The 132,491-nt window shown below is 44.5% G+C and overlaps 1 protein-coding gene across 2 annotated transcripts; it reads left to right on the top strand.

The window, feature by feature from the left end:
* Window positions 1-20,022: 20,022 nt before the first annotated feature.
* Window positions 20,023-124,594, top strand: INSR (insulin receptor). 2 transcript variants are annotated; one of them, XM_074939835.1, is made up of 22 exons: window positions 20,023-20,084; window positions 34,709-35,260; window positions 86,360-86,675; window positions 91,128-91,273; window positions 91,722-91,866; window positions 92,104-92,318; window positions 94,472-94,598; window positions 99,079-99,329; window positions 100,440-100,607; window positions 101,821-102,022; window positions 105,334-105,369; window positions 106,689-106,963; window positions 107,232-107,374; window positions 110,353-110,512; window positions 111,340-111,439; window positions 112,360-112,427; window positions 113,641-113,870; window positions 115,313-115,423; window positions 115,530-115,689; window positions 116,686-116,815; window positions 117,064-117,198; window positions 118,994-124,594. In XM_074939835.1, the coding sequence occupies exons 2-22, from the start codon at window positions 34,720-34,722 to the stop codon at window positions 119,346-119,348; spliced, it is 4,014 nt and encodes a 1,337-aa protein (XP_074795936.1). In that variant the 5' UTR covers window positions 20,023-20,084; window positions 34,709-34,719; the 3' UTR covers window positions 119,349-124,594. The 2 variants fall into 2 exon arrangements, with proteins under 2 accessions (XP_074795936.1, XP_074795937.1); XM_074939836.1 differs by lacking the exon at window positions 105,334-105,369 and having other exon boundaries at window positions 20,025-20,084.
* Window positions 124,595-132,491: the final 7,897 nt, after the last annotated feature.

Genomic DNA, 132,491 nt, shown 5'->3' with positions numbered 1-132,491 from the left:
TCTTGTAGATACTCACCTGCCTTCATTTCTCTCAAGGCTTATTTCAGGTAATAGGTTGCTCAAAAATTAAGTCAGCATTTATCATGAACAGTTGAAGCAGTTAATTTGTGAGAAACATTAACTGCACTTGGACAGATCCCCAAGTTGTCAAATCAAACCATAACTTATGCAGCTGAAATATTTGTTGTTCACAAATTTGGTTTTTTCCCACCTAGTTGTTTACCATTTTGCCTAAAGCCATCCCCCCATTGCAATCATCCCATAAGAGCAGAGTCTGTCATGCAGTACTCAAGTCACTTCTTGATGGCAGAATGATATGGTGCAGGTCTGGCTGCCTAACCATTATCTATAATTTCCTCCCCCTTAATACTTGAAATAAAACTATGTTCTTGAAAAAAACCAAGAACACAAAAACTTTTCCACTTGGGAGTAGAAGAGGGGAGTGTCTTACTGCATTATCACAGCCAGTTGTGCAGATATGTGTAAAACCAAACTTCTGCAAGTTCTGCTGTCAGCAGGCTGTTGCTGCTATCTTCTGGCCCCTTTTTAAATTGGTATCCAGAATGGCAAGACCTCAGAGTAGAATTATTAATTTCTAATATCTTAGATCTGAAGTTCAAAGTGTTTCTAGCATGAAAATCACTACCTGTACATAGACTTATTGTTCAGTGTGTTTGAAGGGTGTGAACTGCTACACATTAAATCGGTCTTGTAACAATTTACCCCTTCACATTTATATACATGTTAGTATATAATTGTTTGCTCCTGCTAGCTTCATGTAGCTCCACAAGCCAGCAGCAGCTACTGGTCCTCATTAAACTATTCACCCAATTCAGGAACACAAGCTTCCTCACCTTCTACCTTAATTTACTCTGTCCTTTAGAAATTGCTGGGGTCTACATTTAGAATGTAACTCCCATAGCTGGAATGGGGCCCAAAAACTAGCTCTGATACACTTACTCTTCATGGGTTCTAGAGTGAACACACATGATTAGGTTCTCTTATTTTATGTCTTTCCCCAAAATACTATGCCTCTAGAACTATGTTGGGATGCTGGTTATCTCTGCTCCAAGGGAAAGATCATTACCTGTTGAACTCCACTCGCAGGATCATTGTGTTGTGTTAATTGGCAGCTGTGACCTACATTTGTTTCAGATTAATTCAATAATCCCACTAGTTCAAGAACTCAATAGAGTTTCCTGCCAGCAGTCTTCAGAAGAGGGGGATCCTGGAGTCAGAGATCCTATTTCAACTGAGGATTTCTCCATACCACGGGCTCTCAGGGCCCATTTTCTTTGCTTGAGTGTGCTGCAAAGGGGCAGAGCATTGGCCAGGATTGGGCCCTCTTCTTGATATTCAGCCTAAACTCTCCATCTCCTCAATTCATCCCATGCTCCACCCTAAATAATTCCTTTCTCCTAAGTTTTTACACCTTTCAAATAGTGGTAAACTGTTACAGTATTCTCAGTTCAGTCATCTCTTAGCCAAGTCACAGTCTATAGCTCTTAAGACTGACCCATGAGGAAAGATTTCTAGTCCAGAAGTTCCAGACTCCCAGCTAAGTAAAGAATTCAGACTAGAGACAAGCCCTTGGTACAGTTTATAGGCAGAATGATGATTTTACTCATGACTTATGCAAGGACTGTTGTTCATAAGCTACTGCTTTGACTCTCGGCTCCATTCTGTAGCAGGAGACTCTAAGGAGGCCTGGTCACAGACAGGGTAGCAAAGGCAGTTAATGGAGAATTTCTTGATTTCTCCAAGGCAGTGGGAAGTCCTAATGAGATGCATTTGTCAGACACAGATCTGTCTCTCTCTTCAGGAGAGGCTGGGTGTTTTGGCAGGCTACCTGCTGTCAGGCAGTAAAGTGAAAACCTTTGTTAGAGACCTGGGTCATGTCAGGCCAATAAGCACAGCAGCCTCCAGGCCTGGCAGCAACAGTGGCTGTGAATCAGTCTGAGCTCTGTTGGCAGCACCCTTTGGTGGAGACTTTTTTTAATGTCTGTTTCAGAGCCGTGTCCTCAGGCCACAGCTGGAACAGATAGTTTAGTGGATTTCTTAGGGTGAATGGTCTGCGGGTGTCAGCAGGTCCACAGACAGCAAGAGGTGAGCATTGTACACAATGGTTCCCAGGGCTGGGTGGTAAAGCAGTTAGCTAGTCCTGGGTGTTTTCCATTGGGTATGCCATACAAAGATTCTATGTACTAGACCTCATGGGCTGTGTCCACCCTGCCAAAACTGGGGCCAGCAGGAGCAGTTTGTCAAATGGTGAAAGCAACAGACAGGAGCCTAAAGTTCTATTTTTGGCTCTGCCATTCGCTCACCATGTAGCTCTGGGCAAGTCCCTTCCCTGCTCTGCCGCCATTGTAAATACAGGATAATACCTCACACAGGTGAGGCTTCATTCTTCATTGCTTCTCAACTGCTAGAGAAATGCCCGTTCTTTTGGAATCCCATCTCAACTGTGGTAGTATGACAGAGGAGTGGGATGCAAAGGGGATATTTCCTAGCGTAAGTTGGGACAATGTGCTGCTGGAGCCCTCAGCATCGAGTTGGAGAGAAAACATGACTCCCAGCACCAGATGCTTTTATTGATTTTAGGATGCCACATCAAAGGGGTCATAACAAAAGGAGGGAAGTGAATGACACAGGAGGGAAGGCTATTTATGTGCATTGAACAGCAGCATCTCACAAAGTGTAGGCTCCCTTCCTTCCACGGGACTGGCCATACCCTGCATAATACTTATCAGTTCGTCCCTTTATCTCCTACAAAAAAAAGTTTAGATTCTATCAGTCTATTACAATGTTACCCTAAAAAGAAAAGGAGTATTTGTGGCACCTTAGAGACTAACCAATTTATTTGAGCATGAGCTTTCGTGAGCTACAGCTCACTTCATCGGATGCATACTGTGGAAACTGCAGAAGACAGTATGCATCCGATGAAGTGAGCTGTAGCTCACGAAAGCTCATGCTCAAATAAATTGGTTAGTCTCTAAGGTGCCACAAGTACTCTTTTCTTTTTGCGAATACAGACTTAACACGGCTGCTACTCTGAAACCTGTAAAGATAAATGTGACTGAATCAGGCTTCATACATTAGACAGTAAATCCCCAATGGAGGAGGGAAACTGAACCTCAGGTGGAGAAGAATCAGAACTCCAGATTCAACAGTGGGATCTTAATGCAAGGAGAGCAGCTAAAAAAAGCATTTTCAGAGGTTTAACAGGAATTGGTTCCCTTGTTAAGCTGCCACCATGTTTGCTGTTGAAGTTGGAGTGCAGGGGAAAGTGGTAGCTGCTACTTTGCCTCGGAGTTAGAGGGATTCCCTTTGCCAATCTAGAGCTGGTTTGTCCCAAGATCATTCTCTAGTGTTATAGAAAACCACAGTTCAGCCCTGCACAAACCCCCCATACTCTAGGGTTAAATACAACAATCTCTGTTTAGAGCCACACCTGGAAGAGCCAGAGAACTTGGCAAAACAAAGGAAAATCTTTATGGAAGGGGCCCTGTGGTGTAGCATTCTCTCTTTGTTTAGCTGCTTCATGGTTTCTGCTGCTGTTTTGTTTTTCCCCTGGACATATTGTCTGGTGTTTATCCCATTGTTTTGTGTCTAACGCCATTTGGCTCTAGGACATGAACAATAAATCTGGGACTGGAGAATGTTTAGGCTGAACAAATTTCACATTCCTGAGAGGAGACTCCGGTGCCGAGGCATCTTCCTTACCTCTCTGGAAGCACAAACAGCCTAGATTAGCTAATGACTGACAGGTAGGTGGGCAGCTGGGGAGCCTCTGTGTAGTAAACAATTCGAAAAAACTGGCACACTAGCAGTTTTCCATCAGAGGTTGTCCCTCTGCCCATTCTGTTTGCCCTGCATAGCCCTCCTCCCACCCTTTCTCTGACTGTGAGCTCTCTGGAGCACCGATGGGGTCCTCTTCTGGGTCTGGAAAACACCCAGCATTTTGTGACTCGTATTGCATTCCAGATAATAACACCAGTGCTTTTTTGGCACTGTAAGTGATGGCCAGGGGAGATGTGTTGCCTGGATTGATGGATTTGAGCCCCCTATGAAAAGGTATCTTGTGGTGATAATTCCGTAGGGGACAGGAACCCAGATGGGCAAAAGAAGGTGGAGGTGAGAACAGTAATGGAAACAGGAAGTAGAGGTGGATTAGTGTTTGCTAAGACTCTTGAGTGTCTGTGCATGCGTGTGTGCGTCCTTAGCTGTGGAACAAACCTCTGGATATTAAGGCATCCTAGCTAGAAACTCTCTGTGGCCTGGTATGTCCTGTACTTTGGTGTTTGTGTTACACTGCAGTTTGCTGTGCCACCTATCTGCTCTCAGTGAGCAAAAATTTAAATCAGTATAAATAGAAACAATTACATTAGAACAAAGGAGGAATTCAATGGAACTTAGGCTGAATATTGCACCATCATTTGTGACATTTTAAAACCAGGCTGGAGAAAGCACTAGTAAAGATACAAGAAGGCCAGTCCTACAGTAGGGAATGGACTAGATGTGACCTCCTTGATCTCTTCCCTCTCTAGCTTCTTTGATTCCCATTCAATGGGTGGTGCCCTCTGTCATTTTCACCTTGAGTGAAGGCTATATTTGCTAATGGAACAATGGGATTGTCCAGAAAGATTTTGGCAGCATTTCCTGTGTTAACAGTAAAACACAGGGGCTTCTTTCCTTAGTACGTAAGGCAACAGGATCTTCATCCTCTGAGCTTTCTCCCACCAATAGCTGTATGTCTGAGTAGTCAGTTATCGGAATGGGTGCGGGCGGAAGGAAGGGTAAGAAAGGAACTCTGTCAGCCCATGATGTGAAATCTTTTGCATTAAGAGACTTGGCACTAGCTCTGTGGGTCTTGGGACGGGATGAATTTCCCATGGTCAGCTCTCATGCATGCTCAGCTACTGGCCTACTGACTGAGAAGTCTATTCTGCACCCTATGCAGAGATATCCTGTCAGCAAGATCTGGACTCCAGTCAGCTACTACAGGCTCCAACTACGGTGTTCCTGATTCTCCAAAGGGAAAGCAGGGCATATGTTGCACAGGGAGAATTTGTGAGCTTGGCAGTGTGTGTCTCAGAGAAAATCCATCATAAAAAAATAGAGATCGAGCAATCCATGCTGGCTCCTAACAAGGCCACCCATCCCTGGGGCTGGTGCAGGAATGTTCTCAACGGTCTCTTCTCCACTGTTTTGCCTAGTGCAGAGGTTCTCAAACTGGGGGTCATGACCCCTCAGGGGGTTGCAAGGTTATTACATGGGGGGTCACGAGCTATCAGCCTCCACCCTCAAATCCTGCTTCGCCTCCAGCATTTATAATGGTGTTAAATATTTTTAAAATGTGTTTTTAATTTACAAGGGGAGGTTGCACGCATTGGTTTGCTGTGTGAAAGGGGTCACCAATACAAAAGTTTGAAAACCGCTGGCCTAGTGAGTTGGAGACCGTTCCCAGCAGCAGGGCCTTGTGGGAAGAGTAACAAGTGGTAGTCAGGCACTCCCTGCTCTGTCCATTGACTCGCTGCATGGACTTGAGGAATCACTAAACTACTCTGCTCCAGTTTCCTCATTCTTCACGTAGGGTGAGTGTATTGACTTTCCTCCCCAGTGAGTTGTGAGGGTGAGTTAATCTCTGTACGGCTCTTTGGGGCTGTAAAGGTTTAAGTCTGACCTTGGATTTGACTGGATTCATGGCTCAACCAGTCACTTCACTCATTGGGGGGGGAGGGGGGGAGTGTTTTTTTTTTTGCTATGGCAAAGCTTGTCCAGCCTAACCTAACTACTCTTCAGCTTTCCCTGCATCTTGGGAACCACATGGCACTTTAAAGTCCCCTCCATAAAGAACTGTCTGGGCTGTTATACTGCACTGATCGTGGCGGTGTCTGTCTACTCCCTGTTGGGGATCTGGAATGTCCCATCTTTTTTCCAGTTGCAGAATGTGTTGCAGCTGCAGGCCTCACGTTCTGAAGCCAGTGCACTGTATTGGGCCATGGTGGATTCTCCATCACTCACAAGTTTTAAATCAAGATTGGATGCTTTTGTAAAAGATCTGCTCTAGGGATTATTTTGGAGGAGCTCTATGCCCTGTGTCGTACAGGAGGTCAGACTAGACCATCAAAACTGGTCTCTTTCTAGCTCTGGAATCTAGTAATTGCATATAAAACATGACTATCAATTAGTGATAGAGCTTCCCTTATTCACGATCGAGTAGGATTTCTAAAGCATCTGTCAGCTGGTTATCTAGGCACTGAACTGCAGCCTATAGTGGAGCTCCCATCTTGTCCAATGGCTCAATCTCTTCCTTCGCCTCCAGCAGGGTTCATTCCTCTTGCTGGTGCTGGGACAATGCTGTTTAGACAGAGCAATGTTTTGATCTTGGCCCTAGCCTCTCTGTTTTTGACCTAAGCTGGCTGGTTCCGTGGCAATGCAGCAGTTTGTGAGCACACCAGCACTGCAACAACCCTCCTACCTCCAAGGATCTGAAAGTCAAGCTGAGTCTTCGGCTTACACCACCAATCAGAGACATTCATCAAAGGGCCAAATGAAACTTTGGAGTCCCTGTTCAAAGCTTGCTGCATTCAGTGAGTCTGCAGTAGCATGAATGGCCAGCATTGCGCATAGAACTTAGAGAACAATGTGCTGCGGATGCATAAGGAACAGAAGCCAGCTCAGTCTCTCTTAACTGCATTGGCTCTAACAGGTGTGATGTAAAAAATAAAATGTAGTGCCTCAAAGAAATCATCAGTTCTTCTGGTACCGAGTGCCCACAGGGAACAGGCCTGCTGAGTAAGAGAGAGCTAGTTGACAAAGTCTCACTGCAGAGTGAAACTATATGTTGAATCCTCCGTTTGCTGCTGTCTAGGTGAATCCGTTTGGTAAGGATCTTGCTGCCAGGGAGCAAGCGTTTTGAAAAGAATTCCCAGTTCTGATGGGATTGATTTGATTTTTTTTTTTTGAGTCAATTCAGTGGCTTCAGATGGAGGCTTTTTGGAAGGAGGACCAGTGTAATTCTTAGTTTCCAGTGTCACGGAGAAGAGGAAGTCTGGAACGCAGCAGAGCTCTCCAGAAAGAGTCCTCAGCATTTTCAGGCTGCAGTAGGACAGTGTTCACAGGATGGAAAAACTAGATTGTTTTGTGACCTAATATACGTTGAAAACCTTCTTCTGGATGTGAAGCCATGCCAGATAGGTCAAGTGTGAAGGTATATAATCTGAAATAGCTTGGGTTTATGATAACACCAACTCCTTGGCCAGCATATTCTTGCCTTTATGCTAATGTGTTTTCGGTGAAGCAAAGGGAAAGAGAACACGTGTCACTATTGTAATAGTTAAGGGCCCAGTCTGGAGGTGTGTGCCCTTAAAGACATTGGTGCAGTTCTGTGAAAGGGCACAGGGGAAGCCGAAGCTAAATGCTATTTGACAGTCCTCTTTCTACCCTGTTAGCCCATTCTGTGACCCCCTGACACATGCACAGAGCAACTCTAGGGCTAGGTATGGCCTTGGGGGCCATCAGAGCACTTTGCTCCCTTCCCAGATCTGCAGTGGGGACCGGAGAGTGGCAGATGGTAGCCTGCTGCATCTGCAGTGCCTCAAACAGAGAGCATCCAGTGCACAGCGAAAGCCTGTCTGTTACCTCTCCTGGGCCTGCCAGCACGCACAAGTGAGAGGGCTGGGCCCACAGTCTGCGTCTACCCTGAGAAATTGGAGGGCCTGAGTGAGCCAAGAGTGCAGTTGTCGAGATTTGTGTGTGGCATGGTCCAGCTCCTGCCAGACCCCGCAGCCCCTGCATGGGTTTCTCCATGTGGGAACCAGATGGGACGGTGCTGCTATTGCTGTGGAGTATGCATTCCAGAACTGCAGCTAACGAATGTATAGGAACTGGGTTTGTGCAAGTCCCTGAGTGCATGACGTGGCGCTCCTGGCTCAGGGCCCCACAACTCAGCTCAGCTCCTGCCATGGCCATGCTCTGAATTGTTTTCATGGGACTTTTACAGCTGAAGAGGAGCTGCCCCATATGAATCTGCAACAAGGGTCTGGAACTGCTCTGCCATGAGCTCAGTTTTATTCCACTTTCTTTTCTGACACTGTGCTCTCTTGTTGCCATGGGGTTTTTTGGAGGGGGGTGAGGATGGGGGGCACTCTGCTGCCTTGTTTTGTGTCGCTGCCATGTGTGTGTTGGTGTCTCTGCTGCCTCCTCTGAGGAGTGGGGCTTGTTGCTGGGTGTCCGGGATGGGAAGGAAACTAAAATCTTTGGCCAATCTCTTCAGGGAGGCCCCCCGTTGATATTCAGGCTTCTGCATCACTGAGGAGAGTCTCACTGGTGCCCCAGCACCTGCAATTCCCACCAGAGTCAGTGGGAGCCTTGTGGGCTCCCTAGGGAAATGCCTGTTTGCAGCCAGATGTTACTCAGGGGCAGACATGATGGGGTCTGGGGCTGGTTCTGAGTTTCCTGGGCTGGCAGCCCCTAGGGGCCAGCCACAAAGCACCCAGTCACCATGGCAGATGCCTGGCGTGGCACTGAGTCTTGGAGAGAGCCAGCCTCTCTCTGTGCCCCCAGGCTTGTGGGAAGGTCCCCATTGCGCATAGCCTGTCTTCAAAGAGTGCAGGGGAGGGTATGCATGAAAAAGATTGCTTTGCCTCTCCCCCCAGCTTGTTTCCCTTTAGCCTGGGGGAAATCAAAGCTGCCAGGGGAGACGAAAGGCACCGGCCTGCTGTGCTGTAGCACCTGCTAGTCGCACTATAGCATCATGCATCTCGTTAGCCTGGCAGCATGTCTCATTAATTCTTAGCAGTGATTCCAACGGGAATCTGTGAGCCTCCTCTCTGCTAAGTGCTCTGATTAAAATTCACTGATTAATACACAAAAAAACACAGTTTCTTACACTCCAGCTTTTTCTCTGCTCCTGTGATCAGACAGGAGAGACGCCCCTACCAAACACCCATCCTCACCTTTGGTCTCTGTCACCTTTGGTCACTGTCTCTGGTGCAGTGAGCGAACCATTTGCTGAGGGGATCTTCAGATCCCATCTTCTCCAACAACCTGCATGGGAAGCTTCCTTGAAAGAAGGGCTGAGAGAAGCGAGGCCTCGTATCTCTAGTAGGGTTCCAAGGACTCCTTGCATAAGACTCTGTCGCAACAAATTCCCGCACCAGCAGAGCGAGGAGGCCTGTGTCTAGGCTCTTAAATGAAGCAGCGTCCAGAAGAGCCAGGACTGTGGGGTCTCTAGACCATGAGCTCTCCAGACCCATTCTAAACCCCATTAGAAAGAACCACTAACACCTGTCCCCACACACATCCCATTGGCGGCACCTGAGACCTAAGTGCTCCTGAAGGGGTCTGGTGCTGCTGCGTGAGGCTAGGGCAGGGTGGCATAGGGGATGAGGCAGCCGCTGTGTGACCAAGCCTGAGGAAAAGATGAAACCGAGGCTCCTGTATTCAGATTGACCCTGTGACTGCTACCTAGTGTATCAAGCGTTCCGCAGGTACAGAACGAACTGGTGTGCGGTGGGTTTTGACAGCGTGTGAATAGGCTGCAGTGGTACAGGAGATGGTGCCAAGGACCCATGCCGAAGCTGTTCAGGCCCAGATTATTAGCAGTGCTAGTAAAGAGAGGGATTGTTCTCGTGTTTTTTCTTCTTAAATGTGTCTTTGCACCAGGGAAACCTGTTTACAGAAGGTGGAATTCAGCCCTGTGCTAGACCCCAGCAACAGGTCTATGCAATAGCTAAGTCCTACTTGAATTTTGTTTTGGCTGGTCCTTTGCACAAGGATGAATTTCACCTCCATCATTTTACAGAGAGGAATTGTTGGAACGGGTCCCCATTGCCAGTGGTTTGCATCACACTGATCATTGTACATACATCATTTAATTTTGATAAAGAGAAGGTCAGCGGTACAGTAGCAAGGAATTGGGAACTGACTCTACGGTAGCTTTACAGTGAACTAGACTGAATCAGCCCTAATGCCAATATAATCATCCAGGACTAGTCCTCAAAATGCGCCAGGGACACTTGTTCACCCTAATTTTGAGGCCCCTATTTTCGCCTCTCAGTAATATTCCTAGAAATATAACTTCCCAAGAATAGTGTTGAGTTGCAGATGGTTCCCCAGATGACTGAGCTGTCTCTATAGAGATGAGGTAGCCGGTAACTGAACTCAGCAGTCACCATTAAAAGCTTTGGTGTTTACCAAGAATTACTAACAAGTTTTATGTGATTCGGTGCTGTTTTCCCTTACCGGATCTACATGGGGAAATTTTTATCTCAGACTTTAATGATGACTGTTGTACTTGCCTATTTCTAAAGTTCTGGCGTTCAGAAATCCATTTTCTAGGTGATTCTTAGTGTGTAGAAATGTCATACAACAAACCTCTGTTCTAGACAATAATTGCCAAGGCAATCTATCATATTGTATTAAGTCACAGGCCAGCCACGAGGTCAGGCTGTAAACTTTCTCTCTCTGTTGAGATAGGATTAGCCTTTGCATTGCTGTCATGTTAGCCATGGCTTCTCCGCTGTAATAAACCATCTGAGAAGTAAGGTCACAAAACATTAAAATATATATGAGAAATTGCAACCTACTGAGATCTCCACAGGGGAGAGGATGAAGCACATTAGGACTCAAGACAAGCGAGTGCTGAAAGGTTCCCTGTTCATTTTTAGGGGTTTGGGGGGCTGGTTTATTGGAGCTGTCAGCAAAGATTGACCCTATTGTGTTACATGCCCAAGCTTCTGGCAGTGCCATTGCAAATCTTCCATAACTGTGTGAATCTACGGTTTGTGGAATAACTAGTTATATACTCTATGGCTATAAACTAGGTCCTTAATCCCCTGCCATCCCACCCTTTTAGAAAATGATTTCCCATTCTGGATTTCAGGGGTTAATTAATCTCTCTGAATTTCCCATTTGATATGTTATGGTGTGATGTGCTACCTCAAATGTAATGTGGAGCATGAAAGATGCTGCCCAAGAGGAAGTGCTACAGTCAAAAATCTGAAAACACTTTGCTTTCTGAAAAGCAGTTTCATGGAAAGCATTCAGTGGGGCTGTGTCACTTATCTTGGAGTTCTGAGAGAGGTACAGCACCAGTTCATTTGTGTCCCCCTGACTTTCTAAAGAGACTCCTTTAAGCGTAGGGAAGGAACCAGAGTCTCTGAGGTCTGGTCTATGCTACAGAGTTAAGTCGATGCAGGGCAGCTTCCTTGGCTTGACTATGGAGGTGTCTACACTTACATGATGCTCCCACTGACGTAAATGCCTCACTGTGCCGATTTAGGCCATGTCTGTACATACAGTGCTGCACCATATCTGGTGAAGACGCTCTATGCCAACGGGAGAGAGCTCTCCCACTGGCATAAAAAAACACTCCTGGGAGCAGCATAAGTTATGTCGGCAGGAATAGTGCTATGCACATGAGCACTTATGTCACTCAGGGAGATGGAATATTCACTCCCCTGAGTGCCATAGTTTTGTCAACATAGACTGTAGTTTAGACATAGCCTTAAAAACACCTTCATGAGCAGCACAGAGTCAAGGTCGATGTAGTTAGGTCAACACAGTGTCAGTGTAGACATGGCGTTGCTTATGTTGACTGTTACTGGCTTTCAGGAGCCCTCCCACAATGCCCCACGCTAACAGTACAATCGACACAAGCACTCCTGGTGACGATGTACACTGCTGACACAAGAAGCAAAGCGTAGGCATGCACAAGAGATATAACTACTGTGGCGGCTGTATGCCTACATAAGTTAGGTTGACTTAATTTTGGAATGTAGACATGGCTTGAACTAAATAGAAGTTGGGAAAGATTGTTAAGCAGACGTGGTGACACATGGTGGAGGTGGTTACTTGGAATGAACTGGGCAATTGCAGGTTAGATTGTTATGCATAAAGGGTTTGAAGTGGGCAATTAAGGGTATCAGGCAGCGTGGTATGTTATAAACTGTTGTAATAAGCTATAAAAGCAGAGTCCCTGTTAAGTTCATGGTGTCTAGCTGAGTTATGAATGTAAGTGCACAATGTTACCTCACCTATATTCTCGCTCATATCCTGGGACTAACATAGCTACAATAACACTGCAAATAACTTTTCAAAGACATTATGAATGTAAGCTGTTCATTGTGACTCTCGTGATGATTGAGAATTTCCAATTTTCCAGTGCTTGGACAGTTCTCTTATCAGTGTCTTACAAATGACATGCACATTTATGCATGTCACAGCGTTATACTTAGATAACATTATCTTACATCAAGAAGGAAAAATTTTAAATACATGAAAGGAGAATGTGATTATCTCAGAGTTCCCCATTAGAAGTTGTTAGAAGATAAATTAATCATCTAGGGAAGTAAGCAACGAACAAAGAAAAAGCTCATTGTTTTGGGGGTACAGTTGCTGGGTCAGATAAGAATATACCTTGTGTACTCAAGGCTGTCTACATTTACCATCTTTCAGGGAGAAAGGGAGTGTGTGTGTGTGAGAGCCAGGTGGGGGGGGGGGGGGTTGGGTGTGTATGTGGATTCAGTGGGGATATCGTGAAGGCAACAGGATAGTATTTAATGTATCCGCCCAATGATTTTGACAAAGTGTCTTGAAGTCCATAGAAATTAAAACAGGAAAATATCTACAGATCATCTAGTCCGACTGCTAACAGAGCTCTAGGGAAAAAATGCATAAACGGAAAGGTATTGGCTCTGCTCCTCAGAGCCCGCACAGCTGCTAGTTTATCTGATCGTGCAGACAGCAGACTGTAGCATTAACATGTAAAACTGGCTGTGTGGGAGAGATGCTGGGGAGATTGCACCCTGATGTTCTAATCTGAAATTAGAAATTGAAAGTAGTATCTTGGTGAAAGATAAACCTGTAACTTTAATCCTTCTGTGACAAGTTGCAAACCAATATCAGTCACTTGATTTGGGACAGAATGGCAGCTGGAATAGAAGGAAGTAAAGCAAATGGAGCCCTGCTGCTACAGGTTATAAATCCTACATGAGCCAGGGGTTCTAATTGACATTTGGCCTTACATCTTTCTCTAAGCAAATAGTCATCGGCAGACTAATTCACATTCGTAGTCTGAACAGTGCAGAGTTACTGTATGTGCAAATACACTTTAAGATAAAAATTCGGTATTTCAGCTGTTTACAAGACTTCAACAAGTTTGGAGTCTCAGCCGAGAGCTGGTCACTAGTAAGAGTCTTCCCATCCCTGCTTTGCAATGCTCTGATTGTGCATGTGCATTTAGGTTGGATTTAGCCGTTGTTTGCAGTGTAAAGTAATTGAAGGCAGTTTTGGTGATCTCCAATGCTGTGTTTTCATTGTCCCAAGTGGAGAGGATTGCAAAATACAAATAAGTAGCAGAAATGGTGAAGGCTAAGTGAGACCGTAAACATTCTTTCAGTTTTAATCATCTTGGGTATTGTTTTTAACTCAGACAAAGAAGCTTGTTAAAAAATATGAGCTAAGATTTTCAACAGCAACTTGTGATTTTTTTGGGAGTCCAGCTTGAGACCCCTTAAAGGATCTAGATTTTTTTTTCCAGATGGCAGGTGCTCAACACTCTCTAAAAATCAGGACCCTTTAGGGGAGCCTCAAGTGAGGTTCCCAAAAACAGAGAGGCCCCCACAAAATCATTGGTCACTTCTGAAAAATCTCAACTGTGATTTTTAGACCATCCAGTGTACTAAGTATTAGTAACATGGACTTGCTCCCAGTCTTGCGATTTTTCTCCTGTAAATGTCACTATATTTCTATATCCATTAAAGGGTTTGTTAACAAATAAATAGCAGTCAAGTTAGCAGACCCTGGGGTTGTTAACCTAGCGCTTGAGCATCTATACTCATTTGTAACCCCAGGTTAGCAATTTCTGAACCCTGGGCCTGAACTTGGAGCTCCAGCATCTACATTGCCCAAGCCCAACTACACATATCCCAGACTTCCTGGCACCATCCCAAAATATGGCTGCCTTAGTCCTATGTTTGTGGTGCAGTGGGGGAAAACTTGACTGTCCACCAAACTTGACTGTCTAGAGGACAAAGTTGGCCTATGGGATTATGGGATATTTTTGGCAGACTCCCAGAGCACAACTTCAGTGGGGATGCTTTTACATTGCAAAGCACTAGGGCTTGAACCCTGGGTGGCAGCTTGACACAGGCTTGGACCCTCCACCCCTGTGGGACTCTGGGTCTGAGCCCTGGGTTAGTGCTATTTGCATGTAGATGGAAGCGGGGTTAGGCTTGAGCCTGAGTTCAAATCGTAGGCTACAATGCAGTGTAGAGGTATGACCTCTAATGGAAACACACAATATGACATTTACAATAGGCACTCTCTCAGGCTTTCACAACTGAGGCCCAATCTGGCAGGGCTCCTGGGACTTTATCCAGAGCAGAGATTACTACTTTCTTCAACTCCAAGGAAAATATATTTATCCTTAATCAACTTCTTCTAGATAAGCCCAAAGCAAGATCAGGTGTGTGGAGGAGAGAACATTCCTACCAGGCCAGTTCTGCCACGTGAGTAGGCTGGAAGAACAGCCCTACGTCAGGCAGAAAGACATACATGCTGAAGGATTTGTCACACATGACACCAGAGAAAATGCAGCAGATTGTTGCTGTTTAAACAGCACTTTTTGGCTTTCTAACCATGTTGCAAAGATGAAGCCAGTTACTCCCGACTTACAGTGGAGTAAAAGAAGAGTGAAATTTGGGCTCAGCAGCAGTAGCCCAAACTCCCAGCCTTGTGCTCTAATCACCAAGCTAGGGAACCTCAAACCTTTTCACAGTGTGGACCACACCTGAATAGCCTCATGGACTAATTCCTCTGATTTGTGAGTGGGTGAGAAAGTGGTCCATGCATTCATGATTGTGTAATATCCCTGTGCCAACTGCAGCAACTGTTTACATAGAAAAGTAACAGTGGGAAACTATTTAATATAATTTTAGCTCTTTTTATACAAATTAGCAGATGGAAAAAAGGAGGCGAGCCAACACTAAGTGACCAGCCAGCTCTCTACAGATCACTGGCAAGTGCTCTTCAGTCCACCAGTGGTCCATGGACCATAGTTCGAGAGCCTCTGCACCAGGTTACCTGTCAATAAATATAAAACTGAACTAAACTGTCTGGTATATAGTGGGGTACTGGAGAAGGAGAGGCAAAGATTTTGGGAAAGAATAATTGTTTACTTATAAGGCATGTTAGAATTATAAACTACCTGTATTCAAAGAATTTGTGTAACTCACAATCTTGCGGAAGTGGGACTGTGCAAATATCAGACAAAATTATTGGAAGTAGTTCTCTTGGTTGCCAGGAAATGTGTTGTGATGCATTAGCTCAAGGGCAAACAACAAATATTTAAATAATGAAGGAAAAGCATCCAAGTCTGTATCCCACTGGAACAAGAAGATGACCCGACCTTTGGAACATAGATCTGGACTGTAATCTTAGGCACTGAAAAGGCCAATGGTTAACATAGCATACCTTCTCCTGCACATCGCATGGCTGACCTCTAGTAGAACTGAGCCCATAACGCATCCGATGAAGTGAGCTGCAGCTCATGAAAGCTTATGCTCAAATAAATTTGTTAGTCTCTAAGGTGCCACAAGTACTCCTTTTCTTTTTTGCCAGGAGTTCTGTTGGGAGTGAATGAAAGAAGTCAAAGCTAGTCTGAGTGTGAAACTATTTCTTCTTGTTATAACTTTTAAAAGTGACATATCAGCTTGAATATCATCCAAAATGTAAACACCGTCAAAACAATAAAATAAATCAACACTAGTGTGTGTGAAAGCGAAACATTACAGTACAAAGGCCCTGAACTTGCAAAGACTATGCACTCAGTAGAACTACAGACTGTGCACAAAGTTAACCATGTACTAGAATTGGGCCCTAGACATTAAATCTAACTGCAGATGAATGTGAACTGACTGATTTTTTCATTGTAAACAAGAATGTAAACATTGACCAATAAACTGGATTTTAAAATATACATTTTTAAAAATATTGTTATAGCATCTTGAGTAAAGATATTTGTATACAACATTTTTTACTAAGGCCTTGAAATTAAGTGCTTAATTCAGATATGTGGTAAAAATTGTGAGATTCAAATATTGTCACAGCTTAGCCATTATATGAAAAACATTTTCTTTTAAATCTGTAAAGGTTATAAAAACAAACTTGCAATTTCACCTTAACTAAATTAATTTCCACAGACTTACAGCAATGGCATGGCATACCTCTATTCAAAGGAAAATAAGTGTAGCTTTCCAAACTGCATGATTTTGGAAAGGTCCCAAATTCTGGCTCTCCAACAGACTTAGCCTATTCCTCAAAAAGGTCAGCCTGTTGCAGAAGCCCTTCATCCTACAAAAACACGCACCTTCACAACTGCAACCTAATGAGGAAGTGGGGGACTCATAGCAAAAACTGCATGCCCTCCCAGGCCAGATTCTGGTCCTAGTTAGGGCTAACCACAGCTAGCTGACACCATGGTCCTTGTCTACATTGACTACAAAGTTGGGGTCAGCATTGTCTCAGATAACTAGATCCTTAACAAAAAGAAAATGAGGACTTGTGGCACCTTAGAGACTAACCAATTTATTTGAGCATAAGCTTTCGTGAGCTACAGCTCACTTCAGCGGATCCACTGAATGCATCAGATGCAGTGAGCTGTAGCTCACAAAAGCTTATGCTCAAATAAATTGGTTAGTCTCTAAGGTACCACAAGTCCTCCTTTTCTTTTTGCGAATACAGACTAACACGGCTGCTACTCTGAAACCTGTCTAGATCCTTAACATTTGTGTTTCTATACAAGAATGTTTCCCAATGTGGAGAAGGCCTGTGTGTGCCATAGGGACAGTATTGCTGACTGGGGTGGCACTGGGCGAGGAATTTGGGCTGCTCTACACATGGTTTTTGGACTGCTCTCAACTATATTGGTTTAGAAACCAACAATTAAACTGGTGCAACTTTGCAGGGCAGTGACATGAGTATAAAGGTGCTTATCCCAGTACTCAAGGCCCTGTGCATCTCCAGCGCTCCAAAGTGTTACATAAATATGATCTTAGTTATTTAATAATCTGCCATCATTCAAATTCCCTTTTATTCTCCTATCTGCTGCTACTGCTCAGCGTCTGCCTGTGTGTGACGTTGGTCTGGGCCTGGGATGGATCTGTGCATTTGCAGGGCTGGGCACTCTGCATGTGGGTAGAGAGGGAAGAGGAATCCTGTGCACAGAGAGGGTGCCAGGGAGAAGGACTGGTTGGTGGAGGGAAGGGGTGGTGCAGTAGCACTGGTCCTGGGTTATAGGGGCTAGGTGCAGGGCACGCTAGGAACCAGGGGTGTGGGCAGAGGCACTAGTACTGGGTGATAGGGGCTGACCACTGGGTGCAGGGTGCTAGGTGAGGGGGGCTGGGGGCAGAGGGCTGGGCACTGGGTGAGGGGGGCTGGTCGCTGGGTGCAGGGCACTCGGTGAGGGGGGCTGGGTGAGGTGGGCTGGTTGCTGGGGGTAAGGCGTTGGGGGCTGGGTGAGGGGGTTTGGTCGCTGGGTGCGGGGCACTAGTCAAGGAGGGCGGGGCGCTGGGTGAGGGGGGCAGGGGTCGGGGCCTGGGGGGAGGGGGTCTGGTCGCTGGTCGAGGGGGGCACGGGGCGCTGGTCGAGGGGGGCTGGGTGAGGGGGTCTGGTCGCTGGGTGCGGGGCGCTAGTCAAGGAGGGCGGGGGGCTGGTCGAGGGGCGCTGGGTGAGGGGGGCAGGGGTCGGGGCCTGGGGGGGAGGGGGTCTGGTCGCTGGTTGAGGGGGGCGCGGGGTGCTGGTCGAGGGGGGCTGGGTGAGGGGGTCTGGTCGCTGGGTGCGGGGCGCTAGTCAAGGAGGGCAGGGCACTGGGGGAGGGGGGCTGGGTGAGGAGGGTGCGAGGTGCTGGGGGCAGTGGAGGCCGGGGCCGTGTGGGGAGGGACCCAGAGGGAGGGGGGGCTGGGTGAGGGGGTCGGGGCCTGGGACGCTGGGGGTGGCGGCCGGCGCCGTGTGGGGAGGGACCCGGGGGGGGGGGAGGGGGGCTGGTCGAGGGAGGTAGGGCCTGGGGGGAGGGGGGCTGGTCGAGGGGCCCGGGGGGAGGGGGGCACAGGGCGCTGGCCAGGGCCGTGTGGGGAGGGGCCCAGGGGGAAGGGGGCTGGTCGAGGGGGGCTGGTCGCTGGGGGCGGTGCGGCCGGGGCCGTGTGGGGAGGGACCCGGAGGGAGGGGAGCTGGGTGAGGGGGTCTGGTTGCTGGGTGTGGGGCCCGGGGGGTGGGGGGGCTGGTCGAGGGGGGCGGGGGGCGGGGCCCGGTCGCGGCAGGAGGGGGGCTGGTCGCTGGGGGCAGTGGCGGCCGGGGCCGTGTGGGGAGGGGCCCGGAGGGAGGGGGACTGGGTGAGGGGGTCTGGTCGCTGGGTGCGGGGCCTGGGGGGTGCAGGGGCTGGTCGCTGGGGGCGCTGGGTGAGGGGGACTGGTCAAGGGGGGCGGGGGGAGGTGGTCTGATCACTGGGTGAGGGGGGCGGGGGTCGGGGCCCGGGGGGCTGGTCGCTGGGGGCGCGGGACGCTGGGGGCGGCGGCCGGGGCCGTGTGGGGAGGGGCCCGGGGGGAGGGGGGCTGGTGGCTGGGGGCGGCGGCCGGGGCCGTGTGGGGAGGGGCCCGGGGGGAGGGGGGCTGGTCGCTGGGGGCGCGGGACGCTGGGGGCGACGGCTGGGGCCGTGTGGGGAAGGGCCCAGGAGGAAGGGGGCTGGTCGCTGGGGGACGGGGGCTGGGGGCGGCGGCCGGGGCCGTGTGGGGAGGGGCCCGGGAGGAAGGGGGCTGGTCGCTGGGGGACGGGGGCTGGGGGCGGCGGCCGGGGCCGTGTGGGGAGGGGCCCGGGGGGAGGGGGGCTGGTCGCTGGGGGCGCGGGACGCTGGGGGCGACGGCTGGGGCCGTGTGGGGAAGGGCCCGGGAGGAAGGGGGCTGGTCGCTGGGGGACGGGGGCTGGGGGCGGCGGCCGGGGCCGTGTGGGGAGGGGCCCGGGGGAAGGGGTCTGGTCGAGGGGGGGCTGGTCGCTGGGGGAAGGGGGCTGGTCGAGGGGCCCCGGGGGCTGGTCGCTGGGGGCGCGGGACGCTGGGGGCGGCGGCCGGGGCCGTGTGGGGAGGGGCCCGGGGGGAGGGGGGCTGGTGGCTGGGGGAGGGGGGCTGGGGGCGGCGGCCGGGGCCGTGTGGGGAGGGGCCCGGGGGGAGGGGGACTGGTCGAGGGGGGCTGGTCGCTGGGGGACGGGGGCTGGGGGCGGCGGCCGGGGCCGTGTGGGGAGGGGCCCGGGGGAAGGGGTCTGGTCGAGGGGGGGCTGGTCGCTGGGGGAAGGGGGCTGGTCGAGGGGCCCCGGGGGCTGGTCGCTGGGGGCGCGGGACGCTGGGGGCGGCGGCCGGGGCCGTGTGGGGAGGGGCCCGGGGGGAGGGGGGCTGGTGGCTGGGGGAGGGGGGCTGGGGGCGGCGGCCGGGGCCGTGTGGGGAGGGGCCCGGGGGGAGGGGGACTGGTCGAGGGGGGCTGGTCGCTGGGGGACGGGGGCTGGGGGCGGCGGCCGGGGCCGTGTGGGGAGGGGCCGGGGCTCGGGCAGCTCCCGGCCCGCGGGGCCCGGCAGGTGGATGTCGCCTCCCCGGGCCCCTCCCCCGGCCGCGTCCCGTCCCCAGCCAGACTCCGCGCCGCCTCTTGCCGCCGCCCGCCCGCCGCTGACGGGGGCAGCCCCTTGTTTACCGGCCAGGCAGGCAGCGGCGAGCCCGGCCTGACGCAGCGGAGCGAGCCCGGCCGGGAGCCGCGGGCTGCGAGCGGCCGCCGAGAGGGCCGGGACCGCGCCGGAGCCGGCGGGAAGGGGCCTGGCTCCCGCCTCCTGGGCCGGCGGCCGGGCGCTACCAGCGGGCGGCGGCGGCGCCGGGCTCTCGGCGAAGATGCGGATCCGGGCTCGGCCCCGGCGCCAGCCCCGCGGTCTCTGAGCCGCGGCCGGGAGGGGGCGGCGGCTCCGGGCCATGGCGCGGAGGGCGGCGGCGGCGGCGCTGGCGCTGGCGGCGCTGCTGGGGGCCTGCTGCGGCCCGAGCCGGGGGGAGAGTAAGTGCGGGGGGGGGTGAGTGGGGGGGGGCGCGGCCTAGTCGGCGCGCGGGGCCGGGCGGCTCAGTCCCGCTCCGCGCCCCTCGGGGGGAGCCGCGGGGCCGGGGCCGGCGCTCGGGGGGCTCCCGCTGCGCTGCCCGGCGCTGGGTGAGCAGCCGCGGGGCCGAGCTCCGCTCCCGCCCGGCCGCCGCCCCCGGAGCGCCCCGTGTCAGGGCCGGGGGGGCAGCGGCCGTGGCCGGCCCCGGTGTCACGGCGACTTCGCTCTGCCGAGCTGCGCTTCAGCGTGCGGCCTGCCGGGGGGGGGGGGGTCGACAAATGCCCCCCCGGGAAACGGACACCTTGAGACCTGCCCCCGAGAACCGCAGGTTCGCGGGTGAAACTGCAACCGCAATAAACTGCGGCAGAAAGCCACATCACTCGAATGCAAAACCCCCTTGTGTTCCGCGGAAACAGGGCAGCCTCGGAAATGGGAGCCGGGGCACCCCCCACCCTCAGCTTGGTACCCTGCTTCACAGCCGGGCTGCAGCTTCCCTCCCAGCTCCCTCTGTACCCGAGCCGGGTGCCTCGGTAGTGGCGCAAAGGCTCCGGGACCCTTCACCCTTAGCTGCGGACTTTCTGGCTTTTAATCTTTTCTGTCGCAACCAGTGTCTCTCTTAAACACCCGTAGGTTTTGGGGTATGAAGTGTAATTATGTGCAGGAGTGGTCTTAAATTAACAGAAAATACCCCCACGGCATGTCTGAATTTTAAAAGGGAAGTGTTCTTTGGAAGCTCCCAGAAATTCAACTCGTGTGAGGAGCACCTGCGTATAGCTGAGAGAGCCTCTTAAAAAGATACTGTGGGTGTTTATTTTGAACAAAAAAAATTCCTTTAAATAGACTGGGTCATGAATAAAATACCTTATTCCTACTTTTCTTGGTCTGCTCTGGTTCAGGGGTCTGCAAACGCGTGCCAAAGGCAGCATGCAAGCTGATGGTCAGTGGCACTCACACTGCCTGGGTCCTGGCCACCGGTTTGGGGGCTCTTCATTTTAATTTAATTTTAAATGAAGCTTCTTAAACATTTTAAAAACCTTATTTACTTTACATACAGCAATAGTTTACAGAGTAGCAGCTGTGTTCGTCTGTATCCGCAAAAAGAACAGGAGGACTTGTGGCACCTTAGAGACTAACACATTTATTAGAGCATAAGCATCCGTGAGCTACTGCTCACTTCATCGGATGCAAGTGTTGCTCACGAAACCTTATGCTCAAATAGATTTGTTAGTCTCTAAGGTGCCACAAGTCCTCCTTTTCTTTTAGCAATAGTTTAGTTATATATTAAAGACTTATAGAAAGAGACCTTCTAAAAACGTTAAAATGCATGACTGGCATGCGAAACCTTAAATTAAGAGTGAATAAATGAAGACTCGGCACCCCGCTTCTGAAAGGTTGCTGACTCCTGCTCTAGTTGGAGTTATTTGTTTTTTAATTTTTGTTTTATTTTGATTTGGGGATAAATGAAAAATCTTCAGTTTTCTGAGTTGCTGGTAACTTTACCTTAGTGGCCATTAATATTTACTTCTCAAAAATATTTTGAAATGGGACCTCTAAGTTGACTTCTGAACCAGGTTCTAAAACACATTTCTCTTAAATGTGGCATTTGGCATGTGAAGGGGGTATAATTGTATCATCTGTCTATGTATAAAATAGGGAGCTGAGAGACTTAGCCCATGCTTTTCTGTTGGAATTTACCCTACAAGTAACAGAGGGGCAGCCGTGTTAGTCTGTGTCCACAAAAACAACGAGGAGTCCGGTGGCACCTTAAAGACTAACAGATTTATTTGGGTATAAGCTTTTGTGGATAAAAGTATAACTACAAGTAATGCCTTTGTGGGTCTAATTTGTTTTAAATATGAATATGCATACCCCTCTAGCCTTTTCCATGCCACGTTAGAGGATTCTAACTGTAGTTCCCCCTCACTTCTCTCTTTTTTTTTTTCTTTTTTGGTTAATTTCAACACCGAATATTGTTTCAGAAGGCTCTTAGCTCAGTGTTGGCTTAGAGTTGCAAGGGTTTGAAATTAACCAGAAAAATATTCTTAGTCAGGGCTTGCAGTCTACAGGTATTAAAAGCAAGGGTGTGGGGAGAAATTAAATTAAAACAATAATAGAATCTGCAGTGGAGGGATTGGGGAGACTAATAAATGAAGCTCACAGCTATCTTAGTTAGCTAGTGTCAGACCATTGTGTTTTATGGCTGATTTTGTTGGATAAGCTTGCTTAAAGACATTATTTTAGCTAGAGTTTTCTGTTTTAAGGTAGAATGTTTGTTTGTTTTTTATAGAAAATGAAAGGACCTGCTAGTAAATGTTTGCATAAAGAGAATTAAGTTCTGAAATTGTTCATTTAATAACTTTAATTGTACTTGGAACATTTCCTACAAAAGGAAGTAATATCAGTCGGTTGGTTCAGAGTCCAGATCCTGCAACGATGGACTTGTCACATACGTACAGTGATAGAGGGTGGTTCCTGCTTTGTACCCTTTGACTGCTGGAAAATTAGGCTTTTGGCTGGTCATGTAGTCAAAAATACCTCCCCCTCTTCAGTCACAGGCTTTTAAAAAAATAAAAAATTATTAACTATAAATCTTGAAAAGGAGTATGACTGTATTTTTCATCTAGAAGTTGAGATATAGTCAGCAAGCAGCCCAAACTGTGGCCTGTGGATATATGTGAAGATTTCTCTTTCCAGTGCAAAACACTCATATTAACACTGACACAACTTTAGTCCAGTGACCTCCAAGTTCTTTACAAATTGTTACTGTTACAAACAAATAGCTGCTACTGTGGCTTTCTGTAGCACCTTTCGTTCTTGGATGGCACGTGAGTTTATGAACATAATGAATTAATCCTCACAGCCTTGTGAAACAGGGAAGTAGTATTTCTGTTTTACAGGTAGAGAAATGGGGGCAATGCCCCTGGGGTCAGATTATAGCAGAACCCAGAATGGAACTTAAGGATATTTCTACTTAATTTTATTATTTATACAGTGCCAATAGTGTCCTATGCAGTTACAGATGAGGTAGGCAGATGAGGTCCCTAGTCCAAATAATTTTCAGTTTAGTCTTGACTCCCATTTGTCTGCTGTAACCACTAGACCACATGTAAAACTCTGTGTTTGTAAAGTGCCTTAAAAGATGCCCCTCCTTCCCGCAGTTCTTTTAGTTCTGTCATATGCTGAGCATCACCCTAGAAGTCAATTTTGCTCCTGTGAGTTTATAATATGAAAAAGTCATTTGTCACCATAGTTATACAGGCCTTCTCTTGCAGTTGTAGGGTTCCATGAAATATTTTTTTATAAAGGGAAACTGTCCTCAGTGTGCTCTGCAGCCTGGAGAGGTCCTAAAATGAAAAGCACTTATCACCAAAAATAACCTGGTGAACCTTTCAGAGGGCAGTCCTGGGGATGGCCAACTTGCTGAAAAAAGTTATAGAGACAAGGTGGGTGAGGGAATATCTTTTATTGGACTAACTTCTGTTGGTGAGAGAGAGAAGTTTTCGAACAACTCAGAGCTCTTCTTCAGGTCTGGAAAAGGTACGGAGGGTGTCACAGCTAAATACAAGATTGAACAGATAGTTTATCATAAGTAGCAAATATTCTAGGGCAGGGGTTCTCAAGCTTCATTGCTCCGTGGCCCCCTTCTGACAACAAAAATTACTACATGACTCGACGAAGGGGAACTGAAGCCAGAGCTCACCCAAGCCCTGCCAAAGCCCAAGTCCCACCGCCTCGGATTGGCAGACAAAGCCAATGCCCAAGAGCTTTGAGGGGGGAGCCTGTAACTTGAGCCCCATCACCTAGGGCTGAAGCACTTGGGCTTCAGCTTTGGCTCTGGGCGGTGGGGCTCAGGCTTCAGCTTCTTCCCCAGCAAGTCTAATGCCACCCCTGGCGACTCCATTTAAAATGAGGTCGTGACCCACAGTTTGAGAACCGCTGTTTTAGGGGATCATTCCAGACGAAGTGGCCTGTTAACAGCCCTGTGGTCATAGGGCAAAAAGGGGGGTTAGTCGGTTACTAAGTGTTGTAATGAGCCATAAATCTACTGTCTTTATTAAGACCATGATTTTTAGCATCTAGCAAAGTTATGAATTTAAGCTCCCAGGCTTATCGTTTGAAAGTGTTGTAGAAGTAAAAAAAAAACTTGTCATTTGTGAGACTGGCAGCATATCTGCCCCATGGCAGAGACTTGAGGCCTGACTGCTTCCTCTGAAGTCAGTGAGAGCTTTCTACCTGAACTCAAACTCCTCTAATATCTACTTTTTCACCCTTTGGTTGACTAGTTCTGAACACCTTGGCCCAGTGGATTCATCTTTGGTTGCTCCAGTCTGTCCTTTGCCTTTGTAGAGGACAGGCCCAGCAGTAAAGAAATAGGCTCCTGTGATAACTTTAATATATAGAACATAAAAATGGTATCGAATCCCAGGTTTGGGGCAGAATGCAGAGTGCAACAGGCCAAGCCATGGCATTTGTGTGCGATTGGCACAGGAGAAGCTGTCTCCAGGACACAGGGGGATTGCCCTTGCTTTAGCAGAGGTCTTCTCCTTTCTTGCCTACAAGAATGAATGCAGCAGTTGCCTCACAAGGTCATCTGAGGGAACTTAAGGGTAAATGAACAGACTCTCACCTTCATCACAGCCTCATCTGAACCTGCTTCACCTCACAGACATCACTATCAGGGGTGGCAAACTGAAGATTAAAATTAAACAGTTTAACTATTAGATCTTTTTCTGTTTGTTAAGCCATTATTAAAATAGGTTGGAAACTGGCTTTTGCAGTCCCTTGCATTGAGGTCTCACCTAGTTGGTAGTACTCATGACCTCTCATCTCGGCAAGGTGGACACCCCAGTCACTAGATTCAGAAACTGTCATACAAGTAAGAAAAAGAAATACTCAGAAGCCCTCTTTCCTCTTCCCATATCTTATTCCTCAAAATAAGAGTTTATGATGTGTGAAGTGTCGTGCTTTTAGATTGAGCAAAGTGAATGTTGTTTTCTTTTAATGATGCAGTTACTGAGGCAGGCTGTATACATTTTAAAAACTGTAGCGTTAATAAAATATGTTAAATGGTCTTTGATCTTATTTTCATGAACAGTACTATGTTATCTCAGACTTAATGGATAAAGAAACAAAGCTCTGGAGTAGCGAGTCATTGAGGTTTGTTATCCACACTGTTTACGATAAATAAGGTTTAGGTTCCAGAATTTCTCCCAGTCACTGTATTTTGAAAACCAAAGCTGACATCAGATGTGGTTTCTCCATTCATTACCTTAGTGTTGCTGCCAGACTAGTTTGTGCAAGAGGCTCTGCCTGTCTTTATGGCATGTATTTTAGAAAAATGGTTGTGCCTTGCCATTTGATTCTTTCTTGGTGGCTTGATTAGAAATGTCTAGAAATGGTTTGTTGTTTTTTTTAAATAAAGTTACTTTGAATAGCTTGATAACCGAGGATGCAGGAGTATTTTTTTACTTCTCCCATGTGGCTGCTGTCCTATTTGGCTGCCCCTTCCCTTTTTCTTGTATGGTGGAGAGATAGAGCACGCAGCCTGGGCTTTGTGCCTGTTCCCATTGAGATCAGTGGTCCAAATTCATTATGTGATGTCATAGGTAGAATTTGGCTCACTGGGAATTTTGTCAGCAACTTTAGTGGGAGCTATGGTGGACCCTAGTATATACAATATGGTGGAGCAAATATTTGAGGCTTGATCCCTTTTCTTAAAGTTTCCAACATCAGAGAAGAACTCAGCTTATTTGTCTTTAAGAAAAACTCACTAATAACTGGCTTCTGAACTTTTGTCTTTCTTCTGGGAGCTAATTTGACCAGTTTTCATATTAATTTGTTGCTGAATTTTTCCCCAAGAAGAAATTGCTGAGAGAAGCTGGGAAAAAAAACCACTTCTTCCTTTGATAATATGAAGTTATAGGGCGTACATGAGAGTGGCTGTAGCACAAATAGAAGACTCAAATGGCTGGGTAGAATTCAACAAATATATTCAGAAAAAGCTTTTTTTTTTTTTTCTATTCTACAGTTCTGAAGATTTATAAAATATTCTTAACTGTATAACTTTATGATGTACCATGAAATGGTATTCACTTAGCATGGTGATGGCTATAGAATGAGAACCTGAATAGAATAAGAAGTCATGATAAAAATCCCTTGTAAGTCAATAGATAAATTCTTTTAAAAAATATAATTTCCACAGAAATGTGAAATTCTACAAAAGTTTCAATAGAATTTCATTTAAAATTGCTATAACCTTAGCTAGGTTGTGCCTTTAAAGAAGTTGTTGGTTATTTTAGAAAAGAAGCTCTTGAACTGTGATTGTTTTTTCTAGGGATTCACCTAATGCTAACTCTTAAGCGATAAAAGACTTGGATAGTTAACTTACCATTGCATCCATGTACTAAATAATTTGCAGTCTGTTACATGTGTGTCTAGTAGCCTTGAACCCTGAGCTTTTATTCTTGATAAAAAGAAAAAAGAAAAGGAGTACTTGTGGCACCTTAGAGACTAACCAGTTTATTTGAGCATGAGCTTTCGTGAGCTACAGCTCACTTCATCGGATGCATAGCATATCGTGGTCTTCTGCAGTTTCCACGATATGCTATGCATCCGATGAAGTGAGCTGTAGCTCACGAAAGCTCATGCTCAAATAAACTGGTTAGTCTCTAAGGTGCCACAAGTACTCCTTTTCTTTTTTCTTTTTACGAATACAGACTAACACGGCTGTTACTCTGAAACCTTTTATTCTTGATAGTAATTTCTTTCCTATGGAAAAGACTTGAGTAATATTTATTGTCTTTTCCATTTCCTAGAAGTTAACTGTATATATTTAAATTATATCAAACAGAGCTTTATACACGTCAAAGTAGCTGCTCCTGGGTAACAACTCTGTCTGCTGCAACTTGTTACCTGTGCGTTTGGTAAGCAGAAACCAAGGATTAAGCTGATTGTGTTACCAGTCCTATCTTAGTTGCGCTTGTGGTTTATGCATTGAACAACCACCTATTGTAGTGGTTTTTCTTTCTGTTGTTTCTCCTTTTGCTAGAGGAACCCTATGTTTTAAGTGTCGGATTACCTTAAGTTTTATTGGGTAGTCGATTTATGTTCTTCATGAAGAATAGCTTGACTTTTACCTTTAATAATACTCCTGAACCCTTTCTAAAATTAAATTTTAATAGAAAATATTCTATTTTCTGGCAAGACATTTTGAATCTACCAGTGGGAAAATAATGAAAGAAGAACATGCCTCCCTAGCCATCAGTTTTGCCATTTCTGTGTGACTGCCGAGAAGTGCATGTTCCTTGCTTCAAAGTGTCCTTAGAAGAGTTTGTTGAAGCTTTGATGCTTGGCACCGATTGACTAATAATCATGTTACTTCTCTTGTCGATTCCTCTTCGTTGCTCCAAATAGCATGCTGTCCTGGCACTTAATTAGAAGTAGCAACAAGACCTCCAGCAAAGTTGTTGGCCTCTTGGTATAGCCAAAAGTTTAAAAGTGTATTTGTTATTTTGAGATGTCTAGATTTTTAAATGGAAAAATGATGCTGAAAACATTTGGTTTGTTAGAATGAACTTTCCCCCAGTTCCCTCCAAGATTATTTCATATCTTGCTAGCTATTATCTAATTTAATATAAGGCTAGTTACTAGGTTGGCAGAAATAGTGGCTATAGATGAGACTACTGAGCTAAATGTAATAGTTTGTATGAAATTTTAAGGCTTTGGAGGAAAGCCCCACTTTGTGGGTGTCACTCCCAACATGCATTTGCTGTCCTGAAAGCGTTCTTCCCCTTCTAACTTGTTCTGAAGAAGTACTAAAACCATCCATGTAAGATGTGTTTAATTTTCTCCCAATATTTCTCATGGTTGGGGTGCCCAGTGAGAGAGTTTTTTGATTCCCTCCCACCTTACCCAGAAGTATCGGTGAGGTAGAAGAGGTTCTTGTTAGCTGCTCACAAGATTCCCTGTCCTACTTTTAAAGGCACACATTTTGATGTGCTGTGCACGTTGTAAAATTCTTCTGCTAATGATTTTTGAAGCAACTTGGATATAATGCCAAAAAAATCCCATTGAGCAATATTATTGCTCAGTCCAAATATTGCCAGGTTTAATTTTTATTTGCAATTAATCAGATTTATGAACAATTGCTATGAGGTTTTCCTAGAAACTAAGTACAATTGTTTTTAAAAGAACATGTTAGGGGTCTGTGGAAAACTAAGATCAGAATATTCATTGCCATTAAACTGCTAGGTGTGGTAGTTTTGCAAGAAACTCACACAAGTGAGTAACTTCTTAAAATAGCAACACGTGAGTGGGGCTTATGTATATTGTGGCATGTGGCTGAAGGCCTTGTGCCTCCAGCACCCAAGAAGTGTGTTGTGGGAAACAAGCCTTCCCTGTAGTGTGTTCCTGCATGCCCTTGCAAAGAGCTTTGCTTCTCTTATACTAAGTGTTTTTAAAGTCTAATCTAATGCACCATGATCCCCTTTAATATGTAACTTTGAGCATGTTTTACTGCAAGATCCCAAACTCTAGTGTCTTTGAATGCATTGGACTCAGTAAGCTACTGTGAGAGTAGATGGGTTCAAATGGACATAGGTGGATGAGCAAGAAATTAGGCCTTATCTGTGTGGCTAGACTCCTACGTTCATGCAGGGGATGACACTCTCAGTCTTGATTCCTTTGTAAGGTGAAGCACCTGTTTTCTGTTGGTAGGGTGCTTTGATGAAATTCTGATTTAACACCCCAATCAGTAAGCAAGCCAGATCTCAAATTTTAAATGGCTCAGTATTTAAAGAGGAGAACCTATTAACTGTGCCTCACTTATTTACAAGCTGATCTAAGTGGTCCTATTGTGAAAGTATATATTTTAGACAGCTTTAAAACAGTGACTTGCCTACCAGGCCATAATGGCCCAAGATACTTGGACTTCATTTTGAATGTCTGTGTTCAGTGGAAGAGTGTCTGTTAGGAAACCACAGAAATTACTTCAGAGTGCGTTGTTGTTGTTGTATATAGTCTTTGTGTAGAAGAGAAAGCAAAGGTTGCAGCAAAAAGTTACAACAATCTTTGGAAGAGTTCTTTTCAGAGTGAAGTCGCTAAGGTGGCTTTATTCCGTAAGAGGACCCAAGTGATATTGTTTTTTTAAGTTTAAAGTTATTACTGTAAATGTCAACTGTTAAACAAAACTGTTTAATTTATGGTTTGATTTGTATTTGGAGTGGATAGGAGGCCTCTATAGTAAGTTAAACTAGACTGCCTTTGCATTCAGTGTTGTGTCCTTTGGTCTCAAATATTGAAAAGTACTCTTAGATTGATGGCTAACTTGATGTTTTTGGGTTTTTGAAAGAGGTAAAATCTGAATTCAGTTGCGTAATGTTACTCCTATTGGCTTTATTAAAGTAAATGTAATAAAACCAAGTTAAGACAATCTGTTGGCCAGCTCGTGAAGTACTGTGCTTTTAGGCTGAAAGCAAATCTTAGTAGTATGTGTGCGAGGTACTTCGATGGCACTGAATACAGGAATAATGCAGTACTGTTTTAAAATTTATTCTATACTTACTTGCAAACCACATTTTGCAATTAATGTGCTAGAAAAATGGCTAAATTATTCCAATTATAATTAAAAATCACTCGCTGCGTCTAGTGTTGATAAGAAGCTTGGAATGTGGATTCTAAAGCTTTCAGCCACCTGGTCCTCATGTAGATTCTGATTCAGGAACGGATTTCTGCATGTGCAGAGATGAATGTTTACTGAGATAGCAAAGCAACTGGACAAGGAGAATTCTCACAAGTATGAAAGTTATAAATGTATGCTCTTTATGAGCTAATAAAACAATTTTCCATAGAAATTTAATTGAAACACCTCAGCAGAAAGCAGGGATGACATCCATGGTAGAAATCACAGGTAAGTGCATCACACGCCTTACAGCAGGTAAAATGAAGAGGCACAAAATGCTCTGTCTAGACTAATGTGCCTCGGTTGTTGGTGTTTTGAAAAGCAGCCGACTTTCAGTCTTGAATTCCCATATGGTAACACTCAGCTGCACCACTAATAGTTAATACACCAATTTGTGCAGTGCCAGCAGCGTGCTAAGTGTTTTACAGATAAGTATGGAAACTATACGCTTGCCACAAACAGTTCTGTGAGCATGAACAGGGTCTGGAGTTTAGAAACACCTCTCTTCTAAAGCTGTTTTTATCATGTGGTGCCATAAATGTGCATGTTTATAATACAGCTGCATAAGTCTACTCCAGCTAAAAGCTTTGTGTATAAAATCATCTTAAGCTTTTGGTTAAAAAAAAAAAAAAGTTTGACTTCAATTCAGATTAATAGGAACAGATTTAAAGAATTCCATTTTGGAAGATTTGATCCTGATCTGTGATACTTATCTAAAGATCACAGGTAGAAGGGGTGACCATGAAAGGTGGTTACTGACAGCGAGGTATTTGAGTAGTGGCTAAAGAGTTTGAAGAACAGAATTGGATGTAAAGAATTTTTGGAGGTTTATTCTCCTGTAACTGTGACCTTTTAGAGGGGACTCAGTCAAGGGTGACAGTCTGCAAATTGTACTTAAAACTTTCATCTCACAGCAACAAAACAGTGCATACATGCAGTGCTCCAGTGGCATCTGATGCAATCAGAGCAGCAGAGATGTTTGTATGGATGTTAATTGAATTAGGTTACTGGCTCTGGATGGTATAATCAAGATAGAAGTTCATAATTTGCAATAGAATTAAAAAATAGAGGTGAAAAGTCTGTATGATCTTACACTGTTTTGTTTTAAAAGGCATTTACTGGTAGTTGCACAGGAAGATTGCTCATTAAGTATACCAGTAGATATACTGGTACATTCAGGTATGGAGTTAGACATACAGGTAAATGTTGTTAATGATAACTGTTTTAGTTTAGCATTGTTGTTTACACACAGTTTGATAGGTAGGTGATTGGTCTGACATTTTAATATCCAAATAGAAAATCCTGGATCTTCAAATACAAGTTTTGAGAGGGGAGCTGTAGACTCTGAATCAGAATAGCTGTCACCAGGGATCATTTTGAAGAGTGCTTCCAAAGGAATTTTGGTAGGTTAAGGAGACTGCAGTGTCCAGTGCTGTTAGAGACACACACGTTTAAATACCTCAATACATACTCCAAATACTAAGGTTAGAACCAGTTACTAAAGGAGTTATAAGTTTAACTAACACTGGGATAGGCTTAGTATGTCTCATGTTACTCACATTTTGGTTAGTAGCTCCTGCTCTGCAGATTGCCTCTTGCAAATAAAAGGTAGGATTGATGTATAAAAGCAAACAAACCAAGAAAAAAAACCCACCCAGATTTAATACTGATTTTCTGTTCTAGTAAGTTTTTAGCTCACTTTCCACTTGACTTTTTTTTTGTGGTGGCAGAATGTTTACAAGCATCCAAGAATACACATATCTTTCTCCTATGACAGGAAAAGAAGGATGCATGCTAAGGGGATCTTAGTATCCTCAAAGTGATGTCAAGAACAGGTTAGATGCAACTGGTACAAATTGAGATTTGACTACTGCTACCATCTCACCTTTTCAATTTTACCTCTCTTCCTCTCCATCCTTGTCCACCTGAATGAAGCAGTTATCCTCCATTTGGGAAGGCAAGCTTTTACCAGCAAGGGTATGATTCTGCTTCATTATCTGTCTCTGGGGATGGTGCAATGAAATGTATGCTACATCTGACCATCCAGAGGCTGTGTACACTTGTAGAACCCTCCTTGTATCCAGTGCTGATTAGTAAGCAAGTTTGCCCTGCCGTTGGCGTTAACATCTTGCACAACAGGATTTTGTTTAATATTTCCTTATATTTTATTTTATATTTATTATTTATAAATAAATATTTTATTAATATTTGTTTAATATTTTGTTTAATATTTGTTTAATATGAACAGAATTTTTTTAAAAAGAGAACTTGTGGGATAAAAAGGCAAAATATTATCCTATCAAACCCTCTCTCCTACTACTGGAAATTCAAGAAGATGGACAAAGGGTTACCAGATTCCCCTTAGACAATGCATAGTGCTCCTTACAAAGCTTTGTCCTGTCTCTTTTAAAAAAATGCCAAGAAATGGTACTTTTGTTAAAAGTGCCAAAGAACCCTGTAATGTGGATATGTTACCAGTCCAAGTGCCATGTGAATTTTTATGGTGCATGCAAAATTTACTGCCTTGTAGATTAATTATTAGAACTGTATTTGTTTTTCTGGAATCAATTCATTTCCCTCATTTCCAAAAATCCTTTGATGGTAACTAGTAGCCTTCCCCTTCAGAGGAGAGGCTAGCTATGGTTCCCTTTGGAATTCAGTATAATACCTAGTTTGTGTAGTGTTAATACAAACTGTATTCCAGATGATAGTAGGTGGAGGCGGGGCGTGGGGGGGGGAATAACTTTTTTCAGTGAGACTGGGAAGGCAATGGAGAGTTAACGAGCGGGAGAGATTCAGGGAGGATGTTCTAGAGAGGTCATGGTGTTGGGTGTAGAGAGAAGAATTTTGCATTAACAGTTGAAAGTTTGTTTGAAAGGGAAGAGCAGGTTGGTGCTAAAAGAATAGAGGGGATGAAGAGAGGTCTAAAGAGAGAGAGAGAGACGAGATCTGTGACAACAGCTGGAGCAACTCCACGGAGGGTAGGAAAACCAAGGAAGATAACTTTGACTTGATACTGAAATATATGATCAATCAGTGAACCTGATTTGAACAATAAGGTGATGCATTTGTGCATTCTGTGCAGGTGAGCAAGAGCTTATGGGTCACAGGGAACAGAGTGGCAGTAGTCAATACAGCTTGTTCAGCCTGGGGTGGTTGAAAAGGGAAAGAAGAATCAGTAGACAGAAAGAAAAGGAGGACTTGTGGCACCTTAGAGACTAACCAATTTATTTGAGCATAAGCTTTCGTGAGCTACAGCTCACTTCATCTCACGAAAGCTCATGCTCAAATAAATTGGTTAGTCTCTAAGGTGCCACAAGTCCTCCTTTTCTTTTTGCGAATACAGACTAACACGGCTACTACTCTGAAACCTGTCAGTAGACAGAGTGAGGGATGTCTGCCTCCCCTCCCCTGTTGCCTTAAGGAGAGGTGGACTGAGCTGAAGATTCAAAATTAGAACCCAGATTTGGTTCCTTCACTTGGCAGTGTGGCTAGACAGAAGGCCTGAGATCTGTGATGCAATGGTTGAGTGGGTAACTTCAGCAATGGCTTGTTTTGGGCTTTGCTATACATCTTATTCCTGTAGTTAGGCTTTTTCAGTAGACTCTGTGTTTTGATACTGTGGTTCTCAGCCTGGTTTTGTAAAAAGACTCAGTCACTTGTGGATTTTGCGCTGTCACTCAGTCCTGCACCAGCTGTTGCAATTGATCTCCTTGGTGAATTTTTTTTCAGTGTCTAGAGCAGGGGTTGTCAGGACAAATTATTTGGTGGTTTCAGAGTGTGGCCACCACCAAGAGCTGGTGGCCATTCTCACACTTTTATTAGCTTTAGGAAAAACAAACAAATATGCACATATACATGTCCAAATCATTGTAATTTATTTATTGCTAGCTAGTAAGTCTGTTGTGAAAAGTGATATTAATCAAGTATCGCTTTTCACAGCAGACTTGCTCAGCCCTGGCAAGCCTGGGGACAAATTAAGCCCTGGATGGGAGGTCAGGGGAGGTAGCGTGGGACTGAAGCCTGAAGTCCCACGGCCGAGTCCAAAGCCCCGTGTCTCCAGCAACCAACACCAAGGCGGTGCATCCAGGAGCAAGGGGGAGGGGCCACTACTTTGTCTCCCCCACATCACAGCCCAGGAGGCTGTGGTTGCAAGAAAAGCCCCAGATGGCCGCATTTGAGAAATGCTGGTCTAAAGTTGTAAATACACCCAGGTTTCTTTGGTTCTTTGTTTCACTGGTGCCTGGTCTCATGTTTCTGTTTTTCTACCAGTTTGAGCCTTGTGTGATTGTTCACTTTCCCAGTTTTCTCTCTGGATTATTGGTTCTGTTGAATAAAATGCTTAACTAGATATTGCAGGGGAAAGGTTTCCAACCATGGAATGTAAAAACAATAAAATAAACTAATCTAGAAATGTCCTTATTACCCTCTCAATAAAGGCCCAGCTAGAGTATAGGCTGTGTTCTTTCATTTTCATAAAACTTCCTTCACTCTCTCAGTCCCCTGCATACGGTGTCATATTGCCCAATTACTCCCATTAAATCCTTTTGTATTAATTGCATAATCTGACATGAGGTAGGTATGATGTTCTCTTTAAATACTTGCCAAAAATCCTCTGCTGAATAGATGCTTATTCGTCTCTTTTGAATGCCAGGTGGCTATCTAGACTACTGTTACTTCACAGCAAACATAAAATCCTAGAAATTGCAGATGACAAAGGCCTATGAAGTCTTCTAGCCCACAGCGACAGGCTCATATATGCAGGATTGTTCCTTGCTATATTTCCTAGTGCTTAAGTCGTACTACTTTAAAATGCACCCAGTCATGGTTGACTGCAGTGTATTGTACAGCAGTTGAACATATATTTTTTTAGAAAATTGTCAATTATTTCTGTTCTTTGCCTTCCAGTTTGCGGGAGCATGGACATTCGGAATAACCTGACCCGGTTGAATATGCTTGAGAACTGCACTGTGATAGAGGGCCACTTGCAAATCTTGCTGATGTTTAAAACCAAGCCTGAAGATTTCCGTGAGCTCAGCTTTCCCAAACTGACTATGATTACGGACTACTTACTGCTTTTTCGGGTATATGGCTTAGAGAGTTTAAAGGGGCTTTTTCCCAACCTCACTGTGATTCGAGGAACTCATCTCTTCTTTAACTATGCTCTGGTCATTTTTGAGATGGTTCACTTGAAAGAGATTGGCCTTTATAACCTGATGAACATTACTCGAGGTTCAGTGCGGATCGAGAAGAACAATGAACTGTGTTACTTGTCCACAATCGACTGGTCTAGGATTTTAGACTCTGTGGAAGACAATTACATTGTTGCCAACAAGGATGACACAGAAGAGTGTGGAGATGTGTGTCCAGGAACTGTGAAAGGAAAGAGCAACTGCCCACCTACTGTAATAAATGGCATTTTCATTGAACGCTGCTGGACCCACGATCACTGTCAAAGAGGTAGGAATACAGAGAAAAATATTATTTAGATTTTGAGAATGCCCTGCTGGCAGCTTTTGCGCCATCCTTTTGCGCCATCCCTGCCATTCAACATGTCTAAGTACTAATATATATATTCTTTCATAAGCTGCTACCTTTATTTCAAATGTGGATGTACATTTTTCTTCAAATGTAAAAAAGAGCATGGTTAAGAAAGTTTATGGCATTTTAATTTTTCAAAAATTTTCTTATTGCAGAGCTTCCTTTTTAAAAGGACCCCATTCTAAAATATATACCAGTACCCTAAGCTGCATACTGAATATTTAGTTCCTAAATATTCAGCTTTTTAAACTGTTCCTGTAACTTTTTTTTACCTATCTCTCCGCCCCGCCCCCCCCCCGGCTATGTGACTAATTAATGGCAATTTCTTCAAGATCCCCCTCCCCCAATACAACACCATCATCCACCTCTCATCTAGCTTCCTTTATAAAGAAAACTACTGAAATTTTAAATTTGGAAACAGCTTAATGATCTGTGTGTATGTACACGTGCTCTCTCTTCAAATGAAGAATGTGATTTTATATATATGTTTACATTTCAACTCTGTATTTGTATGGTAACTTTAAAAAGTGAATACACATTTAGTTTGCTTGCTTGCAAAGTCATTCTGTTACGCACACCAACTTCCTTATATATTTTCTTTTCCTTTTACAAAACTTGGTCAAAATATTTAGAGTAGCAACACTTTTAATTGACATCCAACTTGAAAAACATACTTGATAAGTTGTATTTTGACTGACTTATCTTTCAATTCAAGAGCTCTGCAATTGGTGTTCTCAGTAGGAATGTATATGTTCTTATTCTCTGACACCTGCCTGAAGGTTTGTTTTTTTTAAAGTTAATTGTTTTTGATCAGTCATAAGTGGTGAAAGTGTTAACAAACATACACACTCGTCTCCTGGTAACTATGGCAGAGATTAAATGACAGTTCTTCTCAAGCTGAATGCGTTTCTGGACCCTCGCTGCTTCTGTTCTTGTGCCTTCCACAATAATCTTCAACCAAGGTTGCCTTAAAGTCTGTGACTGTTTTGCTAAGCTTAAGGTAAGCTTGTGTGAATTGTACTTTCGTTTTCATTTGTCCCGAGAACCCCATGGCCACTTCTTATGGGGCTTACCTGGTGACCTCAAACAACTATTCACTACCCCCCAAGCCCCCACAGTCCCTTGGACTCCTGTCTTTTTGGACTTGATCATGTCTGACTGCTTGAATTTATCCCTTCTCTCTCTCTCTCTCTCTCTCTCTCCCCTCTCCCCCCTCCCCCTCCCCCCCCCCTTTTTTTTTAAACTACTGAGGTTGTGACAAAATGCAGTCAGTCAATCTGTCAAAGTTCTCAGTAGGATCATTGTTTTGGAATAAAATAAAACTTGCTGAGCTTTATATTTGGAGTTTAATAAATTAAACTTAATGTAGGTTCTTCATTTTGGTATTTGGTGCTTAGATGCCAAGGCAACGGGTGCTTAAACGCTTCAGGTTGATCCATAGTGACTAGAGAATATGGAGGGAGAATTTTGCCTAGTTTTCTGTGTGATTTAAATTTCTGAAATTTTGGTTTTCACGCTTCCTCCTCCTTTGTTCATTGTTCTCACTTTCTCCTTTTGGAGATGTTGCAGTGCAGGGAATGACCATGTTTTCTCTAGCTACAGGAATCTTTCTTTTAAAAATAGTTGTTTTGTCACTGCAGAGACAAGATACATAAAGTAACTGTTTGCGTTCCCCGGGCTGAAACATCCTGAATGACTGCTGTATTGATGAGTACTTTGCTGTTCAGTGTTTGAGCTGCAGTGAGTGACATGCTGTGTGGTAGAATTCTCCTCTCAGATATCATAGACTGATAGAAAATCCACATGCATAGGGACAGCAGTAACTAAAAGATGAGCCATGTGCCTGTAGGAAGAGAAATTTGTCCTTCGTCTACTGCTCCGCTTTCTCATAGTTAGGCTTCTTCCCCTTCGGAACTGAAGCGTTCACGTGTAGTGAAGAGTTCTGAATGGGAGCTGTGCTCTTCTGAGAATCTGGCACCAGTTGTGGGTGCTGAACATGCTTTAAAGCCTCTGGCCTTTTCACTTCAGGGAAGCTCTTGCAGCTCATCCTTTAACGTATCTGAGGCTTAAAATTTACTGCTCAATTCCTGCCCATTCCCCAAAATAAAATAGAGACTGGCTTGATTCTGATTGTGACTGTTACACAGCTGTTTAGTTGTATAGCCATTTAAAGATATATTGTCATTCCTTCTGGAGTCACTCTGCTGTCTCTGTGGTTCAAATTATGCTGTGATTGATGTTTGGAGCGTGGATTAAATACCTCTATTCATCATGGAATTTCCCTTACCAAAGTTATATATTTGGAGTGAGCAAGCAGAGCTTTAATTTTCTAGGTAATGCTGCTAATATAGGGATCAGTATTTTTCCATTCAGGAACAAATAAAGGAACAGCTCATTTTAAAATTTTACCTATCACTCTCTTGTAACTTACTTACCATTATGCTCTTGCACTTGGGATTTCTCACATGCTCTTTTCCTTCGTAGGCATGAGCATGGTCTGCTTTTCAACAACAACAGTGTTCAAAGTCACAGCAAATTCTATTAAATGTTGCCAGCCTTGCTCTGAGTCGAGCTTCCCAGATAGTTCTGCTTGAACACTCAGCTCCCCACAGAGAAGACCTGGTCTGACAAACCTTACTAAGTCTCTCAGGCTGGGACTCCACTGGTGAGCCTCAGTAGGGGAGCAGGATGAGTAGAGACACAGAAAAGTCTGGCGTAACCGGTGCTAGATTGTAGCTAGGGAGGCAGCAGACCTAGGGAGCAAGTCTTCTGTCTGTCCAATTTGCCTCTCCAGTAGTACTCCATACGCTTCCCAAGCCCAGCTCCCTTTTCTCCCACCACCTCGTCTACTCCACATCCCTGCCCCATTTCATGTTTACTGTTTCTCTTTATTTATGTTTTTACTAGGGCTGTCAATTAATCGCAGTTAACTCACGCGATCAACTCAAAAAAATTAATTGCGATTAAAAAAAAGTAATCGTGATTAATCACAGTTTTAATCACACTGTTAAACAATAGAATACCAATTTAAATTTATTAAATATTTTGGATGTTTTTTTACATTTTCATATATATTCTGTGTTGTAATTGAAATCAAAGTGTATATTATTTTTATTATAAATATTTGCACTGTAAAAATGATAAAATTTTTCAGTTCACCTCATACAAGTACTGTAATGCAATCTCTTTGTTGTGAGAGTGCAAATGACAAATGTAGATTGTTTGGTACATAGCTGCACTGAAAAATAAAACCATGTAAAACTTTAGAGCCTGCAAGTCCACTCAGTCCTACTTCTTGTTCAGCCAATCGCTAAGGCAAACATGTTTGTTTACATTTACAGGAGATGCTGCTGCCTGCTTCTTATTTACCATGTCACCTGAAAGTGAGAACAAGCGTTTGCATGGCACTTTTGTAGCTGGCATTGCAAGTTATTTATGTACCAGATATGCTAAACATTCGTATGTCCCTTCATACTTCGGCACAGTATATGCACAGAGGATATGCTTCCATGCTGATGATGCTCATTAAAAAATAATGCATCAATTCAATTTGTGACTGAACTCTTTGGGGGAGAATTGTATGTCTCCTGCTCTGTTTTACCCACATTCTGCATATATTTCATGTTATACCAGTCTCCGATGATGACCCAGCACATGTTTGTTTTAAGAACACTTTCACAGCAGATTTGACAAAATGAAAGAAGATACCAATGTGAGATTTCAAAGGATAGATATAGCGCTTGACCCAAAGTTTAAGAATCAGAAGGGCCTTTCAAAATCGGAGAGGGACTGGGTGTGGAGCATGCTTTCAGAAGTCTTAAAAGAGCAACACTCCGATGCGGAAGCTACAGAACCCGAACCACCAAAAAAGAAAATCAACCTTCTGCTGGTGGCATCTGACTCAGATGATGAAAATGAACATGCATCAGTCTGCTCTGCTCTGTATCATTATTGAGCAGCACCCAGCATCCTCATGGACGCATGTCCTGTGGAATGGTGGTTGAAGATGAAGGGACATATGAATCTTTAGTGCATCTGGCACGTAAATACCTTGCAGTGCCAGCTGCAAAAGTGCCATGTGAATGCCTGTTCTCATTTTCAGGTGACATTGTAAATAAGCAGCAGGCAGCAGCATCCACCGTAAATGTAAACGAACTCGTTTGTCTTCGCGATTGGCTGAACAAGAAGTAGGACTGAGTGGACTTGCAGGCTCTAAAGTTTTAGATTGTTTTATTTTTCAGTGAAGTTATTTTTTGTACATAATTCTACATTTGTAAGTTCAACTTTTATGATAAACAGTACTTGTATGAGGTGAATTGAAAAATCACTATTTCTTTTGTTTTTTACAGTGCAAACATTTAATCAAAAATAAATATAAAGTATGCACTGTACACTTTGTATTCTGTGTTTTAATTTAAATCAATATATTTGAAAATGTAGAAAACATCCAAAAATATTTAAATAAATGGTATTCCATTATTGTTGAACAACGAGATTAATTGCCCATCAGTTTCCTGAGGGAGTCAAAGTCTGCTTTTCTGAAGTCCACGGTCCATATTCTGCTGCTCTCCTTTCTTCCTTGTGTCAGGATCCTGAACTCGACCATCTCATGGTCACTGCCTCCCAGGTTCCCATCCACTTTTGCTTCCCTTACTAATTCTTCTCCGTTTGTGAGCAGCAGGTCAAGAAGAGCTCTGCCCTTACTTGGTTCCTCTAGCACATCCACCAGGAAGTTGTCCCCTACACTTTCCAAAAACTTCCTGGATTGTCTGTGCTCTGCTGTATTGTTCTCCCAGCAGATATGAGGGTGATTGACATCTCCCGTGAGAACCAGGAACTGTGATCTAGTAACTTCTGTTAGTTGCCAGAAGAAAGCCTCGTCCACCTCATCCGCCTGGTCCGGTGGTCTATAGCAGACTCCCACCACAACATCACCCTTGTTGCTCACACTTCTAAAACTTAATCCAGAGACACTCAGGTTTTTCTGCAGTTTCATACCAGAGCTCTGAGCAGTCATACTGCTCCCTTACATACGATGCAACTCCCCCACCTTTTCTGCCCTGCCTCTCCTTCCTGAACAGTTTATATCCATCCATGACAGTGCTCTAGTCATGCGAGTTATCCCACCAAGTCTCTGTTATTCCAATCACATCATAATTCCTTGACTGTGCCAGGACTTCCAGTTCTCCCTGCTTGTTTCCCAGGCTTCTTGCATTTGTGTACAGGCACTTGAGATAACTTGCTGTTTGTCCTGCTTTCTCAGTATGAGGCAGCAGTCCTCCCCTCTTGCGCTCTCCTGCTCGTGCTTCCTCCTGGTATCCCACTTCCCCACTTACCTCAGGGCTTTGGTTTCCTTCCCCCGGTGAACTTAGTTTAAAGCCCTCCTTGATTTTTTTTTTTTAAGTGATTTGTGCTGGTGGGAAATGCAATTCAGTTAACTTACAATTAAGGCTGCTAAAATTTGTTGGGGTTTTTTTTGGGGGGGGGGGGGGATGTTGTATTCTGAACTTGAGTCTAGGCCACTAATGTCTCTGGCAGCTAAATGCTGACAAGTGTTCCTGTTTTACTTTATACTGAACACGCAGATCTGTATCCTGTTCAGGAGCTCTATCTTGTAAGGCTGTTGTGTATCTTCAGTAAAGTTTTACTGAAGCATTGTTTTAAAATCATATATTCACTTCCATTACCATGAAAATATAATTCACAGTTCATTGTACTCTGTTCAGCCAGATCTTGTCTTTGCTGAAAAATTCAGTAGGCAAAATAGTTGGAAGTGCAGTACCCCTGTCCTCACATTTGTCAGACTGGGTTTGTCAAACATCATTTTCATATTTTGCTTTTTTTTCCATGTGGTTTCCATTTAACTGAAAGAAAGAAAAAGAGTGTGTGTGTGTGTGTGTGTCTTTTCCACTTGAGGAGGAATAGTTCTGCTCCAAAACAGAATTCCCTCCCAAGTCCCTTTGCTTTGCTCTCACATTCTCAAGCGAGGTTTTGAGGCAGTCTGGTGTGCATAAGGTGTCTCTTCTATAAAGACTTTTCAGTCACTTATTTGTGAACCAAGGGTGGATTGATTTTATGGCACCAGTTTTAATTATGATTTAAATCTGCAGGTAGGAAACCACGACTTAGGTAATTTTAATCTTGTTTTGCATTTATATTTTTTTTTAGTTATTTTCCTAAAGAAAAGTTGATTCTCATTGGTTTTTAACCTTTAAACATGTTGATTTGCAACTAAATATAGCCTTTACACTTATTACATTTGGTGCTTCTTTTTGGTAACCAGGAAAATATACTACGTACACTTTTATTTAAGCAATTATATAGTTTAACATGCATTTAATCTGATTCTTAACTTTTTACATTTTTTTAATGTTATTTGCCAGATGCTTGGGGATTTAATAAACAAAAAAAGTATTAACTGTAGTTTAATTAATGATTGTTTTTGGGCACCATGTCCTTTAAGATTTTAGAACTAGTAGATCTCACCCAACCACACCTAGTTCGTATTCATATATTGGAAGCAGAGAACAAGCTTTTCTGTCTTTTCAACTCCCATTTGGTTTCTTAGTAGGTCATTCAAAATTCACTTAATTTAACTAACTGAATAAACTCACATGAAGAAAATCTTCTCTCTGGACCTGCAGAAACTGTTACTACTGTCAAAAGCTGGTATAGCGCTTCAACAAACTGGTTCCAGGTGCTTGGCCAGTGACTTCCACCACTTCAGTAGTTTCACTTGCTTGAAAACTTTGACAGCAGACTGCTTAATATTAATTTTTTTACATTCAGTGATTTTAATAGATTATAGTAAATTTAGGCCTTAACAATGGTTGTCCTAATTTGAGTTAATTTTGTTTTTTAAAAACAAAAATGTATTTAATTTATATAAAGGTATGATTAAAAATAATTTATTTTTATCCACCTTTTTCTGAATATATGATCCAAATTCTTTGGAGGAGGGGAGAAGAACCAGGAGAGCGGGGAGAGGAGAGATGGATCAGTGGTATAGAGGGATTTTTGTTGTTGTTGTGTTTTTTTTAAAGTAAACTAACTTAATCTAAACTCCATATTTTCCAAATGAGAAGCGTTTACAGCATTTACCCTAAGGTACGCTACTGAGATGTGTGAAAGAGGAAGAAAGGTGAAATGAATGAATAAAAGTGGGCTGTAAAACAAGACGTGTAATCCCTGGACATCTATCTGAGAGCCGCATTTGCACTGAGAAGAGGTTCTCATGTCCCTTCCAAGTAAACTGTCTGTAGCATTCTCTGAACATCGTGATGTCCGGTATTTGCAGAATCAGAAGTCTGTGTGACTCACTAGTACAGGTTACTTACCAAGTGTGCAGATATACTCTTTCTCCTAGTCCCTGCACAGCAGAAGTGAAGGAGTGCCCCACCACTTCGTAAGTCTAGACCAGGGGTGGCCAACGTGTGGCTCCGGAGCCACATGTGGCTCTTCTGAATAACATGCAGCTCCTTGTACAGGCACTGACTCTTGGGCTGGAGCTACAGGCGCCAACTTTCCAAGGTGCCGGGGGCGGGGGGTGCTCACTGCTCGACCCCTGGCTCTGCCACACGCCCTGCCCCCACTCCACCCCTTCCTGCTCCCTCCCCTGAGCGTGCCATGCCCTCAATCCTCCCCCTCCCCTCCAGAGGCTCCTGCAGGCCACAAAACAGCTGATTGGGAGGTGTGGGGAGGGAGGGAGGGGGAGGTGCTGATTAGGGGAGCTGCCAATGGGCGGAAGGTGCTGAGATCCGGGGGCAGGCGGGGAAAGCTGATGTGGGGCTGCTGACATATTACTGTGGCTCTTTGGCAATGTCCATTGGTAAATTCTGGCTCCTTCTCAGGCTCAGGTTGGCCACCCCAGTCTAGACTGTATGGTAGAGCTAAACCTATTAAAAACAAAAAGTGGAGGGTATGTGTAAACACTTCAGGATGAATAAGATGATGTAAGTTATCAGTCGATAAGTAGGTCTAAAGGTCTATGATCTGGTATGATTTGCATGCTGAAAAGCTTCAAGAGAGGGACATAGCAGGAAAAGCAACTGGACAGAGGTTGTGGGACTTTGTCTTCAGGTTTCTGGAATGTTTCTGCAACAAATAGGCTTGGAAGGTGGAGAGAGTCCCTCCAATCTTCATCTGTCTCGCTGACTGGGAAAAAACAGGAAGAGATTGTGGGGATGTGATAAGGCAGCTTTTTTCTGTTTCCTATCACAGGGGACAAAACCATAGCAAACCCGTTATACGATCAAGGTTCCTGTAAACTAATGTGAAATAGTCTTGATGGCTCTTAAAGATGCTATTTCTCACAGAAATTCTGAAACCGTGAACATCTTCAAGGCGGGTCTGAATAATAAAGTTCAGAGGTGTGTGTGGGAAATGTTTTGTGTTGTTTACTTAGGTAGAAATATTACTTAGCAACAGCTTCCTGTGATTTGTATGTGCTGGGAATTTCTGTAACCATAAACTTGGTTTTATCACCTTTGTGTGGGAAAAGGGCATTGAAAGCAGTACAGAACAGACTTAGCCAATCTCAAGGGCAAGATATTTTTAAAGTTTTAAACACAAAGAAATGTTTCCAGTTGCTAGCACATGAAGTGGAAGTGCTCTTTTTATTTGAAGATCTGATAAGAATTGGCTCACTCCCCCCGCCCCTGCGCTAACAAATGTCAGATGGAAGTTGACACCCGATAATTTCAGTGGGGCGTCTGTTCTGAACCTTGCCAAGCGACAGCTTTATTGAGCACATACAGTGCTTGTGCTTGAGGCTATTGTGATGCTTGTAAAAGACTGGGCATCCTAAACTAATTCAGTTTAGCTTATTAGGAACAGTTAAGAGATTTATGGCACTCTGTGGCATGATGTAACTCCCAAATTCTGAGGAAAAACAGATAATGGAGAAAGGGATTAAATTTTAGAATGAATTATTCAAATCGCTTTTTAAGAAAGTGCTGTCCACTTAAAAGCAACACAATAAAAAAAAACGGGCACTGTGCCGTTTTCTACTTTGACTTTTCTCTTTAGTTTAACCATTCACCTGTCAAGGGAGCCACAAGAGGAATCGATGAGATTCATAGTGTGACGGGTTTGGTCACAGAGACCCCCTTAGGACTGTCACCTGATGTGCTGAAATTACCTCTGAGCCCGTTTTCCCTGCCAGCTTGGGACTCCAGAACCCTGTCTTGTTGAGCCAGACATGCTAGCCTGCTGCAACACAGACTCAGGGTCTGGGCCACGCCCGCCCCCAAAGCTGCAGACTTTAACCAAAAACAGCTCAGCAGATTACCTCTCCAGCACTCAGACACCCAGTTCCCAATGGGATCCAAACCCCAAATAAATCCGTTTTACTCTGTATAAAGCTTATACAGGGTAAACTCATAAATTGTACGCCCCCTATAACACTGATAGAGAGAGAGAGATGCACAGCTGTTGCTCCCCCAGGTATTAATCACTTACTCTGGGTTCATTAATAAACAAAAGTGATTTTATTAAGTATAAAAAGTAGGATTTAAGTGGTTTCAAGTAATAACAGACAGAACAAAGTAAGTCACCAAGCAAAATAAAGCAAAAACATGCAAGTCTAAGCCTAATACATTAAGAAACTAATTACAGGTAATATCTCACCCTTAGAGATGTTCTAATACGCTTCTTTCACAGACTAGATTCCTTCCAAGTTTGGGCCCAGTCCTTTCCCCGGTACAGTCCTTGTTAGTTCCAGCAGACATCTCAGGTGGGTAAGCAGGGGCTTTCTCGTGACTGGCCCACCCCTTTGCCCTGCTCCACCCCCTTTTATAGCTTTGGCACAAGGCAGGAATCTTTTGTCTCTCTGGGTCCCCACTCCTCCTTCTAAATGGAAAAGTTCCAGATTTAAGATGGATTCCAGTATCATGTGACATGGTCACATGTCACTGTAAGACCCCAGCCTCCATTCTTCCTGGGCTGGCCCACACATGCACAGGAAGGTTTGCAAGTAAACAGAGCCATTGACAGTTCATTGATTCTTAAGCACCCTTAATGGCTTCCACTTAACATGTTTATATCGGTGATACAAGTTTGTCTTATTCTCTTAACTCCAGACGTAGAAATAACACACGCAAACAAATGGGATGAACACACTCAGTAGATTATAAGCTTTGTAATGATACCTTCCAAGAGACCTTTTGCATAAAGCATATCCCAGTTGCATCATATTCACATTCATAAGCATATTTTCATAAAGCATATAGCGTGCAACGTCACACATAGGATTTAGTATACACAGCTCCTTTTGGCCAAAAGCTCTCCCATGCTGCTGTATGCAGATCCTGATTTCTCATTCCACTTTGCTTTTCTGGCTTCCTCACATTACCGCTCTATCTTGATTTGCTTCTCTTTCCTCTTTTTTCTGTTTAAATATATGAGGTTTTGTTTGTTCAGTTGCTCTGTCTGTGGCCTGCAAGTTCTACCTCCTGCAAGACCAGCATTTGAGACATCAGCCACCCTTTGATACATGCCATCTAATGCAGAGAAGAATTGCTGCTGTGATACACACAATGGGAACACAGGTTCCCTGACCAAGCAAAAGGCTTGCAAGTAATGGGTATCGAGAATTCTCTGTGATGCCAAAATAGCTGCATCACTGCACGTAAATCCTGTCACAACAGAAAACATGGCAAAGAGAGAGCAAGCATTTCCTTGCCTCTACTGCTACAATGGAAGCTGGAAAGGTCTGTGTTCCTCTTGGTTCTAACGTGCCATTTTAGTCTTTTTGGTTATGTCCGGACTCGGAGCTGGATGAATGATTCCCAGCTTGAGAAGACATACTTGTGCTAGCTCTGACAGAGGTGGTGAACCGAAAACAGAGTGGAGCCACGATGCCACAGATACACTGAATGCGTGCCCATCGGACACCAGGGGCAGGTCCTTGGGCGGCTAGCTCATCCGGCTGTCTGTACTCCCATGGCTACCCTCAGGTTTCCAGCGCGCTAGCTTGGTCAGAGCTCCTGAGAGCATGTTTCCCTCACGCTGGCAATCGCGCCCCTAGCGCCACGCCTAGACACAGCATTTGTTTTGTCCATGGTGTATGTCACTGCCTCATTAGTCGAGGAGGTTAGAAAAGAGTTAATGTTCTGCTTTTTTCTCTCTCCTGACCTGTATTCACCAGCTCTCCATCCCTAATATAGAATCATAGAATCTCAGGGTTGGAAGGGACCTCAGGAGGTATCTAGTCCAACCCCCTGCTCAAAGCAGGACCAATCCCCAATTTTTGCCCCAGATCCCTAAATGGCCCCCTTAAGGATTGAACTCACAAACCCTGGGTTTAGCAGGCCAATGCTCAAACCACTGAAATATGTGTGACTCATTTTAATTCCCATGTTTTGCATAGTTACGCTAACTTTCCTCCATAGCCTTATTAATAGTCCTTTACCTGTTAGGTCTTTCTTGAAAGGCTTGGTATAAACATTATGATCCCTCCCTCCTTTCCTATGTTCCGTATAAATAAGTGGGTGTTTTTTGGTTTGGTTAAGATCTGGTGAGAATAAAACACTTTCGAGGACTATCAGATGCTGCCTGTTTGTCTTATGGCATCAACTAGAGCTCCCACCAGCATGAAGATTTAGGTGCTTAGTTCCCTCTGGTTCACCTGTTTCTTCTCTACCTCTTCAAAGTCTCAGTTCCGAGTCAAGGAGAGCTAGGTGCCAAAAGCTACTTTCAGCGTAGAACTCTCCCTGATGCCAAAGGAGGAGGAGGATTAGCTCCTATGTCAGTATCAGTGAAGCCCCATGTGATGTGGAATCCTTTGACGCTTTCAGTGCCACTCACTAACTGCCTCATGCTGAGCTAATACTGTGGTAAAAGACATGAATAACAAGAACGTTCTGCCTTGCAGGTGTTCGGGTGAGCCGAGCAGTGGCATTTTAAATTTATCCCGGCAAATAGACTCCAGACTTTTAAATGCAAAGCAGCCCAAAAACTCAAATTTTTCAAATATTAAAATAATTATAATTAAAAGTATTGATGTAACTGTCTTTAGTTTGTAGTATGCCCAATCCAATAAACTGTAGATGTCGGTTCTACCAAAATGGATTTCTGCCCTCTACTCTCTGCAAACTGAGGGGATGGAACTAGTCTGGCTATTTTTTCATCTTATGAATAATTCACAGCCCTCTCAGCGTTGAAATGCAGCAGCTGATTGATGTAGCACAGCAATACTGAACAAGAGTGAGGAGTAAGGAAGAATATATCAAACTGTGTTACACTAAAATCTCAGGGGCAAGTGTAATCCTCAAACAGGAATTTGGCCAGGATGTAAGGGTTGCCATTTGGACTTTTAGCAAAAGTGCTGAAGGATCTTCTATGATCAAATAATTAGGAGCTTAGTTTGTCTCCTCTAAAAGACTGTGGATGCTGCAGCAAGTGCCTCCTAGCATTAACTTGGAGGGGAAAGGCAGCTTGCTTAATACACCTAATAGTAAATCGTGCATAGTCCCTCCATAATCTCCTGCAAGATGCACTTAGCTTACTCATTTTCAAATATACCAGACACATTCAGTGAGGGAGAGAATTAAAAAAGAAAGTTAAACAAATTTCACTCATTCAGTTCAGAGTGAAACACCAGTCCTGCCTGCACGGTGATGCACAGGGAGCACCCCTCTCCACATTGCACACTTACAAATGAAGACAGTTGTTTGACATGAAAACAGCTACTGTAATTTTTCCAACACATGATACAACTAGATAGACGTGATTAGGAATCGGTGCCCAAATTAAAGAGAGAGAGTGATTGTTTTAATGAAGAGCAACATCTAGCCAGCATCAAGCAGACCATGGGAGGGGGTAAAAAAGTCAAATGCAAAACAAGCAAGTGCTATTACATCAAGCTCAAGTCCTGCCACAGCCCAAATTTCAAAGCTCTGGATTACAAAACTGTAAGCAAATGAAGGGAAGAGGAATGGGGATGGAGGGAAGAGAATAAAGATTCTTTTTAAAAAAGTAAATCTGATCACAATCCAAGCTAGCCCCAGGCTAGCTGCAGGATTTAACTGAGGTTGTAATAAGGAACACAGTCTTACCCAGCTAATGCTGGGCACCTACTTCTCACCACCTCCTCCTCTTAACTGGATGTAAAATACAATGTTCCATATTCTTTAAGGACTGTCTACCTAAGAGGCACCACGGGGAACTTTTCAACCTTCCTGGAAAGACACCAGTCAGAGAGGCCATGTAGCTACTCATAAAAAAAATCTCTCTTCCTCAAACCAGAACCATAACTGTGTTAGTGGGGCTGTCTGGCACTTAATGCTGGGTTTTGTGGAGGCACAGAATATTGCATATCAGACTATTGCGTGGAGAAAATAGCTTTTAATTTTAGTGTAGAGCCCCATAAGCAAAGAAAGGGGATCTCAGTACAAGCTTTTTTCTGTAGCAGAAGAGTGAATTTTACTCCATTCACCTTGGCTAATGTATTGGCAGCACAGCTTAACCCTGTCTCTTTTGGCCAATGAGAATTCAGTGAAAAAAGTATCAATTATCCATCTCCATCCACCCTCCCACAAGGCAGTGTCTTCTAGTAACCCTACCTGTCTTTGCCAATCATCTATATTTTGTCCTTTTACAAGGACTAATCCAGTTCCTTAGTTCTTGCAAACAAGAATACTTTGGCATTTTTGCCACTTCAGTTCCATCCTATCAGAAGTGTTCTTGGCATGCCATACTCAGTAATTACAAGTTGTCATCAGCTTTGGCCTTTTTTCTGCTTAAAAAGATCTCAAACAAAAGACTGCTTTTTGGCTTCAGCACTCCTCTGAGTAAAACCTGGAGGCCATCAGCGGTCCACCTTGGGAAGCAGACTGTAGATTGAATACAGATCCTCACTTGTTGCATTTTGTGTAGAAAAAGCAGTGGATTTGTCCTCATAATAAACCCCTGGGAAAATAGCTCTTTTGAATATATAAGGCCAGAGTTTAATCTCAGTTATAAGGTGTGACTCAGTGCATATTTTTGAAAGTCTGTTACTGATGCTGCATGGGATTTTGAGCTAAATGGTGGATCTTTCTTGCTTTGAGGATAAGGTTCCCATGCAGTTCTTACCAGTAAAATGCAAAAGTCAGCTTTGCAAATTTCTTTATGCTTCATTTCCTTCTTCCACTTCTAATTGTACACTTAAGACCAGATCACTTCTGAATGTACTCATTCAATTTCACAAATCCAGCAGGATTGTTCGGGTTGTCTAGGATGGAAGGTGAATGAACTTTTAGGGAGGAGTGCTTTTTCTGTGCTTTCTTACCAAAATGGTTTAGGCCTTTATCCTGTGTGTTTGGGTTTTTTTTGTTTTTTGTTTTTTTCTTAAATAGCATTTGACAGAAATTTGACTTATCTTTGACATTAAGATTATTGCCTTGAAAGTAGGTACCTTTTAAAAGGAATAGTTTGACTTTTTTTATAAGAATCTTTCTCCAGCCGGAATGGAGTTTAACAAGTATTACTTGTGTAAATAAACTGTGTTGAAGCACTGTGATGTAAGTGTGACCAATGCAAAGGTGTTCCCAGCACAGGGCTTAAGGATTTGGGGACCTTTTGACTCCATTATGAGGTTAGTCAAGGAGTAGTCTGTCCTGGAGGAAGTGACACCAAGCCGTTCTCATGTTGTAACAATAGCTGTTGAAAAATTCAGCGATCGTGCTTCCCGAATTATATCCTCTAATTGTGTGTGACTTCCTATTGGAAGGGAGTGAATGAACTTACTGGGGTTTTATGTTTTTTTATTAGGACACCTTGTAGCACTTTGTTGGCTAAAAGGAGTGTTGAGTGGTAGGAGGCTGGGGAGGTTCCGGTTGTGAATATATGGCAAGATTTCAACTACTTAATCCATGCCCATAATTTATTCAGATACTGCTGTCAATCAGTGTTCATGCTTCTTGTCAATGGCATGTTGCATATGAAGACAGTGCTCCATGGTTCTCTTGTTAAGTACTTCACAAGTTAACTGTGCATGTTTCTCCAGATGTAAGATGGGAGGCTGGTGGCACTAGGCAGATGAGTTAAGGCCACTTAGCTAACCTTAAGTTTGCTTTCTCTATGGATTGTTTTTTTCCCCCATTATGAAAAGGATAATTATAATCATTGAATGTACAAGCTTTTTCAACTCCTCTTCTTCAAGGCTTCTAGTTAAATAATTAAATAGAATAGTTGTTGATATGTCTCCAACTTCTGTTCTGATTTAAAGGCTTTTTTACCTGGGAATTTACTGCCTGCCTTTTTTAAATGTGTAAGAATTGCTCTGACAGGCGTGCCAGAGATGGTACCTAATGAAACCAGAAGAGAGCTGCTGGCAGGGTGTTCTTGGGGGGTGAGTTCCTCGCCTCTGAAACATATTTCCTTTGCTGAATCTGTTAAGCAGGCATGTTGCAAACACCAGGGCTCCTTCTCGGGCATCAATGGAAGATTGGGGGTCCCTAGAAAGAGGAGCAAAAGAGGAAGGAAGATTTTGTTGTGCTCATGTGATATGCTTGGGTAGAGGTGAGGTCTCTGGGAGAGTCTGATTAATCTAAGTATTGTACTGAATATTTTCTTCCATTTTAATTTTGTGACTGAATGTTTTTTAGTTCTTGGGAGGTACCTAAGTTCTGGACAGGTGCCAGAGAAACAAATAATAAACCCAGCTAAGGAATTGTGACTTTAATCTTGTATAAAAGAGTTGCTCATTTTCAAGTACGTAAAATCTACTTTTAAGTATTGTTTTAAAAGTCATGGTTAGCACTTCAAAAGGCTGTGCAAATAGGAACTATTTATACCAACTCCTTAATTGTACCTGCACTAGCTATGGCTGCTTCAAAGTGTTGTGTTGTATTCCTGGATTCTAGAAATTTTGTTTCTATCAGAGAGTAATGAGTGTGACAGATATCTAAAAATGTTAGTCTCCACCAGTGTGTGTGTGATAGAGGCTATAACGTTAAGAGCTGTTTCTTTGGAGAATGGGAGATTTCATTTCTCAAGAAGTTCATAAAATTTCACATCACTTGTTTTTCCACTTAACATATAAGGCTTCTGGAGACGTGCAAGTCTTGTTGCTGATCGTTTGGAATTGCTGCTGCTGTTTGGTGTGTGGCCACGCTGGAATCTCTGGGCCCTGACATGAGGAGCCCTGCCTGTCAGACTCCGCTCAAGTTACAGGGGAAGACTGCTGGTTTTTAAGTTATGCGTATTACATTATTGCGCACTGCATGCTCCACAAGATTTTTTTAAAAAATATTTTGTTAGTAAAAATATTCATTAAAATTCAAATCCCAGAGACGTGGTGCTTGACTATACAAATAAACAACACAACAGATGTATGTGCTACAGGTTACAGTGACATATTTATTATAAGTAATATTAGCAAGAGTGGCTTGTTTTTCCTTGTCTTTAGTCACCTCTGAATGTTGTCTTTCTGAAGCAAGGTGTATTGTACTGAGAGTGTTTACATAACTTCAGTTCAGGCTGAATGTGTCCAGGAGACTTCTCTCGTAAGTACCCCTCAGAAGCTCCCAAAAAGCCAGAGACAAAAGGAGTTCTTCACAGTGTGATGTCTGATTGTCTGAAAGCCTTGCCCAGCATGGTCTTAATACAAATTGAGGAATTAGGATTTGAGTTTTCAAAATAAATTTGAAATGAAACCTTTAAAAGTTGATGTTTCTTCGTTTTGCTTCTTCTGTAAATCTGTGGAGATTGATGTAGTTCTTGCCGAATTTAAAGGATAATCTGCAATAGCAGTTTTACTAGCCGACTTAGTCAAAGTCCTGACGCAGGGAAGAAAGGTAAGCAGCAGGATACGGACCCTGGACTTCAGGAAAGCAGACTTCGACTCCCTCAGGGAACGGATGGGTAGGATCCCCTGGGGGACTATCATGAAGGGGAAGGGAGTCCAGGAGAGCTGGCTGTATTTCAAGGAATCCCTGTTGAGGTTACAGGGACAAACCATCCCGATGAGTCGAAAGAATAGTAAACATGGCAAGCGACCAGCTTGGCTTAATGGTGAAATCCTAGCGGATCTTAAACATAAAAAAGAAGCTTACAAGAAGTGGAAGGTTGGACATATGACCAGGGAAGAGTATAAAAATATTGCTCGGGCATGTAGGAAAGATATAAGGAGGGCCAAATCGCACCTGGAGCTGCAGCTAGCAAGAGATGTCAAGAGTAACAAGAAGGGTTTCTTCAGGTATGTTGGCAACAAGAAGAAAGCCAAGGAAAGTGTGGGCCCCTTACTGAATGAGGGAGGCAACCTAGTGACAGAGGATGTGGAAAAAGCTAATGTACTCAATGCTTTTTTTGCCTCTGTTTTCACTAACAAGGTCAGCTCCCAGACTGCTGCGCTGGGCATCACAGAATGGGGAAGAGATGGCCAGCCCTCTGTGGAGATAGAGGTGGTTAGGGACTATTTAGAAAAGCTGGACGTGCACAAGTCCATGGGGCCGGACGAGTTACATCCGAGAGTGCTGAAGGAATTGGCGGCTGTGATTGCAGAGCCCTTGGCCATTATCTTTGAAAACTCGTGGCGAACGGGGGAAGTCCCGGATGACTGGAAAAAGGCTAATGTAGTGCCAATCTTTAAAAAAGGGAAGAAGGAGGATCCTGGGAACTACAGGCCGGTCAGCCTCACCTCAGTCCCTGGAAAAATCATGGAGCAGGTCCTCAAAGAATCAATCCTGAAGCACTTACATGAGAGGAAAGTGATCAGGAACAGTCAGCATGGATTCACCAAGGGAAGGTCATGCCTGACTAATCTAATCGCCTTTTATGATGAGATTACTGGTTCTGTGGATGAAGGGAAAGCAGTGGATGTATTGTTTCTTGACTTTAGCAAAGCTTTTGACACGGTCTCCCACAGTATTCTTGTCAGCAAGTTAAAGAAGTATGGGCTGGATGAATGCACTATAAGGTGGGTAGAAAGCTGGCTAGATTGTCAGGCTCAACGGGTAGTGATAAATGGCTCCATGTCTAGTTGGCAGCCGGTGTCAAGTGGAGTGCCCCAGGGGTCGGTCCTGGGGCCGGTTTTGTTCAATATCTTCATAAATGATCTGGAGGATGGTGTGGATTGCACTCTCAGCAAATTTGCAGATGATACTAAACTGGGAGGAGTGGTAGATACGCTGGAGGGGAGGGATAGGATACAGAAGGACCTAGACAAATTGGAGGATTGGGCCAAAAGAAATCTGATGAGGTTCAATAAGGATAAGTGCAGGGTCCTGCACTTAGGATGGAAGAATCCAATGCACCGCTACAGACTAGGGACCGAATGGCTAGGCAGCAGTTCTGCGGAAAAGGACCTAGGGGTGACAGTGGACGAGAAGCTGGATATGAGTCAACAGTGTGCCCTTGTTGCCAAGAAGGCCAATGGCATTTTGGGATGTATAAGTAGGGGCATAGCCAGCAGATCGAGGGATGTGATCGTTCCCCTCTATTCGACACTGGTGAGGCCTCATCTGGAGTACTGTGTCCAGTTTTGGGCCCCACACTACAAGAGGGATGTGGATAAATTGGAGAGAGTCCAGCGAAGGGCAACAAAAATGATTAGGGGTCTGGAGCACATGACTTATGAGGAGAGGCTGAGGGAGCTGGGATTGTTTAGTCTGCAGAAGAGAAGAATGAGGGGGGATTTGATAGCTGCTTTCAACTACCTGAAAGGGGGTTCCAAAGAGGATGGCTCTAGACTGTTCTCAATGGTAGCAGATGACAGAACGAGGAGTAATGGTCTCAAGTTGCAATGGGGGAGGTTTAGATTGGATATTAGGAAAAACTTTTTCACTAAGAGGGTGGTGAAACACTGGAATGCGTTACCTAGGGAGGTGGTAGAATCTCCTTCCTTAGAGGTTTTTAAGGTCAGGCTTGACAAAGCCCTGGCTGGGATGATTTAACTGGGAATTGGTCCTGCTTCGAGCAGGGGGTTGGACTAGATGACCTTCTGGGGTCCCTTCCAACCCTGATATTCTATGATTCTATGATTCTAAGTGGCAATTATGTGGAGTTGTATGTGCAGTGATTTGCCATGGCATGGAGACAGTGATTCTGGCACTTCATGGTCACTGACAAGGCTCTGCATTTATGGCAAGATTAGAAGTCTAGGGGAGAAGTGGATCATGTAGTCCTCAGGGGTATTGTAGTGTGGAAGCAGAGACTGTCTACAGTGCCATTCACGTGATTTGTGTGTAGCATTCATGCCTTCTTCAAGGCTTGAGTAACGTCACTGTGGCTTCACATAAAATTATGAAAGGTCTGGTTACAAATGGACATCTTCAGCAAATATGGCATTACTCTGGAGAGTATAACATATAAATTTCAGCCTGCTTAGTACTTTAATTTTAGAGCATGGTGTTTCCCAGTGCATGATAAATGTTGATCAGCATAGGAGATTAATATATCACTTTCAGCATGGTCAGATGTTTCTGGTAACTAAAGGAACGCCAGATTTCACTTTGGAACAAAGTCTTTTCAGGCATAACAGTGGTTCGATAGATTACATCAGGCACCTGTGTGACAGGAGCTAATTATGTGAAGAATAATTTAGTTTGAAGAAGTGGTATGGCTTCAAATCCTTGGTTCTTATTGAGACTTAAAGGGATTGATGAGCTCACGGCAGTAAATTGCAGAGTATTTTGTTGCGGTAGTGTGGCCTAGTGGTTAGAGCACTGGACTGGTACTTTGGAGATCTGTGTTCAGTTCCCAGCTCTGCTGCTGGGTGACCTTGAGCAAGTCACTTCCCTGCTTCTCTGTGCCTCAGTTTTCCCATCACTAAAATAGGAATAAGTGAGCTCTTTTTGTAAAGCATTTGGATATCTATGGGGGAAAAGTGCTGTATAAGAGGTAGGTAGGTAAATAAAATAATTATAAATAAATATAATTTAAAGCTGTAGCAGGATAGCACAGCACGGGATGAGCAAATGTTTAACAAGAGCATTGTTTTCAGTAAGAGCCTGTCTATACTGATGTTTGAAACAGTCTTAGCATTTTCAAGCAAAAATCCTGTGCTGTGGAGGTGCTAACATGGCTTCAACTCTGTGTAGACAGGACCCCAGGCAAATCTCTCCTTTTTAGATGGATCTTGTCTGTGTGGCAGCTCTTCCAAGGGGCTTTATCCACACTAGGTTTATTTTAATAAAATTTCCCTTAGTTGCTACCACTAGTTCAGCTCCACCAATGGCTAGCATCAGTGTGAGTGTTTGTGTACACAGGTTTCAGAGTAACAGCCGTGTTAGTCTGTATTCGTAAAAAGAAAAAAGAAAAGGAGTACTTGTGGCACCTTAGAGACTAACCAGTTTATTTGAGCATGAGCTTTCGTGAGCTACAGCTCACTTCATCGGATGCATAGCATATCGTGGAAACTGCAGAAGACATTATATACACACAGAGACCATGAAACAAAACTTCCTCCCACCCCACTGTCCTTTTCTTTTTTCTTTTTGTGTACACAGGGGATCAGCAGCTGCTAGGTTTGAAACTGCTCTCATCTAGACTTGGAATAGCTTCCGTCAGAGTTGGCAATCTTGTGCTTAGCCCGTGGACTTCCACCAGATCAGTGGTTTGATTTGCTTTAAAACTTTGGTAGTTGACCGACTGCTTGAATATTTTTTATTTAATTTCAATTATTTTAATAGAATATAGGGATTGAAACGTTTCAAACAGTGTATGTGGGATCTGTACATTGACTTCAGGCTTCTTTCCTTGATTATTTTTAGCACGTGATTGAACGTAAACAGAAGTAGAAGTGAGAACATTATTTAATCACACCGTGGTGAAGATTAGGCAGATGTTTCCTTCCAGTGTCCATTGCTGGCAGAAAGCTCCTGTAAAGCTTCCATTGTTTGTTGGTATTTGCGTTGTTCTGATCTCCCTGTGTGTGTGGAGTGTTTTTAATGACTCGTCTGGTATAAGGAAGACCCTAGGTCAGGATGGTTGTGAAGCTGGGGAGAGAAGCCTTTATCCATGATCATCTCTGCAAATAGGCTAAGTTCTCCTATTTCAGAAATTAGTCTAGCCTTTATCAACAGTCTTCATAAACTTGGCTAGGCAAGACATTTTCACAACCTCTTTTGTTTATTGCATTGGTGTGTTCTCTGGTCACTTGTGCAATCCCTTTGGGGGGGGGAATCTAAATTTAGAAATGCATTTAAGACTTAGGATAGGATCATTCTTGCATTAGTATGGCTTTTCTCAATGAATCTCTAGTGGGTAGGTTTGCATGTCAGCTTGTGTAAGTATCTAGGCTACCATGAAAATTATAGGGTTGGTAACTGGGCATTTGTTCTGAGAGATGCCTGCTCATTATGTGGAATGCCTTTTGTGGAAATCTCATAAGCAAGCTGACTTCCTCCACTACAAATATGTTCTCTCCTCCTTTTTGAGTTCTGCCATTTTCCTTGCTAAACTGCTCTAATTCTCCAACTTAATTTTGAATTCCATGCCCACAGTTCCAGCCATCTTTTCTCCACCTTGACTCGCTCCTCCTGCCTCCATTTCTCTCTCTGCACAGGATCTCCCAGACTTTGTCCAAGAGAAAATTATTAACTGTACATTTTTAGTATGTTAGCAAATGGTGAATGTATTTGCTTATTTACTAGATAATTAACTTTTTATCCACCATGCAGGGAAGAGACAGCAAGATGAGGGGAGGGGAAGGTCACGTGGTGGATAAAAAGTTAATTATCTAGTAAATAAGCAAAGACATTCTATTAAGTGTACACTTTTAGTATGTTAGAAAATGGTGAATCTTAAAATATTAAGGTATATAGTTATAATGTGCCAGTCTAGGTAGCAAAAGGATGTACCAAATGTAGTTAAATGACTCTTTAGTTGTAAACCAACATGTTTTAATGCTTATATCAACCAATGAGAATGCACCTTTCTTTAAAATTGATTATTTAAATTCAGGCTTTCCACATAAGGATATACATCATGACTTAAATTGTTGATTTAAATCACCTTAATTTTTAAATCAGTCCAGCCTGATGTGATTTTTGGACACTGACTACAAGGAGCAGGTCTGACCTGCTTGTCAAAAAGCAGCACAAGAGCTGAGTTGTAAGCACTAGTTAGTTTATTTACAGCTTCTTATCATTATCTCTATCTGTACTTTGTGACACTCACTCTGCCTTTAGCAATGCTGCAATGTTTTGAAATCAAACTCCCATGTTTTGAGCTTTCTTGTTTGATTCCCTTGAATTTAGTCAGAACTCTGAAGTTGTTCTTTACCTGCTTGGATGGGGTTAGGACGAGGCTTTTAATTTTTTGTGAGGTTTTTTTTTAATTTTTGTATGCACGCACACACGCGCGCGCACACACATGCGCGCATAATGCCAGCCAAGGGGGTCCATTCCGCCTACGATAAACAATGGGAATGGAAGAGAAGAACAGAAGTGAAAACAAGCAAGGAAAGGAGGAGAAAACAGGTCGAGAATAAGCTCTCTGAAATGACTGGGCCATTCATTGTTCCTTAAGGCTTGCCAGTGAGGGATGGAAGGGAGTTCTGCAGCTGAAGACCTTGGTCCAAGGCGGTCTTGTCTCTAGACATAGGAGCTGACAGCTGAGGCACCCCATTGACTCCATCTTATGAGCAAGGTAACTGAGGCAGAGATTATGAATGGGTTTAGACACTAACTAAGATGAAGATTTTGAATTGTAGCCTTTGGCCTGTTCAGTCAGTGCAGCTCACTTGCAGAGCTATATAAATTGATAGTAAAAGAAGTAGAACTTTAAGTGATTAAAAACATTAATCCTGATTAATGCTGATGATGGGTTCTGCTTGATAACGATTCAAAGCAGTGTGGACGATGCATGTTCATTTTCATCATCTGAGTCAGATGCCACCAGCAGAAGGTTGATTTTCTTTTTTGGTGGTTCGGGTTCTGTAGTTTCTGCATCGCAGTGTTGCTCTTTTAAGACGTCTGAAAGCATGCTCCACACCACATCCCTCTCAGATTTTGGAAGGCCCTTCAGATTCTTAAACCTTGGGTCGAGTGCTGTATCTATCCTTAGAAATCTCACATTGGTAACTTCTTTGCATTTTGTCAAATTTGCAGTGAAAGTGTTCTTAAAATGAACAACATGTGCTGAGTCATCATCCGAGACTGCTATAACATGAAATATATGCAGAATGTGGGTAAAACAGAGCAGGAGGCATACAATTCTCCCCCAAGGAGTTCAGTCACAACTTTAATTAACACTTTTTTTAATGAGCGTTATCAACATGGAAGCATGTCCTCTGGAATGGTGGCCGAAGCATGAAAGGGCATATGAATGTTTAGTGTATCTGGCATGTAAATACCTTGCAATGCCAGCTACAAAAGGGCCATGCGAATACCTGTTCTCACTTTCAGGTGATATTGTAAATAAGAAGCGTTATCTCCCGTAAATGCAAACAAACTTGGTTTTTTGTCTTAGCGGTTGGCTGACCAAGAAGTAGGACTGAGTGGACTTGTAGGCTCTAAAGCATTACACTCTTTTGTTTTTGAGTGCAGTTATATAACAAAAAAATCTACATTTGTAAATTGCACTTTCATGATAGAGTACTACAGTTCTTGTTTGAGGGGAACTGAAAAATACTATTTCTTTTGTTTGTCATTTTTACAATGCAAATATTTATAATAAAAATAATATAAAGTAAGCAGTGCACACTTTTCTGTTATAACACAGAATACAATCAATATATTTGAAAATGTAGGAAAAAATCCAAAAATGTTTAATAAATTTCAGTTGGGATTCTGTTGCTTAACAGTGTGATTAAAACTGCGATTAATCACGATTAATTTTTTAAATCATGATTAATTTTTTTGAGTTAATCGTGTGAGTTAACTGCGGTTAATCAACAGCCCTAAAAAGAAGCATGTCAGTCAAATGTGCAAAGGTACCGTGCAGATCATGGCTTGGTGACTTGCTTCAGACTGCAGCATATGATCTCATTATACTTGTTCATTGGCTCCTGCGCTCCTCTCGGTCTTGGCTGCAAGAAACTGGACTGGAGAGTTTGGAAACAATCCAGTGAGGGAGCAGCATCTTACTTTGCCATGGATAGGGCTGCTTCAGCTTGTAACAGAAAAAGAGGTCCATTTGCTGTGTGATGCACAGGAATTAGGCTGTTGCTACTCCCATTAATACTAATCAGTGTCACATGGCTAAACTACACATTGCACTGACCATCCACATTGTTTTTTGTCTGCTTGTGCCCCACCTGTCCCCAGAGGCGGTGCAGTACGATGCGTGCAGGGTGATGCATCCAGGAGCAACAGGGAGGGAGGAGGAGGGCTGATGCTTTGTCTCCTCCCCCACATCACCACCCAGGAGGCTGTCGTGGCCGCACAAAAGCCCCTGGTGGCTGAATGCAGCCATGGTGGCCGCATTTGAGAAACCCTGTGCTAGTGTCTCCTTGCAGTGCAAGCGGCTCTGCTCGCTCTGTCAAAGCACATAATAGCAAGGCTCCGTTAATTTTCTGCTTTTCACTGCCAGCTAATAAAACACTTTATATGCATTTTAAATTCATTTTATTGGTATTTAATAGCATGACACAGACCAAACAGCAACTTAATACTCCTGTTAATCTGGGTCTGTTAACTAGCTGCTGTACAGGGTCTTTGAATCTGCTTCAGATGGGAAGAAGAAATTGCCTGTAGCAGAGTGAAGATCAATGGGCATCTTAAGACACTGAGTTCAGTATGAAATGCATTGGACACACATGATCGTGTGTACCTAGGGTTGCCAACCCTCCAGGATTGTCCTGGAGTCTCCAGGAATTAAAGATTACTCTATAATTAAAGATTGTCATGTGCTGAAACCTCCAGGAATATGTCCAAAATTGGCAACCCTATATATACCTCTTGTGTTAGCTGCAAAGATCCCAAACTCCACCAACATGCTCTCTTCCTGGCACTGAAAGAGAACTTCAGCTGGGAAGCTGTGATGGTATGATGAAAAGGTCAAATGGTGCAAAGGCTTCTGATGAATGAATGCTTATCAGTATCTGCAGATGATTGGGTGGCTCTCTTTTTATGTCAAATAAGTGAATTATCTGAAAGCTGTCCATATCCAATGTGTAGAACGGGCTGGAATTCCTCATGGTTCTGGTAGATAGTCTGTGGTTCTCTTAAAAATGGCTGCTCAGTGGGTCATCCTGAAAAGGGTGAGGAAATCGGAGAATGGGCAGGAGGTGGGGAGAGATCCAATGGAATGAGAGAGGATGCTGGAGTGGTGAGGGAGGAGCTGCTACTTTGGATTATTTCTAAAGAGGCAGAGAGAACTGGGTGGACAGGCAGCAAGAGAAGAAAGCAGAGAATGAAATACAGATTAGTGTTCCAGGACAAGGGATTGAACATGCACGAGCTGCGTGAAACGTGTTTTGTATGTCTCTTCCTAATCCTTTTCCACATGGGTGGTGGGTGAACCCCCACTTTGGGGAGGCTAGCCCACCGGCCCCGCCCCTTTCTCCCAAGGCCCTGCCCCCGCATGCCAGAGACCCGAAACCCCCCCCCATAACAGAAGGAGCCCCGAGGGCCCCCCCCCTGCAACCAGAGGAGCCCCAGCTCGCCCACCCCAGGCCAACCCCCCAATCAATTAAGGTGGGCTTTTGATTGGTCTTGTTACAGTCAGTATGGCAACACCCATTTTTTCATGTTCTCTGTGTGTGTATATATATCTTCCTACTGTATTTTCCACTGCATGCATCTGATGAAGTGGATTTTAGCCCATGAAAGCTTATATCCAGATAAATTTGTTAGTCTCTAAGGTGCCACAAGTACTCCTCGGTTTTTTGTTTTGTTTTGTTTTGCGGGGGGGGGGGGGGGGATTGTTGGTTTTTTTTATCTCCAACTCAGGGAAGAAAGATTTAGCTACCCCCACATCCTCATGTTAGATTTTCTCAGCACCAGCCTGCGCCTTTAGTCAGTCTTTAGGTGTTGAATCTTGCTGAGTCTGAAATGCTGCGATTGTGGCTGGATTCTGTTCATTGTCTGTTACAATTAACAGTGAATTGATTGGGCTGTGGAGCACTGTAGTTTACAGGTACAGCAGAAGACTATTTGCATCACTGGAAATAAATGGTCCTATTATATTTACTAATTACAAACGTGTGAGAGAGACTCAACCAACATAAACATTCACAATCTGCTTGGAAGGGAGAGAGACAAAAGTAAGTAAGTTGTATCATGAGCATTGACATAAGCTCTGCCTGCTTCAGCAGTTCATGTCCTGTTTGCCTGTCCATCACAAATTGCTGTTATAGACTGGTTTACAATTAACTTAGTGGTGCAGTGGTTGGTGATTACACTAGCCTTTCTCCTCCTCGCAGTTTGGGTTCAGAATCCTGCCTTAGGACACAGGTGAGAGAGAAATCTGACCATCCTAGCGCCTTTTGCAAGCCTGTATGTATTACAAAGTCACCCTACAACTTGACACAAGCTGCATACATACCAACATGTGTCTATTTATGAGGAAAGGTCCTTCATGTAAAGAGGAAAAAACTCTGTATCTTTCTTCCTGGTGTCTCATAAAAAAATCTGTTTATTTCAGTGGAGACTAAAGATGCTGTTTTTCCCTTGAAATGTCCCCATCGGTTAGCTTCAGCTGGTCGTATCCAGTAATGTATCATGATTAGCAGACCCTGTTCATTGGAGGCCCAGCACTGAGATAGAAAACGATGTAGCATTGGCAGAAGTGCGTTGCTGTTTCTGGCCACTCTGTGCCTGTCTTTGACGAGTTAAGTTTCATGAGCACCTAACAATTGCTCTGTCTCTTAGGAACATAAGAATGGCCGTGCTAGGTCGGACCAGTGGTCCATCTAGATTTGTCAAATCTGCAGTGAAAATGTTCTTAAAATGAACAACGTGCTGGGTCACCATCTGAGACTGCTCTAACATGAAATATATGGCAGAATGCAGGTAAAACAGAGCAGAGGACGTACAATTCTGCCCCAGGGAGTTCAGTCACAAATTTAATTAATGCATTGTTTTTTTAACAAGTGTCATCCGCATGGAAGCATGTCCTCTGGAATGGTGGCCGAAGTATGAAGGGGCATACGAATGTTTAGCATATCTGGTATGTAAATTACTTGAGGTCCACAATGTCTGCTGAGATCTCGCCATGGATTTGGTGGGGGTCTCAGCATCTTTGTCAGTCCTCGCTAGGCTGGCCACAGAGGTGCCCCACATACATAGTGGGAAACCCCAGCATTGTACAAGGCTTGAAAATGGCACTGGTCTTCCTTTGAAAAATTTACCATAGCTCCAAACAGGTATGTAACTTGTAAGGAGTTTGGAAGTGAAATATGCTTTTTCTATCCTTGGTGATCCATGAGAAGATAATTGCGGTGGTCTCGTAAAACATGTCAACGGAAAGACTTCCCTTTATATTCTAGTAACAGTAATGTTGTTTTTGGAAGTTGCTGTCTATGGGAAGGGAGGCACCTGCGGTTAATTTTATCAGTTCCTGTGTAAATAAGGCCCTCTTAGCATTCCCAACTCACAGTTCAGAGGGGTCATGGCATTGTGTACTGTTCTTTCTTATTTTATAAATAACATCTTAATTTAGTGCTGATAGTAAAACCTTGCATTTATCTGGCACTTTTTCATCATCAAGTTCATACAAAGAACTGAGGTTCTCAGTACATTAATAAAGGCCCCCAGGCCAGGTCACTGCTGCACTCTGAGAGAAACTGAGACTTGGTGTCCATGTACTAGGGAGTGAAGGCTGATGAAGGTAGCCAGAGGCAATTAACTTGAAGACCATGAATAAAAAACACTAGATTTTTCTAGTGCATTGTTGTGATGCTTCCTGGATTTCACGTGATGAGACCGTAGTAAGCAACCTCGTCTTGGACGTAGAACCATTTTTTCTGTGCTAGTTGACGAACAGCGATCGCTTTGTAAAAGAAGTGTGTAAACTTGATGTTTCCTGTTCCTATTCTAGGTTTTTCTGGATTTTTTTTATTACTCTGGTAGGCCTGACTAGCATACATGCTCTCCGAAAGCTCTGTTAGCATCTCTTACGTACACTGGATTTTATCAGTTAGATCACCAGCTTTTAGCGTTGCCTCTGGATTGCTAAGAATGCTACAGTCACTGTAGCCTTGGCATTCACCGTCCCCTGCCTTCAGCTGAGCAAGTTGATCTCAACTCCCTGTACTCAGTGTGATCTGCTCGGCATCTGGGTTTATGCTGTTACTCAGTATTTGGACTTCTTATTTTTTTATTTTTTATATATTTTTTGATAACACGGCACTGGGAAAGGGTAGCCCTTAGCCTGCAGAGGGAAACCATTGGTAGGGTTTAGGCTTGAGCTCCTCTGGCCTTGGTGACAGTAAGAAATGGCTCAAGGAAGCAGAACACAGTGCCGAGAGAGAGTTACAGAATACTGCTTTCCTTACAGCAGCCATTTTAGAATCTCTTATGAACTCTCTCCCCCTTATGGAGTGTCTGACTCCGTACTCTTGTTTCACATTTGTATGTAGTTGGGATTTTTTAAATAGGCTATGATCGCCCACCTTTGAATTATATTAACTTGTTCTTTCCTGAGTCTAACAATCCCCAGTATTTCCTTTTTTTTTTTTTTTTTTAAGTATTTCAAAGTCAGTCTTATTATTTTCCATTTTCAAACTTTTATTCCCTTCCCTCCTCTGTCCCCATAGCCCCCCCAAAAGCAGCTTGTGTGTGCACTCAGTCTGGATGCCATCTCAATATGTTGCTACTAAATAAATGGGCATGGGGAAAATGGGTTGCCATGACCGTTTGTAGCAGGTGCTGTCTCATTTTTTTAACAGCACTCTGCAAATGTTAATTAACAAATGGCCAGTGTGATGCCAACCTATTCAAAGAGCAAGAGAAGTTTCTCCTATTTCGCTTGGCTTAGCGGGTAGAAAGTTCAGAAGATGAGTGTTTCTGCGAAGGTGAGTGTTTAAAGCACAGCACAGCCTAGCCTATGCTGTGCAGATCTTAAGTCCCATGAAGTCACAGTTCTGAGCCACAAAAGCATCTCATCGACCCATGGATGAGGTGAAAGAATCTGTGTGAGCTGCAGGTAGCATAGGCGCAGAGTTTCTCATCTGCACGGAGGGTGCTCCGCCCAGGCCCTGCCCCCATGCCGCCCTTTCCCCAAAGCCCCACCCCTGCCCTGCTTCTGCCCACCCTGCTCCGCCCTCCACCCTGCCTCTTCTTGCCCCTCCCCTCCCCCACCCAGTTCCATCCCCTACTCCGAGCAGGCTGCACCCTCCCTCCTCCCCCTCCCTCCAGCGCCTCCTTATGCCACGAAACAGCTGATCTGCGGAAGGCACTGAAGGGAGGGGGAGGTGCTGATCTGTGGGGCCTGCCGGTGGGCAGGAGGCACTGGGGGGAGGGGGGAGGTTCTGGTGGGGGGGGCTGCCAGCCCCGGAGCACCCATGGAGTCAGCATCTATGGGTAAGTCTACACTGCACAGTTGTTGCCAAAGTACTTAAAAAAGCCCTCCCGCGAAAGACAGACATTTTGCTGCCGCGAGCAGCCGTCTGAACGCGGCTTTGTCGGCAGGCGCTCTCTCTTGCCAACAAAGCTTATGCCGCTCACGGAGCTGGAAGTATTCTGTTGGCAAAAGTGCCGACAAAAATACCGCAAAAGAGCGTTCACACACGCTTACTTTGAGTGACAGGGCTGTGTCGACACAGCCTTGTCGCTAAAAGCTGCGTGGTGTAGAGAAGCCCTAAGGCAGGTAGTATTCTTATGTCCCTGTGGAATGAGGTGCCCCTCTCTGATTCCCCTTCTGTCTCCTCAAAAATATTTTTGGCATTTTGGAGCTTCTTTCCATGGGCTGCCTGCCTCTGTGAGCTTCCCACAAATTACAAGCCAAGGGAAAAATAACAATCTGATCAAGAAGCGGGAAGTGTGGTCCAATTCTGTACACAGCTGTTTCCCTGTACTGACTTCAGGATCCAGGTGAGGCTTGCCGTTCTCACTACCCATGCTGCGGGGAAAATGCTGTCTGCCCTATAGTTGAAACCGTGCTAGTAATAATTATGTCTCAACAATTTGCATATTTCCAGCACAGATTACATGGCTAATTTTGACTGGGATTTTTTTTTCTGAGAGAGGTGGTAGCTGTGTTGTGCTGTCAGTGGATTGTCCCCATCCCAGGTGCCAGTGACTGTCTATCAGTAAAGCAGGGTTTTATAACATGGTTTTCCAGAACAAATTGCTGTCCACAGTAGTCATGGTGAAACTGCCATGGGCCCTACAGATATCTGTTCTTTGTTACCATGGAGATAAGTAGCTTAGAAATACATAAAATTGAAATTCTCTGCCCTTGAACTTCCACAGACATTGAGGGCTCTGTATGGATTGTAAGTTCAAATAGGAATATTTGCCTTGGCTGCAGGATGTCCAGTTAGTCTTGTAACACAGGAGAAGTGCTAACAATGAAACCTGGTGATAGGCAGCCGTGCTGCAGGGGTTGCTGCAGAATTTGGGGGAGACCTGCTGTTCTGTCTAGGGCAGCAGCATCTGCACTGTTTCTTTCTGTATAACAGTGCCTAGTCTACAGTACTCTCCTGCCTTCTTACAGTTGATGTGGTGTGTTAACATGCCTGTGCTGGCCTATGGCTTGATCCTCTTGTTAGCATTTGTTTCAGATGAGCTAGAAGCCATGTAACCACATAGTACCTGACGCTTCTGTATCTCGGGCACTCTAGGGTGCTAGGTGCAGTATCAGAACCTAAACAGAAAAGCGCCTCCAATAGAAGAACAGCTGCAGTATCGGGAGATTTATCCTCAGAAGCGGGTAAATTAGCGTTCTGTGCTGGGAGGTTAAAGTCTGGAGGTTTTGAGAAGGGCTGTGTTAAGGTTATAATTTCATTGTGTTGCCATGAATCTAATTGTAGGCATTTGTGTATATTTGGCACAGCTACCTGTGTATGACACTTGAAATAAAAATAGTTCAGTTTAATAGGATACTTCTCTTCTTTACATGCTATTCCCAAAGCTTTAGGCTGCAGATAAAAACTCCTATGGGGTTGTGTAGCATACATTCAGACCCCAAATGTCAATTTCCCATTGTTTGTAAATCACGGGAGTGTTTTTCCTAAGGAAGGTAACGTTTTTATATTTATTAGAGTACACATTCCTAATAGCTGTAGCCTAATGAAATGTTGGCTTGGCTTCCAATATTTTACTAGTCTATTTTCATGCCTGTCCTCAACGCTTTATTAAAGCAGCCAAGCCACCCGTAGGAGTGAGAGAAAAGGCAACTTCATAAGTCTTATAGAAACAAATCTTTAATCAGGTCTGGTTTTATCCAGGTTTATTATATTTGTACTTCCTCACCATGTTGTGTATGGTAAGCTCACTGCATTTGAACCCCATTATTGTTAGTTTAAGAAATATTGAAACCAAACCATTCATTTGTTAAACTGTTGTGAAAACATAACCAGTTTTATTTGTAACCATTAGCAGAACGACATGGTCCTGTTTGTATATCTGAATACATAAGGCTGGATGAGTAAAGTATTTTTTAGAAGGGAGGTAAACCTTCAAACTTCAGGGCATGAGTCAATCATTAACTGCTGGGGCTGAGTGGGTTAGGAGGAAGTGTCTGTCTGTCCTGGATAGGTATTCCATAATTGCAAATTATGGGTGGGGGCTGCGGGTGAGTTGCACTTTCCTCTGAAGCAGTTGGTAGTGACCACTCTTGGAGGCAAAATATTGCACTGGATAAACCAAGGGTCTGATTTGGTGTATCTTTTCCTATGAGTATTAAAGCCTCAAACCTTGAGAGGTAATGCTGCACCCGCGTTTCTGTTCTGCACCCCATATTTGAAGAGTTTACAACTCTTCCATAAAACATTTGCTTCAACTTGAAACGTGTTACGCATGGTCTTAGCCCAGATGTATGAGTAGTTTGATGTTTTAAAATAATTCTTTCTCCCACCTTTCTTGGCACCGACTCCAACCCAGCAGAACTTCCTTTTGTATTCCTTTTAAAAAGCAAGTTTCTAAATTAACAAGTATTTTAAGCATTTTCTTGTCATCTAATGAGATATACTGAACCTGTGCAAAGCTAATGTCTCATGCAAAATGTGTAAAACATCCAGTTTTCTATAAATTAATGTCAGGGTCCTTGCAGAAGGATTAGTGTAATAGTCTTTATATTGCAACTTGAACAGTTTTTTTTGTCAATTTCTTTACTAGAATAAAATCCTTTTTTAAAATCCAACAATATTTAATCTGTGATTTACTTGTTAAATGCTGCCACTTCACAATATCTTTTGGTGTTTAGTCTTCGAATGTGCAGAATAACATACCACTCATTAGGGTTGTGGGAGTAGTAACTTCATTGTGTGTGACCCTTTTCAGTCACTTCTAACCCTTTTGGATGAATAATCTCGGGTCAGAGATGGCCATGGGTGCGTGGAAAGTTCAGTCAAATTCTGGTTAGCCATTTTTGGGTTAACAAAGAATATAAGGGGAGAAAAAAGGGTGCTCTGGGCAATGCAGAGTTGTGCTCTAAAAATTCAAATAGACCATGTCCTCAACAAGGAGAGAAATGAGCTAATTTTGAAGAAAAAATCGGTTGAGAAATCAAGAAGTGAAAATTATGCACTATGCACATAAATTTCCACGAGTAATTTCAAATTCCTAATGACCTAAGTGGAAATTATGGCTATTCAACCTGTATGAAAATTTGCCCATGAGTGCAAACTACAGAGCTCTAAAACAATGTAATAAACACATTTGTATTTAGTTATTATACATACAAACCCACAGCATTTATTTAATGCAGTGTGTGATTACTCGGAGGTTTTCTTCTTTCTCTTTTTGTTTAGAACAAACATTTTTTTTTCTCATTTAATACATTATTGTTGACATGATATGCAAGTCAGGAAATTCAAAGTTGTTCTCACAGCAACTGTAACTCAACCATTTTCCACTTGCATGCATGTGTAAATATACATAAAGGCAGAGAAGTTATCACCTTATACAGTAAGAGGGAAAATTATATATATGAGTGGGAAGGGAGCACACTGTAATGTTTCTGTAGGACGCTGGCTTTGAATTGTCTTACTCTTGTGTGTGTAACATTGCACAGTAAAAGCACACTAACCTGGGCTTTGGCATTGAACTGCATAGATCGCAGCCAAAACAAGCCATTTTAAGCTGTGTCAACATTGGATTCAATTTTTTTCCTCCTGTGTTTTTTTTTCTAGTTATAAATATTCTTCATAAATTAAAGTCCAGGATGAGACTCTTGCCTTAAATCCATACATTTTATTAGTATAATGTGTCTTATTGAATTGCACCCAGATAATTATGTAGAATAATCCACATGGAGAGAGGATCTAGTTTTTTCTTCTTTTCTTTGTCTGCAAAGGGTTAAGTGTATGTTTGCTTTGTGCAGAGATAGAAAAAGTCGTTGAATGGCTCCCTAGCCTAGGCAGCAAACACATTGGCTGAGGGTGAGGGCGGTTCTCCTGTCAGAGTTGTTTCCTGACCTGGATTTCTGAGGAACCGGAGCCTTTAATTTTTCTTAATTGTCTTGTTTGTAGTCAAAACAAATGTGTGTAATTCTTGAAAACCTCTCTAATTGTGAAAAGAGACTCCTTTCCTTTCTGCTTCACTTGTCAAGCCGCTGCGTAGAGAAGATGTTTGCACAGGCAGCCTTCCGACTGCCTAGTATGGATCGACAAGAAGGGTCCATGTTGTTTGTGTTCCAGCTGTGTTGACAGAGTATTGCACGAGGAAGGGGTTTTTATTACGAATAGACAGGATCATATCAATCCCTGAACTAAACCGCCATAAAACAGGGCTTCCCTCTCACTCTCTAGAATATACTGTATCTTAAATAAGTCGGTGTGCACATGGTCTATGATTTCCTTTAAATCTGTTTGTATAAATTATAAATACTTTGAAATCTTTTAATTTCACCTAAACTTCTACCAATAGTTGAATGTTCTACTGTTTTATCAACTCACTTGACACAGAACATATCTGTCCAAATCATATCAGTGTTAGGGAACTCAGAAGAAATATAGTTTGAGAAGGTTCTATCTTTTACCTTTTTTTTCTGACTCAGTGCGACACTGTGCTGCTAACACAGTTATTTCATAAGGAAGCAGGAAATAAGGTCTAATTAATGCAAATATTTTTATGCTTAAACATTCAGATTAGGCTACTGTTTAGTAGCTGGATTGTCTAGTGGTTAGCCCTTTTCTCTGCTTGCTTGTGTCTAGCAAATATTTAACATTATTTTGTCTGCAGGTGAAGCACAGGAAAGTAATTTAAATAATGCAAAGGGTCCATAGGCTTGAAATTTCACTGTGTAGACTCTGCCCCATCTGTCCCCTCTGTGGGGTCTCCACAGCATGAAGAATTGTCATCTTGAGTCCATAATTAAAAAGTTTTGTAAAATGCAGTGTTTCCTGAGCCTTAGAAAAGCTCTGACCTAGTAGTCAAATATTTGTTCACCACTGGAACAACAGGTTTGAATCCCAGCACCATCAACTCCACCTTCCCGTCCTCTGAGGGAAATAAATTAGGTACTGTGCAATTTACTGGTTTTTAGATGGGGCTTTCAAGATGGAGCCGGGCACTTTTTGTAAGACTAGGTTTTATCCTCGTGTCCTTGCCAAAATGTCTCCTTTGAGCACCAGTGTTCAGGGTGCAGTGTGCTTGCTTCTGATCTCTACCCCAGAAGTGGCTGCATTTCAGTGTCTCTGTATTTCTAAACCTCTTGGGATCTTTTTTCTCCCATCCCTTGCTGTGTTGTGTCTCACTCAAGGCTCACACAAAGGGGCTGGCAAACTCTTGCCTCCTGGCTCCATGCCGCTGTGTCAGTGCTGGACACTGTCCCCAGAATACCCCACTCACAGTTAGTGTTCCCACTGGGGACAGGGCAGTCGACCTCCATTGACTGCTAGATCCTGCAATGCTGGGCATGTTTAAGCACCCGCTTTTGGAGGGGTGGGCCAAAGAGAGCTGCACAACCTGAAATCATTTGGGGATTTGAGAGGAGAGGTTAAATGGTGGATGTGAGACCACGTAGCTCCTTAACAGAGGCTTATGCACACTTTGGTTGAGGGTTTTTATTGTAAAAATAAGTTATTTTTCATTTGTAGGGTTGCCAACTTTCTGTTGGCAGAAAACTGAACAACCTTGCCCCACCCCCTGCCCTGCCCCTTTCTGAGGCCACGCTCACACTCACTCCATCCCCCTCCCTCTGTCACTCACTCTCCCCCACTCTCGCTCACTTGCTCATTTTCACAAGGCTAGGGCAGCGGGTTGGGGGGCAGGGGGGTGGCGGTGGGTATGGGCTGCGGGTATGGGCTCTGTGGTGGGGCCAGAGATGAAGGGTTTGGGGTGCAGGAGATGGCTGAAGCCTGGGGCAAGGGTTTGGGGTGCAGAAGAGAGCTCCAGGCTGAGGCAGGGGGTTGGGGTGTGGGAGGGGGCATGGGCTCTGAACTGGGGGGTGCAGGCTCCGGGGTGGGGCCAGAAATGAGGCATTCAGGGTACAGGATCCGGGATAGGGTAGGGGTTGAGGTGCGGGGATGGGGGTGAGGGCTCCGGCTGTGGGTATGGGTTCTGCGGTGGGGCCAGGGTTTGAAGTGCAGGAGGGGGCTCCATGCTGGGGAAGGGGGTTGGGGTGCTGGGGGGGGGGTGTAGGGCTCTGGCTGAGGATATGGGCTCTGGGGTGGGGTCGGTGTTTGGGGTGCGGGCTTTGGGTGGTGCTCACCTCGGGCAGCTCCTGTGAAGCTGCTGGCATATCTCTCGGCCTCTTAAGCAGAGGCCCGACCATGTGGCTCTCTGCGCTGCCCGTGCCTGCAGGCACCGCCCCCTCAGCTTCCATTGGCCACGGTTCCTGGCCAATGGGAGCAGGTGAGCTGGGGCGGGGGCAGCGTGCAGAGCCCCAGTGACTGTCCCTCCGCCTAGGAGCCAGAGGGAGACACTGGCAACTTCCTGGGAACCATGCGGAGCCGAGTCGGGAGCCTGCCTGTGCCGCCGACCCTTACTTTTAATGGGCAGTCAGGGGTGCTGACCGGGAGCTGTCAGGGTCCCTTTTCGACCGGGCGTTCTGGTCGAAAACTGGAACCTGGCAACCCTAAGCATTGGTACTGTGGCTAACCTGGTCAGGGACCACTGTGCTAGGTGCTGGTACAAGCACGTAGTAAACAGTCCCTCTCCCCCAGATAAATGCCTAATAAGAGGTGCCTGGCTGCCTTCCTTTCTTCAGTGCTGTTTATAGAAGCGTGAACATCATTTCTTACCAGTTTTTATTAATGCTCCTTCTTCCCTTCTGCTTCAAAACAGCTAAACTTATATTTAGAGAAATCTCCAGAGCTGAGAACTTAAACCAGTTTCTGCTCTGTGAATATTTGCAGCCAAGTTCATAAACCATAAAAAATAAGCATAGGAATTTGGAGTCCTGGTTTCTATTACAAATATAAAAAGCTTGTGTGGCATAGTCTAAAATACATGCCAGGTGCATTGTCATTAACAGCCCCTGTGTGTTCTGCTGTTGGGCTTGTTCTCTCAAAATTACCTGCCTGATGCATGAAGTCCTTGCTTCAGTGAACATTAGGTTTTTACAATCTCTTGGGAACTTAGAAGTTCAAACCCTGATGTTTCATAATAGTGTCAGAGTTTAAGACAGAAGGGACCACTAGTTGGACCCCCTGTATATCACCAGCCTCCAGCAGCAGGGTGCACACGTGCGCACACACACACACGCTAGGGAAATAGCCTCGTCTCTTCTTGATAGGACCTATCCAATATCTCCTGACTTTTGCTTTTTTTGTTTTCTATGGCTCTCTCCGGCTTTTTAGGAGTATATTGAATAAGGGCAGGAATTGAAGATGTGGTAAGTGTCCTCCAGGATCACTAGCTGTCCTTTAGGGTACTCCCATGCTGCAGTCGGAGGGGGGATTGCCGCGTGGGCTGTACTTGCACTGGCTCTAATCTAGCGAGGCTTAAAAATAGCGACGAAGACACAGCAGCAGGCGTGTCAGTGAGGCCTGCAGAAGCACAGCGAAGACTCCAGATCGGTATCCATGTTGCTAGGCTGCGCTGAAGCCAGTGCTGCCGCCCCTCATGGCTATTGATAGCTGTGCTTAGAGTTACCGTCTTTTGACATGCAAAAAAAGACCCAGCACTCCCCCCACCCCAGACAAGCCCGCCACAACCCCAGCCACTAACCACAAGGCAACTTTGTAATCCTCCATCTTCAACAGCCACTTACAGTATCTAGAGCGATAACACATATAGATAAGATTGATAACATCATTGATAACAAACGGGTGTTTGTTTTAGCAACACGTTTTGCCAGCCAGTCTTTGTAGACTCTCATTTAGCCAGTTGTCACTGAGTGTGTAGTTTCTCATGTGAGCTTTTTTCCCCGAGGGTGTAGGATCAATCGCACCTTTGTCCTGATCTTCCATTATTTAATATGCCTCGCGCGTCTCCTCACTCTCGTGTGACTCAAACCCTCTTTCACGCACATGCGTACGCAATTGCCTGTTGGTGGGCAGACAGTTGTTGTGTTTTCAACAGTTTTGAGCTGTTATTTAAATTGTGGAAGTGGGAACACTGTAGCATCTTTAGCTGGACACAAACTTTTAACATTAGATATCCCAGTGTATTGTGATGATAATACAAATCTTTAGACCCACATAATAAAACCCTGGCAGATGAAATTATTTTTTCTGGCAACTGGCAAATCCATAAAAAAATGGCCACGCCTGTGAAATACCAGCCAGGTGGTAACCCTAGCTGTGCTAGCAAGGTTAGACCTAGTGTAAGTATGCCAACCCATAAGATTGCAGTGTAGATATAGGCAGGGATCGGCAACCCTTGGCACGCGGCCCATCAGGGAAAACCGCTGGTGGGCCGGGACGGTTTGTTTACCTGCAGGGTCCTCCGGTTCAGGCGATTCGTGGTTCGCCGTCCCTCGCCAATGGGAGCTGCGGGAAGGGGTGGCCAGCACTTCTCTCAGCCCGCCCTGCTTCCCGCAGCCCCCGTTGGCCTGGAATGGTGAACCGCGGCCAGTGGGAGCTGCGATCAGCCAAACCTGCGGACACTGTAGGTAAAGAAACCATCCCAGCCCGTCAGCTGCTTTCCCTGACGGGCCATGTGCCAAAGGTTGCCGATCCCTGATATAGGGAATTATTGAAGCCTCTTTGTGTAGTTGGTGGGGGGCACATATGGAAAGAGCCAAACCTGCAGAAATGCAGTACAGGACACTTGATAATTGTGGCTTACTCCACAATGCCCCATCATTCGTGTACAAAACATTCACATTATACGCTGGCCTTGGTTGAAAAACCCAAGGATATGCTTTCTAGCTCTGCACAGAAAGCCCACCAGAACTCGTATGCTTGCTGCTGTCGGCGGCTGGGGTGGGTGTAAGTGAATATGCAACACACCCGTGCAGGTGAGAGCACAGTGTGAGGACACCTTCATACCTTGTGTGTTTCTAGGACTTTTCTGATCCTTTGGTGGATCAACAGCTTGTGTTGCTGGCTGGCTGTTCAGATAGCCTTAACTCAAGTCATTTTCCTCCATTCTTGAGCATTTTCACACTTGTGATGGAACTCTTGCTCTGGCCTCCTTCCACTGTAGGATCGACCACACCTCCATCAGGTAGACTAGCCTAACGCTGCACAGAATCTGCATAATGGCATTTTACTGTATTTTCCTTGGAATGTGTACTACCCTAGAAAGGAGATCTGGGTTCATTTCCCACTCTGCCACAGACTTCCTGTGTGGCCTAGGAAATCACTTCTCTGTGCTTCCATTCCTCTGGAGGAACACCCCCTGATCTCATAGGGTGTTCAGACTGAATCCATTGTTTTGTGAGGTGCTAAGGTACTACAGTGAAGAACACTTACAGAAGTGCCTACACGTTAAACAGACTTCCGTTAATGTTACCTCATATTGCCTCTTTAACGTCTTCCTTATGGGCTTCTTATCATTCATACCCACGTGACCCTTGTTGTGAAATTCCAGTGGCTATTTAAAAAGCATTTATTAAAATTCACAGGTTCCAAGGCCAGAAGGGACCACTGTGATCATGTAGTCTGCTCTCTTGTATAACACAGACCATAGAACTTCCCCACGATGGTTCCTGGAACCAATCTTTTAGAAAAACATCCCATCTTGATTTAAATTGTGTCAGTGATGGAGAATCCACCATGATGTGTGGTGTAAGCAGTTCCAATGGTTAATTATTCACTGTGTAAAAATTTACTCCTTGTTTTCAGTCTTAATTTGTCTAGCTTCAATTTCCAGCCATTCTGTGTTAGATTGAAGAACCCATTATTAAAAGTTTGTTCCCCATGTAAGATATTTATAGACTATAATCTAGTCACCCTTTAACCTTCTCTTTGTTAAACTAAATAGATTGAAGTCCTTGAGTCTATCACTATAAGGCATGTTTCCTAATACTTGTGGCTCTTCTGTGAACACACTTTCTGATTTATCAACATCCTTCTTGAATTGTGGACACCAGAAGTGGACACAGTATTCCAGCAGTGGCTGCAGCAGTGCCAAATACAGAGGTAAAATACCTTTCTACTCCGTCTCAAGATACCCCTTTTTATGCATCCAAGGATTGCATTAGCCTCTTTGGCCATAGTGTTGCACTGGGAACTCATGTTCTTCTGATTATCCGCCATGACTCCCAAATCTTTTCGAGAATCACTGTTTGCCAGGTTACAGTCCCCCATCCTGTAAGTATGGCCTACATTCTTTGTTCCTAAATCTATGCATTATCTTTAGCCATATTAAAACCCATATTGTTAGCTTTAGCCTGCCCCATTCATTATTTATCACTCCCCCAATTTTTGTGTCATCTGCAGACTTTATCAATGATGAACAAAATGATCTTCCAGGTCATAGATTAAAAATATTAAATAGCATAGGGCCAAAAACCAGACCCTGGGGGACCCCACTAGAAACACACCTGTTTGACAATTCTCCATTTACACTTACATTTTGACTTGAGACCTATCATTTAGCCAGCTTTGAATCCATTTAATGTGTGCCATGTTAATTTTATCTCTAGTTTTTAATCAGTGTCATACAGAACAGAGTCAAATGACTTAGAGAAGGCTAAATATATTATATCAACATTATTACATTTATCAATCAAATTTATAATCTCAGCAAAAAAAGGATAGCAAGTTAGTTTGACAGGCTCTATTTTCCATAAACCCATGTTGACTGGCATTAATTATATTACCCTCCTTTTTAATTCTTTATTAATAGAGTCCCATATGAGCCGCTCCATTATCTTGCCCAGGATCAATGTCAGACTGACAAGCCTATAATTACCTGGGTCATCCTGTTCGCCCTTTTAAGATAATGGCACAACATTAACTTTCTTTGAGTCATCTGGAACTTCTCCAGTGTTCCAAGAACTATTGAAAATCAACATGAACAGTCAGCAAGCTTCCCAGCCAGCTTATTTAAAACTTCTGGATGCAAGTTGTCCAGACCTGCTGATTTGAAAATGTACAACTTTACTAGCTGCTTTTTAACATGCTCCTGAGATACTAGTGCAATGGAAGGAGTGTTATCCTATGGTGTAAGTACTCCTGTTTTTCCCAGATGCAGAACAGAAATATTTATTGAACATTTCTGCCTTTTCTGCATTAGTAATGATAATCTTACCTTTTCCAGGACCAATATCATTGTTAGGAATCTTTTTATTTCTAATATTCTTACACTCCTTATTTTCCTTATCTCTGCTGGCTATAAATCTTTCCTTGTGTCCCTTTGCTTTCTTTGTCAGTTTTCTACACTTCTTAGCTTCTGATTTATATTCATTACTATCAACTTCCCTTTTCTTCCATTTGTTATACATTTTATAGCTGGCTTAACTTCCTCTCTAAAACTAGGTCATTTTTTTAAACCGATATACTTTTGTTCCTTGATTGTGGGATTATGATTTTTTGTGGCATCTAGTAAAATGTTCTTAAACAAGTCTCAATTATCATTCACATTTTTCTGATTAAATTCTTCCTCTCAGCTGATTTGGCTCCTAACTGTTTTCAGCTTTATGAAATTTGGTCTTTTTAAAGCTCTAAGTATGTAATATCACTAGTCTGGACTTTATTCTGTTTGCACATCATAAATGTGATCAAGTCATGATCATGTGCCCCTACACAACAATAAAACACCTGTGGCTGGCTTGTGTCAGCTGATTCGGGCTTGTGGGACCAGGGCTTACGGGGCTATAAAATTGTAGTGTAGAAGTTTGGGTTCATGCTGGAGTCTGTGCTCTAGAACCTCAATGCGGGTGTTTTAATGCAGTGTAGACATAATTTAAGTTACCATCAATTTTTACTTCTGTGATCATTTCCTCTATCTGTGAACACCAGGTCTAATATAGAACTCCCCTGTGTTGGATGCAACACCTTTTGAGTTAAGAAATTGTCAGCTATAATATTTAGAATTCCAAGGATGTTTTACTACGGACTGCATGAGACATCTACTGTATGTCACACAAATGGAAGTCCTTCATGACCATGCAGCTTTTCCCCCTTACAGTTTATGCACAGGTGTGTAAGGAGCCGGTCATCCTGTTCACTAGTGTGATTTTGTGGTCTATAGCAGACACCAACAGATACCCCATCTTGTGCTCTTATCTGGTAGGACATTGATCCATAAGCATTCAAGATCGTTTTCTTCTGAGTTATCCATGACTTGGAAACAAGTATGCCATTTTTTTGACAGAGTGCCACTCCCCCTCCCCTTGTGCCCACGCGATCCTTCCGAAATAAACATTAGTTTCAACATTCCAGTCATGGGAATCGTCGCACGAAGGTTCAGTAATACTGGCTAGATCAAATTTATGCTCATAAATTAGCAATTCCACTTCCTCTTAGAGTTATTTAATAAAACAAAGACTGAAAATGTCTGAAAGAGTTGATGACTGCATAAAATATCATGGAGAACCACTTTAATTACCCAAAGCTTTAGTCTGCAAACACTTTATTTTTACTTTTATTTATTTTAATTTAAATAATAACAATAAAGATGTCCTATACAAGGCTTTAGTACCCTAAAGCATAATGAACACAACAAAATCCCATTAGCATTAAATCAGCCATTCAGATAGGAACTCTGCCAGCCTACCACCTACAAAAAAAGCTCCATTCCACCCAAGTTGATAAGTCAATGATTTATTTAAAAAAAAAAATCATTGTTTTTTAAATTTTAAATGAAATACAGGTTTATTTAAAAAAACACATTTAAAATTAAATTTGATATTCACCGGTTATGTTAAGGCCTAAACTACTTATAATTTATTAAATCATTTAAATTAAATGAAAAAAATAATATTTAGCAGTATATGAGCAACGAAGTGATTAAAGGTCTAGAAAACATGACCTATGAGGGAAGATTGAAAAAATTGTCTTTGCTTTGTCTGGAAAAGAGAAGACTGACAAGGGACATAACAGTTTTCAAGCACATAAAAGGTTGTTACAAGGAGGAGGGAAAAGAATTGTTGTTCTTAACCTCTGAGGATAGGACAAGAAGCAATGGGCTTAAATTGCAGCAAGGGAGGTTTAGGTTGGACATTAGGAAAAACTTCCTACCTGTCAGGGTGGTTAAGCACTGGAATAAAATGCCCAGAGAGGTTGTAGAATCTCCATTGGAAATTTTTAAGAGCAGGTTAGACAAACTCCTATCAGGGATGGTCTGGATAATGCTTGGACTTGCCATGAATGCAGGGGACTGGACTAGAAGACCTCTCAAGGTCCCTTCCAGTCCTATGATTCTGTTTGCTGCCAAATGTTAAAGAAAGTCAGACCAATGAACTGGTGGAAGTCACGGACTTAGCATCTGGAAACAAGAGTTCATTGAAATTCTAAACCAGCTTTTGACAGCCAAAGCCTTTCTGTAGGTTCAGAGAGAATATTTTCTTCATTTCAGTTTATTCAACTAGTTCATCTCAATAATGAGTTCGCTCAAAGTTAAGAAATCAGGTGGGAGTTGGAAAAAGCGGGAAAGCTTGTTTTCCTCTTCTGGTCTCTGAATAAAAACTGGGTGTGAGAGAATGAGATCTGCTAAAGTCTTGAAGGACATGGTGACCAGAAACAATCAGTTAAGTTTACTAACTATAGATAATACATTTTAAACAAATCAGTTAGCTTTTAATGCAAAACATGTTTTGATTAACTTTATTCTTATGTATCTAGCACATCAAAGGTGGTTTTGTTTAATTAAAAAATAAAATCCAGTTTTTGTGCATTTTAAATTGAATTTCCATGGAGCTTGACACAATTATAAGTAAAAAATCAACTAGTGAACAGGCGACGTGTCGTTCACTGGTTTCTAACATAATATAAAATGGAAAAATTAAGAATCTGAATAAATGTAAGTTGAGCTATATAATTGCTCAAGTAAATGTTTATAGATGTAGTGTGTCCTTGTTAACAAAAACGAAGCACCAAATTTAGCATAAAGGCTGTATTGAGTTGCAAGTCAACATGTTTTAATGATTACCAATCAATGAGAATCAACTTTTCGTTAGGAAAATAAGTAAAACATACAAATGCATAGTGTAATTAAAATAGATTTTTAAATTAAGGTTTCCTGTTTGCTGATTTAAATCATGATTAAAATCTGAGAGTTAAATTGGATTAGTTCAGATCAGAACTCCTTGTTTCCACCTCTTTTCCATTGTGGGGATTTTAATGTTGTAAAGTCTGGTTTAGATTTTCATTTGCTAGTAATTCTGTGTGATGTATCTTACTCTGAACCAGTATGTGTGGAGCTGAAACATGGAATGGGGAGCTATATCCTTGTCTTCTAGTTTCTGCACCAAGAGGACTTCGCTGCCAAGCATGGTGAGATATGAATGAAACAGACTTTCCTCTTTTATGCAGTTTCCACATTTGATGGCTGTAGAATTAGTAGGTTTTGTTGTGAGATTTTGGGACTGAGCTCTGGACTTTTCTGTTGATTTACTTCTGTTGGCAATATTTTCAGTAAACTGCTGGTTTGGTTTTTGCAGTGGTTGCCAGAGTTGTTCATTTGGTTGCCAGTTCCAGGTTGTTTGCTCACTTTTTAAGCGTAGGTCTCCTTTTGATCTACTGTATTGCTCTATTTAATCATAAGCTCTGAATTAACCCTCTGCCATATCATCTGTTGCTGGACCATGTTCTGTGTTTGTGGGCTGATGAGGAATTATGTGAGCATGTCTTTTTGCAAGCTTCCCAGTTTATTTTTATGCTTAGCCCAATATAAGGGATCAACTGCAAGTTGTTTTTGTTTGTTTGCCTACTCAATTTAATTATCACTTAATTATCAAGTTCATAAAATAAGCATTATTGCTCTAGGAGTGCAAAAACGTTGCTAATGTAAAAGGAAGTGAACCCACATTTCTGTATTTTAAGTTGGAGTATCAATTTACTGTACTTAACTGCTACTTAAAAGTATGTGGGTGAACTGTTCTATTTAAAAGATATTTGGTCCAGCCTTCTTTCCCTCTGTCTTGCAACCACTGCATTAAAAGCCTCATTGACTTTGATGGGAAGTAGGGCTGCAGAACCGAGCAACCTGTGTGTTTCTCTTTCCATACTTTGAGCATTAACTAGAAGTTTTTTGTTTATTGCTTTTCCCCCCTTAAGTGCTGGAAGGAAGATGATTCACTGAGGGCAAAAAAACTCCATGTAGTTCTTCAACTAGAAAAAATAAAGCAATTATGCAAAGTATTCTGGTGGTTTATAGGCCTGGTGCATTACCTACAAATCGTTGCCTTCATACTGAATCATTCTGAATTCTGTGACATTGAAACCAGAATAATGAACTGGTGAATGTTCTACAGTTCTGTAGGAAACAAAACTATTAAATTAGATGTGAAATTTCTTTTCTATTTTTTCTTGTGTGTGTGCAAAGTTTCCAGTCACACAACAGTGGAAGCAGTCACCTGTTACTCCTTTTTAAGTTTCTTATGTGAGTCTTCGTAGCAGTAGCCACACAAGTGTGAAAGCAATAACTCTCTAGGGCTGCTTTAGTGAAACCAACGAACACTGGATTTGGTAAAGTTTGAATGATCTACTAGATGGAAAGTTCAGTTTAAATATAATCAATAGCATTCTTCTGTGGTTATGCAGTTAGTTTTAGTTGGTAAACTTTATATATTATCTGCAAAATTAAGCAAAGTAAGCTGTCATGGGATAAGAGGGCTGTAGACTGTGCAACTTGTGGCTTTCATACATGTTCTTTCTTTAATACACCTGTGAAGTTCAAGTATCTGTGTCTGAAACCTTTGTTCTATAAATAGTGTGCTCGATTTTCTTGATATTTGCAGTTTGTGCAGAAGCTTCAGTACATGCAGTAGTTACTCCTCAGTCTTTACACATTCACAAATTACTCTGGATCCAGAGTACACAGGGTGCAGGTGTTGGCTTCATTCTTGCCATGCTTTGTCCTGATAGTTCCTTCTAAGCTGGGAACAAAACATCTCCATTAAAATATTTTTAAACATGAGTTTCTTCCTGGGGTTAGGGTGGAATTAAAATGCATTTTGGAGTAAACTAGATAATCTTGGTCCAAAATGTTAGAACTTTTATAGTGAAAGTCAGGAGGCCAACATCAGAGGAATCCAGGAAAGTGGCCTGTCTCCTGTTGCCCCTGAGTAAGGTGACCAGATGTCCCGATTTTATAGGGACAGCGCTGATATTTGGGGCTTTGTCTTATATCGGCACCTATTACTGCTCACCCCTGTCCCAATTTTTCACACTTGCCCTCTGGTCATCCTCTCCCTGGGACTTGCTTATACTTAGAACTCTTCAAATACATGGATATCCACAAATATCTGGATCCGCAGATGCAGTTGTATTGTTTAACAATTTTGTGGCTTGGATGTGGATCCAAATTTTTGTATCTGCACAGAGCTCTCTACTCTTACCTTTCCTGGAAGAAAACAAAGGACCCTAAACCACCAAGTACTAGGTTTGAGTGTTTAGCTCACTAATTTGTGTCAGTGTGAAAATGGCATGCAATACCATGCAAGTCCTGCTCTTGCAACTGTACATTCGTTGCACTCTGCCTGGGAGTGTGATGTATGGGAGGGACATTGCATTTCCATTATAAGGATAATTTGCAGTTTCAACTGTATCAGCGTAATGATGAGAGAAGTAAAGGTCTGAATAGTGAACTAGCCTGGTGTGAGGAGGGTGAAATCTTGCCTAGAGAAAACGTGAGGGCGGACTGGCTGTCTGGAAATTGTTTCCTCGGCTGGTTCATGTTGTGAAGGCAATAAAGTGCCTGGGTGGCAGGGAAGGTTTGTACTGAGGGTTTCATAGAATCAGAGAAGTGTAGGCCTGGAAGGGACCTCCAGAGGTCATCTAGTCCAGTCCCTTGCTCTCAACACAGGACATTAATGTTGGTCATTAAACAGTGTATAGGAATTGTAGCAGAAATAGAGGGGGTTCTGATGGGTCACAAGAACGATTAGGAGCCTCTCATAATGGGGAGAGACTGAAATGATTTCTTAGAGAGGATATGTGATATGTGTACAAAATAATGAGTAGTATAGCGCAGGTGGGTAACACAAGAACAAGGGAACATTGGAAAGGCAGCAAATTCAGAATGGATAGAAGGAAATAATACTCTTCCACACAACACCCACCTAGCCTGTTGGATTTACAGATCTAAGACCTCATCGAAGCCAGCGGGATTCAAAAAGGGCTTTTATTTGTATATGAATAGCAAGAAAACCTAGAGTAGTTATAGTAAATATTAAAAATAAGGGTGTTTTGTTTTTTTGAAGGGATAGAAGCCTTCCTACTAGGGGCAGAAGCTATCCCCTAGCTACTTGGGGTTATGAGGAAACTTTTTTTCTGGTGTGACGCCATCCTGTAACTGGCTAGTGCAGGATTTCTTGCATCTTTCTCTGAAGCGGCTGGTACTGGGGTATATGTGTACCCTATCCTGATTCAGCCTGGCAGTTCCCGTGTTCCTATGGATCTTTGCTATATTTCCCAAACGATTTAAAAGATGAATAGTGGGGGGGCTTTCAGTTGCATGAGCTCAGTTTTGTGCATGCTCAGGCTGAGTCTAGGAGATGCAGGAAGAAATGTTCTCTTGAGCAGGCTGCGTGGAACAGTCGTATACATAAGAGATTAAAATGAGCTTTGTGATCATTAGAATTCAAATTTTAGACTTCTAATGGCTGAACAGAAGACTTGCCAGACTGGACAGACCAGTGGTCCATCTTCTGGGGAAAGATTGAGTGGAAAAAATTGGATTTGTTTAGTCTGCAGAAGAGAAGTCTGAGGTGGGAAATAAGTCTTCAAGTTTGTAAAAGGTGGTTATATAGAGGAGGGTGATTAAATGTCTTTATCCACTGAAGACAGGACTAGAAGTAATGGGCTTAAATTGCAGCAAGGGAGCTTTAGGTTAGACCTTAGGAAGAATTTTGTAACTGTAAGAGTAGTTTAAGCACTGGAACAAATTACCTAGGGAGATTGTGGAATCCCCATCATTAGGTGTTTGTCTAACCTGTTGTTTAAACCTCTATCAGGGACAGATAATATAGTGCAGAGGACTGGACTGGATGACCTATCAAGGTCCCTTCCTGTCCTACATTTCTATGAGTCTCTGGCCAGGTGGATAATGCTAGACGCTTCCAAGAAAGGCATTACATTCCTGTAATGCCCTTAATTCTGCAATACCATACCTTCTTCCTAACAACTGGTGATCCCATTATAAAAGCACCAATGGCATATTGTACTGTTGAACCTAGATACTGCTAATTTAATTGAACAAAACTAAGCCATGCTTCTGCTACACATTCACTTTTTGAACCCACACTTACATATAGCATGACTCTCTTGCACTATTTGGTTCACCATGTGGATGGGATTTTTTTTTCTTCCCAGTCAACAATGTACCAAAACTCTGCCCTCTGGCAGGGCTCAAGCCACTGCTGGTAACTGGCATTGTGGAGGCAAAGCATGCTACCATAACAGGGTTTAGAAAGTTCTTTCCAGCAAGGTTTCAAGCTCTGTTGTGGGCAGGGTCTTGTGTTGCTGCCTGTTGCTAACAGTGGTCATATTGGGATCCAGGAAGTGGGTGGACGAAGCCCGCCCACTGCTAAAGGATCCCCCCCAGCCTAAAGGGGGGGGTCCACAGGACCTGGAAAACCAAATAATTACGAGGGACAACTAATGAACTGCAGGGACAGGAATGTGGTCAAAGGGTCAAATGAAGGAAACCGGACAGGGACACAGAGCAGAGAACCCCGGACAGCGCCCACTGCTTCCTCAAAGGCGTCAAGGGAGTCAGTGGACGCCGCCCAGAGGAACTCTGCCCGGAGGCGTGAACGGACGGAGGATCGGAAATAGGCCCCACAGTCACAGGAGACTCCATCGGCCAACCTCCTCACCCTGGTTTTATAGATGGCCACTTTAGCCAGGGCCAGGAGGAGGTTGACCAGGAGGTCCCATGACTTAGTGGGGCCACGGACAGGGAGTGCATAGATAAGGAGGTGATGGGAAAAGTGCAACGAAAATCTTAACAAAATATTCGTGAGGAGCTGGAATAGGGGCTGCAGCCTGGCGCACTCCAGATAGACATGTGCCAGGGTTTCCCTCACGCCGCAAAAGGGGCAGGTGTCTGGGATTGGGGTGAACCGCGCCAAGTACACACCCGTGCTCACGGCCCCGTGAAGGAGCCGCCAAGTAATATCCCCGGCAGGCCTCGGGACCAAGGTGGAATATAGGCCGGCCCACCGGGGCTCCTCATCCTCTAGAGGTGGTCGGAGGTCCCGCCACTTTGTGTCTGGGCGGGACATGAGGGTGAGGACATGCTAACAGTGGTGCTGGGTTGCAAGAACTGCCATGTGAACCGTGTGCTGTTTTACACCTGCAGATATTCTTATCCCTTGAGTGTTTAATATTGAAAGTCGTGTTTTCAGATGAAGTATTTTTTCTGTTCAGGGAAGGTTTATGCAAATTGTAAGTGTAAATATAGCTTGACTCTTTCTGTATCTGTAGGTGGGTCCAGCACAAATATTTTGTCTTTACCACATAGTGGCTATAAAAAAAAAAAAATCTGAATGCGAAAATGCTCTAGAGTCTAAGAATTTTACATGAGGGTGATTGCTGGTTTTCAGCCACTTGGCCCAGGGCCCTTTGTCGGATGACCAATGTGTGTGTTGCCTAGTTTTAAAATAAGGTCTAGTGAGGGGGTCCTACGCTTCCATGAAGAAGCTGTGGGCTAGCTATGTGATGGGCGTCTGTCCTGGGGGGACGTGGTGAGGACAGCAGCTGCTCCTCTGGCTCATTAGGGAGCTGGACAAGAGAGGAATAGGAAAAAGTGACTGTGTGGCCATTTTTGGCAGAAAGTGTAGCCAGCTGTATGAGGCAGCGGCTAGTGAAGTACAGAGTTACCTGGTCTGGTCTCCACAGACCACAGAGTTCAACTAAAGATTTCTTAGAGAGTGGCAGTGAGAACCTGTTCTACAGATGCCACCAAATGCACCCTCAGACCAAAGGCCCAGAGCCAGTGCCTGTGGGCAAAATGTCCATTGACTCCAGTGAGAGTAGGCTCATATCCTGATTGGATGCTCGGCAATACAGTTATAGTCCAAATGGCATTTGTTATCCTACAATTAACTCTACTCTCCACCCATGCTGCGTCCCTGTCCTTAAATCTTGCTTCCTGTTATTTTATTCACCACACTGGATCAAAGCTGTTTATATTTGGCTTCTTATGCTCACTCTGTTAGAGTTGTTTTCAGACTTTCATGATAACATTCTGAACTGAAGTTCATTGGCTGTGTTTTGAATGAAGTAATTGCATTTGATTTACTCCTCAATCTAACATTAATAGTAGGACTAAGCCTGAAAGTCCTATGCAAACAATGAGTGAAGTGGCAGAAAAGTACTTTCCTTTAGCACTTTTCAGTTTTCTCAATGGTCCCGCAGTTTGTCACTCAGTTCTAGTTATGGTATTTGCTCCGGGCTATGCTGGTGTGTGGTTTCTGGTTCAAAACCCAAACCACTTGTTAAAGAGTATTGTGAAGCACTGAGTAGTGGATAATTAAAAAAACAAACCACGAAAACCACAAGCAGTAACACTTGTGGGTTCCCTTCTTCTTGGGCTCTTTGGGGAGGAATGTTGAAGTATTTATATTGGGTGCCCTTCTTCTAGGACCTCAGGCCTGTCAGTTTCCCCTCTTCTTCTCCCCTAACAAAGATTATGACAGGTTAGTATAAAGTTAAGAGATCATTGAGAATATCCAGCTAATGCCGAGGACTAAACTAAAGGATCATTGCAAATAAATTCTTTGCTGCATCATCATTAGGAGCTTCCTTTTGAGTGAGTTGTGAGGAGCTCCATTTAGTTTAGTGGACTGAGGAACTGGAATCTACTCAATGTAATTGGTTATACTGTATGAGGCTTATCATTCATTATCCATTAGCACCTGAGATTTGATATTGCAAAGTCATAAAAGCACTTCTTGTGAGCCCCAACATGCTGTACATAGAACATACCCTAGAAAAATAAAACTGAGATTAAGAACTAGAAAAATCTGCTTTAAACCTACATTTAAATAGGACCAATGAGTTGTCGAGGTGGAAGATGTCACCTCCATGTAGCAGCATGGGTGAAAGCCTGGTATTTGGAACTGGCAAGTGGAGGTATCCAGACCTCCAGTTCAGCTTCTGAGCAGGTGTCACTACAGGAACTAATGGCTTGTCTTCACTGAGGAGCAGGGTGCCCTACAGGCATGTGATTTCTAAAGCAAACAAGTTGTGCACTAACTGGTGTGTGCAGACCCTGCAGTGTGCACTAGAACTTCCCTACTGCGCTTTCACATAGTACGGTTTGAAACTCTAGGGAGCTGCTAGTGCACACAGCAGAGTCTACACATTCCAATCAATGCGCTTTAGAAATCACACACCTGTAGTGTGCATTACCCCATCATGTAGACAAGCCTGAAGTTGCAAAGCTGGGGGGATGATGCTGTGCAGCAAAGGGACTTGTGAGCCTGCTGATATAAGGCCCCTAACAAGTGCTCAGGTGTTTTTCATTTTTGTCTTTGCAGTTTGTCCACCTGCTTGTAAGTCACAAGGCTGCACCCCTGATGGTCAGTGCTGTCACAGCGAATGCCTGGGCAACTGCTCGGAGCCCAACAATCCTGAGAAGTGTGTGGCTTGCCGTAACTTTTACCTTAATGGCAAGTGTGTGGAGACCTGCCCAGCCAAGTACTATCGCTTCGAGGGATGGCGTTGCGTGACCTTCAGCTTCTGCCAGGAGCTGCACAACAAGTGCAAAAATGCCAGGGAATCAGGGTGCCATGTTATTCACAACAATGAGTGTGTTCATGAGTGCCCATCGGGATACATCATGAACTCCAGCAAGTAAGTGATGTCCATGTTGTTGCCCATTGTTGTTGCTTGTGTTGTCAGTTGTGTGTCACACTTATTTAGAAACACACTTGTTGTAGCATAGGGTTCGTATTCTGTACCTTGAATGAGAAACAACTCTAGTGTTGCGTCTTATTGACTCATAGATTTTTAAGGCCAGAAGGGACCATCATGAACAGCTAGTCTGACCTCCTGCAACACAACGCAGGTCACAGAACCCCACCCACCCACTCCTGTAATATGCCCATAACCTCCAGCTGAGTTACTGACGTCCTCAAATCTTGATTTAAGACTTCAAATTACAGAGAATCCACCATTTACTGTACTTCAGATCCGCAGCTGACCTGTGCCCCATGCTTCAGAGGAAGGCAAAAAATCCCAGGGTCTCTGCCAATTTGATCTGGGGGGGAAATTCTTTCCCAACCCCAAATATGGCAGTCAGTTAGACCCTGAGACCAACTCACCAGACACCTGGGAAAGAATTATTGTAGTAACTTAAAGCCTCCCCATCTAATGGCCCATCTCCAGCTGTTTGGGAATATATGCTAATAGCCGTTGTGGATGAGCCCTATGGCATTGTAGGCAATCTCATCGTACTATGATAAAGGGACGGTGTAACAAACAAGTAGTGCACGTGCAGAAGAGAGGATAGTCTTTCTTACCATTCTCAGGGCTTTAAGGACAAAAGAATAAAATAGTGTATATAGTTATGCTGTTGATCGCAGAAAACCTTTTTTCTCCCACAATAAAATTATATATTGTGATGAGTCAGATATCTGTAGTTTTGTGTTCATGTACATTTGCTCTTTGATTAACAAATCAGGGAATTCATGCTATGGCTGGATTTTTGAGTCTGTTTCCTGTTTTGTATTTCAAACATGTGAACCAGCAGCCCCGAAAGTGGGCTCTGCATTGCTTGTGTAACAGCAAGGTCTTCCTCTTGCCTGCCCCTACTCACACCAGTCCTTCTGCCACTGGGACTTGCTCACAATGTCCTGGTGCTTTTCCTGGAGGAGATGAGAGAGTTTTCCTTTGAATTATACTCGAAGTAGGTGCTGGTGTCATAACTGCAAGAAGAGCCTTGTCTTTTTACTGCCATTAAAAAAAAACAGTCTCCTAAGTCCAAAACACATCAATATAAATCTGTTTACCTTTTTTAAATATAGTTCTGTGTACTGTCTTCCAGCTGCTGATAGAGAAATCCTAGGAAATGTGCTACGCCCTGTTCATGAATTATTTGTTTGGTTACCTACTTTAAGATGGAGGATGGGCCTGGCTTTCTTGCTGTTGGGTAAAATGCATCTCTAAGTTACAAACAGCATGAATTAACCCTAAGAGCAGGAGCTACAATCTTGTCTTCACAAAGAATAATTTTCCCCTTCATGTGAATGACTTTGAAGAGCCATGGGCTTAAAAAGTTCAGGATCTGGCATATTAGCAAGAGGGAACAGAGAGCTGTTGGTTCTGGAAGATCTTTACAGTACTTTGTCTCCAGTAAATACCATTTGAGTTAGAGCACAGCATGCAAACGTGCCTAGGTGAGACGGAAAGTAGCTGTCTTCTTTCCTTTGTCACCACAGGAATTTCATCTTAGTAGAGGAACAGTTCAGTGCTATGAGTTCTCTCATTCAGATTTCTCTGGGAGGTTGGCTGGTTAATTGTGGTCTTAAATTGCATAGGACAAGAAGCAATGGTCTTAAATTGCAACAAGGGCAGTTTAGGTTGGACGTTAGGCATTAGGAAAAACTTCCTAACTGTCAGGGTGGTTAAGCACTGGAATAAATTGCCCAGGGAGGTTGTGGAATCTCCATCATTGGAGATTTTTAAGAGCAGGTTAGAGAAACACCTGTCAGGGATGCTCTTGATCAGTGGTTCCCAAACTTGTTCCGCTGCTTGTACAGGGAAAGCCCCCGGTGGGCCGGGCCGGTTTGTTTACCTGCCGCGTCCGCAGGTTTGGCCGATCGCGCCTCCTAGTGGCTGCGGTTCGCTGCTCCAGGCCAATGGGAGCTGCTGGAAGCATCAGCCAGTACCTCCCTCAGCCCGCGCCACTTCCAGCAGCTCCCATTGGCCTGGAGTAGCGAACCGCGGCCACTAGGAGCTGCGATCGGGCTGGATTAGATGACCTCTCAAGGTCCCTTCCAGTCGTGTGATTCATTGTTCAATTAAAGAATCAAAGCTACTTAAACCATCAGGTTTCAGAGTAACAGCCGTGTTAGTCTGTATTCGCAAAAAGAAAAGGAGGACTTGTGGCACCTTAGAGACTAACCAATTTATTTGAGCATAAGCTTTCGTGAGCTACAGCCCACTTCATCGAATGCATACTGTGGAAAATACAGAAGATGTTCTTATACATACAAACCATGAAAAAATGGGTGTTTACCACTACAAAAGGTTTTCTCTCCCCCCACCCCACTCTCCTGCTGGTAATAGCTTATCTAAAGTGATCACTCTCCTTACAATTGGCCCCACAGTATGCCAACATTTTTATGGCTGACTTAGGACAACGCTTCCTCAGCTCTCATCCCCTAACGCCACTACTCTACTTGCGCTATATTGATGACATCTTCATCATCTGGACCCATGGAAAAGAAGCCCTTGAGAAATTCCACCGTGATTTCAAGAATTTCCATCCCACCATCAACCTCAGCCTGGTCCAGTCCACACAAGAGATCCACTTCCTGGACACTACGGTGCTAATAAACGATGGTCACATAAACACCACCCTATACCGGAAACCTGCTGACCGCTATGCCTACCTACATGCCTCCAGCTTTCACCCTGACCACACCTCACGATCCATTGTCTACAGCTAAGCTCTGCGATACAACCGCATTTGCTCCAACCCCTCAGAGACAAACACCTACAAGATCTCTATCAAGCCTTCTTACAATTACAATACCCACCTGTGGAAGTGAAGAAACAGATTGATAGAGCCAGAAGAGTTCCCAGAAGTCACCTACTACAGGACAGGCCTAACAAAGAAAATAACAGAACACCACTAGCCGTCACCTTCAGCCCCCAACTAAAACCCCTCCAACGCATTATTAAGGATCTACAACCTATCCTGAAGGATGACCCATCACTCTCACAGATCTTGGGAGACAGGCCAGTCCTTGCCTACAAACAGCCCCCCAACCTGAAGCAAATACTCACCAGCAACCACATACCACACAACAGAACCACTAACCCAGGAACCTATCCTTGCAACAAAGCCCGTTGCCAACTGTGCCCACATATCTATTCAGGGGACACCATCACAGGGCCTAATAACATCAGCCACACTATCAGAGGCTCGTTCACCTGCACATCTACCAATGTGATATATGCCATCATTTGCCAGCAATGCCCCTCTGCCATGTACGTTGGTCAAACTGGACAGTCTCTACGTAAAAGAATAAATGGACACAAATCAGATGTCAAGAATTATAACATTCATAAACTAGTCGGAGAACACTTCAATCTCTCTGGTCACGCGATTACAGACATGAAAGTTGCGATATTACAACAGAAAAACTTCAAAACCAGTCTCCAGCAAGAGACTGTTGAATTGGAATTCATTTGCAAATTGGATACAATTAACTTAGGCTTGAATAGAGACTGGGAGTGGCTAAGTCATTATGCAAGGTAACCTATTTCCCCTTGTTTTTTCCTACCTACACCACCCCCCCTCCCCCCACCCCGTTCCTCAGACGTTCTTGTTAAACCCTAGATTTGTGCTGGAAATGGCCCACCTTGATTATCATACATATTGTAAGGAGAGTGATCACTTTAGATAAGCTATTACCAACAGGAGAGTGGGTTTGTGTGTGTGGAAAAAAACGGGGGAGGGGGGAGAAAACCTGGATTTGTGCTGGAAATGGCCCACCTTGATGATCATACACATTGTAAGGAGAGTGATCACTTTAGATAAGCTATTACCAGCAGGAGAGTGGGGTGGGGGGAGAGAAAACCTTTTGTAGTGGTAAACACCCATTTTTTCATGGTTTGTATGTATAAGAACATCTTCTGTATTTTCCACAGTATGCATCCGATGAAGTGAGCTGTAGCTCACGAAAGCTTATGCTCAAATAAATTGGTTAGTCTCTAAGGTGCCACAAGTACTCCTTTTCTTTTAAACCATCAGATGATTGTTTCTTTATCAGATCTCTCATTCTGGTTTTGATTCACAGACTGGTGAGGAGAAATTGTCCTCTGTCACAATATCTTGTATTCCAGTGCTGGGACTTCAACAAAGAAAAAAGTGATTTTTAGGAATATTCAAGTGTTATGTGAGGTTGTTTAGAGCCAGGTATTATGTGTGATGCAGGTAGACCACTCAGCATATTGTCAAAATACTGTTGCGTTTTCAAGTGATTACCCTGCATGTGTGAATTCTGATGGAGAAGCCCCAGTTTATGCCCTGCAAAAACATCTCTCATGTGTCTTCTGCACTCTCTTGTTTTTCAGCCTGCACTGTTCTCCATGTGCGGGGCCCTGTCCGAAGGTTTGTGACTACGGCAAAGAGAAGATAATTGATTCAGTGACATCTGCACAGGAGCTTCGTGGCTGCACCATCATTAATGGAAGTTTAGTCATAAACATCCGTGGAGGAAGTAAGCTCTGCATCTTATGAGCTGCATCAGGGAGAACTTGCAGAATGTGGAAAAGCATGACAGTCGGGGGAGAGAACTGAATGTCAAAAAAGACAATGAGGCAGTGTCTATTGAGCCTGAGATCTCTGCAGGGCTTTTAAAGCTTGAATGCGGAGAATTTATTTGCAGAAAGCGTGCTTCAGCTCCACAGTGATTCAAGAATTAATCCCTCTATGTAGTTAGTTTATCAAAACATAAGTTAAATTTCATAGTTTGCAGTTTAGAAGGGATCATCGTGATCATCTAGACTGACCCTCCTGTATAACACAGGCCAAAGAACTGCTCCAGAATAATTCCCAGAGCGGATCTTTTAAAACAATATCCATTTATACAGAGAAATATGGGATCTGGTACAGTGCTCATCACCATGGTATCAGAGAGACTAAACCTATTGTTTCCCTCTCCCCAGATAACATAGCAGCTGAGCTTGAAGCGAATCTTGGCTTGATTGAAGAAATCTCAGGTTATCTAAAAATTCGCCGCTCCTATGCCTTGGTTTCTCTTTCTTTTTTTCGTAAGCTACATCTGATTAAAGGGGAGACGTTAGAAGCTGGGTGAGTTTTTATATAAGATGCTTCAGTCTGTTCTTACATTGGCCCCCAATATGTAATTAATCAGGAGAATGTTAGCAAATTTATTTTTAAACGTGTTTAATTGCTCTCTGCCCATAGTTGCAGCCTGTCCTTATGGGTACTCTGTGTGGGGAACTTTCATGTGATGTGTGGATTAGTGCAAGAGAAAAGCCAGTTTATGAATGAACCCATCCTCATCCATTCTCTCTCTTCTCACAGGAATTACTCCTTCTATGCCCTCGACAATCAGAACCTGCGCCAGCTCTGGGACTGGAGCAAACACAACCTCAGCATAGCACGGGGGAAGCTCTTCTTTCATTATAACCCCAAACTGTGCTTGTCAGAAATCCACAAGATGGAGGAGATCTCTGGGACTAAGGGACGTCAGGAGAGGAATGACATAGCCCTGAAGACAAATGGCGACCAAGCCTCTTGTAAGGAAGCTTCATAATGTGATGAGATCTGTGCTGTATGCACCCCTTTGCTAACCTCCTTGTCTGGCTTGTGAACTTCTCAGGGCAGGGACTGTCCTGATGCTCTCTGTGTAAAGCCCCAGGCACATCAGTTACTCTGTAAGCTAGCTGAAGGGACACACTCAACTTAACATGAGTTAAAAGTAGTTTCAGGTCTGATCTCTGCCCTGGAGGCCCCCTTCCAGCTTTTGTGGTTATAGAATTTTGCCCAAAAACATTTTGTGGTGCTCTTCCCCCTCCCACTCTTTGACTGGGAGCTCTTCAGGCAGGATCTGGTCAGCCTTGTGTCTTTGCGCAGCCTGTCACATGCCACAGCCTCAATCCTGAGTGTAGCATCTGGGCCCTGCTGCTGGGCACATGTTTAATGATCTCCTTTCTCTGTGCGATGGGAAGTGGTGACACTGAACTGTATGCTGCAAAATAAACTGAAAAGGAGAGAGAGTATTTCTGCTCAGTTCGTCTGGAACGGTTGCTGTGACAACTGTTGGAGAAACTTTTCAGGCAGAAATGTGACTTATTTTTAAAGCCTGGCAGTTTCCTTTCAAGTAATAATAAGGACGGTTCCATGTCAACAGAGCTAAGGAATATAGAGGGGGCAGCTTTGCCTCCAGCAGCATTCCCAGGCCTTAACCTGAGTGCCAGCATCTTACCCTGTTCCCAGGAAAAGGTGCCATTCAAACAAGCTTTCCCATGGTTGAGCAGGGCACAACGGGTGCCAGTCGAGCCTCTCAGACCCACTCCAGTGTTAGGTGAGGCAGAGTGAGCTGGATCGGAGGGTTCTGCCTCTGCAGGATTCCTGTCCCCTCTCCAGTCAAAGAGCAGCAGTGGGCTTTCCCCAGAGCCAGAGGGCGATGCCTCTGCTGGCCCAGGGGGTGAGAGGCTGGATCTGGGGTCCAAACTGTGCTCTTGTGTGGTTGTATGTGACTCTTGGTGCAAAGCTGCCAGGCAGGCTGTCCGGTTTGTCTCTAAAGGAGCCCTCCTCCCTCCCAGTGCTACCTCTGGTGGGCTCAGCTGTGGCTTGCTCCTCTTCACGCCTGCCCCAAACTGCCCATTGTTGATGTGTTTGGCTTTTTGTTTGTTTCAAGTCTAGTTTTCAAATTGGCAGCATCCTGTTTATAAAAAAAAAAAAAAATCCATTGTTTTTTCTGGACTAAGCACCAGCCAACTTAACAGCCTTCCTCCCTCGTGCAGCTACTGCAGGGATGGCAAATCTAATCAATGCTCCACCGTTTGTCCTTCCTGGGTCCCTTGGAAATAAGACTGTAAGCCTTCTCGCCTTGCAGTGGCTTCTGTCGTTCATGTTCCTTTCTGCAATGGGACGTTGCTCTTTCCTGGCAGGACTGGGCATTTCATCACAGTGGAGGCAGAAGCTACAGCAGCTTCACAGACCATTTCATTGGTCTTGTCTCTGCAGACTAGCATGAATTTTAACCCGTTTAGGCTTTAGATTTCTGTCTGTCTGGGGTTGAGGCAGCTTTTATTTCTTTATTGCTTTAAATAATTTACTACCGGTTCTCCTGGGTCGCCATCCTATAGACAGTGCAGTTGTAAACGTCAGATTCTTCACTTGATTTGGCTTGTTAAAATCTGTTCAGCTTTGCTTTTTTCTCTGTTTTTCTGCTGCTTAGCCTGGCTCATTTTTGTCTCCACAGTAGTAGCTAGGTGTGTCACCATGGCAAGTATGTGCTGTATCACTAATACAACGTTAAGCAAAAAGTCCTGTCTCCAGTTCTTGCTTTAGTGCTCTTTATTCTCAACACCAGCTCACATAGGTACAATCTCTTTTATAAGAATTGTTACAAGTGTCAGTTGTTTCTGACCCAAGTTATCTGCATTGTTTAAGCAAGTACTAGTAGGTAGATCTGACAACAGACATCTCACTGAACAGAGAACCTGTAAACTGGATATGTTGAGCAAACCAATTAATAAGTCCATTGGATTGTTCACAGTCCTACCATTTTACAACTGTAATTTAAAATGTACAGTTCTTCCCAGTTCTAAGCATTTCCCAGAGCTTTGGTTCTAAAATGTGTTTATGCAAAAAAGGAACTTAAAAGAAACCACTTCAGTTTTAAAATAAAGTAAAAAGCAATATCCTTTGTCTTTTGCTTTAGGTGAAAATGAATTGCTGAAGTTTTCGTTTATCAGAACATCTCATGATAAGATCCTACTAAAGTGGGAGCCATACTGGCCACCTGACTTCCGTGATCTCCTAGGATTTATGCTATTTTACAAGGAAGCGTAAGTAGGGAAGTCTGTACAATAACTCTGGGGAGATGCCAACTCATATGATCCCAAGCCACGCAGTGCCCTAGTAGCTCTGTGTACTTCCACAAACTGTTTCTGACCTCAAAGAGCAGATTTCAGACCAATCACTGTTACCACTGTTTAATTCTTGTAAATGCGTGACCATTTCATGTAACTTTCCGATGTCACTTTACTGCTGCACAGGTGCTAATTACGATCCCTGCGTTAGCTGTGTTGGGTACAGTCAAAATACTCCTCTAAAGAGTAACTAAAAAATCAGAAAAAAGAAAAGGAGTACTTGTGGCACCTTAGAGACTAACAAATTTATATGAGCATAAGCTTTCATGAGCTACAGATCACTTCATCAGATGCATTCAGTGGAAAATACAGTGGGGAGATTTATATACATAGAGAACATGAAACAATGGGTGTTACCATACACACTGTAACGAGAGTGATCACTTAAGGTGAGCTATTAACCAGCAGGAGAGCGGGGGGGACGGGACCTTTTGTAGTGATAATCAAGGTGGGCCATTTCCAGCAGTTGACAAGAGTGTCTGAGGAACAGTGGAGGGAGGGGGGAATAAACATGGGGAAATAGTTTTACTTTGTGTAATGACCCATCCACTCCCAGTCTCTATTCAAGCCTAAGTTAATTGTATCCAGTTTGCAAATTAATTCCAATTCAGCAGTCTCTCATGGGAGTCTGTTTTTGAAGTCTTTTTGTTGTAATATTGCGACATTTAGGTCTGTAATCGAGTGACCAGAGAGACTGAAGTGTTCTCCGACTGGTTTATGAATGTTATAATTCTTGACATCTGATTTGTGTCCATTTATTCTTTTACGTAGAGACTGTCCAGTTTGACCAATGTACATGACAGAGGGGCATTGCTGGCACATGATGGCATATATCACATTGGTAGATGTGCAGGTGAACGAGCCTCTGATAGTGTGGCTGATGTGATTAGGCCCTATGATGGTGTCCCCTGAATAGATATGTGGGCACAGTTGGCAACGGGCTTTGTTGCAAGGATAGGTTCCTGGGTTAGTGGTTCTGTTGTGTGGTATGTGGTTGCTGGTGAGTATTTGCTTCAGGTTGGGGGGCTGTCTGTAAGCAAGGACCGGCCTGTCTCCCAAGATCTGTGAGAGTGATGGGTCGTCCTTCAGAATAGGTTGTAGATCCTTGATGATGCGTTGGAGAGGTTTTAGTTGGGGGCTGAAGGTGATGGCTAGTGGCGTTCTGTTATTTTCTTTGTTGGGCCTGTCCTGGAGTAGGTGACTTCTGGGTACTCTTCTGGCTCTGTCAATCTGTTTCTTCACTTCCGCAGGTGGATATTGTAGTTGTAAGAATGCTTGATAGAGATCTTGTAGGTGTTTGTCTCTGTCTGAGGGGTTGGAGCAAATGCAGTTGTATCGTAGAGCTTGGCTGTAGACAGTGGATTGTGTGGTGTGGTCTGGATGAAAGCTGGAGGCATGTAGGTAGGCATAGCGGTCAGCAGGTTTCCGGTATAGGGTGGTGTTTATGTGACCATCGCTTATTAGCACCGTAGTGTCCAGGAAGTGGATCTCTTGTGTGGACTGGTCCAGGCTGAGGTTGATGTTGGGATGAAAATTGTTGAAATCACGGTGGAATTCCTCAAGGGCTTCTTTTCCATGGGTCCAGATGATGAAGATGTCATCAATGTAGCGCAAGTAGAGTAGGGGCATAAGGGGACGAGAGCTGAGGAAGCGTTGTTCTAAGTCAGCCATAAAAATGTTGGCATATTGTGGGGCCATGCGGGTACCCATAGCAGTGCTGCTGGTTAGAAGGTATACATTGTCCCCAAATGTGAAATAGTTATGGGTGAGGACAAAGTCACAAAGTTCAGCCCCCAGGTTTGCCGTGACATTCTCGGGGATAGTGTTCTTGACGGCTTGTAGTCCATCTTTGTGTGGAATGTTGGTGTAGAGGGCTTCTCCATCCATAGTGGCCAGGATGGTGTTATCAGGAAGATCACCGATGGATTGTAGTTTCCTCAGGAAGTCAGTGGCGTCTCGAAGGTAGCTGGGAGTGCTGGTAGCATAGGGCCTGAGGAGGGAGTCTACATAGCCAGAGAATCCTGCTGTCAGGGTGCCAATGCCTGAGATGATGGGGCATCCAGGATTTCCAGGTTTATGGATCTTGGGTAGCAGATAGAATACCCCAGGTTGGGGTTCCAGGGGTGTGTCTGTGTGGATTTGTTCTTGTGCTTTTTCAGGAAGTTTCTTGAGCAAATGGTGTAGTTTCTTTTGGTAACCCTCAGTGGGATCAGAGGGTAATGGCTTGTAGAAAGAGAGTTGGAGAGCTGCCTCGCAGCCTCTTGTTCATATTCCGACCTATTCATGATGACGACAGCACCTCCTTTGTCAGCCTTTTTGATTATGATGTCAGAGTTGTTTCTGAGGCTGTGGATGGCATTGTGTTCTGCCCGGCTGAGGTTATGGGGCAAGTGATGCTGCTTTTCCACAATTTCAACCCGTGCACGTCGGCGGAAGCACGCTATGTAGAAGTCCAGTCTGTTGTTTCGACCTTCAGGAGGAGTCCACCCAGAATCCTTTTTTTTTTTGTGGTGTTGGTAGGAAGGTCTCTGTAGGTTAGTATGTTGTTCAGAGGTGTGTTGGAAATATTCCTTGAGTCGGAGATGTCGAAAATAGGATTCTAGGTCACCATATGTTCGTGGGGGTGGAGGGGCAGAAGGAAAGGCCCCGAGATAGGACAAGATTCTTTTGCTGGGCTAAGCTCATTCAATTCAGCACTTGTTATAGAAGCCGTAGATTTTGTCACCTCTCCATTTGCACTGAGGAGTGGGGTATTTCTGTTCCCTTTCAGACTAGAGCCATTTTAAAAAAATCAGGGATATCAAACTGGCTCTGCTGAGGCTGACCGCAGTTGTCCTGAACTAGAGCTCACCCCCCACACCAGAATTTCTGTGAGATGTGGTAGGCATTCACTGGTCTGTGGGCTCAAATCAAAGCCCTTGTCAACAGGCAGAAAGCTAAGTGAATTGATGACACCAGAGGTAAAATAAAGATTTCACAAAATCCCTTCCCAGGCAACTGCACTCCCTTTCATGAACTTTGAGCAGTCCCATGGTAGGGAGCCCTTGCACAGCTCATGAGCTGGAGCTTACTTGGGGAGCTGAAATGCATTTTAAGGAATGGTACTTCTGGACCCTCTGCCTGGAGGCGACTGCACTTCTGGAAAGGAGCATTTCCCTGTGTCCTGTCGAGCAGCAGAGAGCTCTGTAATACTTAATTTAAAAAAAATCGTTTAAACAGTAAAATTTGACTGCCTCAGTTTAGCTGGTAAGAAAGCAGGACTGGCCAGTATGACTCAGTGCTTCCCAAGGAAGGTGACTTCCTGCTGAGCTCCCAGATGATGAATATTTCCTTCCCTATGTGCCAGATGTTCTGTAGGGACTACCTCTGCCATGGCCCATCTCCTGCTTGCTCCTTGGGGTTAGATTATACTGTGGCTGGAGGAATAGCAGTCTTTCTTGTCTGGAATGGTTGTAGAGCCCATGCCCCTGAATTCCGTTTTTAAAAAACCAACCAGCCCAGATGTGAGAAGGCTCCGGGATTCCTGAGCGTCCTTGGGCTCCTTGAGTGCTGCTGTGGTGTTGCTTCAGGTGTAGTTAGTGACAAGAACTAGTTTGGATCCTGGTGAGAGCTGTTCTTTCCCCACTGGGTTCTTCAAGCAGCTGGTCTGAGCTTCCTTATAACAGATCAAGTTACAGGCACCTTTGTCTGATTGCCATTTCATTCCATGCTCCTAAACCAGCTGTAAATCACTGGCTGTCCTTTAGCAGAGCGGCAGATTGAGTAGGGCATCGTTTGGGACAGGCTGTATGAACACAAGGACAAAGGTCTGTCTCCATATGTTGAGAAGCAGGAGTAGAACTCCTCATTTTTGTTTGTGGAAAAGCTTTGGGTTCTGGCTGTCTCCTGCTTCAAGGCGTCAGGAGATAATGCCCATTCCCCCTATCCAGCCCCACTCACTGCTAGGTCATTGCACCATGGGCTCAGCGGGTTTGTTTGAGGTTGTTGCATTTTCCTTTACCTGCAACTTCCTTGGTGGCTGCTGCAATGAGAATAGTGTTCTGCAGACCAGTGGTTTGCTCTGGCTTGGTAAATCCTGTGTCTGTGGAGCAGTGACTGATGATGATTTGTGGCCCCACTAGACAGCTGGATGTCAAGATTCCAGGGTTCCCGACAGACTTCCTGGACAGACTCTCTTCACCTCTCTGTGCCTCAGTTCCTCCAACTGTAGGGGGGGGCTAATACCCTCCCCCCGCCCGGATTTTGTGATGCTCTGTTTGTAAAGCTCTTGGTAATCCTGGGATAAAGGATTATCATGGTCTTTGGTGTTTCATATTTGTTGTGATTATTTCCTAAAAATCTGCAGTTTGGATTCTATTAACGTGAGGCTTTTGTCCTTCTCTTTCCCTTGAAAAAGTCCATACCAGAATGTGACGGAGTTTGATGGACAAGATGCCTGTGGATCAAATAGTTGGACAGTGGTTGATGTTGACCCTCCCCCACGGTCAAATGAGCCTAAAGCGCAGGCCCAGCCAGGGTGGCTTCTGCGGGGGTTGAAGCCATGGACTCAATATGCTGTGTTCGTTAAGACACTGGTCACCTTCTCGGACGAACGAAGGACATATGGCGCAAAGAGCGAAATTATCTACGTCCAGACCAATGCTACTGGTGAGTGCTTTCCGATTCATGTCCCCTTGCATATGGCAAGGAAAAACATACCCACCAAACTCCTTGCCTGAATGGCTCTTGGTCTCCCCACTGGCGCTGTGTGCCCGAATATAATTCACGCAGGCTCCTCGTTCATTCTTTGTGCATGAGCATGTTCACATCCTGGTATAACCCTGCTGCAGTGTCATCGTGTGCCACTGAATCTCAGGTGGGGGAGGCCTGAATTTTTTTCCGTGCAGGACATTTCTCCCTTCATTTCTGTTTATTTGCCTGGTAAAGCAAACTGTTGAATCAGGATAAACCAAGTAATGTTGGAAAAAGGCAAGTCCTAATGTTCTGAGGCCTGGTTGGAAGACTATAAGGAAATAATATATGAGGGAATGACCCTTCACAGGGGAGAGAGCTGAATTAAATCCCTATAATTACTTACTTAAGTGCTGGCAATGTGTGTTTTCATTGTGGAAAACACACAAAATATAAAGATAGTCCCTGTCCAGAGAAGAGACAGGTAACATCAGGTGCGTTGGGAGATCCAGAGTAAGATTTTTTTCCTTCCCTTATTGTGATGATGATTATCAATAGTGAGATCAGGACCTGGGTCAGTTTGTGTATGCTTCATTCATGGGGCAGTGAGAGGGCTCCAGTTTCGTGAAAAACATCGATCAACTGTGCCAGACAATAGGTGAGACTGGTACTAGCACTGCCGGGAGTCCTGTGGGGAGGGCAGGGTGGTTCTGATCCTCCTGTCTCTAAGGTGGGGCTGGCTGAGCGGGGTAACACAGTAACTCTCAATTCTGGGAACCCCTGCAGACGGTCACAGGACAGACGGTTTGGGGGAAATTCCAGACTGGCAGGGTGTTGGGATCACTCTGCAAAAAGTAACTGGGTGGTGGAAGCCAGGGCGTGATCTGCTCGGTTGTAGGCTGGCTGTTGGTGTCAGGGCTGTGAGCCATAACAGCATAGCACAGAAGGCACCCAGAGTTGCAGGGCAGGCAGCGACACAATCCGTCCCTGGTCTGGGTTGAATCCCAAAATGTCACAACAATTCTTGCCTTGAAGGTCTCTTTTGGTACAGTGATGTGAGTGACTTCTGTGTCTTTCTCCCTTCAGTTCCCTCAGTCCCATTAGATCCAATATCGGTTTCCAACTCTTCATCCCAGATCATTCTGAAGTGGAAGCCGCCCTCTGAGCCAAATGGGAACATCACACACTACCTGGTGTTCTGGCAGCAGCAGCTGGAGGACAGTGAGCTTTTTGAACTCGACTACTGCCTGAAGGGTAGGTGCCCTTTTTGCCCATCCTGCATCCTGGGTTTAACATTCAAGCTTCTGGGCTCTGCTAGTCTCATACTACTGTGGGGTTTCTTTCTCTGCCATGTGGGAGGTGGGTGGGACACAGGATCGTGGTGTGTTAGTGGATGATGCTCTTGGAGCACACAGTGATGTAGCCAGAGCTTTTAAGGCTGTGTTCTCCCACTGTCTTTTGCATTGACCAGGTCGTTATTGCCAGGCCCGCCATCAGAGATCATGAGGAATGGCTGGTTGGTTTGTTGGTTGGTTTGAACACAGTAAAATCAGATGTTTTAACCCTTCTGGGATCTGCCTTCTGCTCTTGCTTCTCTTAATGGGTAACCAGTTTTATCAAAGCTAATAAGAGTGAGATGAAATATTGTTGGCCTTCTGGAGACCTGGGGTGAGATTATTCTGATATGTAACCCCCTCCGTGGCTTCTAGATCTGTCTTGGGGCTAAAGAGGTTTATTGGTGTCTTTCTAAGAGTCATGACACTGCAAGCACAGATTGGGGCCAAAGGCTGTTTCACATCTGCAGACTAGAGACTTCTAGACCCAAGATGTGAGAGGACTGGCTGTCTGAATGTTTCATGAATCCAGCAGTAACCCCTAGTTACAGGTTATAGTCTTCACCCCAGCTGGCAGTCATGTTAGAAGCCCCTTTTGGCTACAGCTAACAGGAGTATGCTGGGCTTAATCCTAGTTTGAAAGCCAGCGTAGGCAAGCCCTTAAACGTGTCACCAGTGAACAGTGCCCTGCTGTCTTGCTGCGTGTGTCGTAAACATCCACTGAAGTGGTGAACTCTACCTCACCTAGGACCCTACTTCTAACCTCTGGTCTGCCAATCTGTACACCCCTTTCAGGGCTGAGGAGGGCATCCGCTATGTTGTATGCTGGCCCAGCGTGGCTAAGCGGAGCTGACTTAGTGTTCGGAAATGCATTGGACTGGCGCATCCATGGCAGGATGGTTCGCTGCTGCTGGTATAAATGTGACAAGCTGCCAGCCAGGATGCTGCGTCTGGATGTCAAGGCTCCATGGGAGGAAGAGACATGCCAAAAGGAATGTCAGCTCAGTGGCCTTCAAGGAATAACCTGGAAATAGTTCTGACTTTTTTAATCTATGTGACTTAAACTGCTGTGCCAACCAGCTAGTGACTTTTGCAAGATGATGGGTGTGATCTAAGAATTCTTTTCTCCATAGGACTAAAATTGCCGTCGAGGACTTGGTCTCCTCCTTTTGAATCTGAAGACCCTCATAAATATAATCAAAGTGAAAACGAGGACATCAGTGGGGAATGTTGTTCCTGTCCAAAAACTGACTCTCAAATACAGAAGGAGCAGGAAGAGTCTGCCTTCCGCAAAATGTTTGAGAACTATCTCCACAATGAGGTGTTTGTCCCCAGGTAACAAACCCTGCCGCTGCTACTGTGTTTAGTTGGCTTTGGGGTGGGGTAATGTAAAGTGACAGAGTGAAACCAAAGACTGAAGGCAGGGTTTGGTCACGTTGCCAGTCTCTCCAGGGCACTGTGTCAGACAAGGATATCTACAGGGCTGTCCAGAGAAGTGTCTGGATGGATACGTGGCTGACATTGGTGAAACTAGAACTCGAACAGCTGACGTTACTTCAGGTTTGGGAAACCCCCGTGTGCTGCCTGGTCTCAGCATTCTCCTCAGCCAGACCTCACAAGCTGAGAAATCTCAGTGAACTGTTAAAAACCTGGAAGCTTATTTAAACTCATGTGATGCCAGAAATGGCTGTTTCTTCTGCCTGAAACTTTTTTGCAGCTTTTGCGCAATAGCCACTTAAAAATAAAAGAAGAAAAAGGGAAGTTTACCATGCCACAGCCTTGTCTTTTACTGCGGTATTTGCGGTCTTCCCTGTACTTAGCATGGGAAATACCTCCGATACCATGAGGAATGTAACTGCTGTGGGTGGTAAATGGCCTGTTTTGAATGGCACACACTGTGTCACATTAAGTGACGTTGAATGTGTTCGCACTTCGTATGAGTTCCAGAGAATGCACTGTGGGAATCAAGTTGGGGTTGGTAGTAATTTGCTCTCTAAACTATCATAATGAGTTTCAGGCATCAAATCTGTTCTTTGCTAGTTGCACTTAACCAGAAAATATTTGTTTGCAGCTGCCTGACAAAGGCCTAGCTATGACAATGAACACTTTTATTAAAAGTGCAGTACTAAACAGCATTCCTCTCTGTGAGCCTGAGTGAGTAATGCCTGCCATTGGCACATGGAAGCATCTGCAAAGTCCCTTACTTTTCTATTTCCTTGCTGCTTGTGCCGTGCAAATGAGCAGGTTTCAGTGCGAAATGTAGAGCTATAGTGGGATTGCCCAGGACTCTGGGGACTCAGCAGCCAGAGAAGATACAATCTATTATAACATAGGCAATATCCTCTTGATCTAGGCAAACAGTTCTTATAATGTGATTTTTAATTTTATTGTGCAGCCAGCCCAGGATGCTTCTCAGGCCAATTTCTGGGGTATGTATTCTAAGAAGAAACCAATAATCACGACACCACCTTGTCAGCCTGCTAAGGGAGAAACCTCCAGCCCTGTTACATTAATTAATTTACTAACACAGGGCCCCTTCACTATCATAAGCCAGCAGCAGACACAGTCCTCCTGACACGCAGTCTGCCTGCTAGGTTGCCTTTTGTGATGGGTTTCAGCTTGTGGCAAAGTGAATTAGAGGTTGTTTTGCTGCTATTTCTCGTCTGCCAATCTGCTCCGGGGCAACTTATCCAGGGTCTGGCAGCAGAATAGGATAGGTATTTAATTCCATATCTCATTTCTGCCACCGCTAACTGCCAATGGCCTCCTCCCTAACAGCATTGCTGAGACCCTACTTGAAAGCAGAGCCTGCTTGGTCATGAGAAGGAAGACCAGGTCCTTGTAGGAGACTAGCAGGAGGCTTGTGAAATTGTGCAGGGATGTAAGCAGAAGGTGGAAGGGGTAGTAAAGAGGGGCCCATCTCCCCACTGATTGCCTCCCTGTCTCATCTCCTCACTCCCTGTTGGCTCTCCTTGCTTCCTTTCAGCTTTTTTCCTCCTCCTTTTCCCTTCCCTGTTTGTTACAGGAAACCTGTTCCCCAGGCAGTGTCTGTGCCCAAAGCCATGCCCTGCCACAGGCACACCCAGCCAACCTGAATCCCACTGTTTTGCTCTTTTTTTTCTGACCCAGTCTCAGAATTCGGGCTGGGAAGAAGTGTCACAAGGACTGCTCCCTGGCCAAGTGCAAGGCAGACTGAGTGGGGGTGGGGTGGGACTTGCGTAGAACTTGTAGCTAACTTCCTTTTGCATTGATAAAACAGGCTTGGGATTTCTTAAGGCACTGCCTTCCCATAGCCCCCTTCCTAGTCATCAGTAGGGAACTTTTCACCCCAGCTGCGAGCTTCGTGACTTCCTCTTGCAGCTGAACAAAGTGGTGGTCACAATCTGATGTTTTGTTTCTTCTTTATTACGTTGTTTGCTCTTGTACTGGAAAGAGTTTCACACAGGGATGAGCAACAATAAGGAAGCGGCTTCAAAAGCAATTGGGAAATGAGAGCTCGAATGTGGGTGGGGAGTATGGCATCGGGGAAAAAAATAGAGCAAGGCTCAAATGCCCCCTCCTCCTGAAGGCTCGCCCCTGAGAGAGGGCTCTATGGCTGCTACTGAGCCAATAAATGCTTCTGATTCAGCCAGGGCCATCCCTGGTGGGTGTTCCCGGGTGTCCCCCTCCTCTGGGACTGAGCACTCTCCCACAGCGCTGCTAGACCCAGCCTCTCTGGGGGACAGGGAAATCTGGGAATGGAGACCAGATCTGGGTATTTCACATAGCAAACCACTGAAGCCACCAGAATAGCCTTGGGTTGTATTGAAAAGAGAGGCTGGAAAGACAGCGAGGAGAGCAAAGAGGATTTAGCAAGGGAGTTGCTTTAAATCTAGGAAGGGATAGTTAATTATTTTTGTCAAGATCCAAATGTATTGGTCAAGGTCCAGACTCCAGAGGAAAAAAACCAAACAAACCAACAAGAAGAAGAAGAAGAAGTAAATAAAAAGACTTTGGGGTCTGTCTTGCGGTCCAGATTTCACCCGTGGTCTGCCTATTGACTACCCCGATCTAGGACAATAAAAGACTTGGGTTCTTGACTTTGCAGCCTCAGAAGCTTTTCTTATTCTCTAGCATTTTAAGAGTTCTTTCTGTATTTTTCCATTCACAACTCTAGGCGAGAGGAGAGTGCCGAGTAGCACAGCTCTCATCAGGGATATTATTGTTGTACTTGTGAAAAACAAAAACAATCTCGGACTTGGGAAACTGCTGAGTCAGCATTTTGTAAACAGTGGGGAAGAGTTAAATTGTGAAGTGTAAAGAAGATTCTAGTTAACCATAAAGATTCCTTGGGGTGGGTGGGAGGTGATCTGTTTTTTATTGTGACCTAGAATTGCATCTTTGAACTCTGCCTTATTGTTAGAGGGCACAGTTCAGAGCAATGCCCAGACTGGGAGAACAACAACTTAAAAAATGGTTTGTCTGGAGTTAATTAGTAATTACAGGAAGAGAAATCTAAAGCCGAGAATGTGCTGTGCTGAGCCTGCCATTTGGTGTCATGTTCTCTCTTGCCAGTGAATTTGTCCGTATTACTGTGCAAAATATAATGTTTAATGTTCGACGACATTTTAGATCTGCTTTCAAAGTGGTTGCATTTGTTTTTTCAGAAAAATAACATCAGGGAATGGAACTGAGGACTCTAGGTAAAGACCTGACCCCTGCAATCACCTGCTGCAATTTTAGTTAGCCAATCATGTGCTTGATAGTCTGAGGGTGGCAGTGGAAAGTTCAATTCAGCAGCAAAGATTTGCTTCAACAGCTTGTTGCATTTGTAAACTCTGGAGATGTCCATAGTGCTGGTTCCTTTCAGATGACTCGCTTTAATAGCAAACATCACAATTGTTCCCTTTAATGTGTGATTTGGATTTTAACTGCCTGGTAACAGAGTGATCAAAAGCTCTCACTGCGAGAAACAGGGAACATGGATTCCCCTCGAGCAACTGACATTGGTTGTTCCTGACATGGCTTGGATCCCCCAATTTGCTCAGAGTTCCCAGCCTGAAATTCCTAGTTGCAAATGCGATCACAGGGTTCAAACACTGCGTGTAACTGTCTTGATTTAACGTAATTTTAAAAAAGGGGAGGGGGGAGAAATCGGGCTGGTGCTTGGTGCTGAATTCTAGTGAAACAAAAATGTCCCCTTTTCTGGTTTGGAAGTTAACTAGCAGCTCTCTCTTACAGTATGGGGGACTGCCAAAGTCTTGTCTGACAACTTGATAGTCACAACAGCAAGAAGTTGAAGTAAATCTGCTAACTAATATACAGTAATTTGAAAGAAAAACTTCAGTTAACCACTACTGAATGTTACTAATGTGTGCGATGTGAGTCTGGCAGTACTGGGATCTTTGTTTAACTTTATTCTTTAAAATGTTGAAAAGAACATTCAAGACCTGCTTGGTGTGAAAGGGTGAAAATTCTCTTCATGTACAAAACAGAGACTACAGGGCTCAGAGCAGTGGACATACTCGAGTGAGCCATGAAACCAGTCTTATGAGTTTTTTAAATGGAATATGTACAGCAACCAATATGCTCAAACTCAGGGCTTAGGACATGATCCCATATGGTCAAAGCTACATTAAATGCAGGGTGAAGTCTTGAGTATTGCAGTCTTGTTAAGGCAGCATCCTACCTCTGTGGAACCCAGAGATTAGTAACATTGTTATGTTCAGCTGTGCTGAATTGGGAGAACTTGAGTCGTTGCATACTTTGGCCTTAGCTTTTATTATTTCCATGTACAGTTATGAAACAAAGGTAGATCAAGACCACAGGCACCACTAAAAGGTAGCGTTTCTGCAGAGACATTGAGACGGGGGTTAGAACAAAAAGTTCTGAATTCTGTAGTTTGTGCTGCATTATAAGTGCACTCTACTTGCATTTGAGTTTTCAGATGAACTCTGAACTCCCAGATAAATATGTTTGAGCTAAATATGGTGAATAATTTCTTAAATGTATTGTTCTGCAGACCATCACGAAAACGAAGAGATCTTGGCAGTGTGGCTAATGCCACTGTGGTGGTACCCACCATTCCATCTTCGCTGAATACCTCCTCTGCAATAGCACCTGAAAATGCAGAGGAACAGAAACCTTTTGAGAGAGTTAAGTCTAAGGAGTCCTTGGTTATCTCAGGTCTGCGGCATTTTACAGGGTATCGCATTGAGCTCCATGCTTGTAATCATGATGCCCAGGAATCCCGGTGCAGTGTCGCTGCATATGTTAGTGCCAGAACCATGCCAGAAGGTGAGTTGCCTTTACTGAGCTTTGATTCAGGGGACTCTAATATTTTTAAATGGCAATTTTCTCGGTGTGTTAGCTGCATTTCAGAAAATGCCTTGGGAATCTCATGCTGATGAACTGGGCTGTACCTATTGCTAAAAAATATCCCTGTTCGGTGGTTAGACGAAAAATCTGACATATTGGGTTGGGTCAGGTTTGCATTTTGTAAAATATTTTAGAACTTAAAAAAAGCTTTTTCTAAACATAACTTTGTAAAATCCGTTGGTCTCAGCAAAGGCGGATGACATCGCTGGTCCAGTTACCCATGAGCTGGTCGAAAAAAATGCTGTTCATTTGAAGTGGCAGGAGCCGAAGGAGCCGAATGGGCTAATTGTGCTGTACGAAGTGAATTATGGGCGTCTTGGGGAGCCAGAGGTGAGAGCTTCTTTCATTCAGCCTGTCCATAGGTGGTACGTGAGTAGGTGTGCACTTCACACCCGGGCTCTAACATGGGGAGACAGCTGGTAGCGGCAGCTGGGAAGTTAAATTTGCATATTCCTACATTCCCTGGACTCAGCTCCTCCATATCAGGTGTTGGGACAAGATCAGAATTGAGGCTGTTGGAAGCAGAGCCCACCAACTGCCTCCATCACTACTGGAGCTTCGGCAGCTTTCTTGGTATGGACACATTAGAATGGAAGACCAGTGAATTCCAAAGCGTGTGTACCAACGAATGCTGTGACGCAGCTGGCAATCGTGTGGGTGCCAGAAACTTTGGTGGCACAAGCAGATTGCCAGTGATGGACGTAAACTGAATACACCAGCACCCCCTTTAAAGAGCTAGCCAGAGTGCGATCTGGATGTTGCTCAGTCTTCAAGGAGACCACATCCCTTTGGGATTTACCATGATGATGAAAGTGCCCTGGAGTGTCTCTCTCCCTGGCAGTGACTGGCTGCAGCTATGCACTCCCCTCCTGCAGGAGTAACATGGAGCACAGCTCTGCCCATAAGGTGGATCACTATAACTGCAAGGGAGAACTGGCTGCAGGAGTTCATGGAAACCCAGCTGTGGAAGTTCTGTTTTGCATGATGGTGCTCCAGAAATGCAAGGCAGCCCACCCTGCCCTATTGTTCTAGTTTGTCTGGTTTCTTTTTTGCATGAACTTACCAGCCACTCCGGCAGAGAAATGTGCCCACCCTTACCCTCTGGGAGTGTGTTCCATGATGATGGACAGCACTACAATTCGGTGTCCTCAGCATGAATCTCTCATTTGTTAGCCTGGTGCGGGAATTTCTGTAGGGATTTTAGTGCACAGAAAGCTATGGAAACGATATAGATGTAAATCTCAACTGCTTATTGCGAAACAATTAAAATAATTGTTAAATTATTTAAACAATTAAAATAATAGTTCAAGGATATAATAAATGGCAACCCTGACCCTGCAGCCTGAACTGCATGGGCAGACCCCAATGCCTGGGCAGGGTTCCAGCGGGGCTCTGCATGGGTGGAAGGGTTTGCCTGCCGCGATCAAACGGCAGGATTGAGGCCCAGTACAGCAAATGGCATGCGTCCCACATGATCTAATATTACTTAACCATGAGAGGCGAACCCAGGCTATACCGTTATAATGGGGAAGATCGGAGCATTCCAACGCACAATTATTTGTCTCTTTGCTGTTCGGGGAACTGTGAGGGGAGAGTCCTCATGCTAATAACCTTTAAAAGGTCTCCGTGGGAGGACTTCATTTGAAATAGCTTGTGATTTAGCTCTTGTTTTCCTTTGGTTGCTTATTGTAGCCCTGTGCTTAGTATGAGCTTCCTTCTTGGGTGATCAGCAGAATATTCCACTTGCAGAGTTAACCTTTGGACTAACAAAGCTGTTGTTCTCGTTTGTTTTCTTGATCTTTGGGCAACATGTTTTTATGGCTTTTCTTTCTTTGCCTTTCAAATCCAACTCTCAGGGTGATATGCAGCCCTTCCCTCCCTCCAGTGGGCTGGGTATGTGCTGAGATTGGTGAATGATTTCATGAATAAATGGTGTTAGGAATAAACTGCTGCTAGTCACTGAACTTCTTTGGGTGTTAAATATCTGCCTAAGTTATGAGCTGGTAGGAAGGCTGAAGTCTTGGCCTCTCTAACTCTCCTGCCCTTTTGTTTGTTTAAGAACTCTTCTTTTGGTGTTTTGAATGTTGATTTGATGCCAAATGAAAATCACCATTAACCAGGGTATTAGAATTCTCATCGGCTTTCATAGGAAACTGCTCACTGGCTGTAATACATCATTATGGTGTTAGCTGAAATACATTTAAAAGCACCCAGATGTTAGTGGTCTAAATAAAACCCCTTCCCAGACATCCTCCTGGACAAAGGCAGAAGGACCCTGGGGACTCATGGCACTCTCCTGTTCTGACTTGCAGTAAATATATTTGATTGTGTATAAACAATGCAGGTGATAAGCTGCCATCCTGTGCTCTGGCTTCCTGCCCACTAGCATGTTCAGATACACAGCAATGTCTGCTCTAGCAGACTCTGAAATCCACCCCAAATGCCAGAATTGCTCTCAATTGTTACATGGCCCAGACTCTCCACCCAAGTACAGGTGCTGGAAAGCTTAACTAATCTGGGCTCTGTCAGTGAGCTGTAGGTGAGGGGAGACTCCAGAATGTGGGGATAACCCTCGCTAGCAGCACCCACTTATTTACATCCCATTGGCAGAGCCAGCCCCCATGAAATCAGGTCCTGAGCAACTTAGTGCTTTAGAATTTATAGTGTAAGCCCATCACCTGGAATCCCACTTGGAAACGTGCAGGGAGCCAGCACTGATTATGGTGCTGCACTTCCTCTTCCCCAGCGCTGGTGTCTGGGGGAGCGCTGCGGAACAGCCGTGTCTCCAGGTGAGGAGGGCCTGGATGACTGCAACAGGGGCTGCACGTGTTTCATTGGGAACAGGTGGAGAGCAGCGCTCTCGGAGTAACAGCCTTAGGGCAGGCCAGATCTGGGAGCTCATAATTGGGGGAGGGATAGCTCAGTGGTTTGAGCGTTGACCTGCTAAACCCCAGGTTGTGAGTTCAATCCTTGAGGGGGCCATTTAGGGATCTGGGGCAATAATTGGGGATTGGCCCTGCTTTGAGCAGGGGGTTGGACTAGATGACCTCCTGAGGTCCCTTGCCACCCTAATATTCTATGATTCTATAATCCTTGGTCACAAGTTGCTATTTTCAGCATCATCTCAGTCTCCCTAGACACCGGGCTGTTGTACTGTTCCCCCTGTCTGTTGGGGTTCAGCAGGGGCTGGATGGGGAAGATTTGCAGATTAATCTGTGGAAGAGAGGTTGGTTGTTACAGGCCTCCTGACTGTGCTGCATTCTTCAAGAGGCAGTGAAGTAAAGCTGTCATTTTCCATCCGCCTGCAGGAGGCACACTACTGCGTTTCTCGTAAGCAGTTTGCTAATGAACAGGGCTGTAAGTTACGTGGACTACAGCCTGGAAACTACAGCGTCCGAATCCGAGCCACCTCGCTGGCAGGAAATGGGTCGTGGACAGAGCCCACATATTTCTATGTGGCTGATTATCGTGAGTTCACTTGCTCAAAGTTTAATGTTTTAATAGAAATCCAGGCTATTCTCTGGAGCGGGGAGCACAGCACAGAGCAGGGGCCCTGGAATAGAAGTGTATGGGGAAAAATATGGTGATCTGGGGATTACAAGTGGCAAGCGCATTAGAGAAACTTGACAATCAGTCTCTTAAAAGCTGATCTATTTCCTTCACTTATTTGTTAAAGCTGAGGCCACAGTCCTGGGTGGCTGTGCATTGCTTGCCTACGGCTTCGGGGCAAAGCAAACTGCCTTCCTGTGTGTGAGCTTAGAAACCTCTGGAAATGGGCTGTTTGAAACTGAAGAGCCACCTTCTGCATTGAGTTGAATAGCGAGAAAAGCACCCCCATCCACTTTGTGTCGGAAATGGCTTTGCTCTGCACTTGAGTTTGGGAGCGCAAGAAGGCAGTGGAGATGGGAGATCGTTTGGGAGCCACCTCTGGTTCTATTCAAAGTTCCCATCATCAGGGATGTTGATAAGCACTTTGATTTGCCCGCCTGTGACATGAATTAGCCAGCTAGCTGGATTGTCTGCAGCCGTCAAAGTGCTGAGGCGCTTGCCAATCTTGTTCTGGGTGGAGCAAAGCAGGTTTGGATAGGAAGAGATTCCTGCTTTGTGCAGTGTTGGGCCAACTGTGGAGAGCACCTCTGAGTCCTGTCACTTTGGCAGGATCTCCCCCTGGACTCATGGGTGTGCAGGTGTTTCAGGGGGGATTTCAGTCAAGAAAAGACTAAACTGCTTGGAAGCCCATGTAACACCTCCTCTCTCTCTCTCTCTCTCTCTCTCTCTCTCTCTCTCTCTCTCAGTGAACCCTCAGTCTAATATTGCTGTTGTTGTTGTCCCAATCATTTTTTCCATAATAATTGCTGGAATTATTGGAGCTGCCTACGTATTTGTGAAAAAGAGGTGAGTGATGTATATAGCTCTCAGCAGAACAACAAAATGTTTTTCCAAAGAGAGACACTAGTAGTTTTCTGTGGCTTTATAAAAGAGGTAACAGATTTTAGCAGAACAGCTAAATGACTTATCTAGGAAACATCTTCCTTTTGGAGATCTGAAGTTCAGGGGCTGTTATCTGTCCTGTGCTTTGGGAGTTACTTGAATTACATGGCTGCATGTAGGCTCTAAGCGCGTGTCTACACGGCAACTAGACACCTGCAGCTGGCCCACGCCAACCGACTCTGACTTGCGGGACTCAGGCTGCAGGGCTCTTGGACCCCGCGAGGTGGGGGTCCCAGAGCTCAGGCTCCAGTCTGAGCCCAGAAGTCTACGTCGCAATGAAACAACCCCATGAGCCCAAGTCAGCCCCACAAGCCCTAAGGCAGGGGTGGCCAACCTGAGCCTGAGAAGGAGCCAGAATTTACCAGTGTACATTGCCAGAGAGCCACAGTAATACGTCAGCAGCCCCCCATCAGCTCCTGATCCCAGCGCCTCCCACCCACCGGCAGCCCCGCCAATCAGCACCTCCCCCTCCCTCCCTGCATCTCCCGATCAGCTGTTTCGTGGCCTGCAGGAGGCTGGGGAGGAGGTGGGAGGAGCGAGGGCAGGGCAGGCTCAGGGGAGGGGACGGGAAGGGGTGGAGTAGGGGCAGGGCCTGTGGCAGAGCCAGGGGTTGAGCAGTGAGCACCCCCCAGCACATTGGAAAGTTGGCACCTGTAGCTCCAGCCCCGGAGTTGGTGCCTGTACAAGGAGCCAAATATTAACTTCTGAAGAGCCGCATGTGGCTCTGGAGCCACTGGTTGGCCACTCCGGCCTCAGGTGACAGAAACACGAGGCACAAAACTGTAGAAATATTGAAACTTTATATGTGTCTGTCTTGCTTCCAGACAAACTGAAGGACCAACGGGGCCACTGTATGCATCCTCTAACCCGGAGTACCTGAGTGCCAGTGATGGTGAGAGCATGCTGCAGTTCTGACCATTCCAGTGCTTCACTTGGTTTTGAATTATGACTTGGGAAACATGGATCAACTTATAAAAGCTTAAAAGATGTTCTTGTCCATTCCTGGGTGGGAAAATACTGGTACTAGAGCAATTCTAGGGTAGAGAGGAGGAGCTCAGTTAGTTTAAAAAAAAACAACAACCCACTTTTGGGTTGGCAATAACTATTGGGAAGTGGTGTGCTATTAACATGCTCGCTACTTTGCAGGATAGGAACATAAAGCAGGTGATGCTGGGATTTTTACTGCCTCTCTTGGCTGTTGTATTTCTCCAGGTTTTTTTGCTCAAGAATCTCTGGTACACTGATGCTTTTCAAAGAATATCTAATGGGATCACAATCAACACCTGCATCTTTTGCATGCCTCACATTTCTCAGGGCTACTCTGTGTAATCCACTGAAAAGGGTTTGGAAAGGAGTTCCTCCCTTTCCTGCTGTAGGAATGCCTGTCAGCTTAGACAGTACACTGTGTTTAAGCAAAGTACTGTGCATCCAATTTCATTGTGTTAAGGGGAGTAAGAAGGGGGCTGTTCACTGAAGCAGTCATGTTTGCCCTCTTGCCCAGGCTTCTGCAGTACGAGGCTGACAGTCTGCACACAGCAAGATTATTTTAAGATGTTGAGTTTTAGAACAGTATCTTTGTATCCATTCTTTGTTTATATTTGTTATATCTTCGTGGAAAGTGAGCTCAGTACGAAATATTACATCCAGTACAGGAGCGGGACATGGGTGTTTGAACTAGTGAATGTGAATGCTGGATGTCTGCATGTGGATCATAATCCCCCTTTTACCTGCATTGTGCGCTTGCAGCTGCATTCTGTCACTCACCCTGCAGATTTTCCCTAGCACACGCTTTGCAAGACTCAGTCCTAATGTCTGTGGGACAGATGCTCCTCGCCTCGCCCCTGGTGCAGACATTTGCACCAGGATAAAGTGGGTATGAAATACTGCTGTCTGATTAGGCAGTGTTTCACACCCACCTTGCTTAGATGTAAATGGCTGCACAAGGCAGGGGGTGACTTTGGCCCCCAGTCTCCAGACCAGCCCCTGTCTCGCTGAGGTGGGAACAGTGTCAAGGCCTGGGTGCTCCTGTCTCCTGTGCCTGATTGCAGAAACCTCTCTCCAGTAACTGCTCTGCTCATTCAGAAATGTCTTTCTCCACATGACAGTTTATGTGCCCGATGAATGGGAAGTCCCACGAGACAAGATTAACCTTCTCAGAGAGCTCGGGCAAGGCTCCTTTGGGATGGTGTATGATGGGATAGCCAAAGACATAGTGAAAGGGGAGTCAGAGACTCGGGTAGCTGTGAAAACCGTTAACGAATCTGCCAGCCTCCGGGAGCGCATTGAGTTTCTGAATGAAGCTTCTGTAATGAAAGGGTTCAGCTGCCATCACGTGGTAAGTGAAGTTTCTCTACAGTAAATGACTTGTTGGTGAAAATTCCACCTTCGAACTAATGTCTCTTTAGTGCTTTATAATGCTAGAGGATCAGGCTGAAAAAATGGTTGAAAGGGAAGCAAAATCCATCAGTGAGAGAAACAGGCAGCTTCTGGAAAATTCGTCTTCCTGTATAATTTTCCTTGTGCTCTTTCAAACCCCCACTTCATGACAGGGCCCCATGTCCCGTGACAGCACTCTGGAATCTTGCTACAGAAGTGTTGGTGTGACCAGAGTGGGGCCAGCTATGGTCACTCAATTAGGGTGAACTGCAAAGAATGGGGAAGACAAACCCCGTAGAGCTGGTGGATATTCCAATACTTAGATTTACAAAGCCAGCATAAAACCTCTTCTTTATTACCTTCCTGGTTACTCAGAAGTCCAGACAATACAGTTCCCTTAAAAGTGATCCAGCCTCAGGCCCCCATCCAGGTACCTAAGTCAAATATGATGATTTCTGTAAATCTTATTTCATCATATAAATGAAAGGGTTCTACTAATCCCTAAGGATCGGACACGTCACTCCCAGGTTAATGAATGCTTCAGATCTTACCCAAATACACGCTACAACCAATTCTTATTAACTAAACTAAAATTTATTAAAAAACAAGAGAGAGAGAGTATGGTTAAAAGATCAATATATGTACAGACATGAGTTTAATCCATTGGGGTTCAGATTCCTAACAGAGATGGTGAGCTTTATAGTTGCAAAGAGTTCCTTTAGAATTCAGTTCATTGGTCATAGTCCAATGTCCAAATCTCTCATTCAGGGCATACCAGCATAACTGGGATCTCAGTCTTGCAGCTCAAACTTCCCCTGATGAAACCTAAGCAGATCTGAGATGACAGAATCAGGACCCAAGGGTCTTTTTATACAGTGTTCTAGCATCCACTTGACCACACAGTCCTGGTTAAACAATAGGCTTTTGATGTAACCTTTTGCTTTCTAAACACCACCGGTAATTAGTTACACAAATTAACATAGGGCAGTTTATCCATTAGGCAGTCTATTGCCTTCAAAGAGACATATAGAAAATGACATTATTTTAGCCAAGATTCATCCAAATGTTAATATTCCCTTTTGATCTCTGAATCAATATTTATAGTGACAGACAGGAACTGTCTGTTTACGGGTAGCATCTAAGATACACACAATTAGTATTACTTCTAACAATATAGGTTTGCATTTCAAAGTTCTAGCCTATTTACCATGAATATCCCTAATTATCATTTGCATACCTTTCTAACATGACTTTAAAGGTGGGCTTTGAGTCATTCACCCTGCAAGCTGTTTAACCCTTTCTAGCCATGTGTTACCGTTTGTTTGATTGTAAACTCCATTTTCACAAATGTGCCATGCCCAGACACAACGCTAAGGGAGAAATACCATTTCTGTTTTTCAGGTTCGCCTCCTAGGGGTGGTCTCAAAAGGACAACCCACACTGGTTGTCATGGAACTGATGGCACATGGAGATCTGAAAAGTTACCTTCGCTCCCTGAGACCTGATGCTGAGGTAAAGGTGGGAGAGAAGTGATATGGGGGGGGGGGGGCGGCGGGGCGGGGTGTCATACAACAGACTGATTTGCTTTGGTCTTTAATACTTTCTGACTTAACTTCAGAATAACCCTGGCCGTCCCCCACCCACTCTCAGAGAGATGATCCAGATGGCTGCAGAGATTGCAGATGGTATGGCTTACCTGAATGCCAAAAAGTTTGTCCACAGAGACCTTGCAGCCCGTAACTGTATGGTTGCAGAAGATTTTACTGTAAAAATTGGAGGTATGTAATGTGTGCTTCAGATCTAATACTAAGCTTTAACTGTTGAGGAGGTTCTGTGAAATCCTAGACTAGTGCTACAAAGAGCCAGCTGATCTCCATTGATTTTTAACTGGCTTTAAAGTTCTTCACTGAGGTGAACTTCCTTTGCCCAATATCTTTTCCTGTTTCACCTGTCTTGCAGAAGGACCTGCAGGCACTTTGGTAAGTGGATTGTCGAGGTGAGCCTCACTGCAGCATCTACAGCTTCTACTGAAATGCAATTAATAACTTCTTCTAATGAAAGCTCCTTAGGGAATGTCATATTATTTCTTGCTTCCATGAGATCTGTGATGGAGAAAGTATCCTATTCATGGAGCATAAACTAAAAGTTAAGGACTGCTAAAGATGTAATTAGGCCCAAGGACTAGTTTTTATGGAGTACAAACATCTAAAACAAGTTCTTATCACCAGTTAAGTTGACAAAATTTAAAAATAATCCAAACCCCCCTCAAAGCCTCCTGTGGCCTGAGGCCAGCCATCTGGAATTTCAGGCCAAAAGGAATTCTGTTTTCATCAAGAGTGGGAAGAGATCAGTCAAAATAGGGCTTAGTTACAACTGTGACAGTTTCCATTCCAGTGGAATGGTACCATGGCTGCATAATAGTTTAGGAAGGAGATTTGGGGGGAGCGGGGAGAAGGTGGAAGATGCTCAGCCTCTAAATACTCTCAAGATAGCAGCATGACTGAAAGTTGGGGTGTCATAGGTGGAGTAATTGGGCAGCAAGACAGACTCTAAGGCAAGTGACTGTGGCTCCCACACTGCAGAGATCCAGGAGAGGATTGTAGAAGACACCAGTGGAATGAAGTAGGAGGAGTCCAGCGCTGTGGGTGCCTGACCCCGCCTTCTGTGCTGGTCCACACGGTGTTAATGTGCACGTGTTACAGAAACCGGAGTCTTTTCAGCAAGTGGCAGGGCTGGACTGGGCATTAGTAATACATCCTAACTTCTTTTGTCAGATTTTGGCATGACCAGAGATATCTATGAGACCGACTATTACCGTAAAGGAGGCAAAGGGCTGCTGCCTGTGAGGTGGATGGCACCCGAATCTCTAAAGGATGGTGTCTTTACTGCTTACTCAGATGTGTGGTAAGTTGTATTCTGCATTCCATGATGAATTGTAGCAGGATTCCTAATAGTGACATGGGTGACTTGATCTGCGGGGGGGAGGGGGGGGGGGGTTGTTAGTTCTTCAGAGAACAGGAAATTATATTTTAAAGGAGCTTCTTAAATATATAGTGCATCTTTTAAAATCTTCCTGCCCCAAAAGTAAGCTGAACATTGTTTTCTCTAGATCCTCAGTATCAGTCTGATCAGTGGTTCTGGTCTTTTCTCAGGTCATTTGGAGTTGTCCTTTGGGAGATAAGTAGTTTGGCGGAGCAGCCATACCAGGGACTCTCTAACGAACAGGTGCTAAAATTTGTAATGGATGGCGGATACCTGGATCAGCCAGACAACTGTCCGGAGAGACTGTAAGTATTAGAGGCGAGTGGGAACTGTTATGCTCCTTTGGTTAAGGTATGGCCACTTAAGGTGGCTGTAATTCCGCCCACTTCCCACCCTGATGAATGGGGGGAGCAAAGATGAATTTTGAGAGCCACCTGACAAAGAAATGTTGTCACCCCATCCTGAGTGACCCAGAGATGAAGAGGAGAGTCAAGGGCAGCCCAGGAGACTAGAAAGGAAAGCCAAACTAAACTGGGCTATATGATCATAAGAAGAGAAAGTGCACATCAGAGGGCGTGAAGGCCAGAACATGGGGAAAGCCTAAAATATAAATAGGCCAAAACGAAAGGCCTCTCCCATCACTGCATTTTAATGCACAGTGATTCACCTCTGCAGAGTGATGTGCTATGTAGGGCTGTGCTTGCTTCTCTGCAGTTCCTTCCAAGTGGCCGTAAGTGCTGGGGAGAGGCTCATGAATCAAAAGGGGGTGGGTGCTCCAGCACTGTAGAAGCTGTCTGCAAATCGACACCTGCCTGGCTGACCCCTGGTCATACGTCTGTGTTAGACAATTCCACCTGGTTTGCTTCTAGGCAAGAGTGGTGGCCACTTTCCATGGATTAACTTTCAGGAATCCCTCATCTGGTGAATGGGAAGGGAGGGTGGAAAGTGTCTTGTCTTCTGCTTTTTCCTGTCTCTCAGGCATAGCAAGGGCCCTAGTTAGTCTGTCCTCTCCAGTGGTTTTGTCATCCCATCAGCATTTTATCCTTGCCCAGCATGTGCTCAGTATTTGATTCTGTAGCCAACCTCAAGGGAGCACTGAAACTCTCCTCCCAAATGATGGGAATAACAATGGGCTTAACCCCCTATGGCCACTCAGGTGGGGGTTACTAAGAGAGTGATGGTGCTTAAGATCTGGAGTGCTGAATGTCATGCTGCCAATAACGAGTCCTTCTAGAATGAAACTTGCAGGGTCTCAGATAAGTGGCTAGCCCCAGTGTTTAGTGTTAAAAATCGCAGTGGAGCTGTCTGTGTCCTGCTACCCAAGTCTAGCCAGCTCTAGGCTGCGTGTTGTCTGACGTGTTAGCCATCATCTTCCAGAGCCTGCATTTGAACGTGAACAGGACCTGGGCTGCCCACGGGAACAGCTGGGAGGAGGAGTGGCAGGGCAGGTAGAGATGCGAGGGATGGGGAAAGGGCAAACACTGGAGGTCAGAAATACAGGGAGGCTCAAAAAGAAAACCTCTTGTAGAGAGAGAGAGAAAACATTAAACAGACTTAGAAAAAGAATAAAAAATGGTATAAATTGGCCATGAGTAAATTGAGACTGGAAATTAGAAAAAGGTTTCTGATCATTAGAGGAAGGAGATTCTGGAACAGCCTCTCAGTAGAAATAGTGGGGTATAAAAAAACAACTGAACTAGTTTTAAAATGGAGCTCAGTAAGTTTTATGAACAGGGTTATATGATGGGTGGCCTGCAGTAGCAGCGGAATGGGCTCCATGACCAGGAGGTTCTTTCCATTCCTGCGTTTCTACAATTGAATGAATCTGAGGGAGTCATGGGCCCTGACAGACATGGAAGGAGAGGAGCATGAGGCTATAATAGGAAAAGTGGAGAGCAGGAAGAGAAACTGGAGAGGAAGAGAAGAAAACATAAGAGACTGTAAGTTGAAATGTTTGACCCGGGAATCAGAGAGTTGACAGCCATCACAGGGCGTTTGTCCCAACATTGGTTCGGATATTAAATTACACCAGCCCCTACTCAGGGCTGTGCTCGTAAAAGTGATTCCCAGATACCGACTCTCTTCTCTGTCCCCTTTCAGGCATAGCCTGATGCAGATGTGCTGGCAGTACAACCCCAAAATGCGCCCTACCTTCATCGAGATCATCGAGATGCTGAAGGAGGACTTGCACCCCAGCTTCCAGGAGGTCTCATTCTTTTACAGTGAAGAAAACAAACCTCCCGAGACAGAGGAGTTCGAGATGGACTTTGAGAACATGGAGAGCATACCCCTTGACCCTTCCTCCTATTCGCAGAGGGACAAAGTCCTGGGGCGGGACAATGGGCCCTCCATGGGCCTCAAGGGGAACTATGAAGAGCATATACCTTACACTCACATGAACGGTGGCAAGAAAAACGGGCGGATTCTGTCCATGCCTAGGTCGAGCCCTTCCTAACACCACCTGTTTGGCCCAAGAGTTGTGTCTTTGCTTTTCCCCTCCGTGAATCTCAGGACTCTTGTTGTTGCTGCCACAGCGTATGACATACAACTACAAACTCTCTGTTCAGATTTTTAATCATCTTATGATTAACAGACTTTTTTTGACAAGTTAAGTGGTTGTCAATGGACTTATCTGTGAACATAAATGGAAAAGGTTTCCATGGTGGCTGTCCCTTCTGTAGCCATGGTTCAAAACAGGAACTAACCTTGTAAATTAGGTTGAAAGAAGAGAGTCCACATTTGCCAACAAAGGAAATGAAAATCGATGCTGTCTGAGCTACATTATAAAAGTGCAGAGCAAAACTTCTGCAGGACATAAATGTTCTCAGTAGAATTCCAAGCTTTATGGCATCCTCTTCAGAAGTGTTTTTCACTACAGCCGAAGGATTTTAACACCCATTAATTGGACACGCCATTTCCTCAGATTGACCAATAGCTGCTGCTTTCATACTTTTTTAATGAGTTAAATCCGAGTGTGTGTGTGTGTGTGTGTGTGCGCATGCGTGCGCAGTATATATACATGGGGTGTGTATATATATACAGATATACACTTCTTTTGTACATACGTTTTGTATGTTCTCACAGAAGCTTTCCTCTTCTTGGAAGTGTGTACTTCTCTCTTTCCCAGTTTCCTGGAGTGATTGAACCCTAAACAGATTATTTTTGTACTAAGGACTCTTGGGAGTAGTTTTCTCTCATAAGCATATGAGGAAAAATATGCTAGGAGCCAAAGGAGTAGAAATCTGAGATTTGTGGCTACTTTCAAGACCAAACAAAACAGAAACCCCTGACTGGATATCAAGCTTTCTGTCCTTATAGCATTGAGTATATATATTGTTTGTTGTAACATATTTAAAGTGTTTTTAGTTTTAAATGTTAACTACCATATAAATTATTGAGTGTTTATGATTCTTTTTTGGGGGAGGGGATTGGGGAGTTTGTTTGGTCTTAAAGTGGTCCATGGATTTCAGAATGAACTTTATTTTAGCTGATTACCCTCTTAGGAACTATGAAGCACATGTTAAGTTTGTACTTGACAAGGCTTCAAAATATGGTTTCATGATTTATATCACACAGTCAGCCGGCTCCAGCTAAAGCCCCAAGATAAAATAGTTTGGACTTGAGTTGGTTGGCGGGGGCTGACAGACAAAGCATTGCCTCAGCCTTCTGTCGCTCTGCTACTTCACTTTCTTTCCCTTCCGTGTGCACTTTTCCACAGACATTGAAGAAAACGGCGCCAGGTGAAAGAGCAAAATCTCTAACAGAACAACAGACACTAACCCAACTCAGAGCGGGGAGTGCCTGGCTCCAAGAGTGGAGCCAAAGCTGAACGTGCCTGTGGTGAGCTAGTCTGTGCCTGTCTGCAGCCTGCGCGGGCATTTGGCCTGGCAGAAGAAGTGGGATTTTGGCATTTTGCTGAGATACCTGCATCATGCCCCATGGATAGTTACGGGGCCATTTTGTTCTTAGCCAGCGCCTCCAGCTCTTCAGGATGCTAACTTCTGTGTTTTGGGCTGGGCTTTGTTTGGCTGCTGTTTTGCATAAAAGGCAAAGCTGTTTAGCTTAGGGTGTTAGAAAAGCATCATGAAACTACATGTCTCCTACAGTGATGAAAGGATGTACTGTCAGGGAAAGGGGCTGAAGCAGAGGGGAGTGAATGTACTAATAGGCTTGAAAGAAGCAAACCCCTGGATGTTGCAGGCCATTGTAATGCAGGTGATGGTTTCAAAGGGAGACAGAAGGTGAAAATCAGCAGCTTTTCTTTGTGGACAGCTCAGGGAGCCACGACTAACACAGTGACTCCGTGAGTTCCCTGTGCTGGGAGTAAATGGTTCAGTCCTGGCTCATCTGGGTGGGGCACTAAGCGTGTAGGTATGTGGCTTGTTGCTCCAGACCACGTGCGGCTGCTTCGTCCTTCCTGCAATTGAAAGACCAATCACTGAAAATAAAATAAGGGTTGGTGCTAATAGGGAGCACATCACTGATCCCTCCCTGCTAACCCAAAACTACAGACACCTGGTAGTAGGCACCTAGATAAAGGATTATGGACTTTCTGCACCTCCTGAAAGGAACAGCACCCCCTTATGTTTGTAAGGCCTGACTCAGTTGGGACAAAGGGAGAAGGTACAAAAAGATTGTTCACAAAATTAGATGCAAAATGTATTGTGTAAATATGAGGCCAGAACTTTACAGTTTGAAAGGCCTAGCTTGCATTCTTGTGCTTTACAAAATAGTAACTATTTAGCAGCTCTACGCTACACTGCAGGGAAGAAGTATTCACACACTTTTCTAATTGAGAGAGGTTTTCTTATTAGGAAAATTTTTATTTATTTTAATATAAAATCGCTGTAAAAACCATTTTCTTTCTTAAAACATACAAAACGTGTACATTTTTATCTTTGAAAACTAGGCAGGAGGGTGTGGTGGGGTGTTGTTGTTTTTTTTGTTCTGTTCTGGCACAGTCTACCTCAGTGTCCCATAAGGCTATTTTTAATATTGTGCATCTCTAGACTTGATGAAATATTCTGGTCTGGACCTATTATGAATTGGGGAAAATCAATATCAGCTGATTCCAATACGAGGGACCATTCACCGGCGGGATGGGAGAACAGCTAATCATTATTTATCACTTAACTTAAGCAGTAACGACCAAAACCCTATTTGTGGCTCCAAGTACAGTACACAATGGCCAAATTTGACTGATGCAATCCTCTTAGTTTTGCTGTGATCAGGAAAATATCCTGATATGGACAAAATAGTAATTTCCAAGGCTAAATATTTTAAGTATTTGGACGTTCTTCCTGATGCAATGCTCTGAAATAGAATAAATGGCCTTTGTTTGGAATAACACGTGACCAGTGTGGACCAGATAATCAACAGTGCGTAATAGATCTAGTTGGAGTTGGACAGCTTGGATCACGTCCATGTTCTTAATTTATACCAGTGTGAATCTGGAGTAAACGATAATGAGATGTGACCCCTAAAGTACAACTTTCTCACCATACTGTTGCTTTAGGAACATTGCAGAATTGAAGTGATTGACTCTAGCTATTATTGGCACTGTAGAAGACCTTATATGTACAAAATATTGGAACCCCGTATTGGGTTTGGCTAGCTTTAGTTGATATTGGTTGGCCCTGTGTAGTGCACATGACTTGCAGTGTCCAGCTCTTTGAAGAAGGCAGGGAATATATACTGTGTTTTGTGGTCCAGGCAGTCATTCACGTGGCATAAATACATGTTCCTCACATGGGTTACTTCAGACTTCTTTTCTCTCTCTCTCTTTCTCTTTCACTCTCTGCATGCGTGTGTGTGGGTGCGGGGGTGGGTGTTGAAATCTAGTTCCTTTTTTTAAAAATCAGCTGTTACAGCACTTAGCGTTTAAAGCTGATGCTTGCTTTCCTGTAGAGGTGAGAAGCACAATTGAAAATGCTCTGCTAAAGCCCAGCCTTTGCTTTGGAGAATCTTCATTTTTAGCCCACAGTTGACATTGTGGTCCATACTGTTGAAATTAACGTTATCCTGAAGCGTGCTGGGGCTCAGAAGGACCCTGGCACTGTGCCTTGCTGGGAACTACTCCTGTAACACCAGCCAAGAGGCAGCAGGGCCCATGCATGAATATAGTTGATGAGATCTGTGTGTGGTGGACGAAAGGTTCTAGTTTTGAGCTGTTCCTACTAACTCATTTGCAGAAAGAGCGTTCGCAATAATTGGCTTGTTCCTGGTCCCTGCGGAGCTGTTGCTTTCATGAACTTAACAGATTCATATGGGAGCTGAAAATACTGTTACTGTAACAGAAGCACAGGCAGATGCTGAGGGAGAAATCCTGCCCTTTGCGAGAGGCGAGGAGGAGAACAATTGTCCATGACCCAAGGTGGAATGGCTCAGACTGAGCAGTTGCAGCACGCTATTGAGAAGCCCTCTTTCTCCTTGTCCAGAGCATGTCTCTCTGGCTATCATTGGTACCGGTGACCACAGTAGATGTCAGGATGGGCCCCCTTCTTAACATTCACCTGAGAACCCGTCCTGCTGCCTTGTGATGCAGGTAGGAAGTTCTCCACATCTCCCACTGCAAAAGGCGTCCAGCCCCACAGTGTAACACTATTTCTAAAGCTAGCAAAGCAGAAGAGATGAGCAGTGAGTCCTTGTGCACTGCTGTATTTCTGTAATGCAAACGTTAAAGCGTGAGAACAGACCGGTTTCTCAGAAACATTTGCACGTTAAATTCAGTTGCCACTTCCTGAATGCCTCTTGCGAGGCTGGTGGTACTTCACTTGCAATACAGCACACCTTGCACTGCAAAACCTATCTGCTAGGTTCAAAATGTCTGTTGTGGCTGCTTGTAAATATTCTATCGTTGTAAAACAGAAGAGCTGATTATCGTAAACTAACTGTGCCAGCAGTTATTAGGTTAGACATGTGACATGAAATAGACCAAGCTGCAACTTCACGATCTTTCTTACATTGAGTAGGAAAGCAGCTACATCAGATGGAAAAAGGCTGCTGTCAGGTTGCTAAAGGGTACTTTGGATTATGGGTCGTATATCTGTTTCTTGTCAAATTTGTATTGTAATAATGGGACACTTTTGCTTAATTTTTAGTATGTTGCATATGATGATGGTTTCTCTTTGGAAAATCTCAAAGTTGCTTCCCGTGCTATTTACCTAGAATATGATGGAGGAGGAGGACAGGAGTGAGGTAGATACTGTGCCAATTATCCTTGAGCCTCATTTTCTTGGGGGAAGGGGAGAGGAGAGCAAATTCCCTCTTGAATGTCACTGTGCTATGAAGAAGGGGCCTTGAGGAGCACTAAGCCTTCACTACAGAGCTGGTGCCTCCAGATATTACTGAGACTATATGCTTGTTTTACAAGTTAGAAATCAAACCAAAATTTTTTGTGCCATAAATGTTTGCTAAAGAGGCTCATGCTGGGGCCCCATCAATCCACGTGAGATGGGTTCCGAGGCTCTGCTCTGGCATCTTGAATAATACCAGAGGAAGCAAGAAAACTGCAGGAGAACCTTTGATCCTCTTTATTTCCTAGCCTGCCTCAAAAGCCACCTGACTAAACTTCTCTTGGAACTTCTTTTTTACTTGGAGACTAGGTGGGCATGTTTTATGTCACAAGCTAATTGCCTTTGAAAGCACAGCTGGTGCCTATCAGTTTCCTAGGAGTAGCGTCCAGGGAAAGGAGCTGTTGAATGAATTGGAATCGAGGAATAGTACCGTCAGAAATACATAAAGTCTCTGAGATAAGATTAGTTGTTGTTTCTATGAACTTAATAAAAAGGCCAATTTTAATTTATCTTCTGCTTGGTTCGATGTTAACTCTGCTTGCATACTGTACACAAATGTTGATGTAAGAGCATTAACATGCCTCAGCCTGTTCTGTTTTGGCTTGCCTTGTTACGAATATCATAAGAATGAGGCCAACAGTAATTTTTCCCTTTGGAAGAATTTGAATATTTGAAGGCAGTTTTAAAACTTCTGTTTTTATAAAAACAGCTGCTGCCATGAAATATGTCCTTTAAAAACAAAAAAAACAACCATTCGTGTCCTTCCAGAAGATAAGCACTTATTCTTGCAGTTTAACAAATGTACTGCACCACAAAGCAAGCTATAAGAGTACAGGTGGAGAAGTGGTGATTTTTATATTGTATAATAAAGTTAGTATTAATTTTTACAGTGTTACTCTTTCTTTTGTCAAAGTAGTTGCAGTCAGCAAGAAAGAACGTTCCTGAAAGTCTTTTTTGTTCTTAACTCCCTAAATTGTCCAAAAGCCTAGTAAATGATTCATTTCACTCATTCTAGAAAATCATGATTGATGGACGCTTTGGCCCAGACTGAGCTACATGCCTAACTTTTCAAAGTACTTGAGTAAATCTCAGTGACTTAAATTAAGGCATGTGCTTGAGCAACTAGCTGAATTAGGGCCAGTATTAACACCCTGCAAAGTATATTCTCTGTTTAGCTCTGGCTTCGTGTTACAATGAATAGAAAAATCTAGGTTGAATGGGGAAATACTGACTCAAGTAGAAAGTCCTTGCATTTCTCTGATGTACTATCCCCCTCGTTACCAAAGCACTCTTATTTAATTTAAATTCTCCCAGCAGCACCCAATAACCGTTCAAAACACATTACTGAATATTTACCCTACCCCACTCCGAAAGATGGATTTTTAGGGAGGCCACTTTTGACTTTGGAAGGTTGAATTAAAATTTTAAAATCCTACTTAAAATTAAAAGCTTTTACCTTTAGCTTTATGTGGGGTGCAGAATACACTTGTTCAAGTGTCAAAACAGTAGTTTGTGTTTGAGGAACTATGCAGATGTGGGTGCTGGTCATCAGCTTTATCAAACTCAGCCAGAAGTGAGTATTGTTCTGTTTGTACCTTAAATAAACTGAAGGCAAATTCAGTTAAATGTTAGGTGAAGTTCTGTGAAGTCTTTATATTTTCTGTGTTTAATCTTGCTGCTCCTGCCTTCCTTTCTGCACACAGAAGGTCCCAGAATGCTGATAGTCTTGCAGATACCTCTTTTTTGAAATAAAGTAAAGGATCAAAATGTGCCATGGTTTAAAAATAAATAAATAATAAATAAAAAAAAGCTTGATTTATTTTTTCAATGTTTTCATATAAGAGCCAAGCAGTGACAAGTATAAAAAATACCGTTGAATATTAAAAATCTTGCTGTGTGTAAAATATTGAACAATTAACTGTTTATATTAAAATTCTGAATAAATTATCCCAGAATAACTCTGGTAATTTGTGTCTCTTGCTCTCTGTGCAGCACTGAATGCTGCTTCACCACATTAAAGGCGTTAGATTCACCTCTTGGAATAAGCGATACTTTCACTGGCAAAATGAATGGTGTTAAGAAAAAAAAGGTCAGACTTGCCAATTTATAGGCTTGTGGTTTGAGGTGTGTTTAACTCCTCTGCATAATTGCTTGTGTGATCTGTCTTGGGTTCTGTCCTTAGGGCAGAGGAGTGTGTAGCATGAAGCCATTAGATAAACATTGGCAAGAAGGAACGCCTTCTGCCCGGAGACGTCTAGAGCCGCCGTTCTGTTACACCAAGGGGAAAATTAGTGTTTGGTTTAGTTTGTTTTTTCCCCCACTGTTGCCTTTTAGAGAGAACTTGTCCCACACAGGCAGGTTAAATAAGACTGTTCCAGGCACTTCCTTCACGCCTAACCGCAGAGTTGATCAAACATGCTGATGACCCATCAAGTCTGGTGTCCCATGACAGGCAGCAGGCAGCGCTGGATGCTTTAGAGGCTGATGTAAAACCATTTTATTTATTCATTTATTTATTTTTCCCACTTGCACCTTGTTTTATTTTTTACCAGAGGGAGAAATTTCCTTCCTGACCCCAACTGGAGATCAGCTCCAGCCGTGAAGCAGGAGGATTTATAGTTGCTGTTGTAATTGCAGATATTGTTTCCTACTCAGGTAAGTAATGGATCCTGCTTTGCATCTTCCTGAGTAGTAAGCTTCAGTAGTCTCCTGTGCTGGGCAGTTATACGCTGTGTAAAAAACATCTGCTTCCATTTGTTAGAAGTCTTGTCGCTCTGTGTTACGGGATGGAGTGAACGGGAGCCCCCGATTGGCTCCTCGTACTGCTTCACAGACTAGAGCCCTAATGCTGCAATGAGCCCAAACTCTTCGAAGAATCAGGGCCAAAATAGCCCTCATCTTTTTAACCTCTGCCTGTGTGAAGGTCCGCTGAATCATCAGATTTTCAGCGCCTGTCTCTAGACCTTCCTTATTCCTGCAAGAAGGAACCCAAACCGAATGCAGGATTCTAGGGAATGGGCATGCCACCAATTTATAGAAGAGCCTGTTTGTATTTATAGTACAACATAACCCTGTTTTCCTTAACTGCTGCTGAGTGGTGAGTGAATGTCAGCGTAATGCCTAGGAGCTTACTTTCCTGGGAGGCCAGCTAATTCAGAACCCCTCAGTGCGTGAGAGGAGTTTAAATTGTCCCTTCCCTTGGGCATTACCTTACACTTAGAATAGATAAATTTAATCTGCTGTTTTGTTACCCAATTTCCTAGTGCCTTCTGAATCTCCTTGCAGTTCACCCTGCTCTTCACTAACATAGCCTGGACTGCAACCAGAAAATACAGCCACCCGTATTCCACCCCTTAGGCGAGTAAAGGGGATAGCCTCAACTTTTTAAAACTATGCCCCTTGAAAATGTTTTACCTGCTGTTATTACAAGTAACCCCTGAAATGGCTATAACCAAAAACTGGAGGGAAACTCTTTCCAGTTAGTTTGCTGTGTAGATTCGCCGGCCTTTTGTATAGTCCTTCTCCTCTAAGATCAGCCTTCTCGGCTGTTCATCTGGGCCTATCACAAAGCAGCAAGAGTGAGAAGAATGTTTTTAAAAGAAACTGTTTGTAAAACCCATAAAAATTGGTATGGAATAAGTCTAGGACCTGAACTGCTTTTCACTCAGTTCCCCCTCCCAAAAGGACTAGATTTCAAGCACTGATGGCATCTCTTTTAACTGTGTTGTCCCACCCACTTGGTGCTAGTTGTGATCCACACATTTGAATATCTTCAACCTCATTTATAGCCTGGCTTATACTGGCCTTGGTCTGCAGGTTCATACAGTGGACTGTCACGTGGTATGCTAGCATGTAATGTGTTGTATGTGCCATAAGATGAGAATGGTACAACTTGTGGCATAGACAGTGACCTGTGATATCACAGAATTGTTCGGGCTGGGAAAGCAGATGTCCGACTAGGCTCTTGGGTGGAGGTGCAGAGCTTTTCTTCTGACTCACCCTTGAACCCAAACCAAGTAAGTCTCATGAGCCCCACGAAGGAGCTCACCAGGCTGAATGTGTGTCTGACAGAAGTGGGGGCAGAGGCAGAGAAATCCTGCTCAGGAGGAAGCTTGTGGGCTAAGGATTATGGGCTTGAGTCCCAGAGGTGCTGAGCACCTGCAGTGCCCATTGACTCCATCTGAAGCTGTAAATGCTCTGCTCTGTACGTACTGCCTTGTGGTAGGGCTTTTCCTGGGGCAAGCCGCAGGGAGTGGGGCAGGGTCTGGGTGACATCCGTGGTGTGAGTACTGTCAGATGCCACCAGTTAATGCCGACCATTGAAAAGGTAAATCCCTTCTTCTGGAGCAGGAACCATCCATATGCTCTCTCCAGGCAATTCAGCATGGTGGTTCTGCTCTTTGTCCAGCCACTTGGCTATGGCTAAGTCTCCACAAGAATTCACTCTGCCCAGGCGGATGTATCGGACTTTTAGACAATGGGCTTTTCCTGGAGATCAGAGCTGTTTACACCGCTGCATAACAGCAAAAGGAAAACGTGTTTCGTACCGGCAGCACGACTCCAAAATTAATGGAGTGGGGAAGAGGAGCTGCCACTCTGGTAAGGGTTCATCCCGCACTGTCTGATCTCCATGAAAGCCTCGCTCGTGGCCGGGGCTGGGTGGCTTCTTCTATAGATCGTAGCAAACGGTTGGGAAAGAATCTTCCCATGGCAGCAGTAGTCCTGGTGCAGCCGCCCGGTGCGACCTGGGGAGTCTGGCCTTCAGACAGAGGCAGGAGAGACCGGCTTGTGCGCTGTCTGGCCTGTAGCTTTAATAGCAGCAGCAGCAGCCAAGAGTTTGGCCTGGAAAGACAAACTGGCCCAAAGTCTTTGGCTTGGGAATAATACAGAGAAGCTGCTTGTGCAGCTGCTGGTAATGGGGCAGTTGAGCCATCGGCACAAACCAGGTTTGCACAGTTCAGTCGGGCCAAAGAGGCACCTCCACCCCCACCAGCCCACAGGACTTGGCTGGACAGAGCCTTCCTGATTCTTAGCAGTCTGAGGACAAAGCCACCAGGGGTACCTGGCTTCTGAATGCCAGCAATTGCCCCCAGGGTCTGGAGAGAAGAGCCAGCTGGAGTGGGACAAACTGCTCTCGTCCCTACAGGCAGTGGGTATGTGGCAGCTCATGTGGCCATGCTGTCTGGGTGCCCTGCCGCTGGGCTCAGCGGCTCTGCAGGGCCGTCTGCATGATCCCTCCGGCATGCTCTGTACAATGCTAGAATGTACTAGGGGGCATCCATCTCTGCATCTCCCCACCTCATAGCCAGTCACGCACATGCCACAGAAAACCAGGAGTTGGGCAACCCCTCCTGGCGGCTGCTCCTCAGGGGCTGGAGGTCTCACTCTGCTGTTCTGTGAGAGCCCAGCAGCCTGTCCCAGCCCAGGAAATGGCTATTCACCTTCCGACCTGACCCCACCTCTGTCTCCCCTTGTGAAAGCAGAGTCTTGGGGCCAGGATTCTGCCTTTGAGGGGAGGCAGGGAAAGAGGGCTGGTCCAGGTCACTGTTTCCTTGACATGTGGCAGATTCTCTTTCCATCTCCCTAGTCAGGGGTTTCTTGTTCCTTCCCCTCCGAGGCTGGGGGACAAGTCAAACCCCCGCCCATACACACCTTTCGGCTGAGAAGCTTCTAGTGCATTGAGCATCCCAGGCTCATTCCCCTAATGCTGGGAGCGCTGGAGATGAGAAGATGCCAGACTGGGTCAGACCCAAACTCCATCTGATCAGTTTCTTGTCTCCCACAGTGGCTGGCACCAGTTGCTTCTGAGGAAGATGCAGAAACTCCATAGTGGGCACTCCTGGAAGGGCTTGTCCTAACCCCTAACATGCATTGGCTTGAGGCCTGATGCTTGTGGCTTTAGCTGTAAAAGGCTTTGGGTACCTGTGACACTGAGCCTCAAAGCCTGGGTCAATTGACTCTGACTACGAGGGCTAAAAATTGCAGTGTAGCTGTTTGGGCTTGGCCTGGACTCTGATACTATCCAGGCTCCAGCCTGAACCCAAATGTCTACACTGCAATTTTAGCCGCACAGCCAGAGTCCCACAAGCCCTACTCAGCTGACCTGAGTCAGCAGTGGCCCTGCCACGAGTCTTTTATTGCAGTGTTGATGTAATCTTTGTTAACACTGTGTGCAATCATGCTTTTAATCTTGCTCAGTTCTTGGCCATAATGACATCTTGTGACAGTGAGTTCCACAGATTAACTTCATAGTGTGTGGAAACGTATTTTCTTTTGTCAATTTTTAATTTGCCACCTTGCCTCTGGTACTTTGCATCCCTCCTGCCCATCACCCTGAGCATTGTTGGCTGTGGGAGATGGTTATTTATAGGTTAAGCAAGTAAACAAAAAATCTGAGGAAATTCCAATCCTGGAAAATGAGGGAATCCAGTGACTGTGGGGAGCAAAGGGAACAAGGCAGAACACCAAACCGAGGCCACAGGAATGGCCAGGGGCTGGGTCAGACTAAGGGTCCATTCTGCCCTGTGCCAGACTTTTCTGAAGAAGGTATCGGAATTCAGTAATGAAAAATTATAGAGCAGCTTGCTGGGGGAAGGGTCTCCTGAAATCCTGTTAGAAGCTTGCTTATGCTCCAAGGCCAGGACTGTTTGTCCTTACAAGATTCTGTCCAATCATGTAGCTGTGGATAGTCTCATTATCCACAAAAGAAGGCTCATTTTCTTCTGAATCCTGCTAAGCTCTTGAACTCAGCAAGATCCCGTGGCAGTGAGTTCCAGGGCTAATTGTGCATGATGTAAAGAAACAAAGTGAGACCTTTTATGAGTTATTTACACTTCATTGACTGTCCTCTTGCCCTTGTACCATGAGCCAAGGTAGCAACTGAAGAGCAGACAGGGCCCACCCTGCCTTGTCTGAGACGGGACCTTACCATGCAGGCAGGAAGCCTGGCTAACCGTGAACTCCTTTCAGAACAGGTGTGAGTGTCAGGCAGCAGCTGACCTGCCCCTTCCCCCAGCTGCTCTAGTTCTGTCCCCAGCTCATGCTTGTAGAATGCACTGCAAGGTCCAGTCTGGAACATGATCAGCTCCCAGCTAAAACTGCTGGCTCGCCCAGAGGGACCTCACTCCTGACATGCCGCAGATGTTGGCTGGCCCTGGGAACTGGGAATCTCTTCAAATGATCAGCCCATGACTGAGGGGTAGCTGCCCCCATGGCAGGGTGCAGCGCTGTTCATTTGGAGGCTGCTTTTCTTGCTCTCCTCTTCTGGAGTGAGTTCTAATCCTTGGGGGTGGCGCAGGGAGCTTCTGCTGGCAGCTGTTTGTTTCTAGGGGCTGTTCCCAGACGGATGGGAAAATGTGCCAGTGTCCCACAGAGTAACACGCGTCAGCCCAGATCAGCAGTTCCTAGGGCCATCTGTATTCTGGCTCCAGGTCCAGTCAGCTGGTCTGATCAATGCTAGGGACTGCAGTACCTGGTAGCTGCAATATCAGCCACCTACAGGAAGCACCTTTGGACCCCCCTCTCCTGGCCGCGTGCTCAGATTTGTGGTTGGCCCTTCCTGCTCTGCCCAGGCCTGGTCCATGCTGCACCAACACCATGTCGGTGGGCTTGCTGATGGCAGGCTGAGGTTCTGTGGGATCACAGTGCTAAATGCTTCAAGCATAATGCTCTCCATCTTCCTAGTCCCACGGTCTGGCTGCTGAGCACCACAAATCCGTCATGCTGTCAGAGCCAGGCCCACTCATCCCTGCAGGGGCCCAATGGCAGACCTGGCTTTCAGGCCCCACCATGGCCGGTGCTCCCCAGTCCTTCCTGCCCAGGGCAGAGCCTCTCTGTGTGCTCCTTGCTGCCCAAGCCCCTCACTGCACTCTCCTGCCTTGCCCATCGCTGGCCGTGCCAGGTTCCTTTGTTAGTGCTGAGAACCCGTGTCACGTTGTGTCATTGCATGGCCTGTGTTGGAGCTTCGCTCTCCAGAACGCCATTCCGCTTCAGCGGTTAGTGTTACGTAATCGGTGCTGCTGCTCTGAATGTCCCCAGTCCCAGATCACAACCTCTGCACTTGCAATTGTGACAGTCTTGGCTGCGTCTTGGCTTACACTGCCCTGGCCCACAGAGCACTTGGCTCCTATCCCCAAAGGCTGCTGTTCACTTTGTACTGTTATGAAACATGGGGCAGCTTGTTGCATTTTATCAGTGTTTCCCTCACCCACCCGTGCTGGAATCTGCCAGGGATGCACGTGGAGAGAGAGTAAAGGGCTGAATGATCTCCGTGCTGTAGTGATGCCATCTAGTGCCTCTAACAA

The sequence above is a fragment of the Natator depressus genome, chromosome 25 (genome assembly GCF_965152275.1).
Source record: "Natator depressus isolate rNatDep1 chromosome 25, rNatDep2.hap1, whole genome shotgun sequence".
Lineage (NCBI taxonomy): Eukaryota > Metazoa > Chordata > Testudines > Cheloniidae > Natator > Natator depressus.
Note: the sequence above shows the minus strand (reverse complement) of the source record. Positions and strands in the feature narration are given on the sequence as shown.

Excerpts from the sequence above, each read along its gene's own strand:
- INSR (XM_074939835.1), top strand. The coding sequence starts at position 34,720 with ATGGACATTCGGAATAACCTGACCCGGTTGAATATGCTTGAGAACTGC. Across the intron at positions 99,330-100,439 it reads CGTCCAGACCAATGCTACTG|TTCCCTCAGTCCCATTAGAT; the intron begins GTGAGTGCTTTC and ends TTCTCCCTTCAG. Across the intron at positions 106,964-107,231 it reads TGCCAGAACCATGCCAGAAG|CAAAGGCGGATGACATCGCT; the intron begins GTGAGTTGCCTT and ends CGTTGGTCTCAG.